Source organism: Oncorhynchus kisutch, linkage group LG8 (assembly GCF_002021735.2).
Source record: "Oncorhynchus kisutch isolate 150728-3 linkage group LG8, Okis_V2, whole genome shotgun sequence".
In the NCBI taxonomy this organism is placed as follows: Eukaryota; Metazoa; Chordata; class Actinopteri; order Salmoniformes; family Salmonidae; genus Oncorhynchus; species Oncorhynchus kisutch.
Genome location: NC_034181.2, coordinates 12,547,741 through 12,691,919, shown reverse-complemented (window position 1 = coordinate 12,691,919; position 144,179 = coordinate 12,547,741). Strand labels below are relative to the sequence as shown.

Sequence of the window (144,179 nt, the reverse complement as noted above, 5' to 3'; positions counted from 1 at the left end):
CTGCACTTTATTGAAAGCTGGAAAATGCTAAAAGACTATTCACCACCCATTCACCGTTCATTCTGACTACTTGTATTTTATTTCACCTCTATTTAACCAGGTAGGTTCTCATTTACAACTGCGACCTGGCCAAGATAAAGCAAAGCAGTGCGACAAAAACAACAACACAGAGTTAAACATAAACAAACGCACAGTCAATAACACAATAGAAAAACTAGATCTAAACATTAGGCATTCATATTATACCTGACCATACACTTGTCATGTACTGTCCCATGGATCACTAATACAGTTTGAGATCAGTTCCGCTATTACAGTCATTGGCCTTACTGTAGCCTACGATGTTTTTAAATATTTGATGTTGCGTTGGCACTGGACGTGGGAACATGATAACCATCTCTTTACGCATGTTTTTATTTCTATATAATATAATATGCCTATTTTATTCTGAGGTGGACATGGTATTGGACAGTGGCATCTGACAACAGTCCAGTAGGCGCATAGTTTTTAATGAAGACCATGATCGTAATTCAACTGTCCAGTGTGATTTTTTTGAGAGGGCGGGACAACCGTGACTTTAGCCAAATGTCGAAGCTTTCTTGTCCGTATTCGTTTACACTTCAAGGATAAGATGCATCTTCGACTGGCTCTGGTGGTCAGGAAGATCTAATCATGATCATGATCAGAAGCACAGTGGCTAGGAAAAACTCCCTAGAAAGGCCTAAACCTAGGAAGAAACCTAGAGAGGAACCAGGCTATGTGGGGTGGCCAGTCCTCTTCTGGCTGTGCCGGGTGGAGATTATAACAGAACATGGCCATGATGTTCAAAAGTTCATAGGTGACCAGCAGGGTCAAATAATAATAATCACAGGGTTATTATTGTCGAGGGTGCAACAGGTCAGCACCTCAGGAGTAAATGTCAGTTGGCTTTTCATAGCCGATCATTCAGAGTATTTCTACCGCTCCTGCTGTCTCTAGAGAGTTGGAAACAGCAGGTCTGGGACAGGTAGCACGTCCGGTGAACAGGTCAGGGTTCCATAGCCGCAGGCAGAACAGTTGAAAATGGAGCAGTAGAACGACCAGGTGGACTGAGGACAGCAAGGAGTCCTCAGGCCAGGTAGTCCTGAGGTTGTCCTGAGGCATGGTCCTAGCCTCCTAGGGCTCAAAATCAGGACAATGGACACATGTTAGAACCAGGTATGAACGGAACTTTTGACTGATATAGCCTATTGAATCCAACATCTGCTTATGAAATGTAGTCCTGTGTAATAGCATTTTCCTCATGTTCTCTCTATTCCAGAGAAACTGCTCACCAGATGACCCTGCCCTCCCTGACCTTCTCCTGAATCATGTTTACAATGTTTGAACACCATTTGACATTGAAAAGGAATATGGAATAGAAACCGTGGTGAGAAAAAAAGTTTACACAATTCCCTAAGGAGTTCCAGGATTTATCTTAGACACAGGCCACTCCGGCTTCTCAGGATTCTCATCAAATTGCCTTTCATTGGCTGAGTGTGGTGAATAAAAAGCCTGCTCACTACCTCATCAAATATATTGTTTCTCCTTGTGCTTTCACCTCCCTTTGAAATGGATCTGCGAGTGTCTGAGTGTCTCTCTCTCTGTCTGGAACCCAGCATACTTTTTATTGTATTTCTTCTGGATTTTATTAATCTCCCTGCAGAGTATGGTCATCTCTCTCTCTCTCTCTTGTTATTTCTCTCTCTCTCTCTCTCTCTTTCTCGCTCTCTTTCTTTCTTTCTCTCTCTCTCTCTCTCTCTCTCTCTCTCTCTCTCTCTCTCTCTCTCTCTCTCTCTCTCTCTCTCTCTCTCTCTCTCTCTGTCTCTCTCTCTCTCTCTCTCTCTCTCTCTCTCTCTCTTGTTATTTCTCTCTCTCTCTCTCTTTTTTTCTCTCTCTCCAACCTGCTCTCTCTTTCTCTCTTTCTCTCGCCATCTCTTTCTCTCTTTCTCTCTTTCTCTCTTTCTCTCTTTCTCTCTTTCTCTCTTTCTCTCACTCTTTTTTCTCTCTCTCCCACTCGCTCTCTCTCTCTTCCTCTCGCCATCTCTTTCTCTCTCGTGCTCTCTCTTTCTCGCTCTCTTTCTTTCTCTCTCTTGCTCTCACTCTCTCTCTCTCTCCTGAGGTAGCAGACCCGTCTTCTCCTTAATTATAATTGGGTGCAGCTTGAAGGTAATCACAAATGTGATCCCTGGGACATGTGGTGGCGGTGCTGTGAGAGCTGTGTGAAACCTGATGAGAAACAACAGCCTCCTGGATCTGAGTGTGTGTTTTTTTGAGAGGGTGGGACAACCGTGACTTTGGCCAAATTTAAAAGATGTCTTTGTCTGTATCAGTTTACACTTCAAGGATATCCGTATAAGATGCATCTTCGACTAGCTCTGGAGGTGGTCAGGAATATCTCATCACGATCAGATCACAATGTGCCTTTTGATTTTCTAAACATGTTGACAAACGTTGGCAGAATCAGAATGTGGACTAAATCAGGACAACTGATGCATGTTAGAAGGGGCTTTTGACAGATATATTCTATTTAAAAATCCAACCCCTGCTTATGAAATATAGTCCTGTGTAATAGCATTTTCCTCATGGTCTCCCTGTGAATGAAGGCACCCCTGATCACCTGCACACATAGTTCATTTTCATAGCACCACTTTGCTTGTATAATTCCTTTTTGCATCTATTTGCTCTCCTCATCTCACCTTGTCCCTTTGCTTGTGGACTTCAGTGCACAACACAACAGCTGTCTGTGACCAGGATTAAAAACCTCTCCAAACCAAATCTTCATACCATAAGCACTAACTGCTACACAGCCCACATCGTTGTCACCATATTAACGTTATTGTCAACAAACTAGAACTAACGCGCTAGTAAACCCACAATCCAATCCATGGCTGGCCCCTGTGGCAATAAATGTATAAACACGAAAGCTTACCTTGACTTGGAAGACTTGCAGTGTTGGATAACCTTAGCCAGCTTAGTTTACATAAATAGCATTCCTCCCTGTTTGTCAGGTTGTTGAGTAGACTAATTTAGCTCTATTAGCTAGCTAAGTAAGTGAAAAATATATGAAATATAGCTAGCTCTTTCTTGCTCTATCTTTCTCTCTCTCCCTGCTACTTCACCTTCATTTTGAAGAAATTAATTTGTATTTTACTCTCTTTGACTCACTACTCACCACATTTTATCCACTGCAGTGCTAGCTAGCTGTAGCTTATGCTTTCAGTACTAGATTCATTCTGATCCTTTGAATGGATGCACAAGATGTTAATTCATACTGACAGCACTGATAGGTTGGAGGACGTCCTCCGGAAGTTGTTGTGATTACTGTGTAAGTCTATGGAAGGGGGTGAGAACCACGAGCCTCCTGGGTATTGTATTGAAGTCAATGTACCCAGAGGAGGAAGGAAGCTAGCTCTCCTCCAGCTACACCATTGTGTTACCCTACAGAGTGCTGTTGAGGCTACTGCAGAACTTCATTGCAAAACAGTGTGACTTAATCAGTCATTTGGTGACGTGAATATATTTTGTAGAGTTTATTACAAAAGGATAACTTTTTTAATGTTCCGCTATTTAGATTTTTATGTAATTCACTGAGTAGGATGGTCCTCCCCTTCCTTCTTTGAGGAGCCTCCACTGATGTATTCCACTATTTTTACAACTAGTAGTCACAGGCACAATCTCAGTATAGACAATACCAGACATGGACACCTTTCTCAGCCAACTCTTTATTTCTCTCCCTTCTCTAATGCTCTACCACTGAGCTCAGAGATAATAAATAGATTTTGACACTATCCTCTTATGTATTGGGATGCAGGTGAAGATTGGCAGCGGGAGATTGCCTGTGTTAGGGGAATGCCAGGGCTCAGACTAATTCACTTCCTTTAGTCAGTGGTTTAAATGGCCTCTCAGGGTTCTGCATTATGAATATGACAGCAGAGTGGGGCAGCTGGGCTCGTTGATTTTGCCATGCATGAGCTAACTGAGCGTCATTTTTTAAAATCTATTTCGTGAATAGTATTTCGATTTTTGCAATGATTTTTAGTGTTTTTTATGCCTGTATTTACCTCGGTGTATTACGTTCATTTAAGTTAACCATTTACTGCAGTGCCACTGCTACTTTCTGGACAACTGTCCCAACTAGTGCAGCTCACCAATCAATGAGCATATTATTACTGCTCTTATCTTGGATTGATCTATATCACAGCTGATAGTCCTCAGAGTCAGAACTCACCTCAAATGAATCACAAAACTACAGTACACTAGCAGGTTCCAAAGACTGTGGGGCGCTAAGACATATTCCAAAGACTGTCCAGGGTGGGGCGCAAAGACATGTTCCAAAGAATGTCCAGGATGGGGCGCAAAGACATGTTCCAAAGAATGTCCAGGATTGGGCGCAAAGACATGTTCCAAAGACTGTCCTGGATGGGGCACAAAGACATGTTCCAAAGAATGTCCTGGATGGGGCACAAAGACATATTCCAAAGACTGTCCTGGATGGGGCACAAATACATGTTCCAAAGACTGTCCAGGATGGGGCACAAAGACATGTTCCAAAGACTGTCCAGGATGGGGCACAAAGACATATTCAACACTAGGTTGAATAGTGACCATATGCTTGTCTTGCTGGTGTAGTTTTGCTGGTGTAGTTTTGTGATCCATTTGAGCTGAGTTCTGAGGACTCTCAGCTGTGATATAGATCAATCCAAGATAAGAGCAGTCATCATGCTAATTGATTGGTAAGGTGCACTACCTGTGACAGCATAAAAACAAGTAAATAATTGACCTCATCTGAGTTTCACCGGATGGAAACAATTCTCTGCAATTAAATGTAAACAGCAGATACCTTGAGAGTGAGTGACATTTCTGACTTTTTAGTTGTTATATTTTTAAAAGAGGGAGCAGAAGGAGCTTGACGGTTTGATGAGCGTGTGGTTTGAGGACGAAACCAGTAGAGGATTACTCACGATGAGACAACACATCTGGTCTAATAGATCTCCTATGGATTCATCCACAGCTTGATTCACACACTCAGACACACACGCATGTACGATCGCAGACACACACATACACAGGCACATGCGCACACACACGCACACGCACACACACACAATAATTTCAGACATGCAAATGTGATGTGTTCTGAAATCCTTTCAACCCTTCCCTTCTATGTACTGCAGGCCCCCAAAGCCTCAAAGATGAAAAACAAACAGCATTACTCGTAGTAAAATAACTTAAAAAGTTAAATTCTGTGTACATCAGAACATTTCTTAGGGTTATGGCTAGGGTTAGAGTTAGGGGTAGGGTTGAGACTATGGTTAGGTTTAGAGTTAGGTGTAGGGTTGAGACTAGGGTTAGTGGACTCCATCAGTCTTAAATGGTAGAAGTTTGGAACCACCAAGACTCTTCCTAGAGCTGGCTGCCCAGCCAAACAATTGTGGGAGAAGGGCCTTGGTCAGGGAGATGACCAATAACCCGATGATCACTCTGACAGACCTCCAGAGTTCCCCTGGGGAGATGGGAGAACATTGCAGAAGGACAACCATCTCTGCAGCACTCCACCAATCAGGCCTTTATGGTAGAGTGGCCAGACGGGTGCCACTCCTCAGTAAAAGGCACATGACACCCCGCTTGGAGTTTGCCGAAATGCACCTAAAGGACTCTTAGACCATAAGAAACAAGATTCTCTGGTCTGATGAAAATTGAACTCTTTGCTCTTCGCCCCCTACCATGTCTGTAAGAATCCTGACACCATCCGTACGGTGAAGCATGGTGGTGCCAGCATCATGCTGTGGGGATGTTCTCAGCGGCAGGGACTGGGAGACTAGTCAGGATCGAGGGAAAGATGAACGCAGCAAAGTACAGAGAGATCCTTGATGAAACCTGCTCCAGAGCGCTCAGGACAGCAGACTGGGGACTGCAGAAACCTTCCAACAGGACAACGACCCTAAGCACACAGCTAAGACAGGACAGGAGTGGCTTCGGGACATGTCTCTGAATGTCCTTGAATGGCCCTGCCAGGGCCTGGCCTTGAACTGATTGAACATCTCTGGAGAGACCTGAAAACAGCTGTGCAGCGATGCTCCCCATCCAACCTGACAGAGCTTGAGAGGATCTGCAGAGAAGAATGGGACAAAATCCCCAAATATCGGTGTGCCAAGTTTTTTCGTCATAGCCAAGAATACTCACAGCGTAATCGCTGCCCAAGGTGCTTCAACAAAGTACTGAGCAAAAATTGATGAAGGAAAAAAATGATTTAATCCATTTTAGATTAAGGCTGTAACATAACAAAATGTGGAAAACGTCAAGGGGACTGACGTTGCAGTGTGACTGTAGCCTCCTCACATATTACAGTGATACAGTGTAACTGTAGCCTCCTCACATATTACAGTGATGCAGTGTAACTGTAGCCTCCTCACATATTACAGTGATGCAGTGTGACTGTAGCCTCCTCACATATTACAGTGATACAGTGTAACTGTAGCCTCCTCACATATTACAGTGATGCAGTGTAACTGTAGCCTCCTCACATATTACAGTGATGCAGTGTAACTGTAGCCTCCTCACATATTGCAGTGATGCAGTGTCGGTAGCCTCCTCACATATTACAGTGATGCAGTGTCGGTAGCCTCCTCACATATTACAGTGATGCAGTGTGACTGTAGCCTCCTCACATATTACAGTGATGCAGTGTGTCTGTAGCCTCCTCACATATTACAGTGATGCAGTGTGACTGTAGCCTCCTCACATATTACAGTGATACAGTGTAACTGTAGCCTCCTCACATATTACAGTGATGCAGTGTGTCTGTAGCCTCCTCACATATTACAGTGATGCAGTGTGACTGTAGCCTCCTCACATATTACAGTGATACAGTGTAACTGTAGCCTCCTCACATATTACAGTGATGCAGTGTAACTGTAGCCTCCTCACATATTACAGTGATGCAGTGTGACTGTAGCCTCCTCACATATTGCAGTGATGCAGTGTCTGTAGCCTCCTCACATATTACAGTGATGCAGTGTAACTGTAGCCTCCTCACATATTACAGTGATGCAGTGTGACTGTAGCCTCCTCACATATTACAGTGATGCAGTGTGACTGTAGCCTCCTCACATATTGCAGTGATGCAGTGTCTGTAGCCTCCTCACATATTACAGTGATGCAGTGTGACTGTAGCCTCCTCACATATTACAGTGATGCAGTGTAACTGTAGCCTCCTCACATATTACAGTGATGCAGTGTGACTGTAGCCTCCTCACATATTACAGTGATGCAGTGTGACTGTAGCCTCCTCACATATTGCAGTGATGCAGTGTCTGTAGCCTCCTCACATATTACAGTGATGCAGTGTGACTGTAGCCTCCTCACATATTGCAGTGATGCAGTGTCTGTAGCCTCCTCACATATTACAGTGATGCAGTGTGACTGTAGCCTCCTCACATATTACAGTGATGCAGTGTGACTGTAGCCTCCTCACATATTACAGTGATGCAGTGTAACTGTAGCCTCCTCACATATTAAAGTGATGCAGTGTGACTGTAGCCTCCTCACATATTACAGTGATGCAGTGTGACTGTAGCCTCCTCACATATTGCAGTGATGCAGTGTCTGTAGCCTCCTCACATATTACAGTGATGCAGTGTGACTGTAGCCTCCTCACATATTGCAGTGATGCAGTGTCTGTAGCCTCCTCACATATTACAGTGATGCAGTGTGACTGTAGCCTCCTCACATATTGCAGTGATGCAGTGTCTGTAGCCTCCTCACATATTACAGTGATGCAGTGTGACTGTAGCCTCCTCACATATTACAGTGATGCAGTGTGACTGTAGCCTCCTCACATATTACAGTGATGCAGTGTAACTGTAGCCTCCTCACATATTACAGTGATGCAGTGTGACTGTAGCCTCCTCACATATTACAGTGATGCAGTGTGACTGTAGCCTCCTCACATATTGCAGTGATGCAGTGTCTGTAGCCTCCTCACATATTACAGTGATGCAGTGTGACTGTAGCCTCCTCACATATTACAGTGATGCAGTGTGACTGTAGCCTCCTCACATATTACAGTGATGCAGTGTGACTGTAGCCTCCTCACATATTACAGTGATACAGTGTAACTGTAGCCTCCTCACATATTACAGTGATGCAGTGTAACTGTAGCCTCCTCACATATTACAGTGATGCAGTGTGACTGTAGCCTCCTCACATATTGCAGTGATGCAGTGTCTGTAGCCTCCTCACATATTACAGTGATGCAGTGTAACTGTAGCCTCCTCACATATTACAGTGATGCAGTGTGACTGTAGCCTCCTCACATATTACAGTGATGCAGTGTGACTGTAGCCTCCTCACATATTGCAGTGATGCAGTGTCTGTAGCCTCCTCACATATTACAGTGATGCAGTGTGACTGTAGCCTCCTCACATATTACAGTGATGCAGTGTAACTGTAGCCTCCTCACATATTACAGTGATGCAGTGTGGACATGACATTTTCGTTATTTGACGAAACGTAACAGACGGGACACACAACATTAGTGTTTATAAAGTATAGAACTAAGAAAAATCAAAGTAAATATGTAAAACACTCGTTTTCTAAACCTTGTCCAATGTGAGTCGTTTCGATCCATCCCATTGTTTCATACAGACACAGAGGTATAGATCTGGCTCTAGAAATAATATTACAAGATCTTCTTCTAATGTTATTGGGAAGCAGAGGAGGCTGATCGGCAGAGATTTAGGAGGACAGGCTCATCGTAATTGCTGGAACTAAAGAAATGGAATTGTATCAAACACATCAAACCGTTCCATTTATTCCGTTCCAGCCGTTACAATGAGCCGGTCCTCATTTCATCCCCCTGCTGCCTTTTTCTAAATATGTTTTTTTCTCACGCAGAGAAGATCACCTCCAAAATATGACTAGCTAATATCTAATAAAAGCACTATCTGTCAACTGCATACAGTGCCGTGAATCATTATTTCCCCCTTTTATTATTTTCTACATTTTTTTTAAATTTTTAATACTGAATGAAATCAGATCTTCAATCAAAACCTAATCTTAGAGAAAAGGAACCTGAATTTACAAACACCCCCCAACAAATTGATACTTATTTTATTTATTTAATCAACAAAGTTATGCAATACCCAATTCCCCTGTGTGAAAAGTAACTGACCCCTTACACTCAATAACTGGTTGTGCCACCATTAGCTGCAGTGACTTCAGCCAAATGCTTCCTGTAGTTGTTGATCAGTCTCTCAAGTCGCTATGTGGGAATTTTAGCCCACTCTTCCATACAAAACTGCTGTAACTCAGCAACTTTTGTGGGTGTTCAAGCAGAACTGCTCGTTTCAAGTCCTGCCACAACATCTCAATAGGGATAATGGGACCAACGTCGTCCAAAAGTTCTACTTTTAAATCATCTGTCCATACAACATTCTTCCAAGAGTCTTGATGATCATCCAGGTGCTTCCAGGTGTTTTTAGACAAACGTAATTCAAGTTTTTGAATGACATGATTAATTGCCTGGTCATGTGACTTCAGCTGCACGTATTTAAACACCTCTGTTTTGAGTTTGTTGGCGGCCGCCCACAGGAAGTGATGCAGTCTGGAGGCATGGCGGACCCTTTTAGAAGAGCATGTGATGGCTAAAATAGAGTTAGTATGATAAACTAGAATGTATGAAGAGATGGTTCATTACCTGCTGGACTATGTCGCTTTTTGCTTGGTTTGTCGTGTTGTAAATAGCATGGTTTGTCATGTTGTAAATAGCATGGCTTGTCGTGTTGTAAATAGCATGGCTTGTCGTGTTGTAAATAGCATGGTTTGTCGTGTTGTAAATAGCTTGGTTTGGAAATCTTAAAGTATAATACAATTATACGAAGTGTCAATGATTTACGGAACTGAAATGAGAATGTGAACCGAGAACATGCTTCAACTTTGAAAAAAACTTTTTTTTAATGTTAACTGTCCTTATGTCTGCCACTGCTTCACTCTGCCTGCTCAATCCAGACTTGTCACATTCAACCCAATGATACTCACATTAAAATCAAAGGAACGTATTACTGTATACTCCCTAAGAACTTCTGAATTGACTGAATGGTATTTCTACCAAAATAATTCTGATTCTTAAGAGGAAAAATTATTTTGAAACCTTGGCTGATGGAGCGCTTCTCTCTTCTGGAAAGTCTGCGTCTGTCACAAATAACTGATGAGGGGTCATTTACAATAAGCACATAACAGAGGCAAAATGTATGGACATGGAGAAGGTACTTTGTTTTCCCACATTCAAAACATTTTCCATCTCGTGTCCTGAACATGAGCCGGGTCTATTAAGCTCAGCTTGTACACCTGTGAGTGAGAAACAGGTGCAGCAGGTCATTACACCAATGCGAATGATTGTTTGGCAGGACTAATGGAGATTTACAGTCTATGATTGATGATCTTCTGTAAGTGACAGTAGCTAGGGAGAGGAGATTTCCTAACCACTTGACTGGGCAGTAAAAAAGAACTGATATAATTTAGGAACTATATCCAAAATATAAGGTAATTGCCAGGGGTGTTAATTGGGCATGGCAGGGCATAGCAGGGTATGTCCGGGTATGGCAGTCGCCATGACCATACTCAACACCAACCATTTTAAATATGCTACTAAAATCATTCAAATCCCAATTTAATATGCAATTTAGCGGTAAAGGGGGCAGACTTTAGGAGTGAAGGCTGTTTGTATGGCTCTCTGGCTTTATGGATGGAGAGCAGAGATCTGTATATAATGACGAGATGTGTATGTCTGCGCCCAAACAAAGGCGGGAAGGCAGGCGACAAGTTTACTACCAAAATAAACCCATAGAAACGCATTGGTGTTATTTTGGATAGATTTTGGCGTTTGTGCTCTCTACAGAGAGGTTTCAGTTAGATGCAGCTACAGGGAACAGCGGGACTTTTTCTCAACACATTACAGAGGTAAAAATGGCTGTAGTACATGGCATTGGCTAGGTAACTGCTGTTTGATATGACATGAAACTAGAGTTTAATCCCGGTGCTGAGCTAGTGGGTAGCAGGCAGCTGATTATTTATTGTATGATGTGTTTGTAGAATGTTGAATTCTCTATTGACTGAGGTGAATGAAGTTACAGCAACAAGGTGGTAATGGCTGGAGTCAATTTAGCTCATTTCAGCTGTTCTACAAATTGCGGTAAATTAACTTTAAAAAAGTGTGTATCCTTACAGAGCAGCTGCCAGTCTGGTGCCTTTATCTCATGTTTAGAAAGCGGAGACCTTGTCAGTTTGCTTTGTCGGTCAGCCGTTTAGGGAGTGCGCAGATTGCTTTGAATTTGATGTAGGCATTTGAACTCGGCCTTGTAAACCTTGTTGTAATCTGATAGCCAGAAGTTGATTCAATTGGGAATTGGTAGGCATGATATTTTAATTATTTCGCCCAGTAGGCTAGTGCAATTTTGGTTTCATGTATTGAAAATAAACACAACTGAACAACTTGCAATTTAGAGCATTTCCCCAAAATGCATGTCCTGTTTTTATTTTCAAAGGCAATAACAAGCGTAGGCTGTATAACAAATAATGATGACTTAGTCGGGTTAACTTTTTTGTTGTTGCTGTAGGCCTACTTCATCCTCCTCTGTCTGCATCCCTGATTCCTACTTGTAGCCCACCTGCCTCAGCTATAATGCATTTCCACTACTCACTCTATAAATCTTGCTCATCCATCTTTCTGAATTCAAATGAGATGTTCTAACAGATGAATCTTGCTGGAAAAACGGAACAATTTCCAACTGCTGTTTGTGTAGGCAATACAATAACATCAGCCAGAGAAAAGCTGCCCTGGGGAAAAATGTTCAACCCCAATTTTCTCTTTTTGATTCCCTTAAGTAGCCGAGAATTATTCTTCATGTATATGTGTCAGATAAACATAATTTACAATTGATACCACCATTTCTAAAGATCTGCGTGTCAGTTATGATTTTAATATATGCCTACGCATTGTTAGCTACTTAACTGTGCCCTCAAAAATATCTTAACTATAGAGTGAGTAGTGGAAATGCATTATAGCTGAGGCAGGTAGGCTACAAGTAGGAATCAGGGATGCAGACAGAGGAGGATGAAGTAGGCCTACAGCAACAACAAAAAAGTTAACCCGACTAAGTCATCATTATTTGTTATACAGCCTACGCTTGTTATTGCCTTTGAAAATAAAAACAGGACATGCATTTTGGGGAAATGCTCTAAGCACAAATGGAAGAAATCTGTATGTTGTTATTGATAGCATGTCGGCCTTGTAGTGAGCTGATAGCATGTCGGCCTTGTTGTGAGCTGAGAGCATGTCGGCCTTGTTGTGAGCTGATAGCATGTCGGCCTTGTTGTGAGCTGATAGCATGTCGGCCTTGTTGTGAGCTGAGAGCATGTCGGCCTTGTTGTGAGCTGATAGCATGTCGGCCTTGTAGTGAGCTGAGAGCATGTCGGCCTTGTTGTGTGCTGATAGCATGTCGGCCTTGTAGTCAGCTGATAGCATGTCGGCCTTGTTGTGAGCTGATAGCATGTCGGCCTTGTAGTGAGCTGAGAGCATGTCGGCCTTGTTGTGAGCTGATAGCGTGTCGGCCTTGTTGTGAGCTGAGAGCGTGTCGGCCTTGTTGTGAGCTGAGAGCGTGTCGGCCTTGTTGTGAGCTGAGAGCGTGTCGGCCTTGTTGTGAGCTGAGAGCGTGTCGGCCTTGTTGTGAGCTGAGAGCGTGTCGGCCTTGTAGTGAGCTGAGAGCGTGTCGGCCTTGTTGTGAGCTGAGAGCATGTCGGCCTTGTTGTGAGCTGAGAGCGTGTATTATGCATCCATTTCATGTATTCCCCATTCCACAAGTAAATTAGTCAATTCATGAAGAGGTTGAGTGGTGGTTGACATTGTAGGCGTACACTCCATTCCACAGACCTTTAAAACGAATGCAGTAAAATATCCCCCCCCCCCCCCCCCCCCCGGGCCAGTGTTTGAGTTGTGGCTCCTGGCCAGTGTTTGAGTTGTGGCTCCTGGCCAGTACTAGAGTTGTGGCTACTGGCCAGTGTTTGAGTTGTGGCTCCTGGCCAGTACTAGAGCTGTGGCTACTGGCCAGTGTTTGAGTTGTGACTACTGGCCAGTGTTAGAGTTGTGGCTACAGGCCAGTGTTTGAGTTGTGGCTCCTGGCCAGTGCTAGAGTTGTGGCTCCTGGCCAGTGTTAGAGTTGTTGTGGCTCCTGGCCAGTGTTAGAGTTGTGGCTCCTGGCCAGTGCTAGAGTTGTGGCTCCTGGCCAGTGTTAGAGTTGTGGCTACTGGCCAGTGTTTGAGTTGTGACTTCTGGCCAGTACTAGAGTTGTGGCTACTGGCCAGTGTTAGAGTTGTGGCTCCTGGCCAGTACTAGAGTTGTGGCTACTGGCCAGTGTTTGAGTTGTGGCTACTGGCCAGTGTTAGAGTTGTGGCTCCTGGCCAGTGTTTGAGTTGTGGCTACTGGCCAGTGTTTGAGTTGTGGCTACTGGCCAGGGTTCGAGTTGTGGCTACTGGCGGGTGTTAGAGTTATGGCTAGTGGCCAGTATTAGAGGTGTGGCTACTGGCCAGTGTTAGAGTTATGGCTAGTGGCCAGGGTTCGAGTTGTGGCTACTGGCCAGTGTTAGAGGTGTGGCTACTGGCCAGTGTTTGAGTTGTGGCTACTGGCCAGTGTTTGAGTTGTGGCTACTGGCCAGTGTTTGAGTTGTGGCTACTGGCCAGTGTTAGAGTTGTGGCTACTGGCCAGCGTTAGTGGTTTGGCTAGTGGCCAGTGTTTGAGTTGTGGCTACTGGCCAGTGTTAGAGTTGTGGCTACTGGCCAGCGTTAGTGGTTTGGCTAGTGGCCAGTGTTAGAGTTACGGCAAGTAACAGGGGTACTACAGACATTACATTTCTTCGCATTCTTTTGTTAGCTTCTCAGAAAATAAACATTTCAATGCTCAATTATAATTCCATGAATATCAAATTTTCCAATTAGTATTTCTAACCCAAAGGCTACAGCGTCCTGTGGAAAGAGAGAGTAGCATTGATTCAATCACAGCAAGAAGTTAGGTGACTTCTGATTCAATTCCCATCTTGGCTGTGGTCCATGACTGTGCCCTGCATGAGAATGTACTCACTTCTCCACCAACGACAGACAGACAGGACGTCAGACATCGGCAACATGACACAGAGTCTGTCAGCGTTCATGAAAATTCATGACGCTGCAAATAAATGTAAGATGGATGAGACAAAACATATGTCGATAGCCCACAGCAGCTTGTAGCCCAGCTGTCATGTGTTTACGATGACAACACGATAGGAATTCAAATGGGACGTGATAGGCAAAAAATATATATCGGTATAGTACATCCTTGTATGTTGCCATACTCGTAACAATATTATAATTTATAGCATCCAATAGTATTATTATGTCCTGCTAATATTGTTAATTCCATTGACCATTTTTTGGTCAGAGAAGACTTGAACCATTTGGCAAACATAAAATACTATAATAGCAAACCATAAAAATTCTGGCTACACCACCATAAACCATTTCCAGCCCACGCCACTATTAAGAAATACGCTGACAGACACTGATACAGGCAAGCATTTTTGTCCAAACATATTTTTCATCCCAATGATGAAATAAAATATAATCCCCCTCAACACAAACAATCCAGTGCTGACTCCCGTGTCAAATTGAGTGACATTTCCCCCTGGCTGGAAAGGTAACAATGTTTGGTTTCCTTTCAGTCGGTTGATTACTCCACAGTCACTGACCTGTGAAATTAAAGGGTGAGGGAACAGGGGAGAGTTAAAGGGTGAGTTAACCTAAATATTTCAGATTTGGTGGTAGCCTATCTATGTGGAACGAGTTTGCTTGTTGCACCAGAACATGTGGGACAATAGTGAGAAATATCACTAATGTAAATAGTGTGGCTTGTTAACCTGGCGAGAAGCTGGGTGAAGGTAAGATGGATCGCTGTGTGACTGTATTGCTGTGTGGCAGCCCATTGAAGATGGCTGTGTGTCAGATGGTATGCAGGGGAAGTGGACTGAGGTAGGGTGTAGAGAACTTCACTATGACCATTTGCAAAAAATCCCACATCTCAAATGGTGTGGACAGGACAAAGGCCTTGTGTAGCTCCGTCCAAATGGAGGGGTCAGCCAAAATAAAACAGTCCCATCATTATCAGAACATCAGGGCTTTTAACCACAGTGGACTCTGTGAGGTTATAAGGACTGGACTGGACAACTAGCGTTCTCATCCATACACACCATCCATGTGTACGCACACGCACACCCACACGCACACGCACACACAAACACACAAACACCTCAACCCACACGCACACACACACACCTCAACACACACACCTCAACACACACACACACACAAAAACACACACACACACACACAATTAAGGGCTATCTGACCACTGTAGTGTTCAGTGAGACAGAAGGCTTATGTAATTGGTAATAAACTGCTAGTTTATCCCATCTTGGATTGGGGAATACGCATTATGATCTGTATGGAAACTTGAGAGGTCAGGATTGATTGTGGTTTACAACAGGTAAATTGTTGCGCATGTATAAAATTAAATGTTAAAATGGTTTTATTTATTAGAATTTGTATTTATTTAATCTTTATTTAACTAGGCAGGCAAGTTGAGAACAAGTTCTCATTTAGAACTGCGACCTGGCCAAGATAAAGCAAAGCAGTGCGACACAAACAACAGCACAGAGTTACACAAAAACAAACGTACAGTCAATAACAAAATATAAAAAATAATATAAATATCTATGTACTGTGTGTGCAAATGTAGAAGAGTAGGGAGGTAGGCAATAAGTAGGCCCTAGAGGTGAAAATAATTACAATTTAGCATTAACACTGGAGTGATAGATTTGCAGAGGATGATGTGCAAGTAGAGATACTGGGGTGCAAAAGAGCAAGAGAATAAGTAATATGGGGATGAGGTTGTCGGGTGTGATATTTACAGATTGGCTGTGTACAGGTACTGTGATCGGTAAACTGCTCTGACAGCTGATGCTTAAAGTTAGATAGGGAGAAGACTCAGCTTCAGAGATTTATGTAATTCGTTCCATTCATTGGCAGCAGAGAACTGGAAGGAAAGGCGGCCAAAGTAACTGTTGGCTTTGGGGATGACCAGTGCAATATACCTGCTGCAGCGCGTGCTATGGGTGGGTGTTGCTATGGTGACCAGTGAGCTGAGATAATGTGTGGCTTTACCTAGCAAAGACTTATAGATTACCTGGAGCCAGTGGGTTTGGCGATGGATGTGTAGTGAGGGCCAGCCAACGAGAGCATACAGGTCGCAGTGGTGGGTAGTATATGGGGCTTTGGTGACAAGACGGATGGGACTGTGATAGACAGCATCCAGTTTGCCGAGAAGAGTGTTGGGGGCTATTTTGTAAATGACATCGCCGAAGTCAAGGATCGGTAGGACAGTCAGTTTTATGAGGGTATGTTTGGCAGCATGAGTGAAGGAGGCTTTGGTGCAAAATAGGAAGCTGATTCTAGATTTAATTTTGGATTGGAGATGTGAGTCTGGAAAGGGGGTTTACAGTCTAACCAGACACCTAGGTATTTGTAGTTGTCCACATATTCTATGTCAGAAGCGTCCAGAGTAGTGATGCTAGTCGGACGGGAGGGTGCGGGCAGCAAACGGTTAAACAGCATGCACTTAGTTTTACTAGCATTTAAAAGCAGTTGGAGGCCATGGAAGGAGTGTTGTATGGCGTTGAAGCTCGTTTGGAGGTTTGTTAGCATAGTGTCCAAAGAAGGGCCAGACGTACCTAGAATGGTGTAGTCTGCATAGAGATAGATCAGAGAATCACAAGCAGCAAGAGCGACCTCATTGATTATATACAGAGAAAAGAGTAGGCCTGAGAATTTAACCCTGTGGCACCCCCATAGAGACTGCCAGAGGTCCGGACAACAGGCCCTCCAATTTGACACACTGAACTCAAAACAAATCAAATGTTATTTGTCACATACACATGGTTAGCAGATGTTAATGCGAGTGTAGTGAAATGCTTGTGCTTCTAGTTCTGACAATGCAGTAATAACCAACACGTAATCTATCCTAACAATTTCACAACTACCTTATACACACAAGTGTAAAGGGATGGAGAATATGTACATAAAGATATATGAATAAGTGATGGTATAGAACGGCATATGCAAGATGGAGTAGATGGTATCGAGTACAGTATACTGTACTCGAGATGAGAGATGAGTAATATAGGGTATGTAAACATTATATTAAGTGGCATTGTTTAAAGTGGCTAGTGATCCATTTTGTTCATCAATATTTCCATTATTAAAGTGGCTGGAGTTGAGACAGTATTTTGGCAGCAGCCACTCAATGTTAGTGGTAGCTGTTTAAAAGTCTGATGTCCTTGAGATAGAAGCTGTTTTTCAGTCTCTCGGTCCCAGTTTTGATGCACCTGTACTGACCTTGCCTTCTGGATGACAACGGGGTGAACAGGCAGTGGCTCGGGTGGTTGTTGTCGTTGATGATCTTTACGGCCTTCCTGTGACATTGGGTGGTGTAGGTGTCCTGGAGAGCAGGTAGTTTGCCCCCAGTGATGCGTTGTGCAGACCTCACTACTCTCTGGAGAGCCTTACGGGTTGTGGGCAGAGCAGTTGCCGTACCAGTCGGTGATACAGCCCGACAGGATGCTCTCAATTGTGCATCTGTAAAAGTTTGTGGATAGGGGGGTGCTCCCTCTGCTGTTTCCTGAAGTCCCCAATCAACTCCTTAGTTTTGTTGACGTTGAGTGTGAGGTTATTTTCCTGACACCACACTCGGAGTGCCCTCACCTCCTCCCTATAGGCTGTCTCATCGTTGTTGGTAATCAAGCCTACCACTGTAGTGTCATCTGCAAACTTGATGATTGAGTTGGAGGCGTGCATGGCCACGCAGTTGTGGGTGAACAGGGAGTACAGGAGAGGGCTCAGAACGCACCCTTGTGGGGCCCCAGTGTTGAGGATCAGCGGGGTGGAGATTTTGTTAACTACCCTCACCATCTGGGGGTGACCTGTCAGGAAGTCCAGTACCCAGTTGCACAGAGTGGGGTCAAGACCCAGGGTCTCAAGCTTGATGACGAGTTTGGAGGGTACTATGGTGTTAAATGCTGAGCTGCAGGCAATGAACAGCATTCTCACATAGGTATTCCTCTTGTCCAGATGGGTTAGGGCAGGGTGCAGTGTGGTTGCGATTTCGTTGTCTGTGGACCTATTGGGGCGGTAAACAAATTGGAGTGGGTCTAGGGTTTCAGGTAGGGTGGTGGTGAAATGGTCCTTGACTAGTCTGTCAAAGCACTTCATGATGACGGAAGTGAGTGCTACAGGGCGGTAGTCGTTTAGCTCAGTTACCTTAGCTTTCTTAGGAACAGGAACAATGGTGGCCCTCTTGAAGCATGTGGGAACAGCAGACTGGGATGAGGATTGATTGAATATGTCTGTAAACACACCAGCCAGATGGTCTGCGCATGCTCTGAGGATGCGGCTGGGGATGCCGTCTGGCTAACAAGTTCAAATATTTTACTCACGTCGGCTGCAGTGACGGAGAGTCCACAGGTTTTGGTAGCGGGCCGTGTCAGTGGCACTGTATTGTCCTCAAAGCGAGCAAAGAAGTTGTTTAGTCTGTCTGGGTTGGTTTTCTTTTGTAATCCGTGATTGACTGTAGACCCTGCCACATACCTATTGTGTCTGAACCATTGAATTGCGACACTACTTTGTCTCTATGCTGACGCTTAGCTTGTTTGATTGCCTTGCGGAGAGAATAGCTACACTGTCTGTATTTGGTCATGTTTCCGGTCACCTTGCCCTGGTTAAAAGCAGTGGTTCACGCTTTCAGTTTCACGCAAATGCTGCCATCAAGATGGAGAGGAAAGCACTTTTGAAGAAAAACAGTTTGATGGTTGTTCCATTCTGGGTCATTGGTCCAGAACAGAACGTCCAGGTTAAGGGTCAGTGGCCCAGAGTAGAAAATCCATGTTAAGGATCAGTGTTCCAGAGTAGAACATCCAGGATACGGGTCGTTGGCCCAGAACAGAACATCCAGGTTAAGGGTCAGTGGTCCAGAATAGAACGTCCAGGTTAAGGGTCAGTGGCCCAGAGTAGAACATCCAGGTTAAGGGTCAGTAGCCCAGAACACGACGTCCAGGAACATTACTTTTGATTTATGTTTTCATTTGATGAGCTACTAGTACTGCTTGTTGATTTTTAGGAGGCAGCTACAGTAGCTAGAAGATATTAATATCTTCGTTTTTATTTCATTTAATGTATTTTATTTTATCTGGGTGCTTACATCACCAGCTAGCACTCTGGTACTACCGGCAGCTTCTGTTCTCCTCAGTCCATGGAAACACAGAGAGAAAGAACAACTTGTCAGATTGTGCATTGAAGACTGATGTGTTTCTGTCCTGGACAGATATATATGACAGCCCTAAAACACAGCCGTGGTGAAGCTCTTCATTTCTTCATGTATTTAGCTCACACAAATAGCATGAATGTGCTCAACACCAATTGGTAGGTGATAATGATTTGTGGTGTGATCTAAAGCTCAAGGGACTGAAGGCAATTTGCAGGACTAGACAGGGCAAAGCCTTTTGCACACCCATACAAAATGACCCATACCAAATGACCCATACCAAACGACCCATAACAAACAACCCATACCAAACGACCCATAACAAACGACCCATACCAAATGACCCATACCAAATTACCAAATGCTCTAGATACATTAGGAGAGATAGATGGTCTACTTCAATCTATTCAATAATGGATGCTCTTCAGCTTTCTGGGTGCTGATGGTGTTATGTAATCTAATCTAACGTTATCTAATGTTTGGTTATACTGTACAATCAAATAGAAAGTGTTATAAAATGGGAGGGTAAGGTGTGTAATGGAAACCCTACTTTTCCCTACTTTAACCCTACTCTTATAGTCTTAAAAATATATATATACAGTGCCTTGCGAAAGTATTCGGCCCCCTTGAACTTTGCGACCTTTTGCCACATTTCAGGCTTCAAACATAAAGATATAAAACTATATTTTTTTGTGAAGAATCAACAACAAGTGGGACACAATCATGAAGTGGAACGACATTTATTGGATATTTCAAACTTTTTTAACAAATCAAAAACTGAAAAATTGGGCGTGCAAAATTATTCAGCCCCCTTTACTTTCCGTGCAGCAAACTCTCTCCAGAAGTTCAGTGAGGATCTCTGAATGATCCAATGTTGACCTAAATGACTAATGATGACAAATACAATCCACCTGTGTGTAATCAAGTCTCCGTATAAATGCACCTGCACTGTGATATTCTCAGAGGTCCGTTAAAAGTGCAGAGAGCATCATGAAGAACAAGGAACACACCAGGCAGGTCCCTCACTTCCAAGGCAGTAATAGTAAATTAACTAATCACTGATCATAACCTTGATGGGATCGGCCTTACTGAACCATGGCTCAAGCCTGCTTAATTTACTGTGTTAAATGAGGCCTCTTATCCTGGTTACACTAGTGACCATATTCCCTCCCTTTGTTTTCGTCTTTTGAGCTTCTGGTCATGAAATCTATGCAGCCTACTCAATCACTTTTTATAGCTATTGTTTACAGGCCTCCTGGGCCGTATACAGCGTTCCTCACTGAGTTCCCTGAACTCCTATCAGACCTCGTAGTCATGACAGATAATATTCACATTTTTGGTGACTTCAATATTCACATAGAAAAGTCAACATGTTGGACATTTTTGTCCAACATGTCTCCGGACCTACACATTGCCACAGTCAAACCCTGGATCTAGTTTTGTAGATATATTAATATTAGGAATCTGAATGATTTTCCTCATAATCCTGGACTATCAGATCACCATTTTATAATGTTTGCAATCAAATGAAATTTTATTTGTCACGTGCGCTGAATACAAGTTGTAGTAGACCTTACAGTGAAATGCTTATTTACAGTGTCTTACCAATCGTGCAAAAAAAGGCGTTAGGTGAACAATAGGTTAGTAAAGAAATAAAACACAACAAATAATCTGCTCAGACCCCAATCACGGATTGGAAAAAGCCACACTATGCATTTTTGGGTCATATATTAAGTAGTCCTATTTTGAGATGTGAGATATTACCACAATCTCTTTCAATAATGGTAGGAATAGAGGAGGTCTTTATTGCAGTGTGATTGCTAAGGCAAACACCGCCATGTTTAGTTTTGCCAACTTAGATTGAGGCATAGACACGGTCTCAATGAGGAAAGCTGAGCTGACTACACTGACTGTGCTAGTGGCAGACTCTACTAAGCTGGCAGGCTGGCTAACAGCCTATCTCTGCACCCTATCTCATTGTGGCGCTAGAGGAGTTAGAGCCCTGTCTATGTTGATAGATAAGATGAGAGCACTCTTCCAGCTTGGATGGAGTCCGTCACTCCTCAGCAGGCCAGGCTTGGTCCTATTTGTAGGGGAGTCCCAGAAAGACAGCCAGTTATCTACTAATTCTATCTTTTGGGAGGGGCAGAATACAGTGTTCATCCAGCAATTGAGTGAGACACTGCTGTATAGCTTATCACTCCCCCTAACTGGGAGCGACACAATTACTTATGCCAACACATCTTTCTAGCTAAGTTACACTCTGAAGTTTTGTTGTGCTTGGTGACCTCTGTCTGTGTCATCCTAACATTGTTGGTGCCAACATGGATGACAATATCCCTATACTCTCTACACTCGCCAGTTTTAGCCTCAGCCAGCACCATCTTCAGATTAGCCTTTACTCCGGTAGCCCTGCCCCCCAATGTATGATCGCTGGATGATTATTTTTTAGTCTAATATTGCAGGTAATGGATTTGCCAATTATTAGGGTTTTCAGAGCTAATGGTGGGAGGCTTCGGCGGCTCAGATTCGGGAATGGGTGGAGGAGAGACCTGAGACGGCTCAGACTCTGACTCCAACTTGTGCGCTTCGTCACCCGTGTGTGTGTGTCCAACTCTACAGAATTTGCATTGATTACGTTGTCGTCAAGTTTTGTAGAAGAGAACCATTCTCCACCATGACATTTTAATTTGTGTTTTGATATGCATTGCTGATGTGGTGCACAGCTTCAGATGCATGTCATTTTCCAAGTATTCTCCTCTTTTTTTCACAAACTTTAATATAATTTGAGCAAGCCAGTGCTGCTGCACAAAACCTTTGAAATGCTACAGACCACCATCGAGCAGTGGCGCACTGAGACCAAAAATCACACCTGGCGTATACAGTGCATTCGGAAAGTATTCAGACCCTTAATTTTTTCCACATTTTGTTACATTACAGCCTTATTCTAAAATGGATCAAATATTTTTTTTAAGCTCAACTGAACTCAATTTTAAATAAATCATGGAGAGGTCACAGTCAAACTTAAATGAATCATGTAGAGGTCACAGTCAAATTTAAATGAGTAATGGAGAGGTCACAGTCAAACTTAAATGATTCATGGAGAGGTCACAGTCAAACTTAAATGATTCATGGAGAGGTCACAGTCAAACTTAAATGATTCATGGAGAGGTCACAGTCAAACTTAAATGATTCATGGAGAGGTCACAGTCAAACTTAAATGATTAATGGAGAGGTCACAGTCCAACTTAAATGATTCATGGAGAGGTCACAGTCAAACTTAAATGATTCATGGAGAGGTCACAGTCAATCTTAAATGCATAAGGTACCGTTCTGAAGTGAGCTCCACCAGGGCAGTCCAGTTAGTTCTCTTATACTGCTTACACAGACAAGTTATATTTGCATTATTTTGCTTATTCCTCATTCATAATTAATTATTCATTCATGTTTGGTTTATGCATGTGACAGACCAATTCCTCACGAGGCCTCTTCTCTCCTTTCGTTCTCAAAACAAGGTTCTGGGCGTACTGCCAAATTGCAGATACTGATAGTGAGGATTCTGCCTAGGCACATTCAATCAGTCACTTGCATGAATAAAGGAATTGGCTATTAGAAAAGCACATTATTAAAATGTTCCATCACAAGATGTTTCTACAAATTTATGTCCTACAATTCAATTTATAGGACATAATCTGGAAAGTCACACACCGGTCTATATAAGGTCCCACAGTTGACAGTGCATGTCAGAGCAAAAACCAAGCCATGAGGTCGTAGGAATTGTCCATAGATTTCCAAAGAGGATTGTTTCAAGGCACAGATCTGGGGAAGGGTACCAAAACAATTTAGCAGCATTGAAGGTCCCCAAGATCACAGTGGCCTCCATCATTCTTAAATGGTAGAAGTTTGGAACCACTAAGACTCTAACTAGAGCTGGCTGCCTGGCCAAACTGAGCAATCGGGGGAGAATCACCTTGGTCAAGGAGATGACCAATAACCCGATGGACACTCTGACAGAGCTCCAGAGCTCCTCTATGGAGATGGGAGAATCTTCCAGAAGGACAATCTCTGCAGCATTCCACCAATCAGGCCTTTATGGTAGAGTGGCCAGATGGAAGACACTCCTCAGTAAAAGGCACATGACAGACTGCTTGGAGTTTGACAAAAGGCACCTAAAGGACTCTCAGACCATGAGAAACAAGATTCTCTGGTCTGATGAAACCAAGATTGAACTCTTTGGCCTGAATGCCAAACATCACATCTGGAGGAAACTAGGCATTGCTTATCACCTGGCCAATACCATCCCTACGGTGAAGTATGGAGGTGGGTGCTCTTGTGTGTAGATTGATGAGCAGAAAAAACTATATAATCAATTTTAAAATAAGGCTGTAATGTAACAAAATATGGAAAAGGTGAAGGGGTCTGAATACTTCACGAATGCACTGTATAACACACCGGCCCATTATTTTTCTTGAGGCCTCTATACTGGCCCATTATTTTCCTTGAGGCTCCAATACTGTCCCATTATTTTCCTTGAGGCTCCAATACTGTCCCATTATTTTCCTAGAGGCCCCCATTATTAGCAAGATTATTATCATTTTGCACAAACAAAAAACAAGTTAGACGTATCCACTGTGCAAATAAGCACAGTGGCATTTGCTCAAAATGCCAAATGACTAGTCCGCCCCTGCCATTGAGGCTGGGGTAGAAGTTTTTTTTAAATCACTGTATGAGTCAAACTATATTTTTTGGTTTTGTATTAAAATAAATACTTTTCAGCTTCCAAAAAAAGCTTTTAGTCTCGCATATCTCTGGCCATAAATCGTTCCCATGAATACATGGTAGACATCTTTGATATGTTGAACTTCAGTAAGCCCTCTGCTGATTGGTGCAATACGGGTTCTGAGTCTGGAGGCTTTTAAAAAATCTACCGTGAGTAACTGAGCCTTCAAATGTTCCAGGAGAGATGCTATATTTGGCTTCTGAAAAACACAGTTATCACATCACCTATCTTTGTTGCTAGCTTTACAAGGCAATATCAAATGTCCATTTTCATTTCTCTAAACATTTTGTGCATCAAAGCTGTGACCTTGCAATTTGAAGGATGTGACAGTTGCACAAATGTCACATTTTGGATATTCATGTTCAAAATCTGGTCACCTTAGACTACACAACCATAAACCATGTTTAGCTATATAACCAACTTTCAGCCCACGGCACCTTTAAGAACACAGGATGCTGGTGGTACCTTCATTGGGGAGAACTGGCTTGTGGTAATGACTGGAGCGGCATCAGTAGAAGGGTATCAAATACATTAAACACATGGTTTCCATGGTTTCCAGGTGTTAGATGCAATTCCATTTGCTCCGTTCCGGCCATCATTATGAGCCATCCTCCCCCCAGCCGCCTCCACTGTCTGACACACTGATACAGGCAAGCCTTTTTCTCCAAACACCTTTTTCACCCCAATGATGAAATAAAATATAATCCCCCTCAACACAAACAATCCAGTGCTGACTCCCGTGTCAAATTGAGTGACATTTCCCCCTGGCTGGAAAGGTAACAATGTTTGGTTTCCTTGCAGTCGGTTGATTACTCCACAGTCCCTGACCTTTGAAATGGAGAGCTGAGGGGACAGGGGAAACTTAGATATTTAACACTTCAGATTTCGTGGTATCTTCTATCTATGTAGAACGAGGTCTCCTGGTGCACCAGAACATGTGGGACAATAGTGAGAAATATCACTAATGTAAATAGTGTGGCTTGTTAACCTGGCGAGAAGCTGGGTGAAGGTAAGATGGATCGCTGTGTGGCTGTATGGCTCTATCGCTATGTGGCAGCCCTTTGAAGATGGCTGTGTGTCAGATGGTATGCAGATGACCCGCGAGCCACGTCTATTTCTATCGGCACAAGCAATGTTCATGACACCAACTGTTCCCACCCCTCTTGTTGGTGGAGAGAATCTTGCAGGTTTATAGCTTATTTCATGCAATTCTATACATTTTGTCATGGGGTGCAAAGACATTGTACAATTTTAATGCAAATTTCCTTGCAATTATATACAATTTGTCATGGGGTGCAAAGACATTGTACAATTTTAAAGCAAATTTTCTTGCAATTCTATACATTTTGTCATGGGGTGCAAAGACATTGTACAATTTTAAAGCTAATTTTCTTGCAATTATATACAATTTGCCATACTACTGTGTTTTAACAGAATATTTGAATGACGAAAAAATTACAACAATATCTATGGGCAAAAAAAAAATGAAACGGGCTAGTTGATCTGGACTTCTGTAACAAGTTATGAATAACTCTCTAAGGTATGCAATGACTGACATGACAAGAGGAACTGATGATGCAGCTATCCAATTTAGAAATTGCATCTTGTCCATTCTACATTTACAACTTTCAAGTTTAAAGCCGTTCAAACCCTTCGGCGCCCCACAGTTTGGGAGTTAGAGAACTTCGCTATGACCATTTGCAGAAACATTTTGAAAAAAATCCAATCACATGGTGTGGACAGGACAAAGGCCTTGTGTAGCTCAACGATGAATGAAGTCCAAACGGAAAGGTCAGGCAAAATAAAACAGTTCCATCATTATCAGAGAGATGAAACATTTCCATGTATCTGCTTGGTGTGAACATCAGGGCTTTTAACCACTGTGGACTATGTGAGGTTATAAGAACGGGACTGGATTACTAGCGTTCTCAGCCATGCACACCATGCACACACACACTCATGCACACACACACTACACATTGGCACACACACACACACACACACACACACACACACACAATTGAGGGCTATCCGTGAGATAGAAGGCTATTTGTCACCCTATGTTCTGTAATTAGTAATAAACTAATGCTTTTTGCCGGCTTGGATTGGAGAATAAGCATGATAATCTGTATGCAGACTTGAGAGGTCAGAATTGGTTGACATATTTAACTTATATTCTCAAATAGCATAAATGTGCTCAACACCAATTGGTAGGTGACAATGATTTGTGCTGTGATCTAACGCTCAAGGGACTAAAGGCAATTTGCAGGACTAGACTGGGCAAAGCTTTTTGCACACCCATACCAAATGACCCATACCAAATGACCCATACCAAATTACTCATACCAAATGACCCATACCAAATTACTCATACCAAATGACCCATACCAAATGACCCATACCAAATTACTCATACCAAATGACCCATACCAAATTACTCATGCCAAACGACCCATACCAAACGACTCATACCAAATGACCCATAACAAATGACCCATACTAAATTACTCATACCAAATGACCCATACCAAATTACTCATACCAAATGACCCATACCAAATTACTCATGCCAAACGACCCATACCAAACGACTCATACCAAATGACCCATAACAAATGACCCATACTAAATTACTCATACCAAATGACCCATACCAAATTACTCATACCAAATGACCCATACCAAACGACCCATACCAAACGACTCATACCAAATTACTCATACCAAATGACCCATACCAAATTACTCATGCCAAACGACCCATACCAAACGACTCATACCAAATGACCCATACCAAATGACCCATACCACATGCTCTAGATCCATTATTGAATAGATTGATGTTGACCATCTATATCTTCTAATGTATCTAGAGCATCAGCTTTCTGGTACTGATGGTTTTATGTCATCTAATCTAATGTTATCTAATGTTTTGTTATAATGTACATTTAAATAGAAAGTGTTATAAATGGTAGGGTGGGGTAGGGGGCAGTATTTTCACGTCCGGATGAAAAGCGTTCCCAGAGTAAACTGCCTGCTACTCAGGCCCAGATGCTAGGATATGCATATTATTAGTCGATTTGGATTTTTTTTAAAATTTTATTTCACCTTTATTTAACCAGGTAGGCTAGTTGAGAACAAGTTCTCATTTGCAACTGCGACCTGGCCAAGATAAAGCATAGCAGTGTGAGCATACAACAAAGAGTTACACATGGAGTAAACAATTAACAAGTCAATAACACAGTAGAAAACGAAGGGGGGGTCTATATACAATGTGTGCAAAAGGCATGAGGAGGTAGGCAAATAATTACAATTTTGCAGATTAACACTGGAGTGATAAAAGATCAGATGGTCATGTACAGGTAGAGATATTGGTGTGCAGAAGAGCAGAAAAGTAAATAAATAAAAACAGTACGGGGATGAGGTAGGTGAAAAGGGTGGGCTATTTACCAATAGACTATGTACAGCTGCAGCGATCGGTTAGCTGCTCAGATAGCTGATGTTTGAAGTTGGTGAGGGAGATAAAAGTCTCCAACTTCAGCGATTTTTGCAATTCGTTCCAGTCACAGGCAGCAGAGTACTGGAACGAAAGGCGGCCAAATGAGGTGTTGGCTTTAGGGATGATCAGTGAGATACACCTGCTGGAGCGCGTGCTACGGATGGGTGTTGCCATCGTGACCAGTGAGCTGAGATAAGGCGGAGCTTTACCTAGCATAGACTTGTAGATGACCTGGAGCCAGTGGGTCTGGCGACGAATATGTAGCGAGGGCCAGCCGACTAGAGCATACAAGTCGCAGTGGTGGGTAGTATAAGGTGCTTTAGTGACAAAACGGATGGCACTGTGATAGACTGCATCCAGTTTGCTGAGTAGAGTGTTGGAAGCCATTTTGTAGATGACATCGCCGAAGTCGAGGATCGGTAGGATAGTCAGTTTTACTAGGGTAAGCTTGGCGGCTTGAGTGAAGGAGGCTTTGTTGCGGAATAGAAAGCCGACTCTTGATTTGATTTTCGATTGGAGATGTTTGATATGAGTCTGGAAGGAGAGTTTGCAGTCTAGCCAGACACCTAGGTACTTATAGACGTCCACATATTCTAGGTCGGAACCATCCAGGGTGGTGATGCTAGTCGGGCATGCAGGTGCAGGCAGCGACCGGTTGAAAAGCATGCATTTGGTTTTACTAGCGTTTAAGAGCAGTTGGAGGCCACGGAAGGAGTGTTGTATGGCATTGAAGCTTGTTTGGAGGTTAGATAGCACAGTGTCCAAAGACGGGCCGAAAGTATATAGAATGGTGTCGTCTGCGTAGAGGTGGATCAGGGAATCGCCCGCAGCAAGAGCAACATCATTGATATACACAGAGAAAAGAGTCGGCCCGAGAATTGAACCCTGTGGCACCCCCATAGAGACTGCCAGAGGACCGGACAGCATGCCCTCCGATTTGACACACTGAACTCTGTCTGCAAAGTAATTGGTGAACCAGGCAAGGCAGTCATCCGAAAAACCGAGGCTACTGAGTCTGCCGATAAGAATATGGTGATTGACAGAGTCGAAAGCCTTGGCAAGGTCGATGAAGACGGCTGCACAGTACTGTCTTTTATCGATGGCGGTTATGATGTCGTTTAGTACCTTGAGTGTGGCTGAGGTGCACCCATGACCGGCTCGGAAACCAGATTGCACAGCGGAGAAGGTACGGTGGGATTCGAGATGGTCAGTGACCTGTTTGTTGACTTGGCTTTCGAAGACCTTAGATAGGCAGGGCAGGATGGATATAGGTCTGTAACAGTTTGGGTCCAGGGTGTCTCCCCCTTTGAAGAGGGGGATGACTGCGGCAGCTTTCCAATCCTTGGGGATCTCAGACGAGATGAAAGAGAGGTTGAACAGGCTGGTAATAGGGGTTGCGACAATGGTGGCAGATAGTTTCAGAAATAGAGGGTCCAGATTGTCAAGCCCAGCTGATTTGTACGGGTCCAGGTTTTGCAGCTCTTTCAGAACATCTGCTATCTGGATTTGGGTAAAGGAGAACCTGGAGAGGCTTGGGCGAGGAGCTGCGGGGGGGGCGGAGCTGTTGGCCGAGGTTGAAGTAGCCAGGCGGAAGGCATGGCCAGCCGTTGAGAAATGCTTATTGAAGTTTTCGATAATCATGGATTTATCAGTGGTGACCGTGTTACCTAGCCTCAGTGCAGTGGGCAGCTGGGAGGAGGTGCTCTTGTTCTCCATGGACTTCACAGTGTCCCAGAACTTTTTGGAGTTGGAGCTACAGGATGCAAACTTCTGCCTGAAGAAGCTGGCCTTAGCTTTCCTGACTGACTGCGTGTATTGGTTCCGGACTTCCCTGAACAGTTGCATATCACGGGGACTATTCGATGCTATTGCAGTCCGCCACAGGATGTTTTTGTGCTGGTCGAGGGCAGTCAGGTCTGGGGTGAACCAAGGGCTGTATCTGTTCTTAGTTCTGCATTTTTTGAACGGAGCATGCTTATCTAAAATGGATAGAAAACACTCTGCAGTTTCTAAAACTGTTTGAATGATGTGTGAGTATAACAGAACTCATATGGCAGGCAAAAAACGGAGAAAACATCCAACCAGGAAGTGGGAAATCTGAGGTTTGTCGGTTTTCAAGTCTAAGCCTATCCAATTTACAGTGTCTGTGGGGTCATATTGCACTTCCCAAGGCTTCCACTAGATGTCAACATACTTTAGAACCTTGTTTCAGGCTTCTACTGTGAAGTGGGAGAGAATAAGAGCTGATTGAGTCATGGGTCTGCCAGAAGGGCATGTGCTCAGTCAGGCGTGCGCCCGTGAGAGTTAGCTCCATTCCTTTTCATTTCTAAAGACAAAGGAATTCTCCGGTTGAAACATTATTGAAGATTCATGATAAAAACACCCTAAAGATTGATTATATACATCGTTTGACATTCCTGATATTGAGTGATTACCATCCACTCTGGCGAAGTTGTATTGATTACATTGTCTTTGTAAAAGAAAACATTTCTCCACCATAGCATTTTAAGTCTTTTAAGAAATATATGTTTTGATGATGAGGTACAGAGCAACCTTTAAGTGATGTCAAAAAACAGTGAACATGCACTTAGTTTTTAACTGGTTCCACAGCCTTTTTTTTGTTCACTCAAAATGTTTGCTCAAAGTGTTACCTGAACCCAACATTTTTATTTAGCTCAAACAAAGCTCAAACATGAGAAAATATAGGCAAACATTCAGTTAACTTAAAATGATGTATTTGCTCAATTTGTCAGCAAATAAAACAGAGGGTTGAGGAGGTTTATGTACTTGCCAATGTTGTTTTGTTAGGGTGCCTGCATGTCACCTTTTCAGTGATATCCAATTGGTAGTTACAGTCTTGTCCAATCACTGCAACTCCCATACAGACTTGGGAGGGGTGAAGGTCAAGAGTCATGCCTCCTCCGAAACACAACCCTGCCAAACTTGCTTAACCCAGAAGTCAGCCGCACCAACGTGTCAGAGGAAACACCATACATGAAATCCAAATAAAATTACTTTTAAATTACAGGTTGCAACAAAATAGGAACAACACCAAGATTGATAAATGCTTTTGCAAGGCACTGTACACCAAACTCCTTAATATACAGTAAATGGTGACTGTATCAGCGCACAGCCCTAGGGTCACTTAAGCACAATGGGACAAGGATACCGCAGCCAGCCAAACACAGATGACAGTGAGCTAATTGTGCAGCACCTCACTGTGATGCAGTGCCTTAGACCACTGCGCCACTCATGAGGCAGCCTTTTCTTTTCTGTGTGTCTGGGATTAGGTCCTGGTCCAAGGTGAGCAGTATGTCCTACGTCTCCGACTCGTAAAAGTACAAACCTTCCTCCAAATCGAGGTTTGCTATCGCTGTTCTGATGTCCAGAAGCTGTTTTTGGTTCTAGGAAATGATGGTGGAAACATTATGTAAAAAATGATCAGCGCAAAAAAACACACACAATAGCAGAAATGGTCAGGAGCCCGTTGTAGCTTTTTCCAATGTTCCTGCTACGCCATTAATATCTGTGTTAATAAGTTATTTCACATGTATTGCTACACTTTGCACTTCAAAGTAAATCTCAGCTCTGTTAAAAGTACACTCAAGAAAAACTATTACACATATCCCCTCTTTCCACTGGGATTCTCTGCCTCTAACCCTATTACAGGGGCTGAGTCACTGGCTTGCTGGGGCTCTCTAATGCCGTCCCTGGAGGGGGTGCGTCACCTGAGTGGGTTGATTCACTGTTGTGGTCATCCTGTCTGGGTTGGCGCCCCCCCCTTGGGTTGTGCCGTGGCGGAGATCTTTGTGGGCTATACTCAGCCTTGTCTCAGGATGGTAAGTTGGTGGATGAAGATATCCCTCTAGTGGTGTGGGGGCTGTGCTTTGGCAAAGTGGGTGGGGTTATATCCTTCCTGTTTGGCCCTGTCCGGGGGTGTCCTCGGATGGGGCCACAGTGTCTCCTGACCCCTCCTGTCTCAGCCTCCAGTATTTATGCTGCAGTAGTTTATGTGTCGGGGGGCTGGGGTCAGTTTGTTATATCTGGAGTACTTCTCCTGTCCTATTCGGTGTCCTGTGTGAATCTAAGTGTGCGTTCTCTAATTCTCTCCTTCTCTCTTTCTTTCTCTCTCTCGGAGGACCTGAGCCCTATAGGACCATGCCCCAGGACTACCTGACATGATGACTCCTTGCTGTCCCCAGTCCACCTGGCCATGCTGCTGTTCCAGTTCCAACTGACCTGAGCCCCAGGACCATGCCCCAGGACTACCTGACATGATGTCTCCTTGCTGTCCCCAGTCCACCTGGCCATGCTGCTGCTCCAGTTTCAACTTCCACCTGACTGTGCTGCTGCTCCAGTTTCAACTGTTCTGCCTTATTATTATTCGACCATGCTGGTCATTTATGAACATTTGAACATCTTGGCCATGTTATGTTATAACCTCCACCCGGCACAGCCAGAAGAGGACTGGCCACCCCACATAGCCTGGTTCCTCTCTAGGTTTCTTCCTAGGTATTGGCCTTTCTAGGGAGTTTTTCCTAGCCACCGTGCTTCTACACCTGCATTGCTTGCTGTTTGGGGTTTTAGGCTGGGTTTCTGTACAGCACTTTGAGATATCAGCTGATGTACGAAGGGCTATATAAATACATTTGATTTGATTTGATTTGATTTGATTTGATTTGATTTGATTTGATCACTCCTTGAGATATCAGGAGTACTCTAGATGTAGACTGAAGCTGCAATAAGACTTGGTGGTGTAGTAGGAAGATCCGCATGCCATGAACCTAGAGGTTGTGCGTTTAAATCCCAGGTGCAGACATATATTAAATGCACTCTAATTGACTTGTTCGATAGACTTAATAATTGCACAAGCACATTCTTGCTTACGTTTTCTCATATTGGAGCTAAGTTTGGGCAAACTTAACATGTTAAGTTCAGCTACTGTAACACTTCGACCGAAAAGTTGAGTAAACACAAAAAAAGACTGTGGAACCAGTTACTTAATAATAATTAGTTGAAAAAAATAGATTTTGTGGGTGTTTTTTTTTACAGTCTACTTTTCCAAAGCTCTATAGATCTCCAGTTTAGTAAGTGTGTATTTTAAGACCAAATTTGATCTTTGAGCTAGGCAGTGGTGCTGCACAAAGCCTTTGAGATGCAGTAGACCACCCCTGAGTCTGGGTTTCAAGACTAATAAAAAATCAGATAGGCCTAAAGGAACTGTATGAGTCAAACTTTTTAAAGATTAAATAAAGTATTTTCGGGTCCCAAAAAAAGCTTTTAGTCTATTCTCATCTCTAGCGATATGTTGTTCCCATGGATTCATGGGAGACATCTGTGATATGTTGAACTTCAGTAAGCCCTCTGCCTACTGGGACAATACAGGTTCTGAATCCGGTGCCTGAAAACAAAGCTGTCGTGAGTAATTGAGCCTTCAAACAATCCAGGAGATACGCTATATATGGCTTGGGGGATTGTCTTCTAAACAACACAGGCATCATATCACGTATCCAACCTGGTTGAGTAGCTTTACAAGGCTAAAATAATCATCCATTCCCATTTCTCCAATGTTTGTGCATCGTAGCTGTGACCTTGCATTTTGACAAATGTGACAATTGGATAAATGTCTCATTTCGACTTGAGTTTGTGAGATCATGTTGCACTTATCCTAGGGGCTAGATTCAATCAGACACGTTAGAATTTCATGCAGCCTCGTTACAAGTTCAAACACTCAAATTAGGCAGACAGGCATAAATCCCCTCATTTAAATTGACATGGAAACATCAATGGTTTGACATTTGAGTCATTATTTCTAACTTTCTAGCACCATTTTGAACTTAATAAGGGATTGGTTTGTGACACACAATAGCAGCCTCTCACCGGCTCCTACTCCTCCAACATCACCAAAACATCTGCTATGTAGATGTTGGCCAATGTTGTTTAAAAATGCTCAATCTAATTGAATCTAAGTCAAGGTTTCTACCAATTAATCAAGCTTAGCTAGCTGACAGTTAGTCCTATCATGAAGAAGTCAAAGGGATGTATGTTGTTTTTTGATTCTCAGTCTGCAGCTTTAATGGGTTAAAACATACACTATACATTCATTTTCAGGCTGTCATAGATCACTGTCTCCAATATATGTTGTGATGGTGGTGCCCCAGCCATTCATTGTTGTTTCTTAGATGTTTGACTCTAATATATATAAGAACTAATAATAAAAAGATGAATGTCATGTCATGTATGTACTTTTGATTACTAGAAGATTCCTTGGGGCAATCGGTGCAACTATTGATTGATGTTGTTACAAAGGAAATGGGATGTTTTTTCTGCTCCTGTACGGAAGACAGAAACACCAAGTCACTCTGATTCATACTGTGACGTCATCATTTTACTTTTTTCATTTTACACAAGTACAGAGGGAAATAACACATCCAGGAAATATATGTGTGAATCGAGGTCAGTAGATTTAAATATCTGTGTGATTAGCAGTCAATAGGTTTAAATATCTGTGTGATTAGAGGTCAATAATACATATCTGTGTGATTCGAGGTCAGTAGGTTTAAATATAGCAAAGGTATAATTTCTAACTTTCTGTGTATACATACTGTTCACTATATTCTGTATATATCGCCACCTTCTCATCTTCGACGACACAGATTTATCTGTTCTGAGTTGAAATTCTTTCCACTACAAGTAGGTTGATTAATACAAACCTTTTAGGTTACACCGTAATATTTGAGCGCTGTTAAAATGGTACCCTAAAGATTACATGGAGAAGCTGGGCATAAACCCTCGGATGGGCAATGAATATCATAGATCATAAGGCTAGCCCAGGTCTTCTTAACAGGTAAACACATATAAGGCCATTCACCACATTTTTCTATCGGTCTCATTGTTCTATCCTCCTTCATCACTTCCTGTTGAACGCGGAACGAGGGGAAGCTCAGTTTGTTGTTTTGGAAAGTTTTGAAAATCTATTGTAAAAGTTATTTACTAGCTAGCTACCTTTTTGAGTTTGAATCCCACAACGTGGTTGGCGTCAGTTGCTGGGACTACTGCTATCTCTCCAGTGATCCTGCCGACCAAGGCCATTTTTGAGGAGCTGTTATGAGTAGCAGCTAGCCAGCTGCCTATCATGCTAGCAGGGTTTTCTTGAGGGCTTGAACCCAGCCATTGTGACTGGACCACGGATTGTCCCAGGCTTGTGGCTGTCTAGATCCCTGCTGTTTGTTGTTGTTGTTTTCAATCTCCCCTGTGAGTTGTTACAACAACAAGAAAATAGCTTCAAGGGTTTTGTCCAAATACTGGTGGAGTCAACTAATAAAATGAACGACCTGACCAGAGAGGTCCAGGACCTGAAGAACAGTTTGCAGTTATCCCAGGGGCAGCTCAATGAGTTTAAAAAGGAGGACGGCTAGATTACAGAAATCTTTAAGTCATTGAGAGAAGACATCAGTTCCGTATGGGAATCAATGATAACAATGACGGAGAAATCAGATTATCTCTAAGGACAATCAAAGAGGAACAACATGGTTGTGGACGGAATTGCAAAATCTCCACACGAGACCTGGAAGGAGTCTGAGGACAAAGTGAGGGAAATGATCTCTAAGAAACTGAAGATGGACCACAGGAAGATTGAGGTGGTGCGCGCCAACAGGACTGGAAAACCTGCCAACAGTCCAGGTGACAGGCACACCCGCTCCCCCTCCCTGGTGCTCGAGGGTGCCAGGCTGCCCATCACACCAATAAAAAAAATAAAAAAATGTAACCTTTATTTAACTAGTCAAGTCAGTTAAGAACAAATTCTTATTTTCAATGACGGCCTAGGAACAGTGGGTTAACTGCCTGTTCAGGGCAGAACGACAGATTTGTACCTTGTAACCTTCCGGTTACTAGTCCAACGCTCTAACCACTAGGCTACCCTGCCGCCCCATCATTACACGCACCAGCGCGTCTTCGACTCACCTGGACTCTATTGCTTTGTTGATTGCCCCTTTATAGCTGTCTGCTCCTCAGTTTGTTCCCCGTGTCAGCATTGATGTCGTTGTGTTTTCCTCTGTCCAGACGCTGTCCTTGTTTGTTTCTTGTCGGTTATCCATTAAATGTTCACTCCCTTTACTTGCTTCTCGTCTCCCAGCGTCAGTCTTTACACTTCTCAGTGTAACCAGTGCCTGCAATCTGGTTCAGGTTATTAATCAACCTTCTAAGGTGTTTATTACCACTACATAAACAAGATCATCCCCATGTATTGATCACATTTTTAGTACTACTGTAGAACTTTGTTCTAAAGCTGTATCCGTACCCATTGGATGCATTGATCACAATATAGTGGCTATATTCAGAAATGCCAAAATTAATGTATAAGAAATCAAACAAAATATGTAGCTTTGACTTTTGTGAATAATAAGGAGCATCCAGATGCTGCACTTGATGAATTTATGAAATGTCTTCTTCCAATTATTGATAAACATGCACCTGTTAAAAACTGACTGTTAGAACTGTTGAAGCTCCATGGATTGATGAGGAATTGAGAAATGGTATGGTTGAAAGAGATGGGGCGAAAATAATGGCTAATAATTCTGGCTGCACATCTGACTGGCTGACTTGCTGAAAATTGAGCAATTATGTGACTAAACTCAACAAAAAGAAGAATAAACTGTATTATGAAGCCAAGATCAATAATAGAAAGAATGATAGAAAGAAAAACAGTTTGAGTATTTAAAATGAAATTATGGGCAGAATAACAAATTCAACTCCATCTTTCATTTAATCCAAAGGCTTATTCATCACAAAACCATTTGTTGTTTCCAATTATTTTTATGATAAGTTCATTACAGAGTGGGCAAACATAGGTAGGAAATGCTATCAACAAACAGTGAGCCATTGTACTTATGCATAAAAAAATATATAATAAAAGAAAGCATTGAGAGTTAGAATTTTGTCAAGTTTATGTGGGAGAGGTGGAAGAATTATTGCTATTGATCAATAATGACAATCCTCCTGGCATTGACAATTTAGATGGAAAGCTACTGAATATGGTAGCTGACTATAGCCACACCTATCAGTCATATATTTAAACTGAGCCTAGAGGAAAGTCTTTGTCCTGGAGGGAAGCCAAAGTCATTCTACTACCCTAGAGTGGTAAAGAGTGGCCTTTACTGGTTCTAACAGCAGACCTAACAGCTTGCTGCTAGCTCTTAGCAAACTGTTGGAAAAAATGGTGTTTGACCAAATACAATGCTATTTCTCTGTAAACCAATTAACAACAGACTTTCAGCATGCTTATAGAGAAGGGCACTCAACATGTACTGCACTGACATAAATGACTGATGATTGGTTGAAATAAATTGATAATAAGAAGATTGTGGGATCTGCCACTGTTAGATTTCAGTACAGCCTTTGATATTATTGATGATAACCTGTTGTTGAGAACTTATGTGTTATGGCTTTTCAACATCCGCAATATCGTGGATTCAGAGCTATCTATCTAATTTAACTTAGGTTTTCTTTAATGGAAGATGATCTAATGTTAAATGTGTGGTGTACCACAGGGCAGCTCTCTGGGCCCTCTACTCTTTTCTGTTTTGATCAATGACCTGCCACTGGCATTAAACAAAGCATGTGTGTCCATGTGTGCTGATGATTCAATCATATATGCATCAGCAACCACAGTTAATAAAGTAACAAACAACAAAGAGTTGCAGTTTTGGAATGGGTGGCCAGTAATAAACTGGTCCTGAACATCTCTAAAACTAACAGCATTGTATTTGGTGCAAATCATTCCCTAAGCTCTATACCTCAGCTAAATCTGGTAATGAATGATGTGGCTGTTGAACAAGTTGAGACTAAATTACTTGGTGTTACCTTAGATTGTAAAATGTCATGGACAAAACATATACATTCATTGGTTGTGAAGATGGGGAAAGGTCTGTAATAAAGAGATGGTCAGTTTTTTTAACACCGCACTCCAAAAAGCAAGTCCCGCAGGCTCTAGTTTGATCATATCTTGATTATTGTCAAGTCATAGGGTCAAGTGCTGCAAGTGCTTGCTCTTCATTGTAATCAGAGGTCTAATATTAATACTATGCAAGCCAGTCCCTAGAATTTCTAAGCAAGCAGCTGGAGGCAGGGCTTTCTCCTATAGAGTTCCATTTTTATGGAATGGTCTGCCTATCCATGTAAGAGACGCAGACTCGGTCTCAACCTTTAAATCTTTATTGAAGTCTCATCACTTCTGTAGGTCCTATGATTGAGTGTAGTCTGGCCCAGGAGTGTGAAGGTGAACGGAAGGCACTGGAGCAACGAACTACGCTTGCTGTCTCTGCCTGGCCGGTTCCCCTCTCTCCACTGGGATTCTCTGCCTCTAACTCTATTACAGGGGCTGAGTCACTGGCTTACTGGTGGTCTTCCGTGCCGTCCTTAGAGGGGTGCGTCACTTGAGTGGATTGAGTCACTTGACGTGATCTTCCTGTCCGGGTTGGCACACCCCCCCTTGGGTTGTGCCATGGCGGAGATCTTTGTGGGCAATACTCGACCTTGTCTCAGGATGGTAAGTTGGTGGTTGAAGATATACATCTAGTGGTGTGGGGGCTGTGCTTTGGTGAAGTGGATATGGTTATATCCTGCCTGTTTGGCCCTGTCCGGGGGTATCGTTGGACGGGGCCACAGTGTCTCCTGACCCCTCCTGTCTCAGCCTCCAGTATTTATGCTGCAGTAGTTTGTGTTGGGGGCCGGTCTGTTAAATCTGGAGTATTTCTCATCTCATCCGGTGTCCTGTGTGAATTTAAATTTGCTCTCTCTAATTCTCTCTTGCTTTCTCTCTTTCTTTCTTTCTCTCTCTCGGAGGACCTGAGCCCTAGGACCATGCCTCAGGACTACCTGGCCTGATGACTCCTTGATGTCCACCTGGCCGTGCTGCTGCTCCAGTTTCAACTGTTCTGGCTGCAGCTCTGGAACCCTGACCTGTTCACCGGACATGCTACCTGTCCCAGACCTGCTGTTTTCAACTATCTAGAGACAGCAGGAGAGGTAGAGATACTCTGAATGATCGGCTATGAAAAGCCAACTGACATTTACTCCTGAGGTGCTGACCTGTTGCACACTCGACAACCACTGTGATTATTATTATTTTACCTTGCTGGTCATCTATGAACATTTGAACATTTAAGGCATGTTCTCTTATAATCTCCACCTGGCACAGCCAGAAGAGGAATGGCCACCCCTCATAGCTTGGTTCCTCTCTAGGTTTCTTCCTAGGTTTTGGCCTTTCTAGGGAGTTTTTCCACTGCCACTGGCACAGCCACTGTGCTTCTACACCTGCATTGCTTTCTGTACAGCACTTTGTGACAGCAGCTGATGTAAGAAGGGCTTTATAAATACATTTGATTTGATTTTTTGGGGGGGTTTAGGCTGGGTTTCTGTACAGCACTTTGTGACAGCAGCTGATGTAAAAAGGGCTTTATAAATGTGATTGATTGATTGACTAAGAGTTTTAGAAAGGCTAATTGCATCACTTCTTGTTTTAATAAGAAACACTAATTGGTTGGAATTTCCAAATTGTTTGCATAGTAAACTGAATTGGAGCACTGACACACACATTTACCCCACCAGACATGCCACTAGGTTTGTTTTCACAGTCCCCAGGTTTAGAACAAATGAAAGGAAATGTACAGTACAGTATTATACAAAGCCATGAGTGCATGGAACTCCCTTCAATCTCATATAGCGCAAGTAAACAGCAAACCTGCTTTCAAAAAATAAATGAAGCAACACTTCATGACACAACGCCTCTCCCCCATGTCACCAACTTGTTGTGTGTATGTACTGACATGTACGTGGAACTGATAGAGGCACACAAACACACTACATGTTCATATTTTAAATGTATGTAAAGTCTTTTGTCTGTAATGTTTTTTCATTATGTGTCAGACCCCAGTAACGCTAGCAGTCACCATTGGCGTTGCCATGGGGATCCCAATAAATCAACACAAAAAAAACCACCTGAGGCCGAGCCTGCATACCCATGCTTTAACTATGCAGCAGACTATCTTCAGACATGTCACTCCCCTCTCCCAAATGGCAAACGACATCAAAATGACTGGATGCATGAGTTACAATAAAAAATGTCTGATGTCTTTTAACATTTCCACACATTGGATCAAGAGCCTAGCAAATACCACATAGTGTAAATTAACATCTCCCAAGTGTGTGTTGTTGGAGGGTAGTTTTCCAGCAGCCTGACTTGCATCAGAACGTTCAAAGGGGTGGATGAAGGTGATAAGAAGCCGAAGGATTGGTGATGATACTGGGTTAGGATCCCAAACATCTCAGTGGAGGATCCATGGCTACAGGAAGTTAGCATCATACCCAGTTGGGATCCACACATACTGTACATCATAGGATAGCATGGACTGACTATCATATCATCTGTGTTAATGTGCCCGCTAGTTAAACTGCAATGTAAGCATCTTCAAAGTGGGATGCTACCTACGGGTTTAAACCATGTGACAGATTGCACAGCTTGGACTCAGAGACTCTGAGAAACCAAGATGTTACTTCAGATGGAATAGCAATCTATAAATCCACTGAACCCAAGAAAGCCCATCCGTTTATATTGAGTTACAATCTGAAATCATATCAAACAGTATTGTGACACAGTGCATAGAGACAGTCCACAAAGTTGTCAACTGGGATTGTAGAATTGATGAATCGAAAGGATTTCACACATGGATGCATTGCGCCAATATACTTTTATTTCTGTGAAATACCATTCCACAGACAGACAGGTACATATGGTGTGATCAATGAACATGTGTCACAGCGGGTGGATAATACAACATCGTTTTGGAGACATAAAGTATCAAAGTACAATTAATACAACTTTAACATTCAGTAAACTATCAACATTTTCAATACAATATGTTTTGTTTCATCTGTAAAAAGAAAATAAATATTTGATTGGTCTTTATATTTTTGTATAGCTTTGCTTTGATAATAAACATGTCTCGGAGTGTTTCATGTCTCAGAGTATAAGGCAAAGTATTAGGTCATGGAACAACATTCTCAACACCCTCTGTTTTAAAATGCAAAATGATCTCATTAGAATATGCCAAAAGTAATGATATTTAACCATTGTAGCCAAATGTCAGCCATGCTGACATATTAGTATCACCGAAGCTGACATATTAGTATCACCCAAGCTGACATATTAGGGTCACCCAAGCTGACATATTATTATCACCCAAACTGACATATTAGTGTCACCCAAGCTGACATATTAGTGTCACCCAAGCTGGCATACTAGAATCACCCAAGCTGACATATTAGGGTCACCCAAGCTGACATATTAGTATCACCCAAACTGACATATTAGGGTCACCCAAGCTGACATATTATTGTCACCCAAACTGACATATTAGTGTCACCCAAGCTGACATATTAGTGTCACCCAAGCTGGCATACTAGAATCACCCAAGCTGACATATTAGTATCACCCAAACTGACATATTCGTGTCACCCAAGCTGACATATTAGTATCACCCAAACTGACATATTCGTGTCACCCAAGCTGACATATTCGTGTCACCCAAGCTGACATATTAGTATTACCCAAGCTGGTATATTAGTATCACCCAAGCTGACATTGTAGTGTCACCCAAGTTGACATATTAGTGTCACCCAAGCTGACATATTAGTATCACCCAATCTGACATTTTAGTGTCACCCAAGCTGATACAATATGTACCAACAACAGATGAAGTAGGTTCATATATCAGTTATCTCTCATCTACTCCCATTTTTTCTGAAGATGTAAGGAACATGTATATACAATACTGTAACCATTCAAGATGCATGTACAGTATGTTTTGAAATTGTACACAATCATAATGGCGGTGTATTATCATTGTGTGCATCTACGCCATATTATAAAGTGCAAAATGAAAACAAAGCTATTTGTTTACAGTACGGTGAATTGACAATGTGCAATTGTATTATGTCCTCTGTGACCTTGCTGCAACCTTACTGCAACCTTGATGCTTTTAACAAAACGCTCAGCGAAATGAGATAATTGTTGTCTGTCTTGACTGTTTTTAGACAGGACAGTAATCATAATCCCATCACCCGGTTGCTGAATTGTAACACCAAAATATTGGTGTGCTCAATCATGTGAAACCAAATAGTCCAATACAGTAGGTTTTATTTAACTGGGCAAGTCAGATAAGAACACATTCTTATTTACAATGACGGCCTAGGAACAGTGGATTAACTGCCTTGTTCGATCTACCAACCTTTCGATTACAGGCCCAACGCTCTAACCACTAGGCTACCTTCCATTACATTACAAAATAAATGTCCTCAGCCTCCAAAAGAGATGTAAGTATTTTAGCGAAGTGCATTTATCTTTTAGTTCTTTGTTTTTGCGTCTCTCCAGTGCATTGTATTGTACTTGTCCTAGTAGTTTCTTTACAACAAATCTAATAGAAGACATCATGACTATTTTTAGAATTCAAACAACAATACATATTGATGAGCTATTCAAGTTTCCCTTTTATTTGGCAACTACATTAAAAAATGGTTTGCTCTTCCATTTACTTTTTTTTACTGTTCTCTCTCCTTCCATTCTGAGAGCCATTTACTCCACACAATGGTTGACTTTCATAGCTTTGGTCAAAATGTGTATTATACAGATGTATAGAGATTATCAGTATTCCAAGATGTCACTGGCAATCATGCACAACACTCTAAAGAGCACTGGAACAGCAATGGTGGAAATATTGCCCAGAGTTGGATTAGTGCTTTATTGCAGGGCTTCACAGGCCATTTGATGATCAGTATAGCAAAGTCTGTGTCCCAGAATGAGACATAGGATAGAAACCTGGTTTCAGAAGTGTCTTTAAGATGAAAGTGCTTCCTGGTTCTTTTATCTAGTGTGAATGTCATTACTTTTTAATTTTAAAAAAACAAGATAGAATATATTACTATGGTATGTTCAAAGTCGCCATAGGAAAAGTATTGCATTCCAAGGACAACAAGGAGCTACCAAGGCATGGAAGTGGATTGAAGGTTAATTGCTCCTGCTTCAATTCTCCAGAGCAGAGCTTCCTCATGGATGAGCCTACAGTTCTATATTGAACATGTCTAGCCAGCGATATCACATGTGAAATGTATACTTGTGATGTATTGCCTAATATAGCAGTGTATACATTCCATCACATTCATCATATTCCTCGTGTACAGAGCAGACATCTCTGTTCTAATGTTATGATGCATATATGTCACATATCAAGCAAATACTGTATGGTTTCCCAGTGATATGCTAATACAACACCCATCACGTCTGAGTTATTGGTTTTTCAATGGCAGTAAGGTATGTTAGGATCCTTATGGCAGTGACATATGTTGTGATCGTTATGGCAGTGAGATATCTTATGATCCTTATGACAGTGAGATACATTATGATCGTTATGGCTGTGAGATATGTTGTGGTCGTTATGGGGTGCTCAGTGAAGCTAATAGTCCACAGTATGTCAATAAGAACAGTTGTCCAAAAACTACTTTTACGATATGATCATGTAGTCCACTAAACAGCCCTTTTGATCATGCAGAACTGTGAAATATACATTTATTATGAAATATTAACTTGTTTGTTGTTGTTCGTTTGTTGTTGTTTGATACACAGTACAGATGTAAAACCCATTGTTCATTCCCGCCACTGACCCCTTGACCCGCGACCCTATTAACAAAGTTGGTCACAGTTGGTTCACAATAAGTTAATAATGACACACCTCTGTTTGTTACACAGTCATATGGATATACACTGATAATAAGGTCTACAAATGTTTCAAGAGACGACTGGTTAAATCCATGCACTTCATGCACAGATGATGGTCAACCTCCAGGCCACCGTAGTTAAGGGTCTCAATGGGTTCCATTCAGAAAGGAGATAAAGGAGCATGTTGGGAAATATGCCCATGAAGTCATTTGGATGAGAGCCATGCCTTTCTGTCAGTTTATTTAGATGGTGGATTAATTGTCTGTTGTTGTTGTTGAGCTGTTTATTTCTCAGTCATTTGTCCAGGTGTCTTACAGCAGTCTCTTTCAGAGGGTCAGGAGGCCGTGGCCGTCCCCGCCTACTTCATGCCACTCCGAAGCACCTGATTGGCTGCGATAAGCATGACGCTGATGATGAAAGCAATGGCAAAAGCACATATCAGGCTCTTGCGTACACACGTCTGCTTGACTTGCTGCGTTGGACTAGCTGCTTGACAGGGAAAGGAGACAAGAGGAGAAGGAGGAAAGTGAGAGATTATCAAGAAGACATGCACCTGTGAGTCTTTTGAATGAAATCTCTTTTGATGCTCTGCACATATCTGATACCGGAGGCAAGTTACATTGTAATCTCATCTCCAAATGTACAAGTATATGAACACAATTATTACGGATGAAAACTGCTTGGAGATGTGTTTTTACACCAGTGTGTACGATACATAATTACCTAGATTACAGCTCTGATTTCAGTTAGCTCCAAACAAGAGAACAAATGCATTAGCACCTGAGAAGCATGATAAAATAGAATATATGAAGGAGTTTGGTGTACAGTGCCTTGCAAAAGTTTTCATCAACCTTGGCGTTGATCCTATTTTGTTGCATTACAACCTGTAATTTCAAATTATTTGTATTTGTATTTTATGTAATGGACATCCACTAAATAGTACAAATTGGTGAAAAAAAAAATACATAAAAGTAAAAAAATATGAAAAAGTGGTGCGTACATATGTATTCAACCCTTCGCTATGAAGCCCCTAAATACGATCTGGTGCAACCAATTACCTTATTCGTCACATAATTAGTTAAATAAAGTCCACCTGTGTGCCATCTAAGTCTCACATGATCTGTCACATGATCTACGCATATATACACCTGTTCTGAAAGTCCCCAGAGTCTGCAACACCACCAAGCAAGGAGCACCACCAAGCAAGTGGCACCATGAAGACCAAGGAGCTCTCCAAACAGGTCAGGGACAAAGTTGTGGAGAAGTACAGATCAGGGTTGGGTTATAAAACAATATCAGAAACTTTGAACATCCCGCAGAGCACCATTAAATCCATTATCAAAAAATTGAAAGAATATGGCACCCCAACACCAAAACTCACAGACCAGGCAAGGAGGGCATTAATCAGAGAGGCAAACAAAGAGACCAAAGATAAACCTGAAGGAGCTGCAAATCTGCAAAGCACCAAAGGGGAGATTGGAGTATCTGTCCATAGGACCACTTTAAGCCGTACACTCCACAGAACTGGGCTTTATGGGAAAAAAAAGCCATCTACAGTATGTCATTTGTTTATTCAGCTTCTTGGTATGGCACACTTGTCAGGTGGATGGCTTATCTTGGCAAAGGAGAAATGTTCACTACCAGGGATATAAACACATTTGTGCACAACATTTTAGAGAAATAAGTTTTTTGTATGTATGGAACATTTCTGGGATATTTTATCATGGAACCAACGCTTTACATGTCGTGTTTATGTTTTTGTTCAGCACAGATGTCTTTCTCAATTAAACTATTATACTGGAAGTATATCAAAGTGTACAATAGGTCTCCTACTGTCCATATTAACCACAAAGTGTGTACTATACAGTGTGTACTATACAGTGTGTACTACAAAGTGTGTACTATAACATGTATACTATAAAGCGTGTACTATAAGGTTCCTTACTGTCTATATCCACCTGGCAGGCCCCTGGGTTCGCTATGTGACTCTCCTCGGTCATGATGATGTTCTCGATATCCTTCATGGTGAGGTGGTCGGAGAATGTATCATACAGCAGCCTCTTCAGCTCCTCTACCGTCAGCTTCTGCATGTCAGTCTGGACACACACACACACACACAGAGGAACTGATGTCACTAAAATGAGATACTGTTCTATGGTCGATTTTAGTTTATACAATGTTTTGTATTTGGGGATGGTAAGCTAAGTGATCCTGGAGATTTTAGCCAGAGAATACAACACAACACTGCCCATTGATACATGTGGCATACTGTATGACTGTCTGGACTTAGGGATTCAATTATTTTGAGCATACAGTACACTGCCATAGACCTCCCCTTCAAAAAAAACAGTGATATTTTCAAGAGTCAGATGTGGTTTTCAGGCACCTGTGATGTTTCACATTAATCTTTCACATGTCAACAAATCACATGACAAATGTCACGTGGGGAAAAACATACTTTTTTTTGGGACACGTGTGAAGATTCACATGGATTGTTCATATTACTCAGACATGTGTGGTCTCCCAACATTTCGCATCATGAGTTTCATATGTTTGCTTTTGTAGCAGGCGGGATTAGAGGCCATGGGAGAAGCCAATGTCTTGACCATTAGACCAAGAGGGCCAAAACTAATTTAGAAGTCGCAGGCGAGACTACTTCATCACGTCACCATGAGCAACCATGTCCGCCGCATGCCCTCTACATTTTCACATGTGTATCTTCATATTTTAATGTACATTTTAACTATGGGTATCAAATGTACTTGAATTTACTGCAGGCTTTTCTGTGATTAATTATTATTAATCCCAAATTTGGAATTTGCTCAAATTGAGCTGTAATTTAAGATTATTTATGCAAAAAGCATTACAAAAATATTTACATCTTGATTTTGTTCAAAGTAATGGTTAGCAAAACATTCTTTAACCTCAATGTCAACTTGTTTTGACGTGGCATAGTTGTTTTTCGCTGTATATATTATGTATGTTGGATGTCTTCAGTGTTTTTTCAAAGCAATAAAAAATGTGTGCACAAAAATGACAAAATATTCAGTTCAGGCCTCCCGGGTGGCGCAGTGGTTAAGGGCGCAGTACTGCAGCGCCAGCTGTGCCATCAGAGACTCTGGGTTCGCGCCCAGACTCTGTCGTGACCAGGAGGTCCGGGGGGCTTGGATGCGCTGTTAAGAAGCAGTGCGGCTTGGTTGGGTTGTGTATCGGAGGACGCATGACTTTCAACCTTCGTCTCTCCCGAGCCCGTATGGGAGTTGTAGTGATGAGACAAGATAGTAGCTACTAAAACAATTGGATACCATGAAAAGGGTTAAAATTATTTGTTTAAATAAAAAAAGATTCAGTTCAGACTAAATCAGTTAATTTTAACATCTTAAACGAGATAAATAAGGGCACCCAGTTTTCTAGCATGAGAAACTGAAGTTTGATTTACACGTTATTGTTTTTCACGTGGAGTTTTTGAACATGTGAAACTGCATAACCGATTTTAATACGGCCAAGCACAAATTTCACATGTGCAACTGCAATTCACATGTTAGGTGAAAAGATGTTTATGTTATCACATGTGAAAAGTTGGTTTTAACATGTGAATTAAAAATGTAAGACACATGAAAATATGGTGTCAAGTGAAATTTTAGCTCAGCATGTGAAAACAGCTATTTCACATGTGAAAATGCAAATTTGATATGTATTTTTGTTTTAGGCCGGGAGGGGCACACACAATAAGATATGAGTTTGTTCTAGAATCTAGATTGTATCCAAAGACACTGCATAGATATTGCTAACACAAGCCTGACTCTGAATCAGTCTCTAAATACTTTTTACTATTACTGTCAATATGTGAGGGTAATTATCTGAAAAACTGTCACACAGTAAAAACCTGATTTAATCTAAATGGATTTTTCTTCTTTCGATCGTCAGACTAGTGTATAAAATGGGTGGGGATGGTTGTTGAAAGTCAGGAAGGAAGGACACAGTTCTGGCAGAAGAACATTACTAAGAATACTAAGTACTAAGTAAATACTAAGGTTGCATTCCAAACACATAAAAGTCACACTCTATCCCCTCAGCCCTCAAATTAAGTGGACACTTCTGATGATGTATCATGATGTCTGACGAGTTGACACCTGCAGGGCAAGGGGTGAGGGAAGAATGAATGGATTTTAAATGGACCGCTCTCGTTCGTCCCACAGTTGTGTTTTCAGTTATCGTGCGATACAGTCCATTATGATTGGCTAGAAGACAACACCTCCGCAGACATCGAATGCTAGCCAGCCGACTATATCAGGTAAATCGAAAATTACAATGTATAAGTGTGCTGTCGGGGAAAGTTGTATGCGCAAGCTAACGTTTCCAAAAGCTAATCAAATAAAAGCCTCATTACTCACGAGGGGTCACTGCCTTATCAACCCTCCACTGAATCTGGGAATTACATTTGTTTTCCTTTCAAGTCACAAAGTCTCCATACGATGGATAAATGGTGCGATAGATGACAGTTACAGTATAGCATTACATCCTAATCACCCAGAAGCATTTGTAGCTTGTCAGTGGTAATAAGCTGGAAGGAAGCGGTTTATGATTACTTACCTTCCAGAACACAGAGTCAAAGTCGGTTCCGTGGAACTTGTCTGGCATTCCGGCTGCTGTCAGCTTGGGTCCGAGGAGAGTGACAAATTCTTCGAAATCCACCTGACCATCACCTGTTGATGACAGGAATCTTGATGACACCTGGTATGCTAGTGTGTGTGTGTGTGTGTCTGTGTGTCTGTGTGTGTGTGTGTGTGTGTCTGTGTTTGGGTTGGTGGGTGTGAGCGCCCGTATGTGTCGTGAATGCGTGCCTGTGTGCATGCCTGTGTGCATGCCTGCATGTGTCCGTGTCTGTGTGCGTGTGTCTATCTCACCGTCCATGTCCAGTCTCTGTATGATGACCTCCAGCTCCACCTCATTGGGCATGTACCCCAGAGACCTCATGGCCATGCCCAGCTCTTGCTTCGAGATGAAGCCATTCCCATCACGGTCAAATACCTTGAACGCCTCGCGAATCTCTGTGAGGAAGACAACACAGAGAAGTGTTATAGTATCAGCCTACCTGTGTCATGTGCCTAAGCACTAAATAACTTCCATTTCGAAAATAAGGTTTTAAATATGCTACACAAATGAATGGTCAATCTCTACCAACGAATGTAGCGGATGCACTGAAGACGATTTAAAAAACAGAACATTTAAATTAATTACAGTTTTTTTCTCCAATAGCGATCATAGATCTCCAAGGGATAAAATGATGTGAGGTGAACAAATGGCGCATTCACTTTCACAGTGTATAGATTGGATCTTAAGAGAGCCACTGTGGCCATTTTGACAGACCAAAATGCATCCGTTAAAAAATGAACTAGGTTACTGTATGTAAAAGGTCATGTTGTCTTTTCCAATAGTTATTTTAATTTAAACTAATCTAAAGCATACCAGAGATCTGTATAATGAAGAGATATTCATGTCTCCGCCCTAACAATGGGAGTCGTCCCAAAGGCAGGAAGGTAGGCGAAAAGCTTAGTCTGCATACTAAGCCCATAGAAACGGATTGGGCTTATTCTGGACAGATTTTGGCGAGAGTGAGCCCTCTCATTTTGCCTCTTCCTATCTGAGCATACTGACCAGGTCTGTCCTTAAAATACTTCTCCCATAGCTCAAAAGCCCCTTTCCTATGTGTGACCGAAACCCATCACTCATATGTGTTGTAGACCATCGGCCAGTCAAATTACTGATTGTAAAAGATCTAGCATACAGGAAACTGGTTCAGGTGATGATGAACAATCTTCCCTGTATACACTTGACGATGGGTAGATCTGGGATGAATCTGCTCCGGTATCTACTCTGACTGTTTTTGCAGTAGCCAAGAATCACAAAACACATTGTTAAAAAATCATGTACGATATCAGATGTGTTAAGTCAGTGTAAGTCTTATGGAAATGAAATGTAGCTCTGTGAGAGGACATTCTAGATACCATTTGCAGGTGGAAAATAGGTGACTGCAAACATGCTTATGTAAATACAAAAGATATGAACCCCCATTTGAATTTGAATGACATTGAATAAGTCTATAATTTAATATATAAGGGACAATTTTATATATTCATTAAAGTGATTAGAGAAAGCAGGAATGAGTAGATGTACCTATCACTAAGTAAGAATTATCATAATAAAATGTACTTCATTCACTCTGTAGCTTATTGTTGGTGACGTGCGGTGTAGTAAATAACATTTGCTGTTGCATTGATGTAGTGGGGTGTCAGAATAGGGATATGTGGGCATGTCCTTGGCCAAAATAAACACCTGACTCATTTTGACAAATATTTTGGGCAAGAAAGAAAATGTGAGACGGATGAATGAAGACAGAATGTGTTGTGTATACATGAGGTGATGCCAATGCTTTAGGAAATAGTTTTGTATTATTTTCAAGGCGCAGAACGGAATGGATACCCATCTGCTACAGGGACAGGGGCACTTGGCTATCATGGATTACAATGTGACACACAATTTATAAGGTGGAGTAGAATGACATTTCCCCACCTCATGGCCACCCCAGCTGCTTCCGATCCTATTAACAACACCTCCAAATCCACCTGAGGTCCTTCACTCCATCTTTTTCTGGTGTTTGCTGTATAAACAGCTCTTCAGCTGAGCAGAGCCCTATTCCATTGAAAAGACCAAACGCTGCCTCTCAGGAGGGGCGAGACTCTTAGAGAAGGTGCCAGCACCGTTTTAGAAGGTCTATATCTCTTACAATTGGCTATGAACTATAAGAGAGTTACATCATAACAATTAATTACAATATACACTCAGTGGCCAGTTTATTGGGTACACCCACCTTTGTCCCCAGAACAGCCTGAACTCTTTGGAACATGGAAAAGTTGATCAATTGGTATGAAATCGAAGTTTATTTGTCACGTGCCGAATACAACAGGTGTAGAACTTACAGTGAAATGCTTACTTACAGCCTCTAACCAACAGTGCAATTTCTAAGTAAAAAAAAAAGCATTAGGTGAACAATAGATAAGTAAAGAAATAAAAACAACAGTAAAAAAGACTGGAAAATAACCGTAGCGAGGCGATATACAGTAGAGAGGCTACATCCAGTAGAGAGGCTATATACAGGCACCGGTTAGTCAGGCTGATTGAGGTAGTATGCACATGTAGACGTGGTTAAAGTAACAACGCATATATGATAAACAGAGAGTAGCAGTAGCGTAAAAGAGGGGTTGGCGGGTGGTGGGTGGTGGGACACAATGCAGATAGTCCGGGTAGCCAATGTGCGGGGACACCGGTTGGTTGGGCCAATTGAGGTAGTATGTGCATGAATGTATAGTTAAAGTGACTATGCATATATGATAAACAGAGAGTAGCAGCAGCGTAAAAGAGGGGTTGGCGGGGGTTGGGTGGCGGGACACAATGCAGATAGTCCGGGTAGCCAATGTGCGGGGACACCGGTTGGTTGGGCCAATTGAGGTAGTATGTGCATGAATGTATAGTTAAAGTGACTATGCATATATGATAAACAGAGAGTAGCAGCAGCGTAAAAGAGGGGTTGGCGGGGGTTGGGTGGCGGGACACAATGCAGATAGTCCGGGTAGCCAATGTGCGGGGACACCGGTTGGTTGGGCCAATTGAGGTAGTATGTGCATGAATGTATAGTTAAAGTGACTATGCATATATGATAAACAGAGAGTAGCAGCAGCGTAAAAGAGGGGTCGGGGGGGGGGGGGCACACAATGCAAATAGTCCGGGTAGCCATTTGATTACCTGTTCAGGAGTCTTATGGCTTGGGGGTAAAAACTGTTGAGAGGCCATTTGGTCCTAGACTTGGCACTCCAGTACCGCTTGCCATGCGGTAGTAGAGAGAACAGTCTATGACTCGGGTGACTGTGGTCTTTGACAATTTTAGGGCCTTCCTCTGACACCGACTGGTGTAGAGGTCCTGGCTGGCAGGCAGCTTAGCCCCAGTGATGTGCTGGGCCATACACACTACCCTCTATAGTGCCTTGCGGTCGAAAGCCGAGCAGTTGCCGTGCCAGGCAGTGATGCAACCGGTGAGGATGCTCTTGATGTTGCAGCTGTAGAACCTTTTGAGGATCTCAGGACCCATGACAAATCTTTTTAGTTTCCTGAGGGGGAATAGGCTTTGTTGTGCCCTCTTCACAACTGTCTTGATGTGCTTGGACCATTCTAGTTTGTTGTTGATGTGGACATCAAGGAACTGGAAGCTCTCAACCTGCTCCACTGCAGCCCTGTCAATGAGAATGGGGGTGTGCTTGGTCCACCTTTTCCTGTAGTCCCCAATCATCTCCTTTGTCTTGGTTCCTTTGAGGGATAGGTTGTAATTCTGGCACCACCCGACCAGGTCTCTAACCTCCTCCCGATAGGCTGTCTCGTCGTTGTCGGTGATCAGGCTTACCACTGTAGAGTCGTCTGCAAACTTAATGATGGTGTTGGAGTCATGCCTGGCCATGCAGTCGTGGGTGAACAGGGAGTACAGGAGGGGACTGAGCAGGCACCACTGAGGGGCTCCAGTTTTGAGGATCAGCGTGGCGGATGTGTTGTTTCCTACCCTCACCACCTGAGGGCGGCCCGTCAGGAAGTCCAGGATTGTTTATTCCGAGAATCCTTAGCTTAGTGATGAGCTTTGAGAGTACTCTGGTGTTGAACGCTGAGCTATAGTCAATGAATAGCATTCTCACATAGGTGTTCCTTTTGTCCAGGTGGGAAAGGGTGGTGTGGATTGCAATAGAGATTGCATCACCTGTGGATCTGATTGGGCGGTATGCAAATTGGAGTGGGTCTAGGGTTTCTGGGATAATGGTGTTGATGTGAGCCATTACCAGCCTTTCAAAGCACTTTGTGGTTACGGACGTGAGGGTTACAGATCTGTTGACATTTAGACAGATTGCCTTAGTGTTCTTGGGCACAGGGACAATGGCGGTCTGCTTGAAACATGTTGATATTACAGACTCAATCAGGGACATGTTGAAAATGTCAGTGAAGACACCTGCTAGTTGGTCAGCACATGCCCGGAGCACACGTCCTGGTAATCCATCTGACCCAGCAGCCTTGTGAATGTTGACCTATTTAAAGGTCTTTCTCACGTCGGCTATGGAGAGAGTGATAACACAGTCATCTGGAACGACTGATGCTCTCATGCATACCTCAGCGTTGCTTGCCTCGAAGTGAGCATAGAAGTGGTTTAGCTCAACTGGTAGGCTTGTGTCACTGGGCAGCTCTCGGCTGTGCTTCCCTTTGTAATCAAGAGACCTAACGTGTTCTCCACATTATTACACCACTGCCACAAGACTGTACCATTGACACCAGGCAGGATGGGGCCATGGAATCATCCTGCTAACGCCAAATCCTGACTCTGCCATCAGCATGACACAACAGGAACTAGGATTCACCAGACCAGGAAATGTTTTTCCTCTCTGTAATTTCCCAGTGTTGGTGATCGCGTGCCCACTGGAGCTGTTTCTTCTTGTTTTTAGCTGATAGGAGTGGAACCCGGTGTGGTTGTCTGCTGCAATAGCCAATACGTGACAAGGACCGACAGGTTGTGCCTGTTTGTGGACTGCCTGTTAGCTTGAACGATTCATTCTCCTTCAACATGTCATCAACTAACTGTTCTCTCCCACAGGGATCCCCCTTACTGGATGTTTTATGTTTGTTGCACCATTCGGGCGGAGGGTAGCCTAGCGGTTAGAGCATTGGGCCAGTTATTGAAAGTTTGCTGGATGGAATCCCCAAACTGACAAGTTAATAATGTTTCATTCTTCCCCAGAGGCAGTAAACCTACTGTGCCGTGGATGTCGATTAAGGCAACCTCCCCACACCTCTCTCATTCAGAGGGTGGGGTTAAATGTAGAAGACACATTTCAGTTGAAGGCATTCAGTTGTACAAATGACTAGGTATACCCCCTTTCCTTCTCAGTAAACTCTAGACACTGTCGTGTGTGAAAAGCCCTGGGGGCCAACTGTTTCTGTAATGCTGAAACCAGTGCACCTGGCATTGACGAACATACCACCCTCAAAATCGCTTAGGTCACTCATTTTGTCCATTCCAACGTTCAATCAAACAGTAACTGAATGCCTTGATGCCTGTCTGCCTGCTTTATATAGCAAGCCACTGCTACGTGACTCTCTGTCTGTAGGAGCAAACCATTTTCATAAAGTGGGTGATGTACCCAATAATCTTGTAACGGCATTCTTCCTCCTCTTCTGAGGATGAGAAGCGAGAAGGATCGGAGGACCAATGCGCAGCGTGGTAAGTGTCCATAACGTTTATTTACAGGCATAAACTGAACACTACAAAACAATAAACGTGAAATGAACGAAACCGAAACAGTACCGTGTGGCAACAAACACTCACATGGAAACAAACACCCACAGGCTACCTAAGTATGATTCTCAATCAGGGACAACGATTGACAGCTGCCTCTGATTGAGAACCATACTAGGCCGAACTCAAAACCCAACATAGAAAAACAAACATAGACTGCCCACCCAACTCACGCCCTGACCATACTAAAACAAAGAATAAAATAACAGAACTATGGTCAGAACGTGACAAATCTGGATATTGAGTGTGTATTTGCCACCATTGCCAATACAATAAGATATCTGTTAACATTAATCAAATAAATCAAAACAAACTTCTAACTCCTAGCTCTCCGGCCAATTTCGGCAAAAATTATAGACATGTCTATAATCATTATGAATCAACTCAACCATAGTCCTCCTAAAACAAGAAGAACAACTTGCATCTCCAATGTAATCCAGGCTAGGCTAGTTAGCCCTGTGAATTCAGCTAGCTCTACTAACCCATTTAGCCCTAGAAGCACAGCTAGCCCCTCACACCATGAGTCCAACATGGCAACCAACAATGTCGACGACCTAAACCAGAATCAGAGCAAAGGGGTCTTGGAAGCAATCTCTTCCATGAAGACGGACATTTCCCACAAACTCGAAAGTGTTGTAACAGGGATTAGTGAGGTTAAACTTTACCTTAACTCCACGCGTCTTGACAAAGCAGAGGAACGCATTAGCATGGTGGAAGATACTCTAGTCACTGTCAAAACAACGACAGAAACGTTTAAAAACAGGTGGCTGACATTACTTCGAAACTAAGCTCGCTCAAGAACTACCACAGGAGGTCAAATTTGAAACTGGTTCATCTACCCGAAAAAGTGAAAAAATGGTGATGCAGTTGCATCGCTTGAGAAATGGCTACCCCGGCATTTGGGCCGGACACCTTTTCGGACGCCCTGCCCGTTGAAAGAGCCGATTGACTTTCAGCTCCTAAAGGCCCAAGTCCTTATCATGAAGTTTCATAACTTTCAAGACAAAGTCTGACTGTTGTGGAAAGCCAGAGTCAAGGGCAAAGTGATGTACGGGGACCAAGAAATCATGTTCTTCTCTGACATATCAGCGGACCAGCACCAAAAAATAAAAGGCTACGACATGGGTTAAACGCCAGCTCAGGTCCATCCCTCAACATTGCCTGTGGAATAGCTTTCCCAGCTAAACTATGTGTGACGTACAATGGACGGTCACAAAAGTTTGAATCTCCCTCTCAAGCCTAGGCATTCATCTGTGATGTATAACGTGATTCTTCTTTCTAGCCGTGTTGCCGCTGTGAAGTTTATCACCACCCTGGACTACGGAGAATTAAACCACCATGGATTTTGTGACTGGTTACAAGCTAGCAAACTAACGTTAGTCAATTTGTTGGCAGCTAGCTAGCATGACATTTAAGCGAATAATAACTCCTCTGAATAACAGTGTCTTGACAAGTGAGCACATTTTCTATGCCAGGTAAAACCGTACCTCATTAGCTCATTGTTATGAATGTTTCGAAATAAATGTCATTAGAATACAGCTTAAACAAATGCAAATACAGCTACTTATCTGGCTGCACTTTTTGACGTAACTGTAAGTTACCCGTAGTTGGCTAGATAGCAACCAACAGATAAGAACGTTGCCAGCCAACATGGCAATGGAACATTTAGAACGAACGACGGGTTCGCGTCCATAGATAAAGAACAAAAATACTGAACGATTGGCTCACGTCTCACAACTGAACCGATAGACCAGAAGGCTTGGGTAGCAACCCTACATTTGTGTCGGGACTATATATTGTGGAAGGATGAAATAGCATGAATAAATGTATCAAAATCAAGTTTTTCAAGTTTTTATTAAAATATGTCAATCATTACTTGCACATGTTGGTAACCCGTTGTATAAAAGTGATAATGCCTTCAAAGCCAGTGTTTGGGCCTAACAACACACGTGCCAATATATCTTCCAAACACCGGCTTCTCAAATATTAGCACTTAATTAAGCATGTCGCATAGCATTTTGCTAGGTATGCCTATTGTTTGGTTTGTGAGGAATAATAGAGAGAAGGCAGGAGACACTTTGTTTTGTTTAGCATCACTTAGATTAGACTGCTCCCTTTACTGGATCAGTTGTCAACCAGGCTACACTTTACGATTAGGAGGATGTGGGAGGGGAAGCTTTGAGTGTCTCGGTTAGGGAGACAGGGGAATGGGGTTCAGTGTTTTACTGTTAGGAAAGATTTAGTTTTTTTGTTTCAACAGATCTTTACATATTTTCCTCACTACAAAATACTCATGCAGTGCTAGTGGTTACTAAACATATTTTAGATATGCGTTTATACTCTAGCTTATTCCATGTCCATATCTTTAGTTATATGACTTCAAATGCAAAACTGAAATGTACTTTGTCGAATGTCCGTGGAGTTGATAAACTATCCAAGCTTAAACAGGTTATTACTAATCTATTGTGTTCCTACAAGAAACTCACTTGCTGAAGGATGAGCTAATTAAAATATGCAGGAGATGGCAAGCACAAAGTGATGGCATCCTGTTTCTCCTCTCATTCTCATGGTATTATGGTTTTAATTAAAATGGAAAATAGTATAACTGATACAGCTGGGTAGATACATTTTGACACAGGAAACTCTTTTGAATGAGCGTATTAATCTGGTTAATGTATATGGTCCAACTGATGATAATCTCAAATTATCTGAGAATTTCTTTCTATTCGTAGTATAGCCTCCCTTTCTGGTAAAGTCCTAATGGCAGGGGATTTTAATTGCACTTTTGATCCTCATCTCGATCACTCCACTTGCAGAGTAGAAAGAAATTACAGCATTTCATTAAGAATACAGAACAAGGTTTTTACATATCTTGGTATTAAAATCACACCAGAAATTAGCTGATGGAGTAGTACAGCAAATGATGAACCCATGGTAACGGGTGTAACAAAATCCGTCAACAGATGGACATCATTACAGCCTACATCTATTATTGGTAGAATAAATATCATTAATATGAATATTTTGACCCAATATCTTCATCTATTTCAATCAATTCCTCTGGCTCCACCACCTTTATTTTTCCCAAAGATCAGAAAGATACTAACATTTTATCTGGAGCAACAGAAAACCAAGGCTTAGACTTTCTCTTATTTATTTTCCCTAAAACAGAGGGGGTTAAAACTTTCAAACCTACAGTGGCATTACTGGTCTCCACAACTGAGGGCTTCAATGTTTTGGTTTTCCAGGGAACCATACTTACCCTGGCTGCAAACTGAACTCTTATCCACGAAAGGCTTAACTTTGGATCAATATTTGTACTCTGCTCCCTTTCAGAAACTAAGAAGAACACTACTAATCCTTTTGGTAAAAACAACCTATCTACAGTGCCTTGCGAAAGTATTCGGCCCCCTTGAACTTTGCAACCTTTTGCCACATTTCAGACTTCAAACATAAAGATATAAAACTGTATTTTTTTTGTGAAGAATCAACAAGTGGGACACAATCATGAAGTGGAACGACATTTATTGGATATTTCAAACTTTTTTAACAAATCAAAAATTGGGTGTGCAAAATTATTCAGCCCCCTTAAGTTAATACTTTGTAGCGCCACCTTTTGCTGCGATTACAGCTGTAAGTCGCTTGGGGTATGTCTCTATCAGTTTTGCACATCGAGAGACTGAAATTCTTTCCCATTCCTCCCTGCAAAACAGCTCGAGCTCAGTGAGGTTGGATGGAGAGCATTTGTGAACAGCAGTTTTCAATTCTTTCCACAGATTCTCGATTGGATTCAGGTCTGGACTTTGACTTGGCCATTCTAACACCTGGATATGTTTATTTTTGAACCATTCCATTGTAGATTTTGCTTTATGTTTTGGATCATTGTCTTGTTGGAAGACAAATCTCCGTCCCAGTCTCAGGTCTTTTGCAGAATCCATCAGGTTTTCTTCCAGAATGGTCCTGTATTTGGCTCCATCCATCTTCCCATCAATTTTAACCATCTTCCCTGTCCCTGCTGAAGAAAAGCAGGCCCAAACCATGATGCTGCCACCACCCTGTTTGACAGTGGGGATGGTGTGCTCAGGGTGATGAGCTGTGTTGCTTTTACGCCAAACATAACGTTTTGCATTGTTGCCAAAAAGTTCAATTTTGGTTTCATCTGACCAGAGCATCTTCTTCCACATGTTTGGTGTGTCTCCCAGGTGGCTTGTGGCAAACTTTAAACAACACTTTTTATGGATATCTTTAAGAAATGGCTTTCTTCTTGCCACTCTTCCATAAAGGCCAGATTTGTGCAATATACGACTGATTGTTGTCCTATGGACAGAGTCTCCCACCTCAGCTGTAGATCTCTGCAGTTCATCCAGAGTGATCATGGGCCTCTTGGCTGCATCTCTGATCAGTCTTCTCCTTGTATGAGCTGAAAGTTTAGAGGGACGGCCAGGTCTTGGTAGATTTGCAGTGGTCTGATACTCCTTCCATTTCAATATTATCGCTTGCACAGTGCTTGGGATGTTGCACAGTCCTTGGGACTGCTTTTTGTATCCAAATTCCGGCTTTAAACTTCTTCACAACAGTATCTCGGACCTGCCTGGTGTGTTCCTTGTTCTTCATGATGCTCTCTGCGCTTTTAACGGACCTCTGAGACTATCACAGTGCACGTGCATTTATACGGAGACTTGATTACACACAGGTGGATTGTATTTATCATCATTAGTCATTTAGGTCAACATTGGATCATTCAGAGATCCTCACTGAACCTCTGGAGAGAGTTTGCTGCACTGAAAGTAAAGGGGCTGAATAATTTTGCATGCCCAATTTGTCAGTTTTTGATTTGTTAAAAAAGTTTGAAATATCCAATAAATGTCGTTCCACTTCATGATTGTGTCCCACTTGTTGTTGATTCTTCACCAAAAAAATACAGTTTTATATCTTTATGTTTGAAGCCTGAAATGTGGCAAAAGGTCGCAAAGTTCAAGGGGGCCGAATACTTTCGCAAGGCACTGTATATGGCACGAAGTGCAGCAACATTGTTTGAATCCCCTGAATTATCCAGTTGTACACCAATTTTGTACAATTTCACACCTGATAAAAATGACTTGGAGTTTAAAGACTGGGAAAGAAAAGGTATTGTTAAAGTAATGGACATATACAATGGAAAAGGGCTCATGTCGTTTGAAGAACTAAAGGGCATATTGAACTTACCAGAAAAGCATTTTTTCAAAAACATACAATTGAGAAGCTTTATTTTTTCCAGTCCAAAGCAATCTGCCCTACAACCTCATTTGACCACTTTAGAAATGTTCTCTGTTGATATGTGTTATGGGAGAGGTCACATGATGTTACTATATGGGAAAATGGTAGCTACTCATAATGACAACTCTGATAGTAAGATACGTCAGTGGATACAAGATATGCAAGAAGATATTTCCGAAGAGGACTGGGGTATGATCTGCTCTTGAGCTCAGATACAGACACTAAACACTCGCCGGAAATTGTTGCAAAACAATTGGATAATGAGAACATACATGTATATCACCGTTGTTAAACTTCCCAAATTTTACCCTAAAATCCAAGACCTGTGTCTTAAAAGTAACATGCATCTACAGTAGGAACCTTGTATCAGTGCTTGTGGGAGTGTGCTGAGATATAAAAGTTAGGGAGCTCAGTTCTGGGCTACATCTCTGAGATGACCTTCATCCCAATACCAATAATCCCTAAATTTTGCATCTTCAATTTTTGTCAGAGAATGTGTCTTTACATAGGAGAGAAAAGAAAACAGTTGACTAGACGTTCAAATGCTCTCCACTGGAAGTATGTCAATTCCCCTCGTCATTGGTTAAAATACACTGCTCAAAAAAATAAAGGGAACACTTAAACAACACAATGTAACTCCAAGTCAATCACACTTCTGTGAAATCAAACTGTCCACTTAGGAAGCAACACTGATTGACAATACATTTAATGTGCTGTTGTGCAAATGGAAAAGACAACAGGTGGAAATTATAGGCAATTAGCAAGACATCCTCAATAAAGGAGTGGTTCTGCAGGTGGTGACCACAGACCACTTCTCAGTTCCTATGCTTCCTGGCTGATGTTTTGGTCACTTTTGAATGCTGGAGGTGCTTTCACTCTAGTGGTAGCATGAGACGGAGTCTACAACCCACACAAGTGGCTCAGGTAGTGCAGCTCATCCAGGATGGCACATCAATGCGAGCTGTGGCAAGAAGGTTTGCTGTGTCTGTCAGCGTAGTGTCCAGAGCATGGAGGCGCTACCAGGAGACAGGCCAGTACATCAGGAGACGTGGAGGAGGCCGTAGGAGGGCAACAACCCAGTAGCAGGACCGCTACCTCCAACTTTGAGGAGCACTGCCAGAGCCCTGCAAAATGACCTCCAGCAGGCCACAAATGTGTATGTGTCTGCTCAAACGGTCAGAAACAGACTCCATGATGGTGGTATGAGATGGGGGTTGTGCTTACAGCCCAACACCGTGCAGGACGTTTGGCATTTGCCAGAGAACACCAAGATTGGCAAATTCGCCACTGGCGCCCTGTGCTCTTCACAGATGAAAGCAGGTTCACACTGAGCACATGTGACAGACGTGACAGAGTCTGGAGACGCCGTGGAGAACGTTCTGCTGCCTGCAACATCCTCCAGCATGACCGGTTTGGCGGTGGGTCAGTCATGGTGTGGGGTGGCATTTCTTTGGGGGGCCGCACAGCCCTCCATGTGCTCGCCAGAGGTAGCCTGACTGCCATTAGGTACCGAGATGAGATCCTCAGACCCCTTGTGAGACCATATGCTGGTGCGGTTGGCCCTGGGTTCCTCCTAATGCAAGACAATGCTAGACCTCATGTGGCTGGAGTGTGTCAGCAGTTCCTGCAAGAGGAAGGCATTGATGCTATGGACTGACCCGCCCGTTCCCCAGACCTGAATCCAATTGAGCACATCTGGGACATCATGTCTCCCTCCATCCACCAACGCCACGTTGCACCACAGACTGTCTAGGAGTTGGTGGATGCTTTAGTCCAGGTCTGGGAGGAGATCCCTGAGGAGACCATCCGCCACCTCATCAGGAGCATGCCCAGGCGTTATAGGGAGGTCATACAGGCACATGGAGGCCACACACACTACTGAGCCTCATTTTGACTTGTTTTAAGGACATTACATCAAAGTTGGATCAGCCTGTAGTGTGGTTTTCCACTTTAATGTTGAGTGTGACTCCAAATCCAGACCTCCATGGGTTGATAAATTTGATTTCCATTGATAATTTTTGTGTGATTTTGTTGTCAGCACATTCAACTATGTAAAGAAAGTATTTAATAAGAATATTTCATTCATTCAGATCTAGGATGTGTTATTTTAGTGTTCCCTTTATTTTTTTGAGCAGTGTAATTAATGTCAAGCTCTTGAAAAATGTACTTATATTGTGAAAAAGAAAGAGTTTCACGGAATCTGTTTTGGAATTTCTGCAAACCGGTGACATTGTAGAAGCATTGGAATTGTATATTGGAATCGGTATATTCTCTCTTTTTGGATGTGAATATTGGCTATAGTTGAAGCATAATCTGCATTATCTGCGACTGCATATTATTATTTATTTATTTTGACTATTGGGAATGTGAGGATGTATTTTTTTCTGTTTATCTGTTGTTAATGTTGGTTCTTGTTGTTATGTTTTTGTCTTTGTTTTGGGGTTGGGGGGGTGAAAAACAGACATTTTATATTTTATTTATGTAACTGTTGATTGTCCTATTTGAAATAAATAAATAAATAAGTATGTGTAAAAAAAAAATCTAATGAAATAAATAAGAATAAGAATATGTGTAATATAGCATGCACTCTTCAAGGGGAACTTGGTAAATCATAATCCTGCTGATGTCATTTAGTTTTATGGCCACCTGACACACAACTCACGCTGTCAAGCTCTCTAATGAATCTCATATGAATATGATCAGCGATTAAATGAGGGGGATCTTAATATCGGAAACAGAATTAAAAAGATTCCTGTTCAAAACGATCATGAGGAAGCACACCAGTTATAAGGACATTTCCACCAGTTTCAAATATAACTATGACTCACATATTACCATGAAGAGGACTGTATAGACAAAGACTACTCTAAAGTGGTTCACCTTTTACAAAGTTGTTTTAGGGTATATCTGCACAATACAACCTGAGGCAATAGTCAGCACATGGTTAAAAACTGGACGAAACAGAGGTTACAGTACAGACTTTAGGGCATGGAGACGATTTAAGATGCATTATAAACTGGGAGGTTCAAGCACTGAATGCTGATTGGCTGACAACACATTCATTTCTACTGCTCTAATTATGTTGGTAACCATTTTATAATAGCAATAAGCTATCTCGGGGGTTTGTGGTATATGGTCAATATACCACGAATAAGAACTCAGCGATGCGTCATACATAAGAACAGCCCTTAGCCATGGTATAATGGCCCTATACCACACCCCCTTAGGCCTTATTGCTTAATTAGCACTCCCTAATGACACGGATCAAGTGAATAAGCATTGATGCTCTTGGCCTAGTTCAGATACTGTTTCCTTGGTGCCGCAGCTTTTCTGTATCGGTTTGACCCTCTTTAAACTGGCCCGTGTTTGTTCCCTTTTCTTTCATTTGTTCCTGCTCGTTCAGTGCGCTTCGTAGTGGCCTCCTCTCTCTGGGAGTGTGTGCAGCCATTGAAGACATAATAAAAATATATATTTGTACCGAGTGGCATTTCCTTTGATGTAAGAAGCTGCTTCCAACATGCCGTTATGTACAGGCCCCTAGGGGCTTGATGGAGGTTAAACTCCTTTAGAGTTTAACCTTACAAGAGAAAGGTGTTCCAGGCTTCTTTTCCCTACATTACTGTAAATCAATAGGACTAAAATAGTGAGCCATAAACAGTGTATCGTTACAGCTCAAAAGTCACTATTTGATCATATACAAAGTACTTGGGAACCAAACAGTTGAAGTAAGTTACTTTGGGATAGCAACAACATTCACATGAGACTCAAAGGAAACTTCATATCTGAACATTTTCTCTGGACCTGGATTGATCTTACATTAAGGTGATTTTGGCTCGCAATTCAGATAAGTCACACTCTCAGTAACAGTAGCAGGATCGGACTAAACGAGAAACATCCTGCCGAATACGCCAAATGGAATACCTTGATCAAAGGTTTATGGGCAATCCCACACACTTCATAAAGATTTTAGAGAACAAATAATGAAACGGTTGAACAATCTTCATCCCTGAATAAAAGCCCACTGCACAGACAATATGGATTGACGTCTTTGAGACATCCATTTCCTAAAGTAAAGTTGTTGCCTTGAGTTTAGTTAATAACTTTGTCATTATCAGCTGCAGTGGCTTTGTGAGAGCTTAGTAAAGTGGTGAGGAGAGGAAATATCCACTCCTAGAATCCTGGGTTCCTCTACACACACACACACACACGCACACACGCACGCACACACACACACACACATGCACGCACGCATGCACGCACGCACGCACACACACACACACACACACACACACACACAAACAAACACACAAACACACAAACACACACACACTCCTTTAATCCTTGGCTCCTATCCATGCTTCAGAGCCAGAGAACTTCTCCAGTCAGTCAGAGCCTGTGTGTGTGTGAGTGAGTGCGTGTGTGTATCTGTGCGTGCGTGCATGAGTGTGTGTGCGTGTGTGAGTGTGATGTACTCCTCCAGTCAAGCTCTCATCTGCCAGTACGACTCCCTCACATCAGTAATTGCTGCAGACCAACCATGTATTTATGTAAGGCCCCTAAAAATCAATACTTCCAACCAAAACACCTCTTCACTGTGTTTGTGTGTGTGCGTGTGCTTGTGCGTGTGCGTGCCTGACTGTGTGTGTGTGTGCGTGCGTGCGTGTTTGTGTGGGTGAGGATGTGCAGGTATGTGCCTGTGCTCATTCCTGCACGTGTGGATGCGTGTGACTCTGCTGACTATTTTTAAACAGCTACAGTATGACATCCTTAACCCATCGTCTGCTCTAAAGGAGCCTACTTGGGCGCCCCAAATATTCAAACAATTGACAAATTCTAAAAGGATTCTTGATTATGGTGATATTATTTATCAAAGTGCAGCTGATGCTACTCTTAAACCTTTGGATGCCATCTACCATAGTGCCCTTCGTTTTGTTACAGGTGACAGTTTTGATACTCATCACTAAATCCTGTATCAAAAAGTTCACTGGACTTTGCTAAAGATCCGTAGATCTCTACATTACTCTAATTTTGATCACAAGGCCCTACTTCATGAACTTCTGTCTTATCTAACTTTGCTGTTGAAGTATAGACACCTAAGTTGCTTAACCCGTTCACAGGATTGGTTAAGTCTGCTGAGGGGCGCACTGGTCTAAGGCACTGGATCTCAATGCTAGAGGCCTCACTAAGACCCTGGTTCAAGTCCAGGCTTCATCACAACCGGCTGTGATTGGGAGTTCTATAGGGCGGCGCACAATTGGCCCAGCATCATCTTTCGTTATTTGTGGAAGAATGTAGTTGTTTTTCTGGGTGATATGTGAGGTTTTATTTGTGCTTACCATATCTGTGTTTTTGTATTTAGTGTGTGTGTATATATATATATATATATATATATATATATATATATATATATATATATATATATATATATATATATATATGATGGTAACACCTAAATACTAGAAAATATAAAGGGATCAACAACATTGCATGCACTCTGCATTACTGGCCTGTATGACAGAGTGAAAACAGGGAAGCTTGTTTAAAACAATATCCACTCCAAATTATGCATTCTGTTTACAACAAGGCTGTTAAGTAATACTGCAAGACAATGTGGCAAAGACATTAACTTTTTGGCCTAAAAGAAAAACTGCAGGTTTGAGTCAAATGCAATACAACACAACACAAAGTGAAAGCCTCTGTATTTTCAAGTATTGTGGTGGCAGCATCATGTTATGGGTATGCTTGTCACCGGCAGGGACTGGGAAGTTTGTTGGGATCAAAAGAAATATGAAAAAACCAAAGCCCATGTGAAAATTGAGTCTGATAGTTATTTTTCTGCGATACATTTACAAAAATGCTTGCAGTATGTCAAAGCCACAACAGAATGTCTTTCCAATAGGTGTTGAGTGTCCCTAGGTGGTCTAGTGTCAGTCCTACTAAAGAATTGCTTGAAAATCAGAGACAAGGTTTGAATATTGCTGTCCATCACTGATACCTAACCAAATTTACTGAGCTTGACGAATTTTGACAAAAAACAATGGAGCGAATTGTGCAAAGTTAGAAGGTAGAATATTATTCCAAGTGATTCACAGCTGTAATGGCTGTCAAGTTCTTCCACTAAGTCTTAACTACTGGGTGTGAAGACATGCAATCAAGACATCATCAGTTTTTTTGGGGGGGGGGGGTTCTTCTATAACATTATTTTACTTTGAATATGTGGAGTTGGTTGTGTAGATCCGTAGATAAAAACATCTAAATGAATACTTTAATTTAATTTTAATGCAGCAAAATGTGAAGACCGTGCAAGAGGTGTGTACACATTCACCTGGCACTGTATATTACCACTCAACAACTGCGTTACAAAGAGGGCTAAAGTGGACAAGACATCAATAAAGCATAAAGTTCCTTCATCTATAAGAATAATGAATGCAGCCGCTCCAGTGTATAGCTAGCTGTAAGATGGATCTCTGTGTTAGTGTTCATCCTATTTCTGTGGAATATACTGAGTCATTGATCTAACTCCTCTATTCTCCATTTCCACTCCCTCTTCAAAGCTGTGTGCTCAAATAATCTCCCCAGAAACCAAACTGAGTCTCTCTATATCCTTCAGGCTAAAACCATGAGAACACCCAAAAAGGTCAAATGCAAAAATCTAATGTTCTGCTACGCATATAAACAAAGCTGTCCAAAAAGTTTGTCCTAAATGTATTCAAACTATTTACAAAACATCCATTATGTTCATACCACACTGTTCTTATAAAGGGCAACAACAGGGTGAGATATTGATAACTGCACAACAGTGAATATATTTTCATAATATAAAATAAGTATACTGTATATGCTTCTATATATCCAGTGAAGATCAAATTACTTTTCATTAAACTGAGACACAATACCATCCCTTTAGGGTGGTTTCTTTCATTTGACTGAAAAATGTTCAACCTCCAAAACTCATCACAGTTCATTTCACAGGCAATAAAGTATACACAGTCCATCGCTGCAATCGATCAAAGGGGAAACAAATGATTTAACCCTACCTTAACTGACAGAAACTAGCTAGCAGCTCTATGAAATTCAGAGGCATTACTTTATCTGGCCCACATTATATTCTATCAGAAAAGTTGAACAAGTACAGACCAGTGTCAATCTTGAGTGTGTTGTCAGGTTTTAGAAAGAGCACTCCATGAACAGATCCTAAAGTATTTTGATGACAATAACATTTTGTATGACCTTCAGTCCGGTTTTAGACAATCCTATTCTACTGACACCTGTTTACAATACTTGGTTAGTCCTCAACTGGCAGCTTCATTAAATAGTGCCCACAAAACACCAGTCTCAATGTCAACAGTGAAGAGGCGACTCCGGGATGCTGACCTTTTAGGCAGAGTTGCAAAGACAAAGCCATATCTCAGACTGGCCAATAAAAATAAAAGATTAAGATGGGCAAAAGAACACAGACACTGGACAGAGTAACTCTGCCTAGAAGGCCAGCATCCCGGAGTCGCCTCTTCACTGTTGACGTTGAGACTGGACAGAGGAACTCTGCCTAGAAGGCCAGCATCCCGGAGTTGCCTCTTCACTGTTGACGTTGAGACTGGTGTTTTGAGGGCACTATTTAATGAAGCTGCCAGTTGAGGACTTGTGAGGAGTCTGTTTCTCAAACTAGACAATCTAATATACTTGTTCTCTTGCTTGGTTAGTGGCTGTTTGTGCTGTTCTGCGAAGGGAGTAGTACACAGCACTGTACGAGATCTTCAGTTTCTTGGGGATTTCTCACATGGAATAGCCTTCATTTCTCAGAACAAGAATAGACTGACGAGTTTCAGAAAAAAGTTATTTGTTTATGGACATTTTGAGCCTGTAATCTATCTCACAAATGCTGATGCTCCAGATACTCAACTAGTCTAAAGAAGGCCAGTTTTATTGCTTCTTTAATCAGACAACAGTTTTCCACTGTGCTAACATAATTGCAGAAGGGTTTTCTAATGATCAATTAGCCTTTTAAAATTATACACTTGGATTAGCTAACACAACATGCCATTGGAACACAGGAGTGATGGTTTCTGATAATGGGCCTCTGTACACCTATGTAGACATTCCATCAAAATCAACCGTTTCCAGCTACAATAGTCATTTACAACATTAACAATGTACACACTGTATTTCTGATCAATTTTATGTTATTTTAATATAGAAAAAATGTTTTTCTTTCAAAAACAAGGACATTTCTAGTGACCCCAAACTTCTGAACGGTAGTGTGTATCTGACATGTTATAGGTGTCAAATATTTTTAAGCCGTTTTGTTTCAAAGACTACCAAGATTTGTTTAAGACTACCAAGAAGCACACTGTGTTACCCCGATTTAGCCCACTGCAGTAAAAGGTTAACATTTATTTAGGCAATGTGGAGTCCCACTCTAATTCTTTGTTACCCCATATTGTATGGAGATAAACTATTAACATATTACAGGCCCACAGGTGAAATACAATATGCAAGGACAAGAATACAAATATGTTTTTTATTATGAGAAGTAAAGCCTTGTTGGTGGTCTAAAGAGATGCTGGCTAGATTATCAACAATCAGGAGTAACAAGTTCTTCTCTTTGAGCACAGTACCGTATGAGTATTTGGTCATCCTGCACCCAGAGAACCTGAAAATCAGCCAACACATCTTTGCCATGAAGATTGGTCACTGTCACGTGTTGTCCTCATCACCATGGCAACATGTGTTTCCAACGGACAGTTGGTGTTTGACCCCTTGAAAGTACACCCCCACAACGCCCACAAATTCTGCACAGGCAAACATAATGTGCATAATTTCTGACTTAGCCTACTGAGCATATCCCGGATTCTTTAAATATCTTCATTTGTATTCACTCAAGTATTTCCACAGAAATGGAAAGCAAGCCATCACCTTGAGGCTATGAGATGTCAATGTTTCCTCTGCATCTAGAAGGGGAGCAACAGACATATCAAAATAGCCTTGCAGGCTGTCAGTGTCATTATTAATACACTGCTGTTATTTAAAACCTCTTAAGCTGACAGTCCCTGAAATCGGGCACTAGAATTACTTTTAAAAATATATTTTTTTTTACGTTAACATTTTATACAGTGGCAAGAAAAAGTATGTGAACCCTTTGGAATTACCTGGATTTCTGCATAAATTGGTCATAAAATGTGATCTTATCTTCATCTAAGTCACAACAATAGACGAACACAGTCTGCTTAAATTAATAACACACAAACAGTTATACATTTTCATGTTTTTATTCAACACACCTTGAAAACATTCACAGTGCAGGGTGCAAAAAGTATGTGAACCCTTGGATTTAATAACTGGTTGACCCTCCTTTGGCAGCAATAACCTCAACGTTTTCTGTAGTTGTGGATCAGACCTGCACAACGGTCAGGAGGAATTTTGGACCATACCTCTTTACAAAACTCTTTCAGTTCAGCAATATTCTTGGAATGTCTGATGTGAACCACTCTCTTGAGTTCATGCCACAGCATCTCAATCAGGTTGAGGTCAGGACTCTGACTGGGCCACTCCAGAAGGTCAGGACTCTGACTGGGCCACTCCAGAAGGTCAGGACTCTGACTGGGCCACTCCAGAAGGTCAGGACTCTGACTGGGCCACTCCAGAAGGTCAGGACTCCGACTGGGCCACTCCAGAAGGTCAGGACTCTGACTGGGCCACTCCAGAAGGTCAGGACTCTGACTGGGCCACTCCAGAAGACATATTTTCTTCTGTTGAAGCCATTTTGTTGTTGATGTACTTCTGTGTTTTGGGTCGTTGTCCTGTTGCATCACCCAACTTCTGTTGAGCTTCAATTCACGGACAGATAGCCTCACATTCTCCTGGAAAATGTCTTGATAAATTTGGGAATTCATTTTTCTGTCGATGATAGCAAGCTGTCCAGGCCCTGAGGCAGCAAGCAGCACCAAACTACGATGCTCCCTCCACCATACTTTACAGTTGGGATGCAGTTTTGATGTTGGTGTGCTGTGCCTTTTTTTCTCCACACATAATGTTGTGTGTTCCTTCCAAACAACTCAACCTTAGTTTAATCTGTCTACAGAATATTTTGCCAGTAGTGCTGTGGAACATCCAGGTGCTCTTTTGTGAACTTCAGAAGTGCAGCAATGTTTTTTTGGACAGCAGTGGCTTCTTCCGTGGTATCCTCCCATGAATGCCATTTTTTTTTGTGTTTTACATATCGTAGACTCGTCAACAGAGATGTGAGCATGTTCCAGAGATTTCTGTAAGACTAGTTGACACTCTTGGATTCTTCTTAACCTCATTGAGCATTCTGTGATGTGCTCTTGCAGTCATCTTTGCAGGATGACCACCCCTAGGGAGAGTAGCAACAGTGCTGAACTTTATCATTTGATCATTTGTCTTACCGTGGACTGATGGACATCAAGGCTTTTAGAGATACTTTTGTAACCCTTTCCAGCTTTATGTAAGTATTCTGAGATCAATGTTGTTTGAGGCATAGTTCACATCAGGCAAAACTTCTTGTCAATACCAAACTCAAGGGCCTCCCGGGTGGTGCATTAGTCTAAGGCACTGCATCACAGTGACCGGGAGGCCCATGGGGCAGCGCACAATTGGCCCAGCATCGTCCGGGTTAGGGAGGGTTTGGCCGGCAGGGATATCCTTGTCTCACTTGCTACTCCTGTGGTGGGCTGGGTGCAGTGCATGCTGACCAGGTTGTCAGGTGTACAATGTTTCATCCAACACATTGGTGCGGCTTGGTTGTGCATTATGTCAAGAAGCAGCACGGCTTGGTTGGGTTGTGTTTTGGAGGACGCATGGCTCTCAACCTTTGCCTTTCCCGAGTCTGTATGGGAGTTGCAGCGATGAGACAAGACTGTAACTACTACCAATTGGATACCACGAAATTGGGGTAAAATAAAAATAGAAAACTCAAATTTTGTGAATGGTTTTTACATTGCAGGGCAGGGCAGCCCTAACCAACATCTCCAATCTTGTCTCATTGATTGGACTCCAGGTTAGCTGACTCCTCCAATTAGCTTTTGAGAAGTCATAAGCCTAGGGGTTCACATACTTTTTCCAACCTACACTGTGAATGTTTAAATGATTTATTCAATATAGACAAGAAACATACAATAGTATGTTCGTTATTAATTTAAGCACACTGTGTTTGCCTATTGTTTTGACAGATGAAGATCAGATGCAATTTTATGACCAAGTTATGCAGAAATTCAGTAAATTCCACATACTTTTTCTTGCCATTTTAAGTCAGAAGACAGCCATCCAGACCTTCCTATGACAATAAGTAAAGAAGTCATTTTGTGTGTAAGTCAATCATTTGTTTTATGTCGGAGGCAGACACATTGCATATTCTCAGAACAACAATATTGAGCCCCAGACATAGCCCTTCTCCCCTTGTCTGTTAAAATGGCCCAAATGTTGATTTACACTACCGTTCAGAAGTTGGGGGTCACTTAGAAATGTCCTTGTTTTTGAAAGAAAATAATTTTTTGGTCCATTAAAATAACAACAAATTGATCAGAAATACAATGTAGACATCGTTACTGTTGTAAATGACTATTGTAGCTGGAAACGACTTATTTGTAATGGAATATCTACATAGGCGTTCAGAGGCTCATTATCAGCAACAATCACTCCTGGGTTCCAATGGCACTTTGTGTTAGTTAATCCAACTTTAGAATTTTAAAAGGGTAATTGATCATTCGAAAACTCTTTTGCAATTAAGTTCTATAACACTGCTGAACAATTAATCAAATGGCCACCGGACTATTACATTGACCTTGTTTGTTTTGTACACTGCTGCTACTCGCTGTTTATTATCTATGCATAGTCACTTCACCCCTACCTACATGTACAAATGATGTCTAACCTGTACCCCTGCACACTGACTCAGTACCCCCCGTTTGTAGCCTTGTTATTGTTATGTTATTGTGTTACTTTTAATTATTTTTTACTTTAGTTTATTTGGTAAATATTTTCTTAACTCGGCTTAAACTGCACTGTTGGATAAGGGCGTGTAAGTTAGCATTTCACGGTAAGGTCTACACTTGTTGTATTCAGCCCATGTGGCAAATAAAGTTTGATTTGATTTGAAACAAGCCTAAACATTTCACAGACAGGTGTTGATTTTTTTAATTTTCTTTAATGTATTGGCAAAAGATGAGCACAGAGGAGATTCCAGGACTGCCCTAACAGGTGTCAGAAGGTCTTTAGGACTCCTCCTTCTCGTCTCCGTGTGTGATGATGTAACACAGTGACTTGTAGTCAATGTTGCCGGCCACGTCAATTGGAGCCACAGAGAAGGCCTGGTCCACCTGATGATTTCATCAGGAGAGGACAGTGGGGTTAGGCAACTCATTGGGAACGGATCCAAAAAAATGTGCATAGATATTGATTCTACTGTCCATGTAGGACTGCACTACTGATCACTCTAGCAATTTGTCAACTGTGTGATTTTTAAAATGTATTCTTCTTGTTAAGGAGGTAAGAAGGAGTTAGACATTACCAACCTAATCTGCTGTGAATTTGATTTGACTTGATTTGAAACCCAGATTTGTCCGTTGGACTGCCAGATGGTGAAGCGTGATTCATCATTCGTGAGAATGCGTTTCCACTGCTCCAGAGTCCAATGGTGGCGAGCTTTACACCACTCCAGCCGACACTTGCCATTGCGCATGGTGATCTTAGGCTTGTGTGTGACTGCTCGGCCATGGAAACCCATTTCCTGAAGCTCCTGACAAACAGTTCTTGTGCTGACATTGCTTCATTGAGGCAGTTTGGAACTCGGTAGTGAGGACAGACAAGTTTTACGCACTACGCACTTTAGCACTTGGCAGTCCCTTTCTGTGAGCTTGTGTGAGACTAGTCAAGGATCATATCACCTCCACCTTACCTGTCACCCTAGACCCACTGCAATTTGCATACCACCCCAATAGGTCCACAGACGATGCAATCGAGGAATACCTATGTAAGAATGCTGTTCATTGACTACAGCTCAGCATTCAACACCATAGTACCCTCCAAGCTCATCATTAAGCCCACCCTGTGTGATTGGATCCTGGACTTCCTGACAGGCTGCCCCCAGGTGGTGAAGGAAACAACATCTCCACTTTGCTGATCCTCAACACTGGGGCCCCACAAGGGTGCGTGCTAAGCCCCCTCCTGTACTCTCTGCTCAACCATGACTGCGTGGCCATGAATGCCTCCAACTCGATCATCAAGTTTGCAGATGACAAAACAGTAGTGGGCCTGATCACCAACAATGATGAGACAGCCTATAAGGAGGAGTTGAGGGTACTCGGGAGTGTGGTGTCAGGAAAACAACCTCCCACTCAATGTCAACAAAACAAAGGAGATGATCGTGGAATTCAGGAAACAGCAGAGGGAGCACCCACCTATCCACATCGACTGGACAGCAGTGGAGAAGGTGAAAAGTTTTACGTTCCTCGGCATACACATAATGGACAAACTGAAATGGTCCACCCACACAGACAGTGTGGTGAAGAAAGCGCAACAGCGCCTCTTCAACCTCAGGAGGCTGAACAAATTTGGTTTGTCACCTAAAACCCTCACAAACTTTTACAGATGCACAATTGAGAGCATCATGTATCACCGCCTTGTACGGCAACTGCACCGCCCACAACCGCAGGGCTCTCCAGAGGGTGGTGCCATCTGCACAAAGCATCACTGGGGGCAAACTACAGCACCCTTCACAGGAAGGCCAAAAAGATCATCAAGGACAACAACCACCCAATCCATTCCCTGTTCCATCTAGAAGGTGGGGTCAGTACAGGTGCATCAAAGCTGAGACTGAGAGACTGAAATATAGCTTCTATCTCAAGGTCATCAGACTGTTAAAAAGCCATCATTAGTACATAGATGCTGCTGCCTACATACAGACTTGAAATCATTGGCCATTCTAACAAATCACTAGTCATTTTATTAATGCCACTTTAATAAGGATGTTTACATATATGGCATTATTCATCCCATATGTATATATTGTATTTTATACCGTCTATTGAATCTTACCTATGCCGCTCTGTCATTGTTCATCCATATATTTATATGTACATATTCTTATTCCATCCCTTTACTTAGATTTGTGTGTATTCGGTAGTTGTTGTGAAATTGTTAGATTCCTTGTTATATATTACTGCACGGTCGGAACGTGAAGCACAAGCATTTCGCTGCACTCACATTAACATCTACTAACCATGTGTATGTGACCAATAAAACTTGATTTGATTTGTGGCCTACCACTTCGCAGTTGAGCCGTTATTACTCCTAGACGTTTCCACTTCACAATAACAGTACTAACAGTTGACCGGGTCAGATCTAGCAGGCCAGAAATTTGATGAACTGACATATTGGAAAGGTGGCATCCTATGTCGGTGCCATGTTGAAAGTCACTGAGCTCTTTAGTGAGGCCATTCTACTGCCAATATTTGTCTATGGAGATTGCATGGCTGTGTGCTTGATTTCATACACCTGTCAGCAACTAAGGGGTGTCCACATACTTTTGTATAGATAGGGTATCTGAAGATGATAGAAATCTGTTTTTGAAGAGGGTCCATCCTCATTCCTCCCCAATAGTGTAGGAGGAAATGATGAGAACACATCCCCTTAATCCTGGTCTTGTTGTACACACACACTTCAGCCTTCAGAGCAACACAAATTATGGCTTTTGACAACCCTCTCAGGCGCTGGGAGAACGATGCTGTTTGCCTTATCCCCCTGAGTGTCCAATCTGAAAATTGAAAATCAAGTTCTTGGCTATGAGTGTCAATAGTAATTGCCCTGTACGTCCCCTATCACATACCAATGTGCAGTTTGGCCGGCTGAAGTCAAAGCTCCCTGCCTCCCTAATCTGCTGGCTGATGCTGATGATTTTAACATCTCCGACGACCAAAGACAATTCCCGATCCTCATCTAAAGAGATTCTACCTAGCAGAGACCTTATAGAGAGCATAGTACATACAGTATACATACAGCGTTTCAGTGGTATTAGACGTGAGAAAGAACTGAAAGCTCTGTGCATCTTGGCTCCCCTTTAAAGCTTGAGTAATGAGATTTCAAATCATTCAAAATAAGCACATATTGTGAATGATAATTGTGATTCCCACAGCTATTGAAAAGGATGCATTAAAATCTTTTTTAAAAACACAATGGAGATAATATAAGACTGGAAACGATAGGACACTATGAAAAATCTGGGAAACAGGGCCTGGTATTCATAGCTGACTTTGAAAAGGCTTTTGATAAAGTACGACTGAAATATAATTTTGAAGAATCTCTGGGTTAAAGTGATGTATAGTAATGGCTATTTCTCAGAAAGTTTCAAGAGGAGTAAAACAAGGCTGTCCACTATCGACATATCTACTATATATTTTGGCTATCGATATGTTAGCTATTAAAATAATAATCAAGGGGCTAGAAATCCAGGGTTTAAAAACAAAGCTGTCATTGTACGCTGATGATTCATGTTTTCTTTTAAACCCACAATATGGATCCCTCCAAAGCCTCATAGAGGATCTACAAAATGTTTTTTAATTACAAACAAATTATGATAATATTACATATTGGATCACAAAAAAACTCAACTTTAACATTACCTTGTAGTTAATCAATAAAACTTTAACATTACCTTGTAGTTAATCAATAAAACTTTAACATTACCTTGTAGTTAATCAATAAAATGGCTTGACGGGGATGTGGACATACTCTGTATTCATATCCGGAAAGAAGGAAATGATCTCACTACAATATATTTTAATAGAAAGTTAGGAAAAATAGATAAGATCTTACTACCATGGAAATGAAGATTTGTGTAAAAATGCCCCTGATTAACTCTTTAGTCATATCTCAGTTAACCTATTTGCATAAGGCCTTGCCAACACCAAGCAATTTTTTTTTTACAATAACTGGGTCTATTTATATAATGAATATGAATTCAGAGGGCAGAAATGATGAAATATTAAACCTCTAAAAGCTTCAGTCATAAAAATGTTATACTTAAATCCGAACTGGTTCACTATTAGATTAGTAAGAATGTCTCACCCCATGTTCAAGAATGGCATTTTCCCCTTTATTCAGATTACAACCTCTCACTTTCAGTTATTTCAAAAATAAATAATCTCCAAAATATCTATTGTTTTAAACAAGTCATAGAAAGTTAGTTGCAATTTCAGTTTAATCGACCAGAAAAAAACAGAACAAACAATACAACAAATATTATGGTTAATAAACGCAAAACTCAAAAGGGGTGGTAGGTAGCCTAGTGGTTGGAGCGTTGGGCCAGTAACCGAAAGGTTGCTAGATCGAATCCCCGAGCTGACAAGGTAAAACATCTGTTGTTCTACCGCTAAACATGGCAGTTAAACAACTGTTCTTAGGCCGTCATTGTAAATAAGAATTTGTTCTTAACAGACTTGCCCAGTGAAAATATACTGATGAAAAAACTGTATTTATTTTAAGTATAGTTTTTGTCAATTAAATCATAAATAGCAGTGGTGGAGTAATGTCACACATGCATCTAACAAAATATATGGAAATCTCTGCTCTACCCAAAATTACAACCAACTAATTGCAGCATTACCACAAAAATAGAAGAGACAAGTGGAAGGGGCAGACAAGTAAGGAACAAGTAAGGAACTGCAAAGCCCAGTTTAAGGACAAAAAAATGGACAGATGTGCAATATAGATTGCAATATAGTTAGGAAGGGATTTTCGATGTACCTTTTCGATGTACCTATTCCATGGTTTATGAACTGATATACAAAACTATTCAAAACTATATGTTTTTTTACTTTCATTCATTTATTTTTTAAATCAACCAATAGAATGTTATATAAAGTGCATTTGGAAAGTATTCAGACCCTTTGACTTTTTCCAAATGTTGTTAGGTTACAACCTTATTCTAAAATGGATTAAATAAAACATGTCCCTCATCAATCTACACACAATACCACATAATGACAAAGATCGAATCCCAGAGCTGACAAGGTAAAAATCTGTCTTTCTGCCCCTGAGCAAGGCAGTTAACCCACTGTTCCCCGGGCGGCGAAGACGTGGGTGTCGAATAAGGCAGCGCCCCGCACCTCTCTAATTCAAAGGGGTTGGGTTAAATGTGGAAGACACATTTCAGTTGAAGGCATTCCGTTTCCAACTGACTAGGTATCCCCCTTTCCCTCTCCCAAAAACAGGTTTTTAGACATTTTTGCAAATGTTGAAAAAAAAAACGGAAATATCTCATATACATACGTTTTCAGACTCTTTACTCAATGCTTTGATGAAGCACCTTTGGCATCGATTACAGTTTAGAGTCTTAGGCAGAACACCACAAGCTTGGCACACCTGTATTTGGGAAGTTTCTCTCAATCTTGTTTCTCATGGTCTGACAGACTTTAGGTGCCTTTTGGCAAACTCCAAACGGGCTGCCATGGTCCTTTTACTGACAGGTGTGTGCCTTTCCAAATCATGTCCAATTAATTTAATTTATCAAAGGTGGACTCCAATAAAGTTATAGAAACATCTCAAGGATGATGAATGGAAACAGGATGCACCTGAGCTCAATTTCGAGTCTCATAGCAAAGGGTCTGAATACCTATGTAAATAAGTTATTTCTGTTTTTTATTACTAATATATTTGCAACAATTTCAAAAATTCTGTTTTCGCTTTGTCATTATGGGGTATTGTGTGTAGATTGTTGATTTTTTTATTTCTTTAATCCATAGAATAAGGCTGTAATGTAACAAAATGTGATAAAATTCAAGGGGTCTGAATACTTTATGTAAATTGTATGTAGACTAGAGAATGGCGCTGGAGGGTTACCGTTTTACTGGCGTTTTACTGGCTTTTACTGCCTAACAATTGCGCTATTTTGTATTATTTTGTACATAAAGTTTCTGCTAAAGTCTGGTATGACCAAAAAGAGCTTCTGAATATCAGAACAGCGATTACTCACCTCAGACTGGATGAAGGTTGTTTCTTTCGTCTGAAGCAAAGGATATACTGTTGCTATGGACCTGGCCCAAAACCCTGTCATTCGCATGAAGAGAAGACGGAGAGGGGGTGCAGATCCGGGTGCCTTGTAACACGGAACCCAAACCAGCTGCGCAAGTGCGCCATCATGCGCACTCGCAAGTGCGCCATCATGCACCATTGACCCCCTACACAAAACGCGATCACGACACGCAGGTTAGAATATCAAAACAAACTCTGAACCAATTACATTAATTTGGGGACAGGTCGAAAAGCATTAAACATTTATGGCAATTTAGCTAGTTAGCTTGCACTTGCTAGCTAATTTGTCCTGGGATATAAACATTGAGTTTTTATATTACCTGAAATGCACAAGGTTCTCTACTCCGACAATTAATCCACACATAAAACAGTAAACCGAATGGTTTCTAGTCATCTCTCCTCCTTCCAGGCTTTTCATCTTTGAACTTATATGGTGATTGGCATCTAAACTTTCATAGTATTACTACACCGACCGGCAACACAGTTCGTCTTTCAATCACCCACGTGGGTATAACCAATGAGGAGACATGGGTACCTGCTTCAAACCAATGAGGAGATGAGAGAGGCAGGAGAGGCAGGACTTGCAGCGTGATCTGCATCAGAAATAGGAATGACTTCTATTTTAGCCCTTGGCAACGCAGACGCTCGTTGACGCGTGCGAGCAGTGTGGGTGTAATAATTGAATTACATAGATTCATAAATGTATTTTGCGCACACGATGCGAGCGGTGTGGTTAGCCTGTAAGTGATCCATTCTATTTGCTAATGTGAAAACACTGGATAATAAACTGGTTGAGTTCGGTTCAAGACCATCCTACCAATGGAACATTAAAACTGTAATATGATATGTTTCACCGAGTCATGGCTGAATCACGACACGAATAATATACATTTGGCTGGGTTTTCCGTGCATCAGCTAAACCAAACAGCTACTTCCGGTACGACGTGGGGTGGGGGTGCGTGTCTATTTTTCGATAACAGCTGGTGCGCAATGTCTAATATTAAGGAAGTCTCGAGGTATTGCTCGCCTGAGGTAAAGTACATCATGATAAGTTGTAGACGACACCACCTACCAAGAGAGATTTAATCTATATGTTTTGTAGCTGTCCATTTACCACCACAAACTGATGCACTAAGACTGCACTCAACAAGCTATGTAAGGCAATGAGCAAACAAGAAAATGCTCATCCAGATGTGGATGGAGACTTTATTGCAGACAAACTTAAATCTGTTTTAACCTCATTTCTACCAGCATGTCACTAGTGCAACCAGAGGAAAAAATACTCTAGACTACCTTTACTCCAATACAGGACTAAGTTTGAATACTACTACACTGGCTCTGAAGCTCGGCAGATGTGGCAGGGCTTAAAAACTATTACGGACTATTAAAGGAGAACATGGCTGCGAGCTGCCCAGTGATGCAAGCCTACAAGACGGGCTAAATACCTTTTATGCTCGCTTCAAGACAAGCAACACTGAAGCATGCATATGAGAGCACCAGCTGTGCCGGATGACTGTGTGATCACACTCTCCGTAGCCAATGTGAGCAAGACCTTTGAACAGGTCAGACGACAGGCCGCGGGGTCAAATGGATTACCAGGACGTGTACTCAGGGCATGCGTGGACCAACAGGCAAGTGTCTTCACTCACATTTTCAAACTCTCCCTGACTGAGTCTGTAATACCAACATGTTCCAAGCAGACCACCATTGTCCCTGTTCCCAAGAAAACAAAGGTAACCTGCCTAAATGACTACCACCCCGTAGCACTCACCTTGGTAGCCATGAAGTGCTTTGAAAGACTGGTCATGACTCTCATCAACACCATCTTCCCAGAAACCCTAGACCCACACCAATTCGCATACCGCCCAAACATATCCACAGATGATGCAATCTCAATCGCACTCCATACTGCCCTTTCCCACCTGAATAAAAGGAACACCTATGTGAGAATGCTGTTCATTGACTACAGCTCAGCGTTCAACACCATAGTGCCCACAAAGCTCATCACTAAGCTAAGGACCCTGGGACTAAACACCTCCGTCTGCTACTGGATCCTGGACTTCCTGACGGGCCGCCCCCAGGTGGTAAGGGTAGGTTACAACACATCTACCATGCTGATCCTCAACACTCAAGCCCCTCATGGGTGCGTGCTTAGTTCGCTCCTGTCAGGAAGTTAAAGCTTGGTCACAAATGGGTCTTCCAAATGGACAATGACCCCAAGCATACTTCCAAAGTTGTGGCAAAATAGCTTAAGGACAACAAAGTCAAGGTATTGGAGTGGCCATCACAAAGCCCTGACCTCAATCCCATAGAAACAGTGTGTGCGAGCAAGGAGGCCTGCAAACCAGACTCAGTTACACCAGCTCTGTCAGGAGGAATAGGCCTCTACTGGGCTTTTACTTGGATTAAATGTCAGGAATTGTGAAAAACGGAGTTTAAATGTATTTTGCTAAGGTGTGTGTAAAGTTCAGACTTCAACTGTATAAACTAAAAGTATATATGGGGGATTGGAAATAATGCAGATAATTACATTGATGGAAGCTACAATCTATCTGCAATGTCTACCCCCTGAAAACATTGTGATCATCACTGGCTGAAGGAGATGTATTTTCTTATATAGCTGTTTTTATAATTCCGTCTGTCTAAAACACTACCCTGGCACAGATTTGTGTGTAAAGCCTGAGCGGCTTAGCTCATTGTGAGAGAGTCCGATTGCAGTGAGCCAACACCTTCCGTTTTCTTCTCATATCATTGGATACATTCTAAATGAAACTGTATATCTGTTCAAAGAGCCTGAGGCTATTGCTTACAGATGATAAATAGAACAAAATAAAACAACTAGAAATTGAGATCCATTTGTACTATATACTGTACATGAAAACTCCTCACTCTGAAAACTGGGAAATCAATTTGTAGTGCCTTGTCTTCTTTCGTGGGTCACATCATGCAGTCAGTGTGCAAACACAATTCTATGTGCTATGTCTTTTCTCTGAAAGTCATATTTGCTCTTAAGGAATGTGACACAGTCTCATGTAGGTTATGTGGGAGTGACGGGTAGACAGAAGGAAGGAATGGTATAAATAATTAGAGCAATCCCCCTACTTTTTTCAATTTCCGCCTGAAGACATACCCAAATCTAACTGCCTGGAGCTCAGGCACAGAACCAAGGATATGCATATTATTGGTACCATTTGAAAGAAAACACTCTAAAGTTTGTGTAAATGTTAGTTGAATGTAGGAGAATATAACACAGTCTCTCGATGTGCAAAACTGATAGAGACATACCCCAAGCGACTTACAGCTGTAATCGCAGCAAAAGGTGGCGCTACAAAGTATTAACTTAAGGGGGCTGAATAATTTTGCACGCCCAATTTTTCAGTTTTTGATTTGTTAAAAAAGTTTGAAATATCCAATAAATGTCGTTCCACTTCATGATTGTGTCCCACTTGTTGTTGATTCTTCACAAAAAAAATACAGTTTCAGGCTTGAAGCCTGAAATGTGGCAAAAGGTCGCAAAGTTCAAGGGGGCCGAATACTTTCGCAAGGCACTGTATATAGAGTACAGGGAACATAAGGTTGAATATATTATTATAGACCTGCTAGATCTACTGTCTCTATTATATTATGACATTTCAGCTAGATCTACTGTCTCTATTATATTATGACAGACCAGCTAGATCTACTGTCTTTATTATATTACAACAGACCAGCTGTATCTACTGTCTCCATTTCACTTTGGCCATTGTTGTGGGCCTGCCCTCCCCTCCCCTCAACAGCCTCAAATAGGCTCTTTCATTTCACAAATAATGTTTGATATTATTAATTTCAAACAACGGCATTAGCATGAGAAGAACTTACCAGTCCAAAACGATGTCCTCTCCGTTCAAAAAATATTCCTCTATTTGGGAATCGCTAAATGAATTGTCCTCGATCAATTTCTTGTAAAATTGTGTGTACATCTGTATATGACTTATATGACTTAGATTTAGCTTTTCCTGACTTAGTCGCCATACTGATTGATATATAAACAGCTGAATATGCGCTTTACCAAAACAATGCTGTGCGCAACATGCGTTGCTCCTTCCGGTATGAAACTTCAATGGCGAATGACCCTCCTTACGCCAGAGTTTACTACATGGGTTGGTCTTCCAACAAATAAACATTACATATTGCCGTTTACCTCAGCTCATTGGCTATCTACCCAGATAGATTTCAAGACGATCAGTGGTCATTGGGATAAAATACAGTCAGTCATGAAACAGCGGGAAAATCATTGGTGCACAATGATGTCATTACTTGTTGTCTTCAAATCGGTTTCTTTCAGTCAATACGTCCCGTGAAATGATCCATCAGGTTTGGTTGTGTTACAAACAAACCAGTTGATTGCAATGAAACCAAACATGACTGGAAAAGTCACGCTCTGTGTGTGTATTTACTTCGAATGTTTCGTTGAAAATGGAATGAGATGGAATTCACGACACAAGCGGTTCACAAAATGTTTCGTGTTAGGCTATAAAAATGGATTTATTAAACAAAAAAACATTCATTGTGTAACAATGAGCATTGGGATTGCAAACAGAGGAAGGTAAACAATTTATTTTATTGCAGTTTGTGATTTTGTTACGCCTGTGCTGGTTGAAATAGTTGTTATTTATGGGGCTCTATCCTCAGATAATCGCACCGTATTCTTTCGCAGTAAATCCTGTTTTAAATCTGACAACGCATGTGGATTAGCAAGATTCTAGGCTTTCGAAACATGTGAGACACTTGTATTTTCATGGATGTTTAATATGACTATTTATGTAGCGATCAACGTATGTTGTCGAATTTCAGCCCGCTACCGGGTTCCGTGCGCAGAGGTTAAGCAATAAGGCCCAAGTGGGTGTGGCATATGGTCAATTTACCACGGCTAAGGGCTGTTCTTATGCACGATGCAACGCAGAGTGCCTGTACCTTTATTTAACCAGGTAGGCTAGTTGAGAACAAATTCTCATTTACAACTGCGACCTGGCCAAGATAAAGCAAAGCAGTGCGACACAAACAACAACACAGAGTTAAACATGGAATAAACAAACATACAGTCAATAACACAATAGAGAAAAAAAGTCTATATAAAGTGTGTGCAAATGAGGTAAGTTAAGGGAGGTAAGGCTATAAATAGGTCATAGTGGTGAAATAATGTCAATTTAGCAATTAAACACTGGAGTGATAGATGTGCAGAAGATGAATGTGCAAGTAGAGATACTGGGGTGCAAAGGAGCAGCAAAAAAATAACAGTATGGGGATGAGGTAGTTGGATGGGATATTTACAGATGGGCTATGTACAGGAGCAGTGATCTGTGAGCTGCTCTGACAGCTGGAGCTTAAAATTAGTGAGGGAGATATAAGTCTCCAGCTTCAGTGATCATTCCAGTCATTGGCAGTAGAGAACTGGAAGGAAAGGCGTCCAAAGAAGGAGTTGGCTTTGGGGATTACCAGTGAAATATACCTGCTGGAGCACATGCTACGGGTGGGTGTTGCTGTGGTGACCAGTGAGCTGAGATAAGGCGGGGCTTTACCTAGCAAAGACTTATAGATGACCTGGAGCCAGTGGGTTTGGCGATGAATATGAAGCGAGGGCCTGCCAACTAGAGCACACAGGTTGCAGTGGTGGGTAGTATATGTGGCTTTGGTGACAAAACGGATGGCACTGTGATAGACTGCATCCAATTTGCTGAGTAGAGTGAAGTCAAGGATCGGCAGGATAGTCAGATTTACGAGGGTATGTTTGATACAGTCCTTAGCCATCGTATATTGGCAATATACCACAAACACCCAAGGTACCTTATTGCTTTTATAAACTGGTTACCAACGTAATTACATCAGTAAAAATACATGTTTTGTTATACCCATGGTATATGGTCTGATATACGACGACCTTCAGCCAATCAGCATTCGTGGCTCGAACCACCCAGTTTATATTCATGCAAAAGACACAGCAAAGAACAATGTTGGTTTCTCCTATACCTTATTCTGTCTGTCTGTTGACAAAATAAGCAACTACACTCCAAAAGGGATCTTCAGCTATCCCCATAGGTGAACCCTTTTTGGTTCCAGGTAGAACCCTTTTTGGTTCCATGTAGAACACTTTTTGGTTCAATGTAGAACCCAAAACAGTTATTCCTCGAACTAAAGAGTGTTCTTCAAAGGGTTCTCCTATGTCATCTTATATGTTCTCTGTTTGCTGGTTGAGAGAGGGACAGAGAGAAAGACAGAGAGACAGACAGCAAGACAATTATACAGACAGAGAGTCAGAGAGAATGTGAGACAGAGGGACAGACATAGAGACAGAGATGTATTCCCGAAACTGCTCACAGTTTGAACAATCCTGTTGGCATCCACTCTACTGTAGGTGTCAAAAGATATTCAGAGTGTTAATTTAACACATGCTCAGTCTATCGGAGTTGAAACTCATCATCCAAACTAAATGATAGAATCTCGCTATTACCATTTTTCAGCAAGCTCTTGTAATTGAAACCAGTCGCAGCACTGAATGGGTTTCCTCAACTGTGCCAAGCCAAAGTGTGTGTATATGTGTGTGTGTGTGTGCGTGCGTGTGTGTGTGTGTATGTGTGCGTGCGTGCCCCTGTGAGGCTGTGCGTGCATATGTGACTCGAGATTCAATTAACTGTTCATCTCGTTTCTGTCCCAGCGAATTTCTGCATCAGTAACCACGGTGGAGACGATCTCTCACAAGACCTGACCAGCGACACACAATCAGATGCTGTCATTCACACTTACGCATGCATTCTGTCATGGTCAGATTGGCCAACATGTAATTCATTTGGATTGTCTTACAGTACATTGATATACATCTCCTCAATCCTAAACAGCACAATATAGCAATAGTCAATCCATCAGAATCAACCGTGCAACCAAGTGCTGCTGTCTGTGTCATAGTATATACCGTTACTGGAGAGTGGGTTGACTGCCTTAGGCCTGCTTCCCTCTCTGTATCTGCACTCAAAACTATTGTGTTCCCTTGAAATACAATCTATAAATATACTCTATCAGATCCATAAACCTCAATCAGATGACAGGGGGATTGTTGGGGAGTGTTGCAGTGTATAAAGCCAGCCAGACACAGTAAGACTGAATCCAACCCTACAATAGTAGATGTCTGTCACAATGTAAGCATTCAGTCATTGAGGTGATTCATCCACTGGATTTCTATTCCAATACAGGGCGGAGGAGTGTTGTAATATGTATAGCTAGTAAGACAGCCAGCCACCACAACACTGAATGTAACCCTACAATGGGAAATGTCTGTCACAATATTTACATCAGTGAGATTCACTGTGACAGGGGGATAGTAGCAGTGTGTGATGCAATAGTAAACCAGACAGATCCCACAACAATAAATACAGCACTAAAATAAGCTTTCTGTCAAAAAGACAGATTTCTGACATAATACATGTGAGCATGTCTGTGTGTTGTAATGTGTATTACAGCCAGCCAACACAATACTGAATATAACCACACAATACTGAATATAACCCCACAATACTGAATATAACCCCACAATACTGAATATAACCACACAATACTGAATATAACTCCACAATACTGAATATGACCCCACAATACTGAATATAACTCCACAATACTTAAAATAACCCCACAATACTGAATATAACCCCACAATACTGAATATGACCCCACAATACTGAATATAACTCCACAATACTTAAAATAACCCCACAATACTGAATATAACTCCACAATACTGAATATGACCCCACAATACTGAATATAACTCCACAATACTTAAAATAACCCCACAATACTGAATATGACCCCACAATACTGAACATAACTCCACAATACTGAATATGACCCCATAATACTGAATATGACCCCCGTCGTGTCTTTGGCATCATTAAAAGTGAAGACTGTTATTTTCTCAAATCAATTCTCATTTTCATTCTCAATTCTCATTATTCTCACATAATTATTATTATGTGATTAAACTCATCAGGTAAATGTAATTAACTAGGAAGTCGGGACACCAAGGAAAATCATCAGATTACAAAGTTATAATTATCCTAATATAACTCTTCAGATATTTTAATATCTGATCAATTAGTATTCTTATTAATGAATTATTATTTACCTCACATTAGCGTCATTCCAGACGTCGTAAATTGTTGGTTATCTGCACGAACCAGCCTTAACTATGAATCATCCATACACCAATTGGCTACATCAGTGATTTACTAACTAACTAAATAATCACAGAAATGCATAAACAAACAACACAGTAGATATTGGTTACTAACACAGGACAGGGAAGATGCCCTAGTGGGCTAAGCCGATATGACGGCTTGGTGGACAAAGGGAAGTGGGTGTGGACTGAGCGAGAATGGGAAAGACCAGAGGGATCACTACACACAGTACTACTATAATGATATTAATTGAAATGCTAATCCTTTGCACATGAACGCTCACTCACTCGGGAATAATTGCAATCAATATATATTCACATCCAGGTGTCATCGTGATCTCTGTTGGAATCTTCAGTCCGTCTGCTGGAGAGTCAGTTGATCCGCGTCTCTCTCTTTCTCTGCATCCCTGAAGATCAAAGTCTTTTGTGGTTAGAATGGATACTTCAGAGTACCATTCAGAAATGTTCTCATAGAGTAGATGTTTTGGCGGTTGTCGGTAATAGCATCCCAGGTTTACATAATTTCTAGCTGCAGACTAGTAATTAGTATCTAAGATTTGTTCTTATTCTGTCGGGATCGATCAACCATTTCCAGCCGTGTAGCCAATGCTCCACGTGGAATGGTTAGGAATTCAATAATGATTCGCAATCACAGCTCACGCTGTGGGTTTGCTTAGTCTAAACTATTCGCAATCACAGCTCATGCTGTGGGTTTGCTCAGTATTGGTACTCAAACCTGTGCCACCTCAGCTAACACCGAGGTATTAGTGGTCTGAAGAGGATTTCCTCAGGAGGGGTTTTTATTCGTGACAATAGGAAAGGACTGTTCCATGATACCAGATCATGTCTGTATTCACGGGGGCGGGCCAATGACTTAGTTAAACTTTAAAGTGAATACAATTCTCTAACATTAAAGGTTTAACATCACATTACATCATTTCACAAATGGTTTCATCTTTACTCATTCATTTTATGTCCACGGCCCAATACCACCTATTCACAAGTGGACATTTTGTTTCAAATTCTCATTTTGGGAAATTAGGAGTTGGCCATGTGAAATCCTTTGCTCTCTCTGTCACTCTTTCTGCATGTCCAGGAGGAGAGAGTCTCTACAACGAATTTACGACCAGAGATAACAGAACTTGGGTGTAGGAGAGAGCGGGAAGCCATGATCTATACCCAGAAGGAGCCACTCCATGACACCTCACAATACTGAATATAACCCCACAATACTGCATATAACACCAGAATACTGAAAATGATCCCACAATACTGCATATAAACCCACCATACTGATTATAACACCACAATACTGAATATAAAACCCAACAACACTTAATAGAACCACACAATACTGAATATGACCCCACAATACTGAATACAAACCAACAATATTGGGGGAAAAACACACTACTGAATATGACCCCACAAAAATGAGTATAACCCCAGAATAGTGAATATAACCCCCCAATACCTAATATGAACACACAATACTGAAAATGACCACACAATACTGAATATGACCCCACAAAACGAAATATAACACCGAAAATACTGAAAATAAGATTACAATACTGAATATACACAGAATACTGAATATACACAGAATACTGAATATACACTAAATACTGAAAACAACCCCACAATACTGGAAAAAAAACTATTCTGAATATAATCCCACAATACTGAATATTACAACACAATATCAAATAAAACACTACAATACTGAATATAACACCACAATCCTGAATATAACCCCACAATACTAAAAATAACCCCACAATACTGAATATGACCCCACAATCCTGAAAATAACTCCACAATACTGAATATGACCCCACAATACTGAATATAACTCCACAATACTGAGTATAATACAACAATACTGAATATAACACCACAATACTGAATATAACACCATAATACTGAATATAACACCACAGTTCTCAAAATGACATGGAAAATAATGAATTTGAAACAAAATACTGAAAATTACTCCACAAAAGTAAATATTATACTACAATACTGAATAACCTCACAATTCTAAATATAACCCCAAGCACTGAATATAACCCCACAATAAATACCTAGACTGTCAACTCTCCTTCCAGACTCATATCAAACATCTACAATCCAAAATCAAATCTAGAATCGGCTTTCTATTTCGCAACAAAGCCTCCTTCACTCACGTCACCAAACTTACCCTAGTAAAACTGACTATCCTACCGATCCTCGGCTTCGGCGATGTCATCTACAAAATAGCTTCCAATACTCTACTCAGCAAACTGTATGCAGTTTATAACAGTGCCATCCGTTTTGTTACTAAAGCACCTTATACCACCCACCACTGCGACCTGTATGCTCTAGTCGGCTGGCCCTCGCTACATATTCGTAGCACACGCTCCAGCAGGTGTATCTCACTGATCATCCCTAAAGCCAACACCTCATTTGGCCGCCTTTCGTTCCAGTTCTCTGCTGCCTGTGACTGGAACGAATTGCAAAAATCGTTGAAGTTGGAGACTTTTATCTCCCTCACCAACTTTAAACATCTGCTATCTGAGCAGCTAACCGATCGCTCCATCGGTAAATAGCCCACCCAATTTACCTACCTCATCCCCATACTGTTTTTATTTATTTACTTTTCTGCTCTTTTGCACACCAGTATCTGCACATGACCATCTGATCACTTATCACTCCAGTGTTAATCTGCTAAATTGTAATTATTTGCCTACCTCCTCAATGCCTTTTACACACAATGTATATAGATTCTTTTTTTCTATTATTTTTTTGTACTGTGTTATTGACTTGTTTATTGTTTACTCCGTGTGTAACTCTGTGTTATTGTCTGTTCACACTGCTATGCTTTATCTTGGCCAGGTCGCAGTTGTAAATGATAACTTGTTCTCAACTAACCTACCTGGTTGAATAAAGGTGAGAAAAAAAATAATTAAAAAAATACTGTAACCACACAATACAAATCAAATCAAATCAACAACAAAAATGTCACATACACATGGTTAGCAGATGTTAAAGCGAGTGTAGCGAAATGCTTGTGCTTCTAGTTCCGACAATACAGTAATAACCAACGAGTAATCTAACCTAACAATTCCAAAACTACTACCTTATACACAGAAGTGTAAGGGGATAAAGAATATGTACATAAAGATATATGAGTGAGTGATGGTCCAGAACGGCATAGGCAAGATGCAGTAGATGGTATCGAGTACAGTATATACATATACATATGAGATGAGTAATGTAGGGTATGTTTACATAAAAGTGGCAGAGTTTAAAGTGGCTAGTGATACATGTATTACATAAAGATGGCAAGATGCAATAGATGATATAGAGTACAGTATATACATATACATATGAGATGAGAAATGTAGGGTATGTAAACATTATATTAAGTGGAATTGTTTAAAGTGGCTAGTGATACATTTTTACATCAATTTCCATCAATTTCCATTATTAAAGTGGCTGGAGTTGAGTCAGTATGTTGGCAGCAGCCACTCAATGTTAGTGGTGGCTGTTTAACAGTCTGATGGCCTTGAGATAGAAGCTGTTTTTCAGTCTCTCGGTCCCTGCTTTAATGCACCTGTACTGACCTCGCCTTCTGGATGATAACGGGGTGAACAGGCAGTGGCTCGGGTGGTTGTTGTCCTTGATGATCTTTATGGCCTTCCTGTGACATCGGGTGGTGTAGGTGTCCTAGAGGTCAGGTAGTTTGCCCCCGGTGATGTGTTGTGCAGACCTCCTATCCTCAGGAGAGCCTTACGGTTCTGGGCGGAGCAGTTGCCGTACCAGGCGGTGAGACAGCCCGAAAGGACACTCTCGATTGTGCATCTGTAAAAGTTTGTGAGTGTTTTTGGTGACAAGCCACATTTCTTCAGCCTCCTGAGGTTGAAGAGGCACTGCTGTGCCTTCTTCACAACGATGTCTGTGTGGGTGGACCAATTCAGTTTGTCCGTGATGTGTACGCCGAGGAACTTAAAACTTACTACCTTCTCCACTACTGTCCTTTCGATGTGGATAGGGGGGTGCTCGCTCTGCTGTTTTGTTTTGTTGACGATGAGTGTGAGGTTATTTTCCTGACACCACACTCCGAGGGCCCTCACCTCCTCCCTGTAGGCCGTCTCGTCGTTGTTGGTAATCAAGCCTAAAACTGCAGTGTCGTCCGCTAACATAATGATTGAATTGGAGGCGTGCATGACCACGCAGTCGTGGGTGAACAGGGAGTACAGGAGAGGGCTCAGAACGCACCCTTGTGGGTCCCCAGTGTTGAGGATCAGCGGGGTGGAGATGTTGTTACCTACCCTCATCACCTGGGGGCGGCCCATCAGGAAGTCCAGTACCCAGTTACACAGGGCGGGGTCGCCCAGGGTCTTGAGCTTGATGACGAGTTTGGAGGGTACTATGGTGTTAAATGCTGAGCTGTAGTCGATGAACAGCATTCTCACATAGGTATTCCTCTTGTCTAGATGGGTTAGGGCAGTGTGCAGTGTGGTTGCGATTGCATCGTCTGTGGACCTATTGGGGCGGTAAGCAAATTGGAGTGGGTCTAGGGTGTCAGGTAGGGTGGAGGTGATATGGTCCTTGACTAGTACCTCAAAGCACTTCATGATGACGGAAGTGAGTGCTACGGGGCATAGATATTCCTCTTGTCCATATGGGTTAGGGCAGTGTGCAGTGTGGTTGCGATTGCATCGTCTGTGGACCTATTGGGGCGGTAAGCAAATTGGAGTGGGTCTAGGGTGTCAGGTAGGGTGGAGGTGATATGGTCCTTGACTAGTACCTCAAAGCACTTCATGATGATAGTCATTTAGCTCAGTTACCTTAGCTTTCTTGGGAACGGAAATAATGGTGGGCCTCTTGAAGCATGTGGGAACAGCAAGTTGGGATAAGGATTGATTGAATATGTCCATAAACACACCAGCCAGCTGGTCTGCGCATGTGTCTGAGGACGCTTCTGGGGATGCCGTCTGGGACTGCAGCCTTGCGAGGGTTATAACGTTTAAATGTTATACTCACGTCGGCTGCAGTGAAGGAGAGTCCACAGGTTTTGGTAGCAGGCAGTGTCAGTGGCACTGTATTGTCCTCAAAGCGAGCAAAGGAGTTATTTAGTCTGTCTGGGAGCAAGACATCCTGGTCCGCGACGGTGCTGGTTTTGTTTTTGTAATCCGTGATTGACTGTAGACCCTGCCACCTACCTCTTGTGTCTGAGCAGTTGAATTGCAACTCTACTTAATCTCTATACTGACATTTAGCTTGTCTGATTGCCTTGCGGAGGGAATAGCTACACTGTTTGTATTCAGTCATGTTTCCGGTCACCTTGCCCTGGTTAAAAGCAGTGGTTTGCGCTTTCAGTTTCGCGCAAATGCTGCCATCAATCCACGGTTTCTGGTTCGGGAATGTTTTAATCGTTGCTGTGGGTATAACATCGCCGATGCACTTTCTAATGAACTCGCTCACCGAATCAGCGTATTCGTCAATGTTCTTGTTGGACGCAATGCGGAACATATCCCAATCCACGTGATCGAAGCAGTCTTGAAGCGTGGAATCAGATAGGTCGGACCAGCGTTGAACAGACCTGAGCGCTGGAGCTTCTTGTTTTAGTTTCTGCCTGTAGGCTGGAAGCTACAAAATGGAGTCGTGGTCAGCTTTTCCGAAAGGAGGGCGGGGGAGGGCCTTATATGCGGAGTCTTGTTTTCAAATTAGCCTTGTTAAAATCCCCAGCTACAATGAATGCATTCACAGGATATGTGGTTTCCAGTTTACATAGAGTCAAATAAAGTTTGTTCAGGGCCATCGATGTGTCTGCTTGGGGGGTAATATATATGGCTGTGATTTTAATCGAAGAGAATTCCCTTGGTAGACAATCAGGTCGACATTTGATTGTGAGGAATTCTAAGTCAGGTGAACAGAAGGTCTTGAGTTCCTGAATGTTGTTATGATCACACTACGTCTCGTTCATCATAAGGCATACCCCCCCCCCCCCCCGAACCCTCTTCTTACCAGAAAGATGCTTGTTTCTGTCGGTGTGATGCATGATGAAACCAGCTGGCTGCACTGACTCCGATAGTTTCTCTCGAGTGAGCCATGTTTCCGTGAAGCAAAGAACGTTACAGTCTCTGATGTCTCTCTGGAATGCTACCCTTGCTCGGATTTCATCAACCTTGTTGTCAAGAGACTGGACATTGGCGAGTAGTATGCTAGGGAGTGGTGCGCGATGTGCCCGTCTCCGGAGCCTGACCAGAAGACCGCTTTGTTTGCCCCTTTTACGGCGACGTTGTTTTGGTTCGCCAGGTGGGATCCGATCCATTGTCCTGGGTTGAAGGCAAAACACAGGATCCGCTTCGGGAAAATCATATTCCTGGTCGTAATGATGGTGAGTTGACATTGCTCTTATATTCAGTAGTTCCTCCTGACTGTTATGTAATTAAACCCAAGATTACCTGGGGTACCAATGTAAGAAATAACACGTAAAAAAACTAAATACTGCGAGGCGGCCTTCTCTGTCGGCGCCGGAGTATGGTATACTGAATGTAACCCAACAATCCTGAATATAACACCACAATACTGAATATAACACTGCAATACTGAAATCCACAATACTGAATATAACACTGCAATACTGAAATCCACAATACTGAATATAACACCACAATACTGAATATAACACCATAATAATGAATATAACCCAACTATTTTATTTTACCTTTATTTAACTAGGCAAATCAGTTAAGAACAAATTCTTATTTTCAATGACAGCCTAGGAACAGTGGGTTAACTGCCTTGTTCAGGGGCAGAACGACAAATGTTGTACCCTGTCAGCTCGGGGGTTTGAACTTGCAACCTTCCGGTTATTAGTCCAACGCTCTAACCACTAGCCTACCCGGCCACCCCACAATACAGAATAGAACCACACAAAAGGGAATATAACACCACAATACTGAATAAAACGATACAATACTGAATATACTATAACCACACAATACTGAATGTAACACCACAATACTGAATATTACACCATAATACTGAATATAACCTCAGAATTCTGAATATAACGCCACAATACTGAATATTACACCACAATACTGAATATAACCTCAGAATGTTGAATATAAAACCACAATATTGAATTTAACACCACAATATTGAATGTTAATCCACAATACTGAATATTACTCCACAATACTCAATATTATCCTATAATACTGAATATAAAACCACAGTACTGAATATTACCCCACAACACTGAATATAACCCCACAATGGGATATGTTTGTCACAGTGTCAGCGTTTTCTCATTTAGATGATTTCTCCACAGGGTTTTCTATGTAATGGAGCTTTTGTGTCTGCCACAGGCTTACATCTCATTTGCTGTTCATATAGATGCTGATAATCTTGCAATAGGGAAACATGCTTGTGTGAGGATCAATACATACAAACATTAACAATGGTGATCTCTAACCCTTATCTGGGAGAGTTAGAGGGAGCAACACCTTCATACTAGAATGTAACTGATGGTCAGTCACTGACTGTCAAGTCCACCATGAGACATTTACAACATACAGGTGTGCTCTCCTTAAAATTACCTTACATTAGAAATAAATCCCAAATAAATGATCAGTGATGAGCTAAAACAAAATTGAATCTCAATCTTATCTGTGAAAATGGTGGATAGGCTTGTAGAACTGTCTTTAAAATATCATCTGTGGACATCCCACACCTCTCACAAATCCCCTTTCACCTGCAAACACAACATGTTTATACTACACACAATTGGCCCACTAACTGACGATCAAATAAATTGATTAATTGATAACTTCATAACTAGATCAACTATAAAGTTGAGGTAGCGAAGCAACAAATTATCTGTGAGTGACAATCTACAGTGGGTGGACGCTATTCCAAACGGAGTCGGACCTAGTCAACATGGTGAGGCAAGGGACTGATTCAAATACAGACTCCCTGAGCGGCGCTGTCCGTGGTGCTGAATCTACTTGCACTGATGGCGACAGTCTAAAAGAACTCACCGCTCTCTTGCCATTACTTTGACTCAAGACCTCTCTTCACCAAGTGTGAATTGATAATGAAACGATTATGTGAGATGAAAGGCTACAGCATAGCTGCAAGCTGGCAATGGAACCAGACCTGGGAACAGAACCAGAGCTGGGAACAGAACCAGAGCTGGGAACAGAACATGTAAACTCTCCTCCTCACCTTCCACCTCGTCCTCGGGCAGGTTGACCGGGGCTCGGTAGGCGAGCATGTCTGGGATGGTGCAGATGCCCCGGTACATCAAATTGGAGGTGATTGGATGCATGATAGGCATGGCTGCGGTGACGGTCTGGGGCTGCCACCTGTGCCCTGATCTTCATATAAGGGAGAGTTCAAGAGAGTCACTCACAACTTTTCTCCAGTTTCAAACAGGGTGTGGAGGATCAAGTCCATGAATAGAAAGGAACAGATGTGGTCCCAGATTCGAGAGGCAGGAGAGAAGAGAGGATCCGTGGTAGCCTATCCCCCGTTCCTTGGTGAATGAACACGGAGAAGACTAGTGGATTGTTGTTTTTATTTATAAATATAAACTTGACGTTGTCACTGTATCTCCTTTTTTATTTATCTGGATACTTGACAGTTATTTGTTACACAAATTGCGAGATATATCTAGCCTGGGTTGAGGAAATTAATTGACAATCATCGAGTTGAATTAATTGCCTAAATTGTTACACTTATACAGGCTATTTGCTGAACAAGACTAAACACATCACGGTGGCTCCATCTGCTGAGACACACCGCCAGTGAGATGTCAGTGCAGATGAAAAGGAACAGCGGTTTCTCTCGCTGGATTAGAAAACAAACAGATAAAATCCAAAGACAATGAGATCATTCAAAGATGCTTAATCCGTTGTTTTAGTCCAGTCAATAGTGCAGAAGCAGAATATTCGTTCATCCACTTGTTGGATCTTTTGGATGCGAGTTATTTTCTTGGTAGGCACGGTGTCCTTTTACCTTTCCATTGAGCTTTTAGTGATAAGATCCAGGTGAGAAACACAAAATAAATACGGACAGCGTAGAAATCAAAAGTCCAAATGTACCTTCACTCAAACACAATAAATGTAAAGTCACCGAATCCTTAGAACATTCACTGAAAATAGCCTATGCATTCAGCGCGTGGGCACACTCGCTCGCTCTTATTTGGTCATTGGAACGGGGGCGGCTTCCATCTCCAATTCACTCTTCGCTCCACAGGTGAGGGGACGACGCTCTGTGTGGATTTTGTGAACTGCAACCCTGGCTCCTGTGTATAGTCAGCTATCTCTCTCCCACAGGAACACACACACACATTCCGTACCCTGACTCCAGTGTGTGTGGCTCTCTCGCACTGCGTGAATTCTGTATTCCACACAGCGCACGCACTAAATCCCGGTCTTGCTTACCCGTAGCGACACACGTGCTCCCCGGGTACCAAACAAACCATGAGAGCTGTGATTAATGACCACGAGCCACATTGTAGGATACGGATGATTTCTACCCTAGCATCTCTCCTAATGGAAATTAATATATTTTAATCTTAAGCCTTAAATGACATACTCTAGATGTTATACACTGAACAGCCAGGTGTGACATTGTGTCTGTTGACCAGAAACCATCGAAGGTGAAGCCAGTAAATGAGTAGAATTGAAATCATGCTAGTGGCTGTCATAATGCAGTAACAGTAAGTAACACACGTTTCTCATTAAGTTGATAAGGATGAAAAATGTTTCTGTTTTTTTCAGATAGCGGTTCTTTACTGGCCTGTTGTTGTGTGGTTAATAAACTGCTTAGTGTTTTAAAAGATAAGTCACACACCCTTCCTTCCCAAGAGTGGCTGCCGAGGCAGATATATTTGCATAAGAATGGACAAGGGCATATACAGTAGGTTAATTTGCTTTTGAAAACCTTCACAATTTTGCATCATTAGCCCTTATCAACACTGCTGTGTGTGTGTTGCGCTTCGGGGGTAGTGGTACTCGCTAAGAAAGAAACGTGATGCCCATAACACTAGCAAGGCAGAGGTCCTGGTTTCTATTCTTGGTGTAGCCTGAATTAAGAGGAAGTGGTTCTCGCTTAACAAGCAGCGTGACGTCCTTTTCACATGAGTGTGTCTCTCTCACCCTTTCTCCCTCCCCCTCTCTCTCTAACTCCCTTTCCCTCTCTCTCTCTCTCTCTCTCTCTCTCTCTCTCTCTCTGATGCACCAAAAATTCTTCCTGACTGGGTATGATAACATTGTTTGATCACACTGTGGTTGAAGCTATGTTGACGACTGTGGAGGACAAGGTTGGGTCAATTCCATCTAAACTGAGGAATCAAATTTCCAGTCCTGAATTGAATTCCAACATGGCCGCAATCCTGGTGTTGTTGAGTCGTGTTTAATTCTTAGAATTGAAAAGTAATGACATTACATCAAACAAATCATGAGTATACTGTTAAGAGTAAACAGACACACGCAAACAGACACACACAAACAAACACACACACACACAGACACACACACACACACACACACACACACACACACACACACACACACATACACTACCGTTCAAAAGTTTGGGGTGACTTAGAAATGTAATTGTTTTTGAAAAAAAGGTATATTTATTGTTAATTAAATTAACATAAAATGTATCATAAATACAGTGTAGACATTGTTAATAATGTTGTAAATTACTATTGTAGCTGGAAACGGCAGATGTTTTTGTGGAGTATCTACTTAGGCCTACAGAGGCCCATTATCATCATCACTCCTGTGTTCTAAAGGCACGTTGTGTTAGCAAATCCAAGTGTATCCTTTTAAATGGCTATTTGATAATTAGAAAACCCTTTTGCAATTATGTTAGCACAGATGAAAACTGTTGTTCTGATTAAAGAAGCAATATAACTGGCCTTCTTTAGACTAGCTGAGTATCTGGAGCATCAGCATTTGTGAGTTCGATTACAGGCTCAAAATGGCCAGAAACAAAGGACTTTCTTCTGAAACTCGTCAGTCTATTCTTGTTCTGAGAAATTAAGGCTATTCCATGTGAGAAATTTCAAAGAACCTGAAGATCTTGTACAATGCTGTGTACTACTCCCTTCACAGAACAGTGCAAACTGGCCCTAACCAGAATAGAAAGAGGAGTGGGAGGCCCCGGTGCACAACTGAGCAAGAGGACAAGTACATTATAGTGTCTAGTTTGAGAAACAGACGCCTCAGAAATCCTCAACTGGCAGCTTCATTAAATGGTACCCTCAAAACACCAGTCTCAACGTCAACAGTTGGCTTTTTCTTTGCAACTCTGCCTAGAAGGCCAGCATCCCAGAGTCGCCAATGAAGCTGCCAGTTGAGGATTTGTGAGGCGTCTGTTTCAGTTTTCAGATGTGCTAACATTATTACAAAAGGGTTGTCTATGATCAATTAGCCTTTTAAAATGATATAATAGGATTAGCTAACACAACGTGTTATTGGAACACAGGAGTGATGGTTGCTGACAATGGGCCTCTGTACGCCTATGTAGATATTCCACAAAAAAATCTGCCGTTTTTCCAGCTTCAATAGTCATTCACAACATTATTAACAATGTCTACACTGTATTTATACTGTATTTATACTGTATTTAATGTTATTTTAATTGACAAAAATGAGCTTTTCTTTCTAAAACAATGACATTTCTAGTGACCCCAAACATTTGAACGGTGGTGTACATATACCTGTGAGACACACATGACATCCTGTGGACCTCAATTGTATTAATCCTTCCTCTGATCTCTCTCTCTCTCTCTCTCTCTTGCTCTCCCTCTCTCTCTGTTCCTCTGATCTCTCTCTCTCCTTTGCTCTCCCTCCATATCTCGCTCTCTCCCCTCTCTCTATGTCTCTCTCTCTCTCTGTCTTCTTGCACTTTCTCTCTCTCTGTCTTTCTCTCTCTTTCTTTCCCTGCCTCTATTCCACCCTCCATACATCCCATCCCTGTTTTAAATCAAAAGGCTGAGTAAAAACAACTCTCCACGTGATCGTTTGTTTCAACCAAGCATGGTCTGTGACTAACAATACCCTTCTCAGAAGAAACATTGAAAGCTTCTTTGGCATCTCCAAAATGATTCTCTGCAGCTACCACTTCCTCCTTATTGTCTAAAGTAGAAAACCCATTGCACCGAGTGACGGTTTGCCGGTTCGTCTGCCATTTCTTCACCGTTCATTTGGCACTGTGTGTTTTAGGGACCAAAACACACCATAACTCTGTTCAGAGATGCTAAGTAATCTCGGCCGGTAAATGCTACCGACCGGTGTGTCTGTGCCTTAACAGCACAAACCTGGACTCTCGCACTTTTATGTTCATAAAGGAGCCTACCTAAAGTCCACTCAATGGGGAGGCACTGAGAAGGTCAGACTGCTTTGTGCTTCCAATAGACACTCAATAGCCCTGACGTTTAGAACCTGATGCAGTCAGGGCCTTCCTTTGTAACTGCAGGTATATAATGATTTCCCTTTCCTGTGCAAGAGTATGTATCCTACTGTTTCTCTCTGGTTCACCTCAATGTCAGTGGTTTGGTGTGTCTGTCTGTTTGTCTGTCTGTCTCACTGTCTGTCTCAGCGCTAGCACTAGATGGCAGTGTTCCTACCATTACTGCCCACACAACACTCACTGCTTAAGCCCTCTCAACTTACTGAATTCCAAATTGACAAATATACTTTGTACCCCCAAGGCAGTTGTGTAGATGCGAGAAACAGTTAGGGGGAAGAGGATAGATTTGGAATTCAGTGTATGTTGTCTGGTAGAAGTTCCCCATAAACATTTTTTTTGCTGACCCTGTTTCAGTTCTTAGGAACAACTTCTTCCCACTCTGTGTCCATGAGTTATGAGATAGTGTAGCATAGAGACAAGGCATGTCTGGGCTGGGCTTGGAAGAACTAGAAGCCAAGAGATCACATAGCATGGAACTAATGGGCTAGGGGAGCTGGGGTAGGTATTTAAGTTAGGGGAGCTGGGGTAGAGTATTTGAGTTAGGGGAGCTGGGGTAGAGTATTTGAGTTAGGGGAGCTGGGGTAGGTATTTAAGTTAGGGGAGCTGGGGTAGGTATTTGAGTTAGGGGAGCTGGGGTAGAGTATTTGAGTTAGGGGAGCTGGGGTAGGGTATTTGAGTTAGGGGAGCTGGGGTAGGTATTTGAGTTAGGGGAGCTGGGGTAGGGTATTTGAGTTAGGGGAGCTGGGGTAGGTATTTGAGTTAGGGGAGCTGGGGTAGGTATTTGAGTTAGGGGAGCTGGGGTAGGGTATTTGAGTTAGGGGAACTAGGGTAAAGTATTTGAGTTAGGGGAGCTTGGGTAGGGTATTTGAGTTAGGGTAGCTAGGTTTGGGTATTTGAGTTAGGGGAGCTGGGGTAGAATAGCTCAGTTAGTGGAGCTTGGGTAGGGTAGTTGAGTTAAGGGAGCTGGGGTAGGGTATTTGAGTTAGGGGAGCTGGGGTAGGGTATTTGAGTTAGGGGAGCTCGGGTAGGGTAGTTTAGTTAAGGGAGCTGGGGTAGAGTAGCTAAGTTAGGGGAGCTGGGGTAGGGTATTTGAGTTAGGGGAGCTGGGGTAGGGTCTTTGAGTTAGGGGAGCTGGAGTAGGGTCTTTGAGTTAGGGGAGCTGGGGTAGGGTCTTTGAGTTAGGGGAGCTGGGGTAGGGTCTTTGAGTTAGGGGAGCTGGGGTAGGGTATTTGAGTTAGGGGAGCTGGGGTAGGGTATTTGAGTTAGGGGAGCTGGGGTAGGGTATTTGAGTTAGGGGAGCTTGGGTAGGGTAGTTTAGTTAAGGGAGCTGGGGTAGAGTAGCTAAGTTAGGGGAGCTGGGGTCGGGTATTTGAGTTAGGGGAGCTGGAGTAGGGTCTTTGAGTTAGGGGAGCTGGGGTAGGGTCTTTGAGTTAGGGGAGCTGGGGTAGGGTCTTTGAGTTAGGGGAGCTGGGGTAGGGTCTTTGAGTTAGGGGAGCTGGGGTAGGGTATTTGAGTTAGGGGAGCTGGGGTAGGGTATTTGAGTTAGGGGAGCTGGGTAGGGGTATTTGAGTTAGGGGAGCTGGGGTAGGGTATTTGAGTTAGGGGAGCTTGGGTAGGGTAGTTTAGTTAAGGGAGCTGGGGTAGAGTAGCTAAGTTAGGGGAGCTGGGGTAGGGTATTTGAGTTAGGGGAGCTGGGGTAGGGTCTATGAGTTAGGGGAGCTGGGGTAGGGTATTTGAGTTAGGGGAGCTTGGGTAGGGTAGTTTAGTTAAGGGAGCTGGGGTAGAGTAGCTAAGTTAGGGGAGCTGGGGTAGGGTATTTGAGTTAGGGGAGCTGGGGTAGGGTCTTTGAGTTAGGGGAGCTGGGGTAGGGTCTTTGAGTTAGGGGAGCTGGGGTAGGGTCTTTGAGTTAGGGGAGCTGGGGTAGGGTATTTGAGTTAGGGGAGCTGGGGTAGGGTAGCTGAGTTAAAGGAGCTGGGGTAGAGTAGCTAAGTTAGGGGAGCTGGGGTAGGGTATTTGAGTTAGGGGTGCTGGGGTAGGGTCTATGAGTTAGGGGAGCTGGGGTAGGGTATTTGAGTTAGGGGAGCTGGGGTAGGGTCTATGAGTTAGGGGAGCTGGGGTAGGGTCTTTTTTTGTTAGGGGAGCTGGGGTAGGGTATTTGAGTTAGGGGAGCTGGGTAGGGTATTTGAGTTAGGGGAGCTGGGGTAGGGTATTTGAGTTAGGGGAGCTGGGGTAAGGTATTTGAGTTAGGGGAGCTGGGTAGGGTAGTTGAGTTAAGGGAGCTGGGTAGGGTATTTGAGTTAGGGGAGCTGGGGTAGGGTATTTTTTTAATTTATTATTATTATTTTTTACCTTTATTTAACTAGGCAAGTCAGTTAAGAACACATTCTTATTTTCAATGACGGCCTGGGAACAGTGGGTTAACTGCCTGTTCAGGGGCAGAATGACAGATTTGTACCTTGTCAGCTCGGGGGTTTGAACTCGCAACCTTCCGGTTACTAGTCCAACGCTCTAACCACTAGGCTACGCTATGTGCCCCACCGCCCTACCGGGGGTGCATAACGGGGGGCTCCGGTGATGCCCATCAGGTCTCTGATGACAGCTTGGCATTGCAAATTGAAACTTACTCACACAGAGCCTAGCTCCTCAGCTGCCTGGCAGTTATTCCCCAAAGACAGGAGGCTCGCAGGAGGCTGATAGCCTTTTCCTTAGACTATTTTTCTCCATCGCACCATCTCTTTAGAGAAGAGGAAGAATTGACAAGTCTGTAACAAGGACCAAGTGGAGGAGGGAGGCAGAGCTTTTTGGGAAGAAGCCTGATTGCATTGTTCCATATGAAAGAGAGGGGAGAGATAAATAAGTAGGAAAGACAGAGAATGGGAGGAGGGGAGAGATAGAGAGGAGATTGAACATTTGAAAAAAATTTTTTTTATCCAAATACATTTTATAACACAGAATGCAATAATAATCTCAAATCCTTCAAAGTACACTAACCAGATTTAGTTTTAAATTCGCAAATTGACATCAGCAGTTGGAGATTTAAAGAAAAAATGAATACAGCAGAAACACAGGCAGGCTGACGTAAAACTACAATCCCAAAGTAAAATTATCGGAACATTGTGTATGTAATTTCAAACACTCTATTGAAAGACATCCAGATTGTACTACCATGTCCATCCATCCCCCCAGAACCCAGTTAGGGATGAGCAAGTCTGTTTGTCTGTCTGGGGGGCTAGTACCCTTCACTTTCTTTCATATTTGCCCCTGAACCAATCATCCTCTCCATTCAGACCGCATTTCTCGCTTGCTGCAGAGAGAGCCTCAGAGCAGCCAGGAAACTACAGTACTTGGGAGTGAATAATGGCCCACATTGCAGCTTATTCAGCTGCAGCCGGATTAGGGCTACGTCCCAAATGACACCCCTTTTCCTATGGCACATAGCACTCTGGTCAAAAGTAGTGCACTATATACGAAACAGGGTGCTATTTGGAAGATTTAAACTGCAGACTGGAGCCACAGGGACTTGCAGGCTGAAGGATAAGAAAGCAGGAGAGAGAGTGGAAAGGGCTATTTTTCTGAATTTGGGACTGAGGAACACAGACTTTATGGTCATTTTGATAAAAGCACAACACACTAATGCATCTTTATTACCGGCTAGCCACTTTCTTTCTATGGGATCCATTTAGATGAGTTTTATTGATGGACTGAATGTTTGTGTAAGCAGTAAGCACTGATGTTGTGCAACATTCACTACAATACAGGATCAGACAGAGCTTTGTTCCAATTGGATTTCCCCTCCATGTCCCATTTCAAACGTTCCCATTTGGTAAGCATTGGCACCGCTAGCCTCGTTTCAAATCCTCTTTTGCTGACTCTCATACTGCTCGTCTGTGCATACTCACTGAAACACACAGCAGACCCACTTGGTCCATCACATCATTTAGACATGGAAAATGTGATAATATTTGGTAGATACGTAGATTCATGATATTTCAACCTATTTTCACCCACTCAAAAAGACAGTCAAAAGTTTGTTGAATCCCAATGTGCTATCGCTATGCTTTCAACCATCTAAAAGGACAACAAATTCCAATGGAAAATCCAATGTTTGATTTTTGACTTAGTTGTCACCTAAATGTGTTATCACTGCGCTTTCCACAATTTAAAAGCACACCAAAGTTTAAATTGGCAATACAATGTTCGATGTGTTGTTTATTTATACAACAACTTAAAGTGTTCTCAGTCTGCTTCATCTAATAGCACAACCAAATGACCTGTACTGCAGTTAATTGAGATTTACAATAAAGTAATGGTGCAAGTGATCAATCCTGTTTGAGATTCTATGCAGATTATCATAGCAATTTTGAAGATTTCTACAGACCTGCGACTCTGAACATACGCGCTTTCTATGATTACATAAGAAAACTCTGGTTACAACCCTGGATAGGAGACAGAAGGGATAGCTGTAGATAGATCAACTCTCCATTAGGAGGTGATGCCAGGCCTATAGTTTTTTTTCTGTTAGTTGACATAACGTTGAAAGTCTGACATTGTTACAAATGTACAAATTCCACATATTTTACACAAGATTTGTCTATGTTGCAAATATGTTACCATGATGACATAAAGTGGTAAAATGTTACCTAAAAACAGCAGTTTACGTTAATAATTGCAAAAACAAATCCGATGTATTTTTCACGTAGATTCCACATCACAATGCATTGACAAATTTCATTGAAACAACATTGATTTAACCAGTTTGTGCCCAGTGGGGAGCTGCCAAGAGGAGTAGAGCCAGACTAAACCCTTCTCTCTAAATTCTGCAGTGTCATAAATACACTAAACAGAAAGGGTTTTTTGTTGGATGAAAAAGTTTCCAACTCTTTGAGAGGCCTTTTTTCTTTGGCTTTCTCTTGGGCATTGTGTTCATCTCCAATCATTCCTCCCCTCTTTCCTCTGTTCTCCCTCCCCTCTCTTCTCCCTCCCCTCTCCCTTCTCTTATCTCTCCCCTCTCCCTCCCCTCTCACTCTCCTCCCTCTCTCTCACTCTCCTTCCTTCCTCCCTCACTCTCCCTCCTCCCTCTCTCCCCTCTCCCTCCCCTCCCCTCTCCATCCCCTCTCCCCTCTCGTCTTTCTCCCCGCTTCATCTCCTCTCTGATCTCTCCCCTCTCCGTCCCCTCTCTCCTCTACGCTCTCTTCTCTTTTCTCTCTTGTCTCACCTCTCCCCCTGTCCCCCTTTTCCTCTCTGAGAAGGACAGACCATGCTGATATTTTTAGAGGACAAAACCCCAGCTCCTGTTTTTGAAGTGTTACTCGGTTATTTGATGAACTTCCGCTGTGAGGAGGTAGGGGGTAGGAGGTAGGGAAGAAAGGTAGGCGGAGGAAGGGAGGAATAGACTTGGATGTGCGGAAGTGGAAAATAAGAACACAACTCCTGGTGACAAACGGATGAGACAGCTCAGGCTCCCCCGGTGCCACGCTGTTGATCCGATGCCTCTAAATAAACCAAGGCTTTGCAGGAGTTCTGAAACGCTTTGAAGATATCTGAGGAAATCTTGGGAGTGGTAGAGAGCTCCTTGTGGCGTTGTGCACATTTGCATAGACAGAGTGGTGTATGTGTTTGCAGCTTTTTGTCCGCATGAGTGGGTAAGGTAATGTATACTGGTATGATATAATTAATGTTGTTTTTCTCAAAGACCCTCATATTCTCTGCAGTCAATCAGTCAATCAAATGTATTTATAAAGCCCTTTTTACATCAGCAGCTGTCACAAAGTGACAGAAACCCAGTCTAAAACCCCAAACAGCAAGAAATGCAGATGTAGAAGCACGGTGGCTAGGAAAAACTCCCTAGAAAGGCAGGATCCTAGGAAGAAACCTAGAGAGGAACCAGGCTGTGAGGGAAGGCCAGTCCTCTTCTGGCTGTGCTGGGTGGAGATTATAAAAGTACATGGCCATTTAAGGCCAGATGGTTCTTCAAGATGTTCAAACGTTCATAGATGACCAGCAGGGTCAAATAATACTCACAGTGGTTGTAGCGGGTGCAACAGGTCAGTACCTCAGGAGTAAATGTCAGTTGGCTTTTCATAGCTGAGCATTCAGAGGTTGAGACAGCAGGTTCAGTAGAGAGAGAGTCGAAAACAGCAGGTCCGGGACAGGGTAGAACGTCTGGTGAACAGGTCAGGGTTCCCTAGCCGCAGGGAGAACAGTTGAAACTGGAGCAGCAGCACGACCAGGTGGACTGGGGACAGCCAAGAGTCATCACGCCAGGCCGTCCAGAGGCATGATCCTAGGGCTCAGGTCCTCCGGGAGGAGAGGGAGAGAGAGAGAGAGAGAGAGAATTAGAGGGAGTATCCTTAAATTCACACAGGACACCAGATAAGATAGGAGAATTACACCAGATATAACAGATTGACCATAGCCCCTTGGCACATAGACTATTACAGCATAGTTACTGGAGACTGAAACAGGGGTGGATCAGGGGACACTGTGGCCCTGTATCACTAGCCACTTTAAACTATGCCACTTTTATGTTTACATACCCTATATCACTCATCTCATATGTATATACTGTACTCGATACCATCTACTGCATCTTGCCTATGCCGTTCTGTACCATCACCCACTCATATATCTTTATGTACATATTCTTTAACCCTTTGCACTTGTGTGTATAAGGTAGCAGTTGTGGAATTGTTAGGTTAGATTACTCGTTGGTTACTAGTGCATTATCGGCACTAGAAGCACAAGCATTTCGCTACACTCACATTAACATCTGCTAACCATGTGTATGTCACAATTAAAATTTGATTTGATTTGACTATGCATGATATAACCCCATCCACTTTACCAAAGCACAGGCCCCACACCACTAGAGGGACATCAACAGACAACCAACTACTACCCTGAGACAAGGTTGAGTTTAGCCCACGAAGATTTCCTCCAACGCACAACCCCGGGGGGGCACAAAACCAAACAGGAAGATCATGTCTGTGACTCAACCCACTCAAGTGACGCACCCCTCCTAGGCACAGCATGGAAGAGCACTAGTAAGCCAGTGACTCAGCCCCCGTAATAGGGTCAGAGGCAGAGAATCCCAGTGGAGAAAGGGGAGTGTGGCGATCATGTCATCAGCTGACAGTATTTCAATGTAAACAATATAATAATAAACTTAAACAGATGTCATTGGATTAACTGATGATCCAATTAAACCAATGCAGAGTACACTCATTACTCAGTGCCATGCTTCAGATGTATAAATGTTCTGAAGGAGAAAGTGCTTAGGTGGTGTTACTCTAGTATTCTACACGGTTATTCATAGTTTTGGCTATGATAAATGACCACCTATTTGGTAACAGAGTGATAGTGTGGAGACTCAAAACCTACCAAATGAATGCACAGCTGTGATAATATTAGGATAGATAAATGGTAACTAAAGTATTGATATGATGTAATTTCTCATGGAGGCCTTGACACACCGGTAGGATTGTCAAACATTTGCCTGCCGACAGTACTTAGCACCTCTGAACAGTTCACACAGCAAAGACCTTGAAGTCGTCAGCCACTCAGCCGTGTTAAAATACTCCAATCCAGGTGGCCGAAGCATTGTTTGGCAATAAATGTTCATGTATGTTATTTCAAGAATACTTTTGAGGAGATGGGAAACTCCATTGGAATCGTATTAACGGCCATTATGTATGTTGCCCATGCGACATCAATGGGCTGTGCAGTGCATTCTGGATGATTCTGGGACAAGAAGGTCACTCCTTCAATGAGTGAATGGGAGTCAATTGAGCGCTAAATAAATAAATAAAAATTCGCATGAATTATGTGAACAAGAAGTACAGCATTACAAATAATTTCAGAGATGTGAGATTATTAACTTGTTCTCTCTAGTATTGTATAGCTTTGAAATCTTAACATTACATACGTTTGGGGAAAATAGGCAGATTTCTCGACTAATACCCTGACTTTTAGAAGGGATTGCGTGACAAATAGTTTAGCCTACACGTAACGCAACATTGCAACGTGAAAGCGATTGGACATTCTTACATTCTTCTGGGCAGAGCGTTATACATTTCTCCATTCTTACTGTATCTCCTCCTTTTCTAATATCTCTGGTTTCTTATGGTCTAGATTTCTATGTTAGCTAGCTAGTTAGCTGCGCTAATGTTGCTATTTTGTAGATAGGTCCTTGTTGTTTCTAGCCAGGTGGCCAGAGCTAGCTAACTAACTAGCAAGATGACGAAGGAACAATGTAATTCCCACTCCATAATCCCATACTGCCAGTGCCAGCCCATAACAAAATGTTTAGCTAGCTAGCTAGTTAACCTTTTCGCTAACTAACACAACATAGCTAGCTAGATAGCAAAGGCCACTGCACTAACTCGGCAGCCAACACAAGTAGCTCTTTCATGGAAACGAATCCATTGTGATTTAATTATAATTTCAATACTAGCTACAGTGGTTAGCTAGCTTGCAGGAAGTATTTAGTGTTGGGTGCATTGTGTCTGTGCACTTAGCTCGCTACCATCCCATAGCCACGTTACATATGAAGTGTGACTGTCTCATGATATTTAATTGTGGATGTATGGAGAGAATGCCCTATATTTTTATTTTTGTTGTCACTCCTGTTGGCTCCCCCATGCGTGGGTTTGTGATCTGGAGAAAGTCAAGTTGTTGGCTACTGACAACAATTGCGATTCTACAAGTAGAAACGGTTTGTCGCAACCTGGTCGGCATGCAGAAGGTACCGCATTTGTTCTAGCTAAAGAATGGAATGGTCTCCCACTGTGATAAGTGCCTACGTATCAGTACAATTTTTGGTGTGTTTCAAGCTTTAAGTTCCACATAGGAATGATTCCACATAGGAATGAAGGTACAGATGTACTAGCATCTAAATTTGATAAAACTATTGTTACAGGAAATGGAAACTTGTAGTGTATTCTAGGTTTAAAAAGGCCTTAAGTTTGTAATTTCCACTCAGACTTTATTTTCCCTAACAAAACATTTTATAAACCCCTACAAAAATGTCCATTAATTATAATCCACGCAATATTTCAAATGTCCTGTTGCCGCAGGATAATTTTCCTGCTGTGAGAAACTGGTCAAATGAATTTCTTACATCTGTAAGTAAATAAGGGATATTATTACCCTATTGAAACAATAAATCGAAGGTTCTGGTATGGAATAGAAGGGTAAAAGGCTGGTTTGGGAAATAACGCTGCAAACGATCATCTCATAAGATGAGGGAGGACGATAATTTGTTTTTGTGAGCACAGCTTTATTTCTATTACAGCAAATTGAATGACTGTCATTCATATTCCATTCACCCAGTGCAATGTAACATCAATAGGTTTAGGCTATTACATGTTACTCAGATTTTCCCTATACCCATCATGAGGTTGCTACAGCCTAGCCTATGATTGAAAATGTACAGCTTACTGTAGGTGCAGACAGTTTGAGTAATCAAGGTGACAGACACTGACACATTCAATACCGCCTTGCACACTCTTGCCTGCATCTTGCTGATCTAGGGTGTAATCATTAGTCCAACTGTTGCAAATCAGAGTTTCTATTGGACAAATTCAGGTATGTTTTTCCCAGTTTCCTTCTGTTTATTTCCAATTAAGAAACGTTTTACAACAAAATCTACGGAACGAATACAACCCTGATCTCACACACACACACACACACAGTTCACTTTCATTGCAGCCACATACAAAAATCATGATCACTTTGTTCATTGTATAATTCCTTTTCGCATTTACGCACTCTCCTCTCACATTTTCCCTTCGCTTGTGTATTTCAGTGCACAACAAATCAGCTGTCTGTGACTTTACAAGTCAAACCTTCATATCATAACCGCTAACCACTACACACAGCCTACATCATTGTCACCATATTAGCTAACGTCATAATCAACATAGCTACTGGAACCAAAGTTTTAGTAAACATTCATGCTGTACAGTTTAGCTTTTAGACCGCTGGGCCCAGGTGGATATAAATTCATCAAACTAAAAGTTTACCTTGACTTTGAAGAGTTCTAATTTGGATAGCCATAGCCAGCGGGCTACCATTGTATCCCTCTCTGTTTGAGCCAGGTGTTTGAGTGGGTTAAACTAGCTACCTGCAATTGCTAGCTAAGTGTAAGTGAAAGTGAAAAGAATACAAATATAGCTACATTTGAAATCGGAAGTCACAAATTTCTTGTTAAGAAACTTTAGTTTTGGCAAGTCAGTTAGGACATCTACTTTGTGCATGACACAAGTACATTTCCAACAATTGTTTACAGACAGATTATTTCACTGATAATTCACTATTACAATTCCAGTGGGTCAGAAGTTTACATACACTAAGTTGACTGTGCCTTTAAACAGCTTGGAAATTTCCAGAAAATTATGACATGGCTTTTGAAGCTTCTGATAGGCTAATTTACATCATTTGAGTCAATTGGAGATGTACCTGTGGATGTATTTCAAGTCCTACCTTCAAACTCAGTGCCTCTGTGCTTGACATCATGGGAAATTCAAAAGAAATCAACCAAGACATCAGAATTTTTTTTAGACCTCCACAAGTCTAGTTCATCCTTGGGAGCAATTTCCAAACGCCTGAAGGTACCACGTTCATCTGTACAAATAATAGTACGCAAGTATAAACACCATGGGACCACGCCTCCGTCATACCGCTCAGGAAGGAGACGCATTCTGTGTCCTAGAGATGAATGTACTCTGGTGCAAAAAGTGCAAATCAATCCCAGAACAACAGTAAAGGACCTTGTTTGAGGAAACAGCTACAAAAGCATCTATGTCCACAGTAAAACAAGCCCTATATTAACAGAACCTGAAAGGCCGCTCAGCAAGGAAGTAGCCACTGCTCCAAAACCACCATAAAAGAGCCAGACTTTGGTTTGCAACTGCACATGGGGACAAAGATCGTACTTTTTGGAGCAATGTCCACTTGTCTGATGAAACAAAAACATAACTGTTTTGCCATAATGACCATAGTTATGTTTGGAGGAAAAAGGGGGAGGATTGTAAGCTGAAGAACACCATCCCAACCGTGAACCACAGGGGTGGCAGCATCATGTTGTGGGTGTGCTTTGCTGCAGGAGGGACTGGTGCACTTCACAAAATAGATGGCTACATGAGGAAAGAAAATGATGTGGATATATTGAAACAACATCTCAAGACATCAGTTAAAGCTTGGTCGCAAATGGGTCATCCAAATGGACAATGACCCCAAGCATACTTCCAAAGCTGTGGCAAATAGCTTAAAGACAACAAAGTCAAGGTATTGGAGTGGCCATCACAAAGCCCTGACTTCAATCCTATAGAAAATGTTGGCAGAACTGAAAAAGCGTATGCGAGCAAGGAGGCCTACAAACCTGACTCAGTTACCAGCTCTGTCAGGAGAATTGGGCCAAAATTCACCAAACGTATTTTGGGAAGCTTGTGGAAGGCTACCCAGAACGTTTGACCCAAGTTAAACACTTTATAGGCAATGCTAACAAATACTAATTGAGAGTATGTAAACTTCTGACCGATTGGGAATGTGATGAAAGAAATAAAACTGTAATATATAATTCTCTCTACTATTATTCTGACATTTCACATTCTTAAAATAAAGTGGTGATCCTAACTGACCTAATGTTACCACCCAGGTAACACCCCTCTATTTCCGGGGATGTTCTGAAAGAGCTGCAAAATCTGGAACCCTACAAATCAGCTGGGCTAGACAATCTGGACCCTCTCTTTCTAAAAATTCTCCACCGCAATTGTTGCAACCCCTATTACTAGCCTATTCAACCTCTCTTTCGTATCGTCTGCGATCCCTAAAGATTGGAATGTTGCCGTGGTCTTCTCCCTCTTTACAGAAGGTGGCACTCTAGACCCAAACTGTTACAGACCTATATCTATCCTATCCTGCCATTCTAAAGTCTTCGAAAGCCAAGGTAAAACTTCTTCGGGATAGGGGGCAGTATTCAAAAGTTTGTATGACTGAGGTGCCCAAAGTAAACTGCCTCTTACTCAGGCCCAGAATCTAGGATATGCATATAATTGATAGCATTGGATGGGAAAAACTCTAAAGTTTCCAAAACTGTTAATATAATGTCTGTGAGTTTAACAGAACTGATATAGCAGACGAAAACTCAAGGAGAATCCATCCGGGATTTTATTTTTGGAGCTCACCACTCATTATAATGGCTGTCTATGGGTTTATAAATGGAATGCGGGGCGCTGTCCTCAGATAATCGCATGGTGTGCTTTTGCCATAAAGTATTTTTGAAATATTACAAAGCGGCTGGATTAACAAGAAGTTAAGCTTTTAAATGACGTAAAACAATTGTATTTTCATGAATGTTTAATATTAAGAATTTTGTATTTTGAATTTCGCTTTCGTATTTTGAATTTCACCGGATTTTGGCCAGGTGGCCAACTAATGCCTCCCATGTCTAAACAAAAGACCACTTCACCAGATGATTACATGATCCATCAAATTAGCCAGGTGTGTCTGATGGTGATTGTATAATAATGCCAAAATATATGAATCTGGAATTTGTCTTTCAGCATCAGTAGAACACGCTTCACTCTCCTCTACCAGTCATACAAGGAGAATGGTCTAATGCCTCCCATTAAAAAGAGAGCTGGCCCAAGCAAGCACAGGTTACACCTGAAGCATGAGGACCTACTGTGAGTGGTGAACTTCATCAACAACTATGCAGAGGATAATATTACCAGGACACAAACACTTTGGTGGAAAGCTGCTGTCATCCCATGTCACAAAAGCAGCAATGTGGCATCTCTACAAGGAATCAATGACAACACTTTGTATGTAAAGCATAAACATCATGTTTTGATTATTTAATTGACCTCCAACATGATTGGCTTTTATTGATCTCACTTTATTTCTGTATTTTCCAGAGGTACGTGAAGTCGGGCTGTGTGTTTTAACTTTCAGTTTACCTGATAATGATGCTTTAAAAAATGATATTGCGTTTGGCGTGTTTGGTGTCTGCTGTGAAGGAATACCACAACAAGTCAACTGCTTGATTGATGAAGGCATGTCATCCAGCAAAGCATTTGGCTGTACTGTTTCCACCTTCTGTAAAGACCCATCCTCTTAGCAATATGTGGCTGGGTGTTATAGCATGTCTTTCACATGACCCATCAATGTAGACAAGTGTGTCTGGGTAAGAGTCATCTAATATTTATAACATATTCTTATCTGGACACTCTTTTTACCTGGAATTCTTCTTTATTGTAGGCTACTACATTTACCACTTTTAGTCTTAATTTTTACATTACATTATTATTCTACATTACTCACTGTTTAGCACATGACCTCACATGTGAATCCTTAAAGAGATGGGTGGGGCTGGCTTAAGAGGGTGTGAACAATGCTGAATGGGTGTAGACAAAGGAGAGCTCTACAGTAGGTATCAAAATACTCAAAGGCACTTTTCTCAAAAGTAAATTTACAAGTTTAGCAACTTTCAAAGCAGAATTATTTTCCCATTTTCCCAAGACCAATTTGAGCCGATCGGTCACATATATTTTTTATCTAAAAAGGATAAATTTCTAATGTTTCACTATTAACATTTTTATGAACTTCCCTGAGGAGGATGGTCCTCGCCCTCTTCTTCTGAGGATCCTCCACTGATCTCATCACATACCCGTAAACAGGCAGAAAGAATGAAAAAAATGAAAACAAACAATGAGGGAATAAGCATCATTAGTCCCTTGTCATCCCATAATCTTGAGCTATATTTAGTTTTAACCCACGGAACTGAATTAATTTAATTTCTCTAGAAATTATTGCAATTTCCCTCAAGATACGGTATATTAGTGGGGGGGTGGGTGTAATGTAAAGATATTTTTGGAAAGATAGGCATTGAAGCCTGAAAGTGTGTGGCAATATTTGATACCCTCCAATGAATTACTTGTCAGTGACCTAATGGGCCTCCTCGGTGCTATAACTCTGTCCCCAAATGCAAATGAACCTGAGCGAACTGGACCAAGCCCTAGGTATGTGAGCAGTTTTTAATGCAAAGATAATACATTGCATACATGACCCAGTCGCAGCGCTCATTAAAAGTCAATCACCTCCTATACGACGTGCCATACGTGGCTACGCTTTTCTATTCTCATTTAAATAAAGTCTAAGTCAGTGGTACATGGCCAATTGACAGGGGTACTTAAGAAGACTCATGAGACCATAGGCCTACTGGTAAAATGGCACATGATGGGGTACTTCAGGGCTACTCCTGGCAGAGCACCACTCGTCTAAGTGTTCATCAATCAGACTTTAAAGGATTTGTCTGGTCATTACTGTTCATGGGTATTGAGATTGAGATCTCTCTCTCTCGTTCTCTCTCTCATTCTCTCTCTCATTCTCTCTCTCATTCTCTCTCTCTCTCTCTCTCTCTCTCTCTCAATGATACAGAACGGACTTGCCATGCAAAAGCTTTTAAAAATCCATTACCACATCTGCCCTATGAATCTCCCCAGGTGCCTGCTGGCAATGTTAGACAGAATGACTGACCATTATATATGTACACCCACAGCCAGAGGCAAATATGGAATACTAAAACACAGATCAAGACTTTAGGCCTGATAAGAGTTTTCCTGGTGGAGCTTATTTACCCTGAAGCTCTGCAGAGTTTTTGGGCATCGTAAAAAAAAAAAAAAAAAACAGTCAAGACTCCTTCCTTTGTTTCTCTCAGACTTCAAAGCTGTTAAAACCAGGGCAAGATGTCTCTGTCATATTTCCTCTTCCACCAGTGAGCTGCAGTTTGTTTGCACACACCTTTAGAGGGGAGCAATTTTGACAAATAAGAACCTCTGAGTCTGCAGGCTGTGAAAATACTTCCTCCCAGTAACCCAGAAATGCGATAGTTAGGAGCTACCGATGGGGAAAAGAGATAAAGGAGAGCCTCCGTTGAGCTCCCAGTGGGGAAGTGATCCTTCTGGAAAGTTCAGCAAACTCCAATTTCAGCTATATATTTGAGCCAAAGTCAAATAAAATTATTGGGACTAGATTGCAATTGACTCTTTGCCCTCATTGAAAAGACAATTGAACTTGTGTCCTGACTCCACTATCAACTAATGTTTCTAGCCTTTGTAATCAAAAATACTGAATTGACCCATTATGTAACCTAAAGTAGACTTTCCAAAACCTTTCAAAGTATTGGTTCCAAAGGGTCTATTGCAAATCATTGGTGAGTCAAGTCCTCCCCATGTATTCAATTGTATATTGAAATAGTTTAAATCCCACTTTCCAATTCCTGAAATCAATTATTCCCAGCTGCTTTATGACAAATTGAGTCCTGACAGTTTGCTGAGTGGATTCTGAGAGGCAGTGCCCTGGACTGATTCTGAAACTCAACGGCTGTCACGTCTGTGGATGGTTCTGGCTGAGTCCAGACAGTTCGCTGAGTGGATTCTGAGAGGCAGTGCCCTGGACTGATTCTGAAACTCAATGGCTGTCACGTCTGTGGATGGTTCTGGCTGAGTCCTGACAGTTCGCTGAGTGGATTCTGAGAGGCAGTGCCCTGGACTGATTCTGAAACTCAACGGCTGTCACGTCTGTGGATGGTTCTGGCTGAGTCCTGACAGTTCGCTGAGTGGAATCTGAGAGGCAGTGCCCTGGACTGATTCTGAAACTCAACGGCTGTCACGTCTGTGGATGGTTCTGGCTGAGTCCTTTAACATAGAGTTAGTGATGCCGGGGCGGCAGGGTAGCCTAGTGGTTAGAGCGTTGGACTAGGTTGCAAGTTCAAACCCCCGAGCTGAAAAGGTACAAATCTGTCGTTCTGCCTCTGAACAGGCAGTTAACCCACTGTTCCTAGGCCGTCATTGAAAATAAGAATTTGTTCTTAACTGACTTGCCTGGTTAAATAAAGGTCAAATAAATTAAATAAAAAATGCTGCTCTGCCGGAACGGTCTGTACAGTGCCTTGCGAAAGTATTCGGCCCCCTTGAACTTTGTGACCTTTTGCCACATTTCAGGCTTCAAACATAAAGATATAAAACTGTATTTTTTTGTGAAGAATCAACAACAAGTGGGACACAATCATGAAGTGGAACGACATTTATTGGATATTTCAAACTTTTTAACAAATCAAAAACTGAAAAATTGGGCGTGCAAAATTATTCAGCCCCTTTACTTTCAGTGCAGCAAACTCTCTCCAGAAGTTCAGTGAGGATCTCTGAATGATCCAATGTTGACCTAAATGACTAATGATGATAAATACAATCCACCTGTGTGTAATCAAGTCTCTGTATAAATGCACCTGCACTGTGATAGTCTCAGAGGTCCGTTAAAAGCGCAGAGAGCATCATGAAGAACAAGGAACACACCAGGCAGGTCCGAGATACTGTTGTGAAGAAGTTTAAAGCCGGATTTGGATACAAAAAGATTTCCCAAGCTTTAAACATCCCAAGGAGCACTGTGCAAGCGATAAAATTGAAATGGAAGGAGTATCAGACCACTTCAAATCTACCAAGGCCTGGCCGTCCCTCTAAACTTTCAGCTCATACAAGGAGAAGACTGATCAGAGAAAGTTTAAAGTTTTCCACAAGCCACCTGGGAGACACACCAAACATGTGGAAGAAGGTGCTCTGGTCAGATGAAACCAAAATTGAACTTTTTGGCAACAATGCAAAATGTTATGTTTGGCATAAAAGCAACACAGCTCATCACCCTGAGCACACCATCCCCACTGTCAAACATGGTGGTGGCAGCATCATGGTTTGGGCCTGCTTTTCTTCAGCAGGGACAGGGAAGATGGTTAAAATTGATGGGAAGATGGATGGAGCCAAATACAGGACCATTCTGGAAGAAAACCTGATGGAGTCTGCAAAAGACCTGAGACTGGGACGGAGATTTGTCTTCCAACAAGACAATGATCCAAAACATAAAGCAAAATCTACAATGGAATGGTTCAAAAATAAACATATCCAGGTGTTAGAATGGCCAAGTCAAAGTCCAGACCTGAATCCAATCGAGAATCTGTGGAAAGAACTGAAAACTGCTGTTAACAAATGCTCTCCATCCAACCTCACTGAGCTCGAGCTGTTTTGCAAGGAGGAATGGGAAAAAATGTCTGTCTCTCGATGTGCAAAACTGATAGAGACATACCCCAAGCGACTTACAGCTGTAATCGCAGCAAAAGGTGGCTCTACAAAGTATTAATTTTGCACGCCCAATTGTTCAGTTTTTGATTTGTTAAAAAAGTTTGAAATATCCAATAAATGTCGTTCCACTTCATGATTGTCTCCCACTTGTTGTTGATTCTTCACAAAAAAATACAGTTTTATATCTTTATGTTTGAAGCCTGAAATGTGGCAAAATGTTGCAAAGTTCAAGGGGGCCAAATACTTTCGCAAGGCACTGCATGTGTGCCTCCCGCGCCTCTCTCACCTGGTTCCCCCTGACCCATCCAGCCTGCCCTCTCCTCTACTCTGCCTCCCTTCTCCTCCCCCACCTCCCAGGCTCATCTTTCCTATGACCGTACCCTGCTGGGGAAATGTAGTTCTCTGAGGGGTCTAGAACAGCAGATATGAGAATCCCAATGTGGTTCTCTAAGAGGTTTACAACAGCACATATGAGAATATCACAATGTTTCTCTCCCAGAGAGGTGTAGTAATGCCAAGGAATAGCTGACCCACCAGTGTTAAATCACAGGGTGTGTGTGTGTGTGTGCGTGTGTGTGTGTGTCTAAGTGCGCAAGCGGGTATTTGTGTTCGTGAGAGAGAGAGAGAGAGAGAGAGAGAGAGAGAGAGAGAGAGAGAGAGAGAGAGAGAGAGAGAGAGAGAGTGTGTATGTGTGTGTGACAGAGAGAGGAAGTGCGTGTGAGAGAGAGAGTGTATGTGTGAGAGAGAGTGTGTGTGTGTGTGAGTGACAAAAGATAGGGAGAGAGAGTGTGTGTGTATGTGTGAGAGAGAGAGAGAGAGAGAGAGAGAGAGAGAGTGTGTGAGAGAGAGAGTGTGTGTGAGTGACTAAGAGAGAGAGTGTGTGTGTATGTGTGAGAGAGAGAGAGAGAGAGAGAGAGAGAGAGAGTGTGTGAGAGAGAGAGTGTGTGTGAGTGACTAAGAGAGAGAGTGTGTGTGTGAGAGAGAGAGAGAGAGACAATTTGGACATATTTGTATAAAAGACTGAACATACGGAGCATATATATGTATATTATGTATATTTGTGTAAATATATTAAATATGAATGTACATGATGAAATATTAGTTACGTACCTTTATGATTTTATATTTACCTGATTGAGATATATTCATTTGTTAGTGTAACTCAGTTTTTGGCCCCCCCTCTTGCTTATTCATTGTATTGTGGTAAGTGTGTTAGGATAAAGGCAGGAAGTTGGGCCTTCGGGGGCGGAAGTCCTTGCTAGATGCGGGAGCGGTATAGTTTTGACCATACAGACAGGTCATAATATGTATTTTCCATATCAAGTATTCTATGCTTTAAGTTGATTGGAGAATCATTTATTTGTTAGATATAAGAAGAATAAACATTTTTGTTGCACCATATCCCTGGATGTTATTGAATGTTTGGCCATTTGGAAACCTACAGTGTGGACTATGCGTACCAAACAACCCCGCTTCAGGCTTGGGCAGTGGCTATGGTAAAGAGGAAAGGAAGCCACTACAGTGAGTGTGAGTGTGAGTGTGAGAGAGAGAGCATTTGTGTGTAAGTGTGTGCCCTCCTCCATTTCCCCTATCTTGAATTTTGCTTTTCCTTGGCAGAGAACTTGTCCACAACAGTTTTTTTTATTATTTGAATAACCCTGATCCTCTGCCAGTGGTAGAAGAATAAGTTGAAGGCCAATATATGCATCTTCTACAGTATCCGAGTCCTTGCTGTTCAAAGCAAGAGGCTCTGTAAAATGAGTTTTGCCCACATAAAATCAGACACTGGGCAGGTCCGTTTGGGACTTTAGAAGCCTTTTTAAACCTTGAGTACATGCTGTGCAGGACAATACTCAGCTCCAGAAAGAGTGATCAAGTGTGAGAGAGTTTTTATTTAACTTTATTTTGAAAGGGAAGACATATTGAGACCTAGGTCTCTTTTTCAAATGTGCCTGGTATAATACAACATAAATATATACATTATACACAATATATATATACTGCTCAAAAAATAAAGGGAACACTAAAATAACACATCCTAGATCTGAATGAAGGAAATATTCTTATTAAATACTTTTTTCTTTACATAGTTCAATGTGCTGACAACAAAATCACACAAATTATCAATGGATATCAAATTTATCAACCCATGGAGGTCTGGATTTGGAGTGACACTCAAAATTAAAATGGAGCTGTGCTCAATTGGATTCAGGTCTGGGGAACGGGCGGGCCAGTCCATAGCATCAATGCCTTCCTCTTGCAGGAACTGCTGACACACTCCAGCCACATGAGGTCTAGCATTGTCTTGCTTTAGGAGGAACCCAGGGCCAACCGCACCAGCATATGGTCTCACACGGGGTCTGAGGATCTCATCTCAGTACCTAATGGCAGTCAGGCTACCTCTGGCGAGCACATGGAGGGCTGTGCGGCCACCCAAAGAAATGCCACCCCACACCATGACTGACCCATCGCCAAACCGGTCATGCTGGAGGATGTTGCAGGCAGCAGAACGTTCTCCACGGCGTCTCCGGACTCTGTCACGTCTGTCACATGTGCTCAGTGTGAACCTGCTTTCATCTGTGAAGAGCACAGGGCGCCAGTGGCGAATTTGCCAATCTTGGTGTTCTCTGGCAAATGCCAAACGTCCTGCACGGTGTTGGGCTGCAAGCACAACCCCCACCTGTGGATGTCGGGCCCTCATACCGCCCTCATGGAGTCTGTTTCTGACCGTTTGAGCAGACACAATTGTGGCCTGCTGGAGGTCATTTTGCAGGGCTCTGGCAGTGCTCCTCCTGCTCCTCCTTGCACAAAGGTGGAGGTAGCGGTCCTGCTGCTGGGTTGTTGCCCTCCTACGGCCTCCTCCACGTCTCCTGATGTACTGGCCTGTCTCCTGGTAGCGCCTCCATGCTCTGGAAACTACGCTGACAGACACAGCAAACCTTCTTGCCACAGCTCGCATTGATGTGCCATCCTGGATGAGCTGCACTACCTGAGCCACTTGTGTGGGTTGTAGACTGTCTCATGCTACCACTAGAGTGAAAGCACCGCCAGCATTCAAAAGTGACCAAAACATCAGCCAGGAAGCATAGGAACTGAGAAGTGGTCTGTGGTCACCAACTGCAGAACCACTCCTTTATTGGGGGTATCTTGCTAATTGCCTATAATTTCCACCTGTTGTCTATTCCATTTGCACAACAGCATGTGAAATTTATTGTCAATCAGTGTTGCTTCCTAAGTGGACAGTTTGATTTCACAGAAGTGTGATTGACTTGAGCAGTGTATATATACACATATTAAAATACATAAACACAGTTATCGTAGGCACAAATAAAACATCACAAATCACCCAGAAAAACAACTACAGTCTTCCACAAATAAAACCCCAATCAATATATTAAACTGCCCGAACGGCACCAGAACATCAAGATAAAATGTATTTTGAATTTTGTTCAAGCAATAAGGTGCACTAAAACTAAAATCAGATTTATCTAGCTTGGAACCTCAAGAGTTAACCAATCCTGTAAACGGGTTAGGCAACTCAGGTGTCTATACTTCAACAGCAAAGTTAGATACGGAGTAAGTTTATGAAGTAGGGCCTTGCGATCAAAATGGGAGTAATGTAGAGATCTACTGCTCTTTAACAAAGTCCAGCCAACTTTTTGATACAGGATTCAGTGATGAGGATCAAAACTGTCACCTGTAACAAAACGAAGGCAACTATGGTAGATGGCATCCAAAGGTTTAAGAGTAGCATCAGCTGCACTTTGATAAGTTAAAAGGTTGACTGAATAATCTGCTTCCTACTGTTTAGAGAAAGGCACGATCTGTTTCGGTAAAAAAAGCTACTTTAAATCTTAGCTTCTTAACCAGCTCATCTACAGTTTTTTAAAGGTCAAATCCATGTCAATCCAATTGCCTAAGTATTTACAGTGCCTTGCGAAAGTATTTGGCCCCCTTGAACTTTGCGACATTTTGCCACATTTCAGGCTTCAAACATAAAGATATAAAACTGTATTTTTTTGTGAAGAATCAACAACAAGTGGGACACAATCATGAAGTGGAACGACATTTATTGGATATTTCAAACTTTTTTAACAAATCAAAAACTGAAAAATTGGGCGTGCAAAAAAAACAACATGAATTTCATTTTGCCCTTATTAAGTTTTAATTCAGCAAGGGATTCCTGCATAGCTATAAAATATGACTGTACTTTGACAATAGCATACATAATAGTATAATCCGTATATAGATTACATTTGAAAAATCAACAGATTGACCAGTGGTGTTTATTTAAATAGTTAAGAGAACAGGTCCCAAAATCAACCCCTGTGGTACACCTTTATGCACTTCAAGAAATTCAGACTTAACCCCATCAATCACGATGGCCTGAGTTCAGTCACTAAGATAATCATGAAACCATGAACAGACATCAGAGCTCAGGCCTATCGAGGACAACTTGTTCAATTAAATAGCATGATCAACAGTATCAAACGCTTTTGACAGTTCCACAAACAAAGCAGCACATTTCATGTTAGTGTCTAAAGCATTGACAAAATCATTATCCATTAAAGTGGTTTCTGTAATAATGCTATGCCCAGGCCTAAACCCTGATTGGTTTAAATTCTAAATATATTTCTCAGATACCAAGGATGTATTTATATAGCCCTTCGTACATCAGCTGATATCTCAAAGTGCTCTACAGAAACCCAGCCTAAAACCCCAAACAGCAAGCAATGCAGGTGTAGAAGCACGGTGGCTAGGAAAAACTCCCTAGAAAGGCCAAAACCTAGGAAGAAACCTAGAGAGGAACCAGGCTATGTGGGGTGGCCAGTCCTCTTCTGGCTGTGACAAGCTAGAAGCTAGACAAGGAAGCCTTGAAACAGGGCGATAATGATCACTACTGTCCCTACCCTTGTGGAGTGGCAGCACAAGAGCTGTTTTCCATACTTTTGGAATATTTCCTGGTAACAATGTTAAATGAAAACATGTGGGTTATTAAGGCCTCCTGAGTGGCGTGGCAGTCTAAGGCACTGCGGCGCAGGATTGCTGCATCACTGCATGGGTTCGGGACTCCCAAATGGCGGTGCATAATTGGCCCAGTGTCGCCCGGGTTAGGGAAGGGTTTGGCCGAGGGGGGCTTTACTTGGCTCATCGGGCTCTAGCGACTCCTTGTGATGGGCAGGGCGCCTGCAGGCTGACTTCGGTCGTCATTTGAATGGTGTTTCCTGTGACACATTGGTGCAGCTGGTTAAGCGAGTAGGTGTTAAGAAGTGTGGCTTGGTGGGTCATGTTTCAGAAGATGCATGACTTGACCTTTTCCTCTCCCGAGCCAATTGGGGAGTTGCAGCAATGAGACAAGATTGTAATCATGAAAAAGGAGAGGAAATTAAAGTAATGTGGGTTATTGAGCCAACAATGATGGGTGCTATACACTTAAGCAGACCAGGATCCAATTGGTTGGATCCTGTGGATTTCTTGTTGTCTGTTGCTAGCAAAGCATCCAGGACCTGGTTCTCTGGAAATAGCCTAAAAGAAAAGCTTTGACTATAGTTTTTCTGATCATTCATCAATCAGCATCCAGTCCAATATCAATGTGAATAGGCTTAGAAGTTATTTCAAAGAGATAGACTGCTGAAATAAAATGGTGATTAAATGCATCAATGATGGTCTTTTTTTCTGTAATGAGGCCAGTGTCTGAATTAATTTGTTGTGGCAGAGCGAAGGAAGTAAAACCCTTCAGGGATTTTCCAGTTTTCCAGAAATTAGCTGGGTTCCGTTACAATCGTTTCAGATTTTTTTTTTTACACAATGATTCCTTAGTTGCTTAAAGCTTGCCAGTTCGGGCCTAAGCCTGTGTTCCTGGGCTTGACCAAGCATCATCTCTTTTAGAAATGACTTTAGATAATTCCAGAGTGTACCAGGCATTCCATCTACCTTTAGCCCTTCATTTGAAAGGAGCCTGATTATCCACAATAGTATTGAAGACATCTGCAAAGAGCCTCAAAGCTAAATGAGGTCCAGGGATAGCTGGAATACAATGAAGGTCACTAAAATAAACATTGTGTATGAAAGTCTGTTCACTGAAGTTTTTAAAGTTCCTCTTTGTGAAGACACGAGGTTTCGAGTTTTGTATTCTCACATCTCTAACACAAACAACTGGGAAATGGTCACTAATATATTGGCCAAAGACACCAGTAGAAACATATTTCTCTGTTGTATTCGTTAAAAAACTAAGATCAATCAGAGTTGACTTTGAAGGATCTTTAGGGTTGGGCAGTGTAGGTTTAGGCACCGTATGGGTTAGGTTTAGATCATCACAAATGTTTTTTAGATTGTCTGAAGCCTGCATTCCCAATCGTAATTTAGGTCACTTTGGATTTAGTAAAAGATTACAACAAACCAGTTAACTCTTCGAGTGCACAAAGGTTATTCGAGGGAGGACAGTAGACCCGTATAACAGTTATGGATACATTTATCCCCATTCAAAAGCTTAAAGATTGTAGCTCAACTTTTTTGGTAAGGGAAATGGATTTCAGAAATACAATTTTATAAAAATGGCCATTCCACCACCTCTACCCTGTCTGTCAGCTTTGAACACATGATAACCCTCAAGTCCAAAATGTCCCAAGAGATCCATGTTTCAGTCAACACCAGAAAGACAGGATTCATCAGCATAGCACAGATCTTAATGTAATCCTGTTAATGAAGTAAGCTCCTAATGTTCAGCTGCATCAACCCAAGTAATAAAAAATAAAAAGTAAGTCACATGGAAACTCCAACTCAAACGATCTATGTTCAGTAGGCGAATGCAGGGCCCTGTCTGAAGGTTGATATTGATATAGTTGCTATGGTTATAAGATGGCATAGAACTGCACCATTTGGTCTATCCCCATTAGCAATAGAGGAAGGAGAAGAACATTGGAATTAGCCAATGTCAATAGGAACTGTCAGAGTAACCAATGATGCAATGTTATAAATTGACATGGGCTTTGGTTGCTATAGTGTAACAGCCCAAGCCCTCTACATGATTTGAAACCGAGGGGGTTTTCATAGTTTATGGAATTCACATTGGAACTCTTTTGAGCTAACAATAGCAGATTTAAGAGTGGAGTTCAAATGAATGGGTACAAGATTACAACAGACAACACCCCTGGCAGTACAGACAACAGTACGACAATAACGCTTAGAGAGGATGGAAGATATTACCTGAGCGGGGCTTGGTCTGTTTCTGAGTCAATATCAAGATGGTCAGATGAGGCAATTCTAACTTAACGGATATATGAGTTTTACAGCAGTTTTAAGGGTAGGAACATGCTTCATCACATTTGGTTATCAATTTCACCTAACTTACTAAAATGTTTCAGTTCATCTTTAAAGTGACAAACCCGGTCATCTATGTTTCTATAAATCTGGTTCAATTACACATATAATATAATAATAACATGGGCAAACAGTAATTGCTACAAATAGTCTTGTTTAGTATTCCAAGCATATTCAAGCCTGAAGCTTGCATTTTGCGTAAAACAACCTCTCTCTCTTTCGCGCACACGCACACACACACGCCCACACACACACACACACACACACACACACACACACACACACACACACACACACACACACACACACACACACACACACACACACACACACACACACACACACACACACACACACACACACACAAAACAAAATTTGAAAAGTAAGAGAAAAGTGAATGCCCTCTGCATTCGTCCCAGCAGAGGAAGGCTGTCTGAGGCGTATTCAGGGGAACAGTGGGCTCCAATCAGGTTTACCTGGTACCCATGCAGGTGTCCTTGTTGTGAGTGGAAACACTGACTGCGGGTGGGCTGGAGGCGATGCCAGCAGGTGGGCCAGATAGACAGATGTGAGCACCATTCATTGATCGTTTGTTTGTTTGGCTCCCTCTCAGTCCTGCACCCCTGCTCTTTTTTCAGGCACTGGCCTCAATAATATGCATCCTGATGAACGTCCAGTTGTCTGTCTCTTGTTGTTCCTTTTCCTCTCTGGGTGTCCATCATCCATCAATCTGTTTGTCCTCTGAAACCTATTCTTAGAGGACACATCTGGTGTCCATTAGAGTTCATGTACTATTTGATTTATTAGAAATACCTTGAGCATTTGATTGACCCCTAGCTGGGGTGACTCACCCCTACCTGGGTTGCCAGATGGGTGGCTTTTGGGACTTGGAACTGTTTAATTGGTTCCATTGCTGTCATGGATCCCTCTGGAACTTTCATTGCGCACACCTGGCCCGTATTCCCACTGATTGTATTTGTATATATATGTGCCCTTTGTTCACCATGGTTTGTTACAATGTCCAATGGTGCATGTGAGTACCTGTGCTGTGTGTTTTGGTCTTTCATGCACTTGTGGATTACACAGATGATTACGGGTCTCGTCCCATGTGTTAATCGTTGTGCGCTTGTGTTATTTATTCGAGGTATTCCTCGCTTTTTTGTTTGGGTTTCAACCCTGTGTTTTGTTACGTGTTTGTTTGGGTTTCAACCCTGTGTTTTGTTACGTGTTTGTTTGGACTTCGTCCCCGTGCCTTTACACGGCACACCGTAATGCTGCAGAGTAATGTCTTACATAACTGTTGCTCATTTGACACCACAGTACCTAAGCCCCTGAAAAATCATTCACAACCACAGTTTCAGAAACAAATTAAATAGTGAGAGCGTAAACCTCAGGTGCTAGTATGGAGCAGAGTGTAAACTGGTACCATATGCTACTAAATATACTTAAGAATGCCAACGTATTACTTGGTGTACTTTGAGGACAGTCTCAGTAAAACAAAGACACATTTCCAGTCTGTCTGTGAGTCTTCATTCTCGGTAGCCTACTTCCCTAAACAGGTTGATAACGCAGTGGTCTGAGCACGGTATGGACCCTGCCAAGGTCAGAAGGACCTAAGCAGTTATCAAATCCCCCAAAGACAGGCTGAGAGTCAGGGTGAGATTAGAATTAAAATTTTAAAAAATTCAAAGTGTAATCTTTCCCTCCATCCTTATACCTTCAAGCCAGACAGATTGATTTAAAACTGAGAGATGGATTTGCAATGTGAAATAAGCCTATTTTAAATGATAGCCTTAGCTTAATATTAACACTTCATGTAGTGAGTGCATACATTTTCATACTGATCTCCCTAGGGAATCAAACCCACAACCATGGGTTGCCAACACCATGCTCTACCAATGGAGCTACACGAGACATTGTACACCAATACAAAGAATCTGTACTGACTCAACAAACGACTATTTTTGATGTTATTATACCACAGTATACAATGGTAACAAAAATCACAAATAGACCTACACTACACAAAAAATGTCCTCTAAAAAATGTAATTAAATATACCTCAGCTCCAAGTGAAAATACTGTATTTCTACTGTGTTTATCCTCTCTCATCCACAGGATCCCCACAATGGTAAGAGAGTGTGTGGGTTAGAGATTGTTTCCACCTTCCTGAATCCTGTATGAGTCAGAGCTGTGTTTCACTCACAGTGAGAGGAGATGGGATGGGAAGCTACTCATCCATTACATACAATGTGCTCCCCGGGGCTACCCTGAGTGTGATCTGAATAGCTGAATAGCTGACAGGAAAGGGGTTGCATTGCACTCCTTGCTATCACCATAACAACGATACTCGTGCTTTGATTAGAACCAATGAGGCACAAACTCTTGATCTCTACTAATATCAGCATAATAAGGTGGTGTATTTAGTGAAATGTCTTGATTTACATTTCTTAGAAGATTTGTTTACATGACTCTTTATTACTTTTTCAGTTAGTCAAACATATCATTCTAAGGTTCCAGACTTGACAGGAACTTGAAAGGTATTTGTGTCACAGACAGACAGGAGCATGTTGAGAGACAAACAAAAAGCTGAGCTATAGGGTGAATGAAGTCAAAGCCAAACCACATTCCCCTCTCCTCCTCTCCTGCTGCACCCAGGCTTCGTCTGGCTTTGCTGTCCTTTCCAATGGGAAACGGAGGGACATTCAGAGGCTAATGTATTACTGCCTGTCGGGGGGATATCAAGCTGCTGTCTCATGGGAAACAGAAAGTGATCTTCATTAGGCTCAGAAGGCGTCCCCTGCCTGCTTCTCACTGTGGAAACGGCTTCCCCGTTCGCCTCTTCGGTTCTGAGAGGAGATTAGGAAGGCCCCACAGCCTCCTGCTGGACCACTTGGGTAAAATCATAAGCTACCTCCTTGAGTTTTACATCAGGAACTGGCAACCCGTCTTCATATGAGAAATATTCTCTCTCTCTCACTTAATCTATCTCTCTCTCTCACTTGCTCTCTCTCTCTCCCTCTCTTGCTCACTCTCTTGCTTAATTTCTCTCTCTCGCTTAATCTCTCTCTCTCTATTAAAGTCATTGTCGATGCTGTTAATGAGGAGCCCCTTGGCTAGGCAGGCAGTGTGATTATATTAACGGGTATGTTTGACACTTTCTCTGACAGTTGTAGTTAGAATTCATAATTGATTTAGGATAGAGCATAGGTCAAAGCTTAAATTCTACTTACCAGTAGTGTGCATGCACGGACGCACAAACACACACACACACACACACACACACACACACACACACACACACACACACACACACACACACACACACACACACACACACACACACACACACACACACACAGAGTCTGTCAATCACAAGTCCAATGAGAAATTTTAATTCCATTATAAGTAAGTGCAGACCTGTTAGTCAATATTAGATTGATTATCATCGTAATCCTTACTGGGAAAATGTATGACATTTGATATTTAGTTTGCTGTTAGTTCCAATTACAGTTTTTTCCAACTGCTTACACATGTTTTTTCAAAACGGTCTCCTTTTTTCAAAACTCTACACACAATTCCCAAAACTGCACACACAAAATGCCTCACATCTCCTTCAAAATGTAACACTGCATTCAAAATGCCACAAACACATGTCAGAATGAAGCATTTGCATCAAATGGCAAACACTGCTTTCATAATAGTACATTTTTGGATATACCATGTAAACACTGTTGTTCTAAATCTAAAGCTCTTTGGTCTTTCATAGGCTTATATCTACATTTCAATACAATGTTCTACAGTGAAAGTAATCTGCTGAGCGGGGTAACAAGTACACTGTAAACACCAATACAATGTTCTACAGTGAAAGTAATCTGCTGAGCGGGGTAAAGGGTACACTGTAAACACCAATACAATGTTCTACAGTGAAAGTAATCTGCTGAGCGGGGTAACAAGTACACTGTAAACACCAATACAATGTTCTACAGTGAAAGTAATCTGCTGAGCGGGGTAAAGGGTACACTGTAAACACCAATACAATGTTCTACAGTGAAAGTAATCTGCTGAGCGGGGTAACAAGTACACTGTAAACACCAATACAATGTTCTACAGTGAAAGTAATCTGCTGAGCGGGGTAAAGGGTACACTGTAAACACCAATGCAATGTAGAAACAGAAACCCGTAGACCCACTCCAATTTGCTTACCGCCCAAATAGGTCCACAGACGATGCAATCTCAACCACACTGCACACTGCCCTAACCCATCTGGACAAGAGGAATACCTATGTGAGAATGCTGTTCATCGACTACAGCTCAGCATTTAACACCATAGTACCCTCCAAACTCGTCATCAAGCTCGAGACCCTGGGTCTCGACCCCGCCCTGTGCAACTGGGTACTGGACTTCCTGACGGGCCGCCCCCAGGTGGTGAGGGTAGGTAACAACATCTCCACCCCGCTGATCCTCAACACTGGGGCCCCACAGGGTGCGTTCTGAGCCCTCTCCTGTACTCCCTGTTCACCCACGACTGCGTGGTCACGCACGCCTCCAACTCAATCATCAAGTTTGCAGACGACACTACAGTGGTAGGCTTGATTACCAACAACGACGAGACTGTCTACAAGGAGGAGGTGAGGGCCCTCGGAGTGTGGTGTCAGGAAAATAACCTCACACTCAACGTCAACAAAACTAAGGAGTTGATTGTGGACTTCAGGAAACAGCAGAGGGAGCACCCCCCTATCCACATCGATGGGACAGTAGTGGAGAGGGTAGTAAGTTTTAAGTTCCTCGGCATACACATCACAGACAAACTGAATTGGTCCACCCACACAGACAGCATCGTGATGAAGGCGCAGCATCGTGAAGAAGGCGTACGGCAACTGCTCCACCTTCAACCGTAAGGCTCTCCAGAGGGTAGTGAGGTCTGCACAACGCATCACCGGGGGCAAACTACCTGCCCTCCAGGACACCTACACCACCCGATGTCACAGGAAGGCCATAAAGATCATCAAGGACAACAACCACCCGAGCCACTGCCTGTGCACCCCACTATCATCCAGAAGGCGAGGTCAGTACAGGTGCATCAAAGCTGGGACCGAGAGACTGAAAAACAGCTTCTATCAGACTGTTAAACAGCCACCACTAACATTGAGTGGCTGCTGCCAACACACTGACTCAACTCCAGCCACTTTAATAATGGGAATTGATGGAAATTGATGTCAAATATATCACTAGCCACTTTAAACAATGCTACTTAACCCTACATTATCCATCTCATATGTATATGTATATACTGTACTCCATCATCTACTGCATCTTTATGTAATACGTGTATCACTAGCCACTTTAAACTATGCCACTTTGTTTACATACCCTACACTACTCATCTCATATGTATATACTGTACTCGATACCATCTACTGCATCTTGCCTATGCCGTTCTGTACCATCACTCATTCATATCTTTAACATCTTCTAACCATGTGTGTGACAAATCAATTTGATTTGATTTGATTTGTAAATTGCATGCAGAAAAGTGAGCCTATGGCCGGTGTTTTACGGACCCAATGTGGCATTGTGATAGAGGACCCCGTTTTGAGTGATGGCAGCACACATAGTTATATTACCCCCACGCTGTCCAGGGACATTGGTAATTGCCCTCTGTCCTATTACATTTCTTCCGCGGCGCCTGGTTTTGGTGAGGTTGAAGCCAACCTCATCCACATAAATCAATTCATGGCCGAATTACACAGACAAAAGGATATACAGATGAGTAAATATGGTATGTCTGAAGTACTGGAAGTAGTGTTGCATACATACCTCTACAAAGTCATGTCACATATTCTTGACTCTGTCAGAGTTTCTCTCAAATGGCACCTTGTAAAGTTGTTTCATCGTCACTCGGTGCCGTTGGAGGATGTGTTGTATGGTCGACAGACTTTCAGCATTGATGTTGTTAAATATGGTGTCATTATTCAAGATATGCTCTCTTATCTCTCAAATCCTAATTGCATTGTTGGCCAAAACCATATTTCTAATTGCAGTCTCTTGTACATCTGTAAATAAGCATCCGCGTCCTCCATGATGTCTTTGCCTTTCCACTCTGTACAGAATTCAAACACAGTATGTGTTCAGTATAGGAACTGTAAACAATGTACAAAAAAATGTAGTACAGCATGATAACCAACCTCATTCATTCAATGCAGTGCAGTAAATGGATGGCTTAGAGTTACAAATGTTTATGCAAATGTTTATGCAATGATATGCAGTCATACGTATTTTACAGTACATTACTGTAATGCTAAAATAGTCATTAGATAGTTGCATACCTGTTCTCATTTCTGAAGGTTCGAATTATGGACGCCACTGTAAATCGACTCAAGTTGGGCTGGACTCTCAGTCCAGGACTCTCAGTCCTCTCAGCCTCTCTCAATGTCAAACCGTGGTTGATCACATGATCAACAAGTGTTGCACTAATCTCATCAGAGATGGCTCTCCTTCCTTCTCTTCTTTGCCCTCGTCCTCTTCCTCTCCCTCCTACTCCTCTTGCTCTCTGTCCATTGTTGGCATCCATTGTTCAAAACAGGTCATTTGACCTTTGACCTATTTATAGGCCTATACTACAGTAAAGCAGTGATTGGTTAGTGATCAGTTGAGCTATTAGTGTTTGCACATGTGAGGAGTGTGTGTGTGACCTGGTGAATAAGTGTAGCATTTTGATTGGTTGTGTTCGTGAGAGAGAGAGAGAGAGAGAGAGAGAGAGAGAGAGAGAGAGAGAGAGAGAGAGAGAGAGAGAGAGAGAGAGAGAGAGAGAGAGAGAGAGAGAGAGAGAGAGAGAGAGAGAGAGAGAGAGATTCAGTGTGTGTAACAAAATGTCTCCACTTACTTGGACCTATTTAACTTGCTGTACAGCACAGTAGTTCACCTGTCATTTACACACCTGCTGTATCACAATGAGTGAGACAACACAGAAACACACACACACACATTATGGTTGGACCACTGTTGTCGTGGAACCACCCCAGAATCAACAATCACTGCTTCCCTTGGACACTCACTGACAAATACTGCAGAATAATGAAGTCGGAGTGTGTGCCACTGCTGCCACACGTATAGATTCATAAAAGTACTCTAGAACTGCATGTGGTTGCTGTTGGAGTGTCAGTTTAGGCCAATGACATTACACACATACCAGAAGCGTTCCCGTATGATGCTCGTCCAATCAAAGCAACAACTTATGAATCTTTAGACAACTAGAGTTCGAAAACAGGTTAACAAGTAGAATCTACGGTAGCATACAGTATGTCATGTTAAGTTTTTGCACAAGTTAGCTTGCTATTCTATACGGTCTCTGCTTTCTCGTAATAGTGTGGGTTGGCCATGACGAAGCTCTGTACCCAGAACCAGAGAGACTAGCTATGCCCTGACCAACTCATCCATCATCTGACTCTCTGGTTTCTTCCTGATCATTAGGGACTCCTGACTGGGAGTCTGCTTCTGCTCTGGTCTGTTTCTGGTCTGTGAGCTCACTAACAGCACGGAAAAGGGATGAGTCAGAGGAGAGTGAAAGCCGCTGGAGTTTCTGCCGAGCAGATGCTCACCACCTCTGACTGGCCCATGCCCAAACCTTACCCAGCCCAGTCCAGCTAATACCAGCCTAGCCTTGTGGTACAGCGGTAGGTGGGCATGGTCAACAGCCTGTAGGTCCAGGTGTTCCAGCCCTGGGCCAGGTGTGGAAATGTACCGTCTGTCACATCCTGGCGAGCAGACATGGAGGCGGGGAAAGCGGGTTGGCTAGCGAGGTAGATAGCCATGTCGGGGGCATCTGATGAGGTGATGATGGAGAGAGTGAAAGTGTTGTAGAAGTGTAGAAGTGGATGAAAGAGAACCGTGCGTGCCTGTGTGTGTGTGTGTGTGTCGTCTCTGATCTCTCAACCCCATACCAGACACATCTCATTCATCCCAGTCAGTCACTAATTGCCCTTTCCTTCACGTAAATGACCTAACCTGTCATTATGCTAAAGTCTACTTGTGAATGTGTTTGTCCTACAACAATGTGTCAGCCACAAGCTTAAAAATCAACGCTGTCAACTAGAAAATGATTCATTATCACGTATTTATAACTGCTAGGAAGCTGACAGAGCAGCAATCTTTACACGACTAGTTCTATTCTGTCACCATTCCACAGATTGACGCTGTACTGTCAATGTCTACATTTGACATTTTTCATTGTTGTGATAAGGGCATGACAAGAGTTCAACTTGATGTATCTCTGCATTTCCCCCCTAACTGACCAAGATGATAGATCTCATTTTAATTTGTTTCACTCGTACACGCACGCAAGAACAAACACACACACACACACACACACACACACACACACACAACTTTACTTGTCAGCCATTTGATAAGAGAACATTAAAATAAATGAGGGCACAAAAGGATGACATGAAAGCCACTATTTAAATCAAACAGAGTCAATTACTTCTCTGAGGGTAATTTGAAATTTAATGAAATGAAACTCACAAAACACGAGAGACTCTCATTAACCATCAATATATGCCACATAAATGCACATCGGTTTATTCATATCAATCCTCATTACAGCAGCAGGTATTATAATGACTTTGATCAAAATCTAGAAGACTGTATTCACTGTGATTGTATCAGGAGTAGTTAATATAATATGTTTTAATAGGATGATAAACTGGAGCCATGAAAACCCGAGAGAAGGATAACGAAATGGCTCCAAGACCACCAAATAACATCTTTCACAGATGATTATTGGGTTCATTCTCAATTTGTCTTTCCTCGATTCCTTGCATCCTCTCCCTGTGTCCTCTCTCGTCACCTTCTTCTCGAACCAAAGTCCATCCCCTAGAACTTCCTCCAATGAGTTTTTAGGTAACGAGAGAGGACACAACGTGTAGGATTATTTCCTGAGTAATTATTTAATTTATATGGCAGTTATACACATTGCTGATCTGTGTTACAGGAAATAACTGTTTGCTGGTTTCTTTACCTGGTAACTAGTTATTTGTTTTTCAACGCTTTAATTGTGTGGGGTTAAGCTTTATTGATACAGGAAGTGACATACAGTTCTACTTCCAGCTTTAATTGTGTGGAGTTAAGCTTTATTGATACAGGAAGTGACATACAGTTCTACTTCCAGCTTTAATTGTGTGGGGTTAAGCTTTATTGATACAGGAAGTGACATACAGTTCTACTTCCAGCTTTAATTGTGTGGGGTTAAGCTTTATTGATACAGAAAGTGACATACAGTTCTACTACCAGCGGCGGATGGCAATCCATCCACTTGTACTTGGACCCTCAATGTACACAAGGAATCAAGGAAAGTTGCATTAGTCAATCCGGCCTGGTAAATTTGGGGATTATGGAGACAGGCATGTGTTGGGGCACAGTTCTCATTTAAATTCTGCCTGTGGATTCACAACAACACCTTAGCCTAGTCAGCAGTATTTTACTTTAATTGCCATAATCTGTGAAGGCGAGAAACACCACTCACTCCCTCTGTTTGTTTTGACTACAGTCGACCTGTCTCACACACATACACACTACAACTAACATAAACACAAAAACACACACACACGCTACAACACACACACCACACACACACAAACACAAAAACACACACACACAAACACATACAAACACATACACTCACACGCAAACAAACATATACGCACCCATCGTATTTTGTATGTGTTGTGTGTGTGTGTATGTGTGTGTTTTTGTGTGTGTGTGAACTTGTGTGTTTGGCAGCCAGTGTGTCTGTACAACCAATGTGCCACATTCTGTCATCAAATATTTGAATTGTGCATCTGAAAACGACTGTTTGGATTGTATCCACAAGAGGCGTGGGTGTCTAATTGCATAGGCATCCATGGTGACTCATTCACAAATGAGTATATTGAGTGATCTACTGCATAATCATCGCTGTAATTAAATATATTCCTGTACTAACTGATATTCTATGCATTGTAGACTATCTACAGAAAACAGACTGTCAGAAGAAAATAAGATTTTGATTGATAAAATAGCTGTAGTAATCAGATGTTATTTTCTCCATTAGTCAAGTTGGTGTAGGCTATTCCCAGAAGTTAAAGCAACAACAAAAAACATGACTGAAATGTAAGTCAATGACAGATCTACTGTCTGGGAAGAAGTTAACTTCCCCTTTCATATCAGTAAGAAAGCCGCGACCGTCATAATTTTAGGAAAAGAGGATCATTTTGTACGTGTCTTAAATAGTGTGACCAATTCCAGTCTCCTTGAGTAGAAGTCTTAGGTCCTCACTAGGATCATTTTAATGTAGAAAGACTGAGAAGCTCAGTTCTGATGACTTTTTAAAGGGACATTGTACTCCAAAATTAATTAAAAACACTATCTGAAAAAATAATCTCTCTCCAGAATTAACATATTGGTAAAAAATGGTTTTACAGTTTTCCACAATTGTTTCATTTGCTGAATCTTTGGGCCATCTTTGGGCCATTCCTAAAACTCTAAACACAAAACACAAAACCGAAAAAATGCAAACTCTACAAATCTCTAGCAAAAGCAACCACTGTTTTATCCCTTTCCAAAAATCCTGATACACACACATTGAGGGTACATGACCTGCATCCATAATGGGTCCGCGGTCAAACGACCCTCATCACTGTCAAACGCTCCCTAAAACACTTCAGCGAGCAGGCCTTTCTAATTGACATGGCCCGGGTATCCTGGAAGGATATTGACCTCATCCCGTCAGTAGAGGTTGCCTGGTTATTCTTTAAAAGTGCTTTCTTCACCATCTTAAATAATCATCCCGCATTCAAAAAATGTTGAACTAAGAACAGAAATAGCCCTTGGTTCACTCCAGACTTGACTGCCCTTGGACCAGCACAAAAACATCCTTTGGCGTACTGCATTAGCATCGAATAGCCCCCGCGATAGCCCCCGCGATATGCAACTTTTCATAGAAGTTATATAGAACCAATATATACAGGCAGTTAGGAAAGAAAAGGCTAGCATTTTCAAACAGAAATTTGCATCCTGTAGCACAAACTCAAAAAAGTTCTGGGCCACTGTAAAGTCCATGGAAAATAAAAACACCTCCCAGTTGTCCACTGCACTGAGGCTAGGAAACACTGTCACCACTGATACTGATAATTGAGAATTTCAATAAGCACTTTTATACGGCTGGCCATGCTTTCCACCTGGCTACGCCTACCCCAGTTAGCAGCTCTGCACCCCCCACAGCAACTTTCTCAAGCCTCCCCATTTCTCCTTCACCCAAATCCAGAGCAGATGTTCTGAAAGAGCTGCAAAATCTGAACCCCAACAAAATCAGCTGGGACAGACAATCTAGACACTCTCTAAAATGATCCGCCTCAATTGTTGCAACCCCTATTACTAGCCTGTTCAACCTCTCTTTCGGATCATGTGAGATCCCTAAAGATTGGAAAGCTGCCGCGATCATCCCCCTCTTCAAATGGGGGGACACTCTAGACCCAAACAAAATACCTAAATTTATCCTACCCTGCCTTTCTAAAGTCTACGAAAGCAAAGTTGACAAACAGATCACTGACCATTTCAAATGCCACCACCATACCTTCTCCGCTATGCAATCTGGTTTCCGAGCTGGTTATGGGTACACCTCAGCCACACTCAAGGTCCTAAATGTTATCACAACCGCCATCGATAAAAGACAATACTGTGCAGCCATGTTCATCGACCTGGCCAAGGCTTTCGATTCTGTCAATCACCGCATTCTTATCGTCAGACTCAACAGCTTTGGTTTCTCAAATGACCTCCTCGGCTGGTTCCCTAACTACTTATCAGAGAGAGTTCAGTGTGTCAAATCGGAGGGCCTCTTGTCTGGATCTCTGGCAGTCTCTATGGAGGTACCACAGGGTTCAATTCTCGGGCTGACTCTTTTCTCTCTATACTTCAATGATGTCGCTCTTGCTGCTGGTGATTCTCTGATCCATCTACTTCTGGCCCATCTTTGGACACTGTGTTAACAACCTCCAGACAAGCTTCAATGCCATACAACACTCCTTCCGTGGCCTTCAACTGCTCTTAAATGCAACTAAATGCATGCTCTTCAACTTATTGCTGCCCACCCGTCTAGCATCACTACTGTCTGACTTAAAATATGTGGACAACTACAAATACCTAGGTGTCTGGTTAGACTGTAAACTCTCCTTCCAGACTCAAATTAAGCATCTCCAATCCAAAATTAAATCTAGAATCGGCTTCCTATTTCGCAACAAGGCATCCTTCACTCATGCTGCCAAACATACCCTCGTAAAACTGACTATCCTATTGATCCTTGACTTCGCCGATGTCATTTACAAAATAGCCTGCAACACTCTACTGGGCAAATTGGATGTAGTCTATCACAGTGCCATCTGTTTTGTCACCAAAGCCCCATATACTACCCACCACTGCGACCTGTATGCTCTCGTTGGCTGGAACTCGCTTCATATTCGTTCCCAAACCCACTGGCTCCAGGTCATCCTAAATTGTAATTATTTCTCCACTATGGCCTATTTATTGCTTTACCTCCCTAATTTCACTATATTTGCACAGACTGTATACAGATTTTCTACTGTGTTATTGACTGTATGTTTGTTTATCCCATGTGTAATTATTTTGTTTGTGTCGCACTGCTTTGCTTTATCTTGGCCAGGTCGCAGTTGTAAATGAGAACTTGTTCTCAACTGGCCTACCTGGTTAAATAAATGTGAAATAAAATGTAAAATAGAACTGGGGGTTGGCGCCCCCCCCTTGGGTTGTGCCGTGGCGGAGATCTTTGTGGGCTATACTCAGGATGGTCTCAGGATGGTAAGTTGGTGGTTGAAGATATCCCTCTAGTGGTGTGGGGGCTGTGCTTTGGCAAAGTGGGTTGAGTTATATCCTTCCTGTTTGGCCCTGTCCGGGGGTGTCCTCGGATGGTAGTTTGCTGCAGTAGTTTATGTGTCGGGGGGCTAGGGTCAGTTTGTTATATCTGGAGTACTTCTCCTGTCCTATTCGGTGTCCTGTGTGAATTTAAGTGTGCTCTCTCTAATTCTCTCTTTCTCTCTTTCTTTCTCTCTCTCGGAGGACCTGAGCCCTTGGACCATGCCTCAGGACTACCTGACATGATGACTCCTTGCAGTCTCCAGTCCACCTGGCCATGCTGCTGCTCCAGTTTCAACTGTTCTGCCTTATTATTATTGGACCATGCTGGTCATTTATGAACATTTGAACATATTGGCCATGTTCTGTTATAATCTCCACCCGGCACAGCCAGAAGAGGACTGGCCACCCCACATAGCCTGGTTCCTCTCTAAGGTTTCTTCCTAGGTTTGGGCCTTTCTAGGGAGTTTTCCCTAGCCACCGTGCTTCTACACCTGCATTGCTTGCTGTTTGGGGTTTTAGGCTGGGTTTCTGTACAGCACTTTGAGATATCGGCTGATGCACAAAGGACTATATAAATACATTTGATTTTGATTTGAACACGCGTCATATGACTAGATTTGTCTACCAACCAACAACACTCTGATGTGCTCAACACAAAACACCACTATGAATATCCCATCAGTAGATTTATGCCTTTTGCATTTTCAGTGTTACAGTTTTTCCCAATTGCTAAAACACAATTTTGCAAACTAGGCTGGTTTTATCAAAATACTTAACACAATTCACAAAACCACACACCCTAACTGCAAAATACCTCATACAGTGGGGAGAACAAGTATTTGATACACTGCCGGTTTTGCAGGTTTTCCTACTTACAAAGCATTTAGAGGTCTGTAATTTTTACGGAATCTAAAACAAAAATCCAGAAAATCACATTGTACGATTTTTAAGTAATTCATTAGCATTTTATTGCATGACATAAGTATTTGCTACATCAGAAAAGCAGAACTTAATATATGGTACAGAAACCTTTGTTTGCAATTACAGAGATCATACGTTTTTTGTAGTTCTTGACCAGGTTTGCACACACTGCAGCAGGGATTTTGGCCCACTCCTCCATACAGAGCTTCTCCAGATCCTTCAGGTTTTGGGGCTGCCGCTGGGCAATACAGACTTTCAGCTCCCTCCTAAGATTTTCTATTGGGTTCAGGTCTGGAGACTGGCTAGGCCAATCCAGGACCTTGAGATGCTTCTTACGGAGCCACTCCTTAGTTGCCCTGGCTGTGTTTCGGGTTGTTGTCATGCTGGAAGACCCAGCCACGACCCATCTTCAATGCTCTTACTGAGGGAAGGAGGTTGTTGGCCAAGATCTCGCGAAACATGGCCCCATCCATCCTCCCCTCAATACGGTGCAGTCGTCCTGTCCCCTTTGCAGAAAAGCATCCCCAAATAATGATGTTTCCACCTCCATGCTTCATGGTTGGGATGGTGTTCTTGGGGTTGTACTCATCCTTCTTCTTCCTCAAACACAGTGAGTGGAGTTTAGACCAAAAAGCTATATTTTTGTCTCATCAGACCACATGACCTTCTCCCATTCCTCCTCTGGATCATCCAGATGGTCATTGGCAAACTTCAGATGGGCCTGGACATGCGCTGGCTTGAGCAGGGCGACCTTGCGTGCGCTGCAGGATTTTAATCCATGACGGTGTAGTGTGTTACTAATGGTTTTCTTTGAGACTGTGGTCCCAGCTCCCTTCAGGTCATTGACCAGGTCCTGCCATGTAGTTCTGGGCTGATCCCTCACCTTCCTCATGACCTTTGATGCCCCACGAGGTGAGATCTTGCACGGAGCCCCAGACCGAGGGTGATTGACCATCATCTTGAACTTCTTCCATTTTCTAATAATTGCACCAACAGTTGTTGCCTTCTCACCAAGCTGCTTGCCTATTGTCCTTCCAGCCTTGTGCAGGTCTACAATTGTATCCCTGATGTCCTTACACAGCTCTCTGGTCTTGGCCATTGTGGAGAGGTTGGAGTCTGTTTGAGTGTGTGGACATGTGTCTATTATACAGGTAACGAGTTCAAACCAGTGCAGTTAATACAGGTAATGAGTGGAGAACAGGAGGGCTTCTTAAAGAAAAACTAACAGGTCTGTGAGAGCTGGAATTCTTACTGGTTGGTAGGTGATCAAATACTTATGTCATGCAATAAAATGCTAATTAATTACATATCATACAATGTGATTTTCTGGATTTTTGTTTTAGATTCCGTCTCTCACAGTTGAAGTGTACCTATGATAAAAATAAATAAAAAAATTTAAAAAAGTACAGACCTCTGCATGCTTTGTAATTAGGAAAACCTGCAAAATTGGCAGTGTATCAAATATTTGTTCTCCCCACTGTATATCCTGCAAAATGAAGCACTGCAACTAAAACTACATATAGCATTATCAAAATCAAACGTTTGCACGAAATGGCCCAAACTTCATTCATATGACCAGATGTTTGTCTAACCAACTACACACTGTTGGGCATAATGAAAAGCACTCTCATCTTTAGTATGCTTTGCCATAATACTAAAATAGTTCAAATTGTAGAAAATTCTTCAGAGGCACAGAAATATTTGCAGATACACACACATGCTGTTGAAACATTTAATTTTTTACCAAACAACATGCACAGCAGATATATTTACATTTGACTGAACAAAAATATGCTCACAAAAAAAACAGTAAACTGAAAAAGAAAATTGCAGAAAAAATGTGCAGAAAAAATATAGAAAAAAAGAGGCAAGAAAAATAATTAGGCAACATCTTGCTGCACAGCTGGGTCTGTCCACAACGCCTCCTCCACATCACAGCTGGGTCTGTCCACAACGCCTCGTCCACATCACAGCTGGGTCTGTCCACAACGCCTCGTCCACATCACAGCTGGGTCTGTCCACAACGCCTCCTCCACATCACAGCTGGGTCTGTCCACAACGCCTCCTCCACATCACAGCTGGGTCTGTCCACAACGCCTCGTCCACATCACAGCTGGGTCTGTCCACAACGCCTCGTCCACATCACAGCTGGGTCTGTCCACAACGCCTCGTCCACATCACAGCTGGGTCTGTCCACAACGCCTCGTCCACATCACAGCTGGGTCTGGCCACAACGCCTCGTCCACATCACAGCTGGGTCTGTCCACAACGCCTCCTCCACATCACAGCTGGGTCTGTCCACAACGCCTCGTCCACATCACAGCTGGGTCTGTCCACAACGCCTCGTCCACATCACAGCTGGGTCTGTCCACAACGCCTCCTCCACATCACAGCTGGGTCTGTCCACAACGCCTCGTCCACATCACAGCTGGGTCTGTCCACAACGCCTCGTCCACATCACAGCTGGGTCTGTCCACAACGCCTCGTCCACATCACAGCTGGGTCTGTCCACAACGCCTCCTCCACATCACAGCTGGGTCTGTCCACAACGCCTCCTCCACATCACAGCTGGGTCTGGCCACAACGCCTCCTCCACATCACAGCTGGGTCTGTCCACAACGCCTCCTCCACATCACAGCTGGGTCTGTCCACAACGCCTCCTCCACATCACAGCTGGGTCTGTCCACAACGCCTCCTCCACATCACAGCTGGGTCTGTCCACAACGCCTCGTCCACATCACAGCTGGGTCTGTCCACAACGCCTCGTCCACATCACAGCTGGGTCTGTCCACAACGCCTCCTCCACATCACAGCTGGGTCTGTCCACAACGCCTCCTCCACATCACAGCTGGGTCTGTCCACAACGCCTCCTCCACATCACAGCTGGGTCTGTCCACAACGCCTCGTCCACATCACAGCTGGGTCTGGCCACAACGCCTCCTCCACATCACAGCTGGGTCTGTCCACAACGCCTCGTCCACATCACAGCTGGGTCTGGCCACAACGCCTCCTCCACATCACAGCTGGGTCTGTCCACAACGCCTCGTCCACATCACAGCTGGGTCTGTCCACAACGCCTCCTCCACATCACAGCTGGGTCTGTCCACAACGCCTCGTCCACATCACAGCTGGGTCTGGCCACAACGCCTCGTCCACATCACAGCTGGGTCTGTCCACAACGCCTCGTCCACATCACAGCTGGGTCTGGCCACAACGCCTCGTCCACATCACAGCTGGGTCTGTCCACAACGCCTCGTCCACATCACAGCTGGGTCTGTCCACAACGCCTCGTCCACATCACAGCTGGGTCTGGCCACAACGCCTCGTCCACATCACAGCTGGGTCTGTCCACAACGCCTCGTCCACATCACAGCTGGGTCTGTCCACAACGCCTCGTCCACATCACAGCTGGGTCTGTCCACAACGCCTCGTCCACATCACAGCTGGGTCTGTCCACAACGCCTCGTCCACATCACAGCTGGGTCTGTCCACAACGCCTCGTCCACATCACAGCTGGGTCTGTCCACAACGCCTCGTCCACATCACAGCTGGGTCTGTCCACAACGCCTCGTCCACATCACAGCTGGGTCTGTCCACAACGCCTCGTCCACATCACAGCTGGGTCTGTCCACAACGCCTCGTCCACATCACAGCTGGGTCTGTCCACAACGCCTCGTCCACATCACAGCTGGGTCTGTCCACAACGCCTCGTCCACATCACAGCTGGGTCTGTCCACAACGCCTCGTCCACATCACAGGCAATATCTTCCCTTGCCAGACATCGAGGGAAGAAGCGCCTTGAGTGCCTTATCCATCCCTGAATCGCACCCACATTAATCTCATCACATGCCTCTTCCATAGCCTACACAAGAGGCCTGCGCACAATGGGCTGCCAGTCATATACCTCACGTTTCTCCCCTTTCTTCTGGCCTTTGCTAGGTTGAACCCAGCCTCATCTATAAAGATGAACTCATGTGGGATTGCATGAGCATCCATTTCCAGCACTCCCTGAAAACAAAGAACAATGGTGTTATCCAGGACACTGGGAAACTATGTTGCATGTAGTGTACTGCAGTCAATTGTCACGAATTCCGCAGAAGATGGTGCCTCTTCCTGTTTGGGCGGCGCTCGATGGTCATCGTCACCGGCCTACTAGCTGCCACCGATCCCCTTTTCTGTTTCATTTAGTTTTGTCTGATTAGTTGCACCTGTTTCTATTTAAACCCGGTAGGCCCGCCAGCTTGTTTTCTGTTATTTGATGCGTTTGATTTCTGTGGAAGTATTTTGTTCTCGAACCGTTTCGTCCTGTCGTTTTGGACTGGGTCTTATTGCGCCCGTTTGTGTGGCGTTGACCGACACTGTTGTTTTGGACTGGGTCTTATTGCCCCCGTGTGTGTGGCGTTGACCGACACTGTTGTTTTGGACTGGGTCTTATTGTGCCCGTGTGTGTGGCGTTGACCGACACTGTTGTTTTGGACTGGGTCTTATTGCCCCCGTGTGTGTGGCGTTGACCGACACTGTTGTTTTGGACTGGGTCTTATTGCGCCCGTGTGTGTGGCGTTGACCGACACTGTTGTTTTGGACTGGGTCTTATTGCGCCCGTGTGTGTGGCGTTGCCCGACACTGTTGTTTTGGACTGGGTCTTATTGCGCCCGTGTGTGTGGCGTTGACCGACACTGTTGTTTTGGACTGGGTCTTATTGCGCCCGTGTGTGTGGCGTTGACCGACACTGTTGTTTTGGACTGGGTCTTATTGTGCCCGTGTCGGTGGCGTTGCCCGACACTGTTGTTTTGGGAATAAACATTCCACATATCAACTACCCTGCTCTCTGCGCCTGACTCCTCCACCCACTACTTCTAGAAGTACATGACATTAATATTGTACTTACATCCACATATGCTCGTCTGACCTCTTTGTTTCTTTGAGAGTTTCTCTCAAACGGCACCTTATAAAGTTATTTCATTCTGATTTGGTTTCACTTGAGAATGCGAGCCAATGTGGACAGACTGACTCGTTGAATGTTGTTGAATATGGTGTTGTCTTGGATGATGTGGCTTTGAATTTCTCGTATAGTCCGATTTCATTATTTTCCAAAACCAAGTTTACAATGGCAGCTTCCTGTACCCCGGTGAACATGTGGCCCCTTCTTCTACCATGGTTGCGTCTCTCGGTCCTTTAGAAAAATAAAAAAACAAAAACAACAATGGACAATGCAGTCTAAAGGTATTTCCCCCACAGTAGAGTAAATTCTACAGGCTGCTGAGAGCAGCCATTCATGAAGTAAACAGGTGTCACCCAACTGATACACTATGACATGGGGTGTACTACATATTGTGGAAGAAATTTTGGTTACATACCTGTACTCCAGTCTAAATGTCCGGATGACACAGCCTCTCGCATTGTCAGCCCATGGTTGATGACATGATCAACTAAGGTTGCTCTGATTTCATTTGAAAGTTGTCTTCTTTGGCCATGAACTCCTCTACCAGCTCTACCTCTACCAGCTCTACCCCTACCTCTCACTCTTCCTCCCCCTCTCATTCTTACCCTCCCTCTCTCTGCAACAGCTTCCATTGTTGTTGTAAAACAAAAGGTGCTCACCTGTGGTCTTTTCATAGTGCTTACTTCCTGATTGAAGTGGTAACAATTAACCATTGAGGTGTTTGGCCAGGTGGCACATGTATTGGCCAATTAGCTCATGTAGTGTCATTTTGAATGGCAGTGTTTTGAAATGGGAAACATGTGACTTTATGTCAGATTGTTGTGTCTTGTGCAGAGAACCGTTTGCAGTGCATTTAAAAAGTGCCATTTTGAATTGCAAAATGTGTGTAAAGCAGAAAATGTGTTTAGACTTTTGGAGACTTGAGAAGAGGTTTTGCTCTCTGTGTGTCAGTTTAAATAATTGTGCTGTGCATGTCATTTTAGTGTGTTAGCAATTGGAAAAAAACTGTAACCAGTTGTAAAAGATTGTTACAGTAATGTATACTTACTAAAATATACATAAATAAAATAACACAAATGCGATACAGTAACAAAGACATGCTCATTTATTTCCGAAATACTGTATTTTTTTAACACTTGTGTTTTGCTTTCCATACCCAACAGGAGAAAACCAGGAAAAACATTCAGTTAGATAAAGGGTTTTCTGTACAAAAATTCTAAATGAAAGTGGCTCATTCTTCCAAAACTCTCAACACAAAAAGACAAAAACACATGCAAAATGTGAGAAAAAAGGACATTGGGCTGCATCCTGCCTCCTATTTTGGTCTGGCCACAACACCTCATATTAATCACAAGCAATGTTCTCCCTGGCTAAACAAAGAATGTTCTGGAGTGACGGATTCAGCCGTCGAAAGCCCCCACATCAACTTTACCACATACATCCTCCATTTCCTGGAGAAGAGGCATGCGTGCGAGGGGATGGCAGTCATACACCTTCCATCACCATGACGAAAAAAACTCCTCAATTGAGTTTAAGAATGGGGAATATAGAGATGAACCAGTTGCGGACCTGTGCAGCCCGGTGGAAACTCACGTTGTCCCAGATGACAACGTACCTGGGCTGCTCTGGTCCACCCCTCTGCTCGGCTGGAATGAGGATGCCATGTAGTGTGTCAAGGAATGTGATGAGAAGGGCGATGTTGTAGGAATCAAGGTTGGCATGGTTTATGGAGGACGCCTCGGCTGAACACATGGTGATATTCCCTCCATGCTGTCCAGGGACATTCACAATGGCACGGTGGCTAATAATGTTCCGTCCCCGTCCACTTCTTTTGGCTAGGTTGAAGCCAGCCTCATCAATGTAAATATAAACGTGCTGAGTTACAGCGGCATCCAGCTCCAAGACTCTCTGAAACAGACAAGACAATATGTGACATAGACCCAGAGCAGTCAATATGGTGAGGGACAATACACTGGATTACAGTACTGTAATGTGTCTATACCGTGCTGATATGATAGTAAATTCACAGTATAGTACTTACTTGCACATATTCATAGCACTGTTCTTTAACCCTCTCTGAGTTTCTCTCAAATGGCACCCTGTAGACCCGATTTGGTACATGAGTTTTAGGTTTCGGTGATTATGTTTCAAGTTCCAATTTTTGTGTGTAAACAGTTGGGAAAAACTGTAAACATATCGGCTCATGCCTATAGCCCATGGATGATCTATATTTTTTTGATATGCTATAAGCAGTAAGCATTATCACCTGTAGCCCAAATGATGCAAAATAGTGGCTATAAAATGGACATAGGCTGAAGCATGGGGTTGGTCCATCTCCATTTACCCCGCTGAACACAACATCCTGATTGTTATTATTGTTAATTATATATATATATATATATATATATATATATATATATATATATATATATATATATATATATATACAGTACCAGTCAAAAATGTGGACACGCCTACTCATTCAAGGGTTTTTCTTTATTTTTACAATTTTCTACATACCAAGAGTATGCAAAGCGGTTAAGACAAAGGGTGGCTACATTGAAGAATCTAACATTTATTTTGAATTATTTAACACTTTTTTGGTTACTACATGATTCCATATGTGCTATTTCATAGTTTTGATGTATTCACTATTGGAAAAAATAGCACAAATTAAGAAAAACCCTTGACTGAGTAGGTGTGTCCAAACTTTTGACTGGTACTGAATATATATACAGTTGAAGTCGGAAGTTTACATACACCTTAGCCAAATACATTTAAAGGCAGTTTTTCACAATTTCTGACACTTAATCCTAGTAAACATTCCCTGTTTTAGGTCAGTTAGGATCACCACTTTATTTTAAGAATGTGAAATGTCAGAATAATAATAGAGAGAATGATTTATTTAAGCTTTTATTTCTTTCATCACATTCCCAGTGGGTCAGAAGTTTACATACACTCAATTAGTATTTGGTAGCATTGCCTTGTTTAACTTGTTTAACTTGGATCAAAGGTTTCGGGTAGCCTTCCACAAGCTTCCCACAATAAGTTGGGTGTATTTTGGCCCATTCCTCCTGACAGAGCTGGTGTAACTGAATCAGGTTTGTATGCCT

At 42.4% G+C, this 144,179-nt stretch overlaps 1 protein-coding gene across 3 annotated transcripts; it reads right to left on the bottom strand.

Moving 5' to 3' along the window:
* Positions 1 to 40,433: 40,433 nt before the first annotated feature.
* LOC109895169 (calcium-binding protein 7) lies at positions 40,434 to 94,743 on the bottom strand. Of its 3 annotated transcripts, none has more exons than XM_020488829.2 (5): positions 93,580 to 94,743; positions 48,376 to 48,519; positions 48,062 to 48,174; positions 45,414 to 45,564; positions 40,434 to 43,954 (listed from the first exon to the last, which is right to left on the bottom strand). In XM_020488829.2, exons 1-5 carry the CDS (start codon positions 93,689 to 93,691, stop codon positions 43,827 to 43,829), a joined length of 648 nt encoding a protein of 215 aa, XP_020344418.1. In that variant the 5' UTR covers positions 93,692 to 94,743; the 3' UTR covers positions 40,434 to 43,826. The 3 variants fall into 3 exon arrangements, with proteins under 3 accessions (XP_020344418.1, XP_031685543.1, XP_031685544.1); XM_031829683.1 differs by having other exon boundaries at positions 40,434 to 43,957; positions 93,580 to 94,706; XM_031829684.1 differs by lacking the exon at positions 93,580 to 94,743 and adding an exon at positions 55,444 to 55,600 and having other exon boundaries at positions 40,434 to 43,957.
* Between the last annotated feature and the right edge of the window lie 49,436 nt (positions 94,744 to 144,179).

Coding starts and splice junctions, on each gene's coding strand:
- LOC109895169 (XM_031829683.1), bottom strand. CDS start 93,691: ATGCCTATCATGCATCCAATCACCTCCAATTTGATGTACCGGGGCATC. Junction 45,565..48,061: donor TTGACTCTGTGTTCTGGAAG/GTAAGTAATCAT, acceptor GTGTGTGTCCAG/ACTGACATGCAGAAGCTGAC. Junction 43,958..45,413: donor CTGCCAGGTGGATATAGACA/GTAAGGAACCTT, acceptor TTCCCTGTCAAG/CAGCTAGTCCAACGCAGCAA.